We start from the raw sequence: 144179 nt of genomic DNA, 5'->3' as shown, positions 1-144179 counted from the left end.
TCTGCACATTGCTTCGTCCATACTTAATGTTTTCGCATACTCTCACACTTAAGTGCCAAAATTTGCAAGGCTTCTTCGATTGTGCCTAGTAGTTAAACTGTGTTACATACTGTCTTGTACCTAGCGACTAACCATGATTGGGTTGCACATTCCTTCTTAGTTTTTGAACGACATCTAGTTACCCATTTCTAGATCATAAAATCCTAATACTTTTACACTCCTAGCACTTCAATGGGGATCTTTCGTTCGATTCCCAAATCAACTCTCCTCTCTCTTGCATTATTTACTTTCGTCAAGGTTATCTTTCCGTAAAGGAATTAATTTGAGGCTTTACTTGCTTGTTTCCCCAATCATATAATCCACGGATGAACTTAGGGTTTATTGTAATTACGTGTTTTTACCCGAAAGTTCATGCCGCCTTTCTCTTTATCTAACTCATCTATAGTATTACTAGGGTTCTCTGATCAAGGGAATTGTCATTCATTAGTTTAGTTTGTATCTCCAAGGTTATCCAACTCTAGCTTCACTATAATGCTACAACCATTGTCTAACAAATGTTCTTAATAAGAAATTTATCCTAACCACATTCTTAAGGTACCTAGCCATTAGGATAGGTTAATGCTTCTTTCCTGAGATTGCAAGAGTACCCCTTAACTCTTCTTCATTTATGCTCTCTATGTCGGCCTTGATCTTTTAACCATTATAATTTTCACATAACTTAAAATTTTAATTTATCTTGTTTATGGTGCCTCCATCTAAGGTCTATTTATCTCATTTGATTTGCCATGTGAAGAACATATTTCGATGGATGGCATTCTTTTAGTTATCATCAAGAGTATTTTATAAAAAAAATAACTCCTCATACTTGATTTGATTAGGGCAGTTATTGCGTTTTAGGTTCCAATTGAATGGTAACCTCGTAGGTACAAAAGGTCTAGTTTTTCGTTAATAGACACCGAAATTACTTCATATGAATAAATAGTTGAATATTTCGCAGCCTTCGGGGTTTTATTTAAACCATAAATACTATGACTAAAAAGTTCAAATTTCAGGGTTTTTAGTGACCCTTGGAACCCCTTGAATTGATATATATTGATCTATCGATCTACAAGCATATTCACTCATGTTTCACTTTGTTATTTCACAAGTTTTCACCTAGGTGATATACTTCAAGCCATAGTTTGATTTCAACTAAGTTATGAATGTAGCCCATGTTCACCAGTGTATGAACCTAGGGCTCTGATACCAAAATGTCATGCCCAAAATTTAGGGCAAAAACGGAACAATTTTTTTTTTAAAAACATACTAATTTAATTAACAAGTTCGCTCACACGACAAGCGTTATTGAAATTTCCATTATTAAATTCGAGCTAGTTCTGAGATGAACCAAGCTTCAATAGATTGTTAAATATTATTTGCGAAAAATTAACTGGTTTAATTTTATCTCCATGATATACCTAGTCTTTAGGTTTATTAAATCAATCACGTTAAATAAAAGTAAGAGAGAAAAATTAATTTAATCCTCAATATGACTATATAGTCTAATCAACCATTTTTTAAATTTCTCTTTATTATTTGCTCCAAATTATAACCAGGATTATATATATATAATTAAATACTTAATCCAAATTATGACCAGAATCTATATATATCCATATATATATATAGATACATATATATATATTACATATATTTTTAAATATTTTAATTCCAATTCAAAAGCACATTACTTTCTAAATATTAATCCATATTTCCCCAACCCTATCTAGGGTTCTAATTTTCTTATATAATTATTATCAAATCTAATCATCATATTATTATTATTTTTTTTTTAAAATTCATCTGCCCTAGCCCCACCCGGGCTAGGGTTTAATCCATATTTTTTTAAACAGAGAATATTTTCTTGCTGGGCCGAAACCCCAAGGCGGCCATGGCTATTTGTTTGTTGCAGGTTACGGGAGTTGGAGGCAGGGAGAGCCGTGGCACCACTGTGTGGGCGCACAGTGGGCGCCGCGGCACCACTGTGTGTCCACACAGTGGGCGCCGCTAGCGGCTCCCCACTGTGTGGCCACACAGTGGCGGCCGCGGTCGTCCACTATGTGTCCACACAGTGGGAGCCGAAGCGGCTCCACTATGTGTGCACACAGTGGGCGCCGCGCGGCCCTCACTGTGCGCACACAGTGGGCCCCGCGCGGCCCTCACTGTGCGCACACAGTGGGCGCCGCGCGGCCCTCACTGTGCGCACACACAGTGGGGTCCGCGTGGAGGCTGGCCACTGTGTGGCCACACAGTGGGGAGCCGAAGCGGCTCCACTATGTGTGCACACAGTGGGCGCCGCGCGGCCCTCACTGTGCGCACACACAGTGGGGTCCGCGTGGACCCAAAACATTTCCCCATTTTTTTAAAAAAAATTTAATTTATTTTTTTTTAAATATAATATATATAAATATAAATATATATATATATATATATATAAATATATATTTATATTTATATAAAATATATAATCATAGTTAAAAAGGGTGAAAATATTCCAATAAATACTTTTAAAAAAAAAAAATTTACATGCAACAATTTTAAAATTAATATAACAAAGGAAAAGCAATATATGTTAATTCAAAAATATATATATATATATTTATATAGACTTAAGTTTCCTTTTTTTTTAATTATTTGTTTCTAATTGCTGATAGAGGAATGAAGCAAATTCAATTGTTAAGCTTTTTAACCAACACTAATTAGAAATACAATCTAGAAAAAACTTTCCAGGAAAAACAATATACTTCTCCTTAATAGATATATTCATTGTTTTTTTTTTTTTTCAACTAATTAAGCAATAACTTAAAGCATTCTTTTTTTTTAAATACATAAGATCTTTCAGTAAAATAAATTCATAATTTGCCACAAGTAAAATATAGATAAAATTTAAATGAAATCTATTATTTTTCTCCATAACACAAAGAAGCTTTTGCATGCAACTCCAAATAACTTTTCTTTTACTAAAAACCAGAAGTAGAAATAAAACAAGTTTTTTTTTTTTTTTTAAACCACTCTAAGATATTCTACCAATTTACAGGATGTTTCTTCGTATAGCCACAACAATAAAACTTCAAGTCTATTTTCAAGAATTACAACTTGCTTCTCTTTTCCATGAATGAGGCATACTTATATAACAAATTTAAACAAATATCTGCAACTGGATTTAAGTATCTTCAATAATAATCTTCTGTATCTTTTTCATGGTTCTTATTCTCTTTCTCCTGACTTTCCTGCATAATAGATAAAACACAAATATGACCACGGAGTGCTCACCTCCCAGCCTAGGCTAACTAGTAGCCACCCCCGAGCTCGAAGAACCAATTCCTAGACGGGTAACAAACAGACAAACACATAGAAAGCAATGCATACAGATATTCCAGACACATTCCCAACTTGGCTTTCACAGCACCACACCTTGGTGATGAACTTTTTCAAAGGGTGGTAGTGGACCAATACCCTGAGGAGAACTGCAAGTATGAAATAAACAAGAAGCCACCTTATGGCACAATAAATATATCAAGAAACCACCTCATGGCACAATAATAATATCAAGAATCTCAACCCCTTATTCCTTATGCCCCCCAAAGGCATTCTAGCCTTATATCCCTCCTTATGACCCCCATTTGCACAAACAGGCCATGCAGCAAGGGTCACACAAAGATCCCTTGTGATCACTCTCAAAAGAGAGTCTCTCACTCGAGGGTTGTCATTGCTACCACCCTCAAGATCCTCTTCTCTCCCAAGAGTAAGAGATCTTGAGAAAAACTCCCAAAACACAACAACTCATAAAGCAAAAATACCAAAAGATTTTCTAACACAAACTTTCAAGAACACAGATTTCTTACACCAACAACTTCCAGACATAAACAAGAAGATGACATTAAAATGAATAACTGAAAACCAACCTTATTCTGCCCAAAGGTATTATGATATTTGATGAAGAGCTGCCCAATCTACAATCTTTTTCCTTCTACCCTTAATCAATTTTTTTTTTCCATAACATTATTTTCTTTTCAAATTTTCTTCTGTCTCCAAAAATGGAGAGTGGGTGATTACCCTCCAATTCTCAAAAATCTTCCTTAAGAAGCTCACGCTCAGAGTTCTCACAGGTTTCTAAAAACCAAAAAGGAAAGAAAGCAAAAATGCAAAAAGACTCTCATTCCAAAAGGAAAAATCTTAATTAGATTTAACTTCTAATTTTCAATTTTCGCACAACCCAAAAAAGCAAATTTTTAAAGCGTTAAAAAGATCATTATAAAGTAGAAACTTGCCTAAAATTACCTCTAACCCCTAGGTATACCTTATGGGCTTTAGGAAACCCTATTAAACTACCCCTAGGTGTTCATTTAACCCATTTTAAACCCCTCTGAAGTTTATTTTCGGGTCAAACATAAGTTGACCACCCCAAATATTATATTCCCAAAGTATTTATGACAACACATTATTTTATTTAAGAAGAACTATAATTAAACACTTTCCCTCCAAGAGACAAAATAAAACATTTAAATTTAAATCGACACGTGTCAAGTGACATAAATAAAACACTTTTACAAAAATAAAACATAAAATTGTCTCTTGTCGTTTTTACACAATAAATTTAAATAACACTTAACACTCATGCAGCGAATACTGTTATGAATAAAATACAACACAAACGGGGTGTTGTCTCTCCAAATAGACAAACCCTGGCTTATGAACATACATAAGTCTAGGTTTGATTCTCCATAATTTCCATGGTCACATGGTAAATTTCCTGCGCATCTCAATTTACACATTAGTACTTTCAAATATCCACATATAATGTAATTCAAAGGAATAACAATATCAAAGGAATAACAATACACATCATCACTTGCATACAATTTTCATCTGCACAGATTAAATACATCTTTTATCAAGCAAATTCACATAAGCAATTTCATCCCAATTCACATAACTTAACCATACATCATAATTCTATATTCATAGTAAAGTCCTGCAATTTCAATAATGGCATACCTCCTCTCAAATTTATCCTATTCTAGGATCATCTAGAGTTCTGTATCTATAAAGCATATAAATGAAGCATCCACATTCATAAATGTTACCCAATCACAGAATCATATAAGTTCTTCATCCAGACATTGCTAATCTACGTTAAATCAAGATTATCCAATCAATGGGTCTTTTAGGATTTCAACTTCATAACACATCAAAAGTACACCACTAGGTGCGATAACTCTATAACTTGGTTCAATTATCTTTCTCAAAAACCTATCTGCCTAACACAGTCCATTCTATTGAATTATAAAGCATTTATTAATAGGTCAAACAGGGTCAACTAAGTAAATCAAAGCTTGGTTTGGGGAAGGCCTTACAGTGATGAAACTGCAAGTTTGTGGGGTGGAGTGAGCAGAATCAAAACAATCATTAGGCATCGAAAGAAGAAGCACCAAGGTGAGGTCTAGGTAAGGACAAAATTGTATGTGAATACTGATGCACTGCAAAAAGGACAAGGTTAAGATAAACAAACACTTGAACAAGAAACAACAAGAGTCGATTGTTAGGTGTTAGAAAATCATAAATTAAAAACTATCCTAAGCAAGCATATCAAGAAAGACACTACTAAGCAAAAAGAAAGCTTAAGGAATCTACAAAAAGCAACTAAGCTCCTCCAAATGCTCTCTACCATGTTGGTAGCTTCCCCTTCCTTGTTCTTCTCCTCTCCAAGTTCCAAAATAGTGTAGCTCTCAGCAGCTTTTTGCACTATGGATGCTTATGGAGGATTGAGATTGAAGTATTTTGCTCTAAATATGAATAAAAAGCTAAAACTAAGGTATTGATACTAAAATGATTTATTTTAACGAAAATGAAAATATATGAGTTGATTATGCTAAAATCCTCTCTCAAAATGCCTATAGCTTAAATGCATACAAGTTTTTAGGATCTGGATTATGAAGAAATGGGCTCTATTTATAGAAAAAAAATGGAGCAGTGGATGGTTGAGATTGATTAATCTCAACAAGGGTCAGGATTAAATGGTTTGAGATCCATGTGAGGGCTTTCAACCCAATCCCAGGATGACAAGTGTCAATGTAAGATAGGTTGAGAGGAGAGGGAATAAGCATTAAATGCTTGACATGACTTGAGGGTTATCTTGGAAGTTAAGGTCAAGGTTAGTTGAATGGATAAATTCTTTATTCAAAGAATAAAACATTTATCCAATGGATAAACTCTTGTGCAAAGGCAAAAGGGATAAACATGGTCAAAGCAATAAATGCTTGAGGAGACATATGAGTGCAAGTTGAAATAACCATAAATGGTTATGTAAGATCCATTAATGGTCATGTAATAGGGGATTAAATGAAATAAATATGATTTATTCATTTAATTGATTGTGAATTTGGTTTAATGAATTAATTAAAATAAATTGAATAATTTATTTAATTAATAAGAGAATGTTTGAAGATGAATTAATTATATGTTAATTTAATTAACTAATGGCTAGTGGATTTTTAAACAAATAAATAACAATTATTTATTTAATTAAGCTGGACAGATTTGTGTGACTACATTTGCCCCTCTTTGAGACGGTGTGGTTTATCGCGTCGTTTCAAAGAAAGAAAAATAGGTGTGAAGAATATACCCCATAAATGTTAATTTAGTGGGTGGTATGCCCCCTCGAAAGATGGGCCAAAAATTTTCGAAAAATCGGGCGATCTCGCAAAAAAGAATGAAAATTGGCAGGGTGGTAGAAGAGAAGAATTGGCAATAACGGTGAAAGAATGGAAGAAAATAGAGTGAATATGGAGAAATATCAAGCCAGTGAGTACCCTTAGGTTATGTAGGAGATATTGTGCAAATGTGATGTTGTGCTTTCGAGTGATGCTATACAATTTATCAAAATTGGTTGGACAATCTAGTGCAATTGGTTTAATTGCCCCAATTGAGTCAAAGAATGACAGTTGATGTTAGTTGGTCGCTTGGACAGGATAAAGTCTGAGTAAGTGAATCAAAGTGACCTGATGGTGACTTAGACAATTGATGTAATTGTCTGATGAAGTCAAGGTATATGAAGCAAAATACTCATTGCGACTTAGACAATTGATGTAATTGTTTGTTGGATTGTGTTTGATTGGTTGATCAATTGATAGTGTGTGCGTGGGATGGATGGTTGTGGTGAATCATAGCAGCCCCATTGAGACTAGGTCATTATGATAAATGCTTGATGTAGTCTAGGATTACCATGATCGATTACCTGTTGAGACCCGAAGATACTTGATCAGAGTATCTGTTGATAGTCTAGGTGTGCGTGAGTCGATGTGCCTCTGTAGATAGAGTAACTGGCTTGATTTATAGGATGACTTAGGATGGGAAACACAATCCCTCCTATTAGAGATGGATGGTGATGAACGTGGCTTGATTGGGTTGATGGGAAACGATGTAGGGTATGTGACATTGATTATCGAGATGGGGAGGATGGGGGGGTTCGATGTTAGATAGAAGAAATGGAGGACCTATGACTCATTCCTATGGAAGAAGAGGAAAAATAGAGTATGCATTGTCATTACTATGTATGCATGATATGCATCTATTATGAATGTATGGATGGGTGGAATGCAACAAAATGCAACATATAAATAGATGAGATGAAATGGTGATCCATAGTGCTCTATTTTCATCATTGAGCTTTAAAATGTTGTAAGAAAATACAAGCAACTTGACATAATGGTTCAAGATGACCTGAGTATTCCTTTTATGGATTTGATATAGCAAGTTAATACAAGCAACTTGATATAATGGATCAAGTTGACCTGAGTATTGCTTGTGGAACAGACAAGGATCATCTCCGTTCATGCATGACTTGGATCGTCCTCCTCGATCTTGGGCTGATCATATCCTGAGACAAGTTCACACCTTAATAAGAGACAAAACCTTTATCCAAATTGGATGAGGAGGAACCAAAGAAGGAGCATTGTTCGTGCAAACAAAACAGTATATACATAAAGAATAAAGAATATGGATCCTTGGTAATGGTTCATGCTCATATGGTTGAGGTATAAGCTGTAGTCAGCAAGCCGTAGTGATCTATGACTGCATTTTGCATAAGATCACATAGCTTAGTGAACTTCACACATAGACACCATTAGTACATGCCCTAGTACTTCATCAGAATAATGCGCAGATGACACTGAAACAATGTGGTAAGAACCTGATACATATAAACGAATGAATTACTTCACAAATCCACCAAGTATTTGATAGCTTAACACAATTTTCTCGTCAAAGAAAATGTCATTTTGTCTTTGTTCTGGTAAGGAAGGATGCATCCTTGTTAAAGACAGTTTGATTGTTGATGTCAATTGTTTTGGTCAATTTGAGAAGTGATCATCATGTGAGGATTTTTCAATGTTGGTTTGGTATCTGCTTGGATGAGTATGAACAATGTGTTGCCATGTTTTTGTGTGATTTTTTATTTTTTTTAATTTTTTTTTTCTTTTTTTTTTTTGATGTTTTTGGATTTTGAATTGTTTTGAATGTTTTTGGATTTTGAATTGTTTTGAATGTTTTTGGATTTTTGAATTGTTTTGAATGTGTTTGGATTTTGAATTGTTTTGAATGTTTTTGGATTTTGTGAGATAGTTTTGAATGAAGAACTTTGAATGAATCATAAGACAATGTAGAATCCACCTCCATTAATAGATTAAGGGAATTGCCCCCAGTTTAGGCATGACTATAAAAAACCAGGATGCAGAATGCATGCAGTACTTTCTTGGATTTGTAGATTTATAACAAGCCATGGTTGATGGATGGATGGATGTATGTATGAAGTAGATGTGATCGCAACAAGTTTGAAAGACAATGGAGCCATAGCCTTTACGAGTGGCGCCTGTTTGCCAGGTTTTCACCATCGTACTTACCCAAGGTGCCACCAGAGTGTTTGTTCACCGTTTGGATGCATGAATTTTTGTTACTATTTTGATGTTTTTGTATTTCTTCAGGACATTTTTCTGAATGTTTTTGGTATTTTCTGGTATGTAGGGGAGCCTGATGCTCTACACAACTTAGGCATGTTGTTGATTGGATCTGCTAGTGGTTCTCCTTCTGAAGTAGCCAACTGATATTCCCTAGACCCAAATACAGCAGTGATAACATATGGACCTAGCTAGTTTGATTCAAACTTTCCCTGATGTTCTCTGTTTGGTTGGTTACGAGGATTCTTTCGGAGAACAAGATCACCTACCTCAAATGTATGAGGTCTAACTTGGTGATTGTAGCTTCTGCTCATGCACTGCTGATAGGCTTTGAGATGGTTGTATGCAGCTTGTCACTTCTCATCAAGTAGCTCTAAGTCCTGAAGACGTGAGACTATATATGCTTCATCATCAATGAGGTTATGCAAGGAAACTCGTAGGGATGGTATCTCGACCTCAATAGGTAAGATAGCTTCTGCACCATAGACCGGTGAGTAAGGAGTTGCGCCTATAGGGGTTCAAATGCTAGTTTGATATGCCCATAGTGTTGGATTTAGTTGAACATGCCAATCATGGCCAACATCATTGAATGTCTTCTTAAGGATTCTCAATATGCTCTTGTTTGATGCTTTGGCCTGACCATTGCCTTGTGGGTAATAGGGAGTGGAAAAGTGGTGTTGGATGTGAAATTTCTCACAAAGTTCACGGACATCCTGACTTTTGAAAGGAAGACTGTTATCTATGATGATGGACATGGGTACACCATACGGGAAGATGATATAATTGAGGATGAATGAGGCGATTTGCTTTTCGGTGACTTGGGTAAGTGGAATAGCTTCGATCCACTTTGTGAAATATTCGGTGGCAGTAATAATGAATTTGTGGCCATTGGATGAAGATGGATGGATTTTACCCACAAGGTAAAGACCCCATTGACAAAAAGGCCATGGTGTTGTGATGGGTTGCAATTCTTGTGCTGGTACATGTATCAGGTCGCCATGAACTTGGCATTTCTTGCACTTTTTGACAAAGTAATATGAGTCTTTTTCCATGGATGGCCAATAGTATCCAGTGCGTAGGAGTTTCTTGGCTAGTGACGGAGTGCTTGCATGGGTTCCACAAATTTGTTCATGTACCTCTTCCAAGGCCTTTGTTATCTCATCTTGTTCCAGACATCGAAGGAGAGTACCATCAAGATTGCGTCGGTATAGGGTTTCGGCAATAATGGTATATCAAGCAGTTTGGCGAATGAAGGTCTTACGTTGGTTATTGGATTGGTTGGGAGGAAGGGTGTGATCGTGGAGATAGGTGTAGAACTCACTGTACCATGGGGTTTTAGAATTGACAAGGCAACATATCATCTTGGATTCGAGGATATCATAAGCGAGGATCCAAAGCTATTCTACCAAGAACTCATAGCGTGTTGAATTCTGTGGAAGATCTAGGAGAGATGTGATGGTAGCCATGGCGTCAGCAACTCGATTCTAATCTCTTGGTATCTGCTCAAAGGTAATTGTAGTAAATGATGCCTTTAGATTGTCCACCATTTGCTTATATGGCATGAGTTTATCATCCTTGGGGTGATATTCATCTGTTGCTTGTCGAATGACCAGTTAGGAGTCGCCATATACTTGCAGTTCTTGTAATTTCCATTGTACGGCTAGCCTGAGTCCTGTGATCAAGGCCTCATACTCTACTATGTTTTTAGTGCATGGAAATGTGAGCCTGTAAGATTTTGGGATGCTGTCACCTTGAGGTGTGATAAACAGAATGCCTTCCCCCGAGCCATGCCTAGTGTATGAACCATCAAAGTATAGTTTCCATGGTTGTGCTGTTGTGATCATGAATATCTCTTCATCTAGAAAATTGGAAATGAGAGGATGATCACCTATGAGTGGTGCATCGGCCAACTGATCTGCAATAACTTGAACTTTGATAGCTTTACGGTCTACATACTCGATGTCAAATTCACTTATATTCATCACCCATTTGGCCAAGCGGCCTGTCAATGCTGCTTTACTGAGTAAGTATTTGAGTGGATCAATCTTTGCAATTAGCTCTACTTTATGTGTTAACAGATAGTGCCTCAGTTTAGTGGCTGCCAAGATTACTGCTAGGCAAGCTCACTCAATAGGTGTGTAATTGAGTTCATAGCCAATCAGTGTGCAGGAGATGTAGTAAATAGCACATTCTTTCCCTTCGGCATTATGTTGTGCCAATACTACACCCAATTCTATACTTCTTGCTGAGATATAGAGTAATAATGGTCTACTTGGATCTAGTGGGACCAGTAATGGTGTATTCATGAGATAGTCTTTAGGTATCTGGAATGCTTGCTAGCATCTGGCATCCCACTGAAAGTGGATGTTCTTGTGTAACAGGTGTGTAAAAGGATGACACTTATCTGTCAGTTGTGCAATGAATCTTCAGATGGATTGTAGCCGTCCTTGTAATGTCCTTAGTTGACTGATGTTCTTTGGTGGTGGCATTTCCATGATTTCTTTTACCTTTGCTGGGTTGACCTCAATACCTTTGCTTGAGACAATGTATCCTAGAAGCTTCCTGGAGGTTTCTCCAAAGACACATTTCTTTGGGTTAAGTCGAACATGATATTGTTCCAATCTATCAAATATTTTATCTAATATGTCAAGATGACCTTCTCTAGTGAGTGATTTTGCTAGTAAGTCATCAACATAATCTTCCATCATAGTATGCATCATGTCATGGAAGATGGTGGTCATTGCTTGTTGATAGGTTTCTCCTGCATTCTTGAGGCCGAAAGGCATTACATTCCAACAATATGTGCCCCATGGACATGTGAAGGTTGTCTTATGTTGGTCCTCTGGTGCGATATTTATTTGATTATATCCTGAAAAGCCATCCATGAGTGAAAGCATGGCATGTCTTGTTGCTAGGTCCACTATGAGGTCGATATTTGGTAGGGGGAAGTCATCTTTAGGACATGCCTTATTCAGATCTCTAAAGTCAGTACAAATGTGGATGCCCCCTTTTGGTTTGCCGACAAGCACAATGTTGGAGATCCAATCTACATAATCAATTGGTCTAATGAAACCAACATCTAGGAGTTTCTTGAGTTCTATTTTGACTAGCACTGCAATCTAAGGATGCATCTTACGAAGCTTCTGCTTGACAGGTTTGGATCCTTTTTCTATGGTGAGGTGATGCATGACTAAATCAGGATCAAGCCCAGGCATGTCTGCATATGAGAATGCAAAGTTAAACTGGCGCTTCTGGAAGAATTCGACAAACTTGGGTTGTTCCTCTAGAGTTTAAAAGAGATGCCAGATGTATGAGGTGAGGAGTTTCAGGAGTCCCCACATTGTATTCTTTGGTTTCCTCAATGAGAATCATCGATCATTCCTGATGTGTACTAGTAGGGAGAATGTCAAACCCTTCATCCTTAGGCGCCTTAGAGAGGTTTTCACCATTGGATACGCTCTTTCTTTTTACTTTTGTTGAATCAAACAGTGCCATGGTGTGGTTTTCACTGGAAGATCCATGTTTTATTGTTATATTTTTGTAGCTGAAAGGTTTGGCATCCACCCCAAAGTATGCTACGATATTAAGTTCTATGGCAAATCTAGCTTTGTGATCCCCACTTGATAGGTTATCCCTTAATTCTAAAAAGTCAATGATGGCCTCATCATTTTGGAAGAGGTCAAGACATGGGGGATTTGGTTGGTTCCATTCGATGAGTTCAGGATGGATAATGGGCATTACTTCATCGATTAGGTTAAGTTCATTAGATGTATTAGTGAGGGTTAAGACAGTGTGGTGAAGGTCGTTGATGGTACTCTCCCTGTCAGAATCAGGCGTAGGATGAGACGTAGGGTCTATGGAAGATGTTTCCAGCTCAAGAACCCAAGAGGTCTTTATCTGTGTTTCTCTGTAAACAAGGATGTCTTTGCGTGGTGGAGGTATTGATGTGTCTTCCTCATCTGAAGTATTAAGCTGGATGGAATCAAATTCCCATTCATGTGATTCGGTCTCTTTCCAACATCCGATTACTATACCATACTGGGATGTCCTTTGTGTTGAATACTGCAGGTGTGATCGGTTGATGTACCTTTGTAGATGAAATGATCGGTGCTGCAAGAAGGATGATGGGGATCAAAGAATCTGATATGGGTAGTATCGATAGTGTTGACTCAGTAGCTTCTGTTGGAACTACTGGTGTTGTAGATGTTGTTGCGGGTTCTGATACAGTTGCTGCTGCTAATGGTGCTATTGATGTTATTGCTACTACTGATGGGATTACTAGTTTGTTTGGTGGGATGATTGTCATTGTAGATGGTTGTGTTGGGATTTTGAGCCTCGATGGGGCATTTGCGATGGTGTTTTATTCTGCTTTGATAATGAAAGGTGTCCTCTTTGCAATAGGCTGATATAGTGGTTTGTTGGGTTTTCCTTTGAATTTGAGCTTAGGAAAGATCGCCCTTTCAAAGTGTAGCGTCCTAAAATTGTGACACTTGCAATTTCAACTGCATTTGGGTCTTCACGATGGCGGCGCAATGTTGAACCTGAATGGAGATCCCGAAACCTGTTTACGACACCAAAAACTGCATTTTTTTGCACCTTGGCATGATCCCTCCTTGCACCCTACTGTCCCGGGAGGTGGGACCATGGCGCCCAGCGCCCTGGTCCTTCAAGACTAGGGCGCCCAGTGCCCTGGTCCCCCAGGACCATGGCGCCCAGTGCCCTGGTCCCTGGCCCTATTTTGGGCCCGGTCTCCTTTTGGGCATCGGGTCTTGAAGTTTGCAAATTGGAAAATATTGTTTCTAGGTCGGCCTAAGGTCAGGAAAATTAGTCACTCAACCCTAATTGACAAGTATATAAACTACTTTTCCTCTCCTAGAAAGGGAGGAAGGAAATAAGCAAGAGCAAGAGGCGAAAGCGATATTCAAACATTCAAACATTCAAGCATTCAAGCATTCCTTCAAGTAATTGAGCATTCTAAGTCTCCATTCAAGGCTAAGTGTTGCATTCAAGACAAGGATTCAACCATTGAAGAGGAGATCACTTACAACATACAACATACAACATACAACATACATTACACCTTCGCATGTAAGAATACAAACATTCTTACAACAAGGTATCAGTACTTGTTTACATTACAAACATTTACGTTTACAGCATTCTCATTTCTTGGTTAATTCCAAAACTGGGGTTTGACCTAAAGGCAAACCCCTAATCCCTAACCCCCTAATCATCCTCTCTTTTCTGTGTGTAGGTTGCAGGTACGCGGCTGTAATTGAAGATCTGGAATCCTTGTGTGGAGACGAACAGGTCCCCCTTCATTTCGCGGATTTTTCGGAGGACCGTGTGCACGCCGGGTGCCATCGTCCTGTCAACTTTCGCTCAAATTTGCAGAACAGCATCATCTCGACATTTTACTGCTAATTCTAGGTCTGCAGCTTCATCCCATATCCCTATCTCTGTTTACAACCGAATCTTTCTTGCTTCTACATACATTCCTTATTCAATCATTCTATCTATATTCTTTACAAAAGAGGGTATCCTTGATGTCTTAACCCTTGAAACTCATTTAGAATCCAATCTTGCATTGTGTGGGATTGGATCTTGTGGGTTTCAACCCCTCTTTTGAATGTAAAGTCTCTCCTAAGTGAAAACCATCAACCCTAGTGACCTCCCTTCTCTCTCCTTGGAGTTAGGGAGGGGAGAACAACTAGGGTTCGATTTTTTCGCTTTACATTTTGGTGAACCCGACGTGAACATCCTAATTCTGATTATTCATGGTTAGATCTAAAATTTTTGTTTCCTTAATTACATTTCCATGTTTGATCTTTTGCAAATTTTAGAGGCTAATTGCATAAAAACCCTAAAATTTTCTTTTTAGTAATTAAACTTGTGGAATGTTTAATTGTTAATGCTTGTTTCAGATTTACCCTTCTATTGCAAATTGTCAATTCATATTTGTGCTTTAATTTTGAAAATTAAGTGGTTAAGTGCTAAAACCCTAATTTTTAAAACCTTCTTGATTCAACTTTTGACGAATAATTTCACTGATCAAAACACCTCCAAATCGGCTGTAACTTTGGATTCCGCAATAAAATCACAATATCTCTCATCCCTGAAAATTTGGAAAAAAGTTGCGAGGACCGTGTGCACCTCGAGCGCCATCGTCCCCGACATTTTTTCCGAAATTTTGGGAGCTAGATCTTACTGTATTTTTCTGCTAAAATCCAGAATTTTGGCTGATTTTATCAATTTTAACACTTTCAAAATTAAAGTCAAAGTTGGTCTAGTGATTGCTCGGATAAAAGCTTATAATCATTCAAAAATTGTTGAAATTGAAATTTGTGTTAAAATTGTCTTTCTTATAGTCCTAAATCTGAAAAGTGTGTTGGCATTCATTCAAAATTTCAGTGCTTTATTCAAATTTTTGCAGTTTGTGACTTTTGAAATTAAGTGTTTAATTGCAACAACCTTGATTTCCACTTTCAAAATTGAATTTTGCGTGAAATTGAGTCAATTTTTAAAATTTCAAAACTTGCATTGCTTTTAGTATTCCCTCTAAAATCATAAAATTCAAAATTTTAGTTTCCCCCTCTTTTTCAAAATTCAAATTTTACATTTTTCAACAATCTTGGTAGGGTTCAATTTTGAGATTGCAACTTTAATTTGGCCTATCTACAGATCGTAAAATCACTCAATTTTTTCAGATTAGCTTTAAAATCATCATAACTTTCATCCCTGAAAATTTCAAAAAAAGTTGCGAGGACCGTGTGCACTCCATTCGCCACGGTCCCGGACATTTTTTTTGAAATTTTGGGAGATTGTCCTGATTGCATTTAACAGCTTAAATCTAGGAGATTGGCTGATTTTATTGAAATTTACTACCTGTAAAAATTCAAAATCTTCTATCTCTCTTTAGTGCATGAGTTTTACAACAATAAGCCCTACTTACACTATTCCCGTTAGACGAAGCCTTAGAATTAAGTCTTTCCAAGGTTTAATTACTGAGGAGATGGAACCTAATTTGAATGGCCTTTTTAACGAGGACATGGGTAATTCCTCTAATCCTCTTAATGATGAAGAAGCTCTCCATGAGGTTTCTGTAGAACAACTTTCAAAATTGGATAACCAATTTGATGATTTTCGACAATGGATGTCTCAAGAATACCCTGATAGTGAAGCTCTTTCATTAATTGAGGGTCTAAAACGTATGGTTCAAAGTGATAAGAATGGAATTGATATTTTGCATGGTATTGCACACATTGTGGATTTGAATGTGATGCCTATGAAGAGTTGTGCCGAAACTTTAGGTTATACACAACCTCCTACTCAAGTTAATCATTCTATTCCTTTGACAACTCCTATTGCTAGTATACCTACTTTTACATCAAACATAATGACTACTTCAATACAAGACATTCCTCCTATGATCACTAGTCATGGGGGCAATCCTTCTTCTTCAATCAACCCTCTTCCTTCATTCAATCTGACTTCTTCATTCATTCCTTCAATGAGTGTCCCTATTACATCTCCACAAATGAACGTGACGCAAGGGGGCAATTCATTTAACCATTCCATTCCTCCTTGTAGTGTTCCTCCTTTCCAATCATCTCCTATGACTAACTATCATAGTGTCCCACCACCTTACTCTCAATCAATACCTTCTTTCAATAACATAATACCTCCATCACAATCTAACACGTCTAATATGAACTCTTCGACTGAAGCGACCATTAACAATCTTGCACAAACTGTCTCTTCTTTGCAGCAACAAATTGCCTCTATGAATCAATCTAAGTTTAGTGTGCCCACATTTGATGTCGCGAGCCCACTTTCTCTTGACATTGTTTGAGCTATTCCCCCTAAACATGTTGAAATTCCACATTTGGAGCTTTATAATGGTAAGGGTGACCCTCTAACACATGTTAAGACCTTTCAAACAATATGTACCGATTTTGCTTATGACCAAAGGTTGCTTGCAAAACTGTTTACTAGAACATTAAGAGATAAAGCCCTACAATGGTATTGCTCGTTGCCTTCCTATTCTATTACTTCTTTTGAACAACTTGCAAATGCTTTTATTCAACAATTTCAAAACAATATAAGTCCTAAAGTTACTTTGATTGATTTAATGCATTGTAAACAAGGTGTTAAAGAAAAAGTGACTGATTTCATCAGTAGATATAAACATTTGTATGCTCAAATTTATTTTCCAGTACCTAACAATGATATTCAAAGAATCTTTATTTCTAATTTACAAATAGATATTAGAGAAAAACTTCTGTATTCTGAGTTTACTTCTTTTCAACAGTTGTGTGCAACTCTTCACAATTATCAACTGACTGTGACTCAAATGGAACAAGCAAATCCTATGGCTCTGAGTGATAAGGGTGATAGTAGTCAACAACCATTTGGGAAGTTTAAACCGAACAGAGAGTCCATTAAATTCAATGAAAACATCATCAACAACAATGTGAATGCAGCATCAGGTGTGCCTCCTATTTCTAAGTTTTTCAAGAAAGAAAGAAAGTTTACTCCTTTGAATGAATCATTGCATAGTATTATGAATAATTTATTGGAACAAAATGTGCTTACTCTTCCTCCTATAAAGCAAATAGATCCTGCAAAGATTAACTCACCCTATTTTGATAACAAATCTTTTTGTCAATTTCATCGTCATCCTGGGCATGATACTGAAAAATGTTTTGCTTTAAAGGGTAAAATTCAAGATTTGATTGATAATAATACTATCTCTGTTTCTGGTGTGAATGATAAAGGCAACACATCTGTAGCTCCTCCTAACCAAAATCTTAATATTTTTACTGATCCATTGCCTTCTCATACCTCTAATGCGATTGATACTAATGATTCCTCTGTCTCACCTGATGATCTTGTGTCTATGACTCCGAATGTGATTAACTTTGTAGAGCAGCAGAAAATCCCTAAAGAACCTTCCATCACCTTTGATTCCAGTGAAACTATCAGGGCACCTGAAGGTCCTTTATATATAGTTGCAAAAGTCAAGAATACACCTTGTCGTGGAGTGCTTATTGATCCTTCTTGTATGGTTAATATCATTACTGAAGAATTTCTTTTTACTTTGCAATTGAATCAAGTGATCTATGACGAAACAAATGTGGTTGTGAAATTATTTGATGCATTTTCTTCTCCTGCAATTGGTTCTATTACATTACCTATTGAGGTCCATAACAAATCCCTTGATGTGAGCTTTGGTATTATTCCATCATCCGAACAATTTCATGTGAAGCTAGGCTATCCTTGGCTATCTTCCATGAAAGCTGTTGCTTCTCCTATTCACAAGTGTTTGAAATTTCCCCATAATGGTGAAGTTGTTACTGTCAATCATAGCCTCTTTAAACCAGCTGAAAGAACTTCTAGTGTTCCTATTGATTACTTCTGGCCTAAACAATTCCAATCTCTTCCTCTGCGAAGTGATCATCTTTTTAAATCTTATCAAAGGTGGAAAAAAGATATGATCCTATCTCTAAGTGAACCTAGAACACCCAAACTTGATATTCCTATCATTCTTGAGAAGGAAGTTCTTCCTTTGAAAGATAAAACTAATGTCTTTTCTTAAGAAGATTCCCAACCCATCCCTATGAATGTGACTATGCCTATGACTAATAAACTTCCTAAAAGTAGACCTATACCTCCTCATCATGATGGACTTGGTCTCCTTCCTAAACCAAATATTCCTCCCTTATATGGAGCAGTTCCTCCTCCTTCCTCTTATGGAGAGAAGAGACCTTCCTCTTCTCCTATTATTCAACCTAAGAGACCACAACCTAAACACCCAAGTGAAAAGGATGAGAACATTCCTCCTCCTCAATCTTCTCAACTTCCTACTAAGACTAGACGAAATCATTCTGCACGTGAATGCCGACGAAAGCATCATCTTAGAGCTCAGGCAGCTGCTTCTCAAACTTTGCAATCCCCAAAAACACCTTCAGCCAGTATTATTCCATTTTCTGCTCAGCCGAAGATTGAGCGGAAATCTCCTAAACATAAGATGCATGATGGTCTTGATCCTGTGCGAGTTAAAGATCCTATTTTTATAAATCTTGATGATGATATAGATGAAAATGTTATTCATGATGAAAATGTTACTCCTGTTCATTCTGATAGTGAATATGAATATGTTGATGTTGATAACCATTTATCTAACGAATTTTCTAAAGCACTTGTCCTAGCTCCTAGACTAGAACAACATGGCTCGAAACATGAACATAGCCCTTGTTTGGATCTTGTGATAGCTCCATCTACTGTGTTGGATGTTCCTCCTCTAGCATGTTTCCTACCTTCCTGAAATATTGATCAGCAAGATCGGGGGGTAGATGACGTGCTAGACTAGTTCATTAGCATAGCAGACTCTCTCCTCCTCTCTTGATCTCTTTTGTTACTTCTTCTATGTGTTATTCTCATTCTTCTATTTGTTGTCCTTAGTGTTGTCTACTTGAGGATGATGCAAAGCATTGAGATCTCTTTTGGTCTCTCTCATGTTGACTCAAAAGACACATGTGTTCCCTTCTTCTAGGTGACCTTCCTTGATTGGGGAATGAAGAACAATTATGCATACATACATATGATATACATGAATTATCATATAGCATACTGACCCCGAGGAAAGAGAAGTCACCTCATGCTTTGTGTTTTGTGTCTATTATCCTTGGGCTTATCTCACACTTGGGGGCTAAATCCTTGTGATAACGTGCTCCTTTCTCATTTCTTATATGTATCACTACCTTAAAGCAATCACCCCCGATGAGGCATGTGCGATCGCTTTAATGTAGGGGGGCATACATCCCTTTCATATCTTTTCAAGATACTTGAAAATTTCTTGACAAATTTAGCTTTGCCTTGAAAATTTTTGATATCTTTCTTGCATGACTCATAGTGAGGGAACCTTACTACTAATAGTCATGGTTCTCCCTTGTGATCTTCCCTTTTACTTTGTCAATCAAAGTCGTAAGATCCTTAGTCCACTGGGGGCTTGGTGTATCTTGCCTCCTTGACGTGGTGAAAGTCTCTCAATGTTGTTTCCTTGTACTTTACCGAAAGTATGGGCATATGCTTATACTCCGGCTAAAGTGGGGGCTAAATGTAGCGTCCTAAAATTGTGACACTTGCAATTTCGACTACATTTGGGTCTTCACGATGGTGGCGCAATGTTGAACCTGAATGGAGACCCTGAAACCTATTTACAACACCAAAAACTCCATTTTTCTGCACCTTGGCATGATCCCTCCTTCCACCCTGCTGTCCCGGGAGGTGGGACCATGGCACCCAACGCCCTGGTCCTTCAGGACTAGGGCGCCCAGCACCCTAGTCCCCCAGGACCATGGTGCCCTGCGCCCTGGTCCCTGGCCCTATTTTGGGCCCGCTCTCCTTTTGGGCATCGGGTCTTGAAGTTTGCAAATTGGAAAATATTGTTTCTAGGTCGGCCTAAGGTTGGGAAAATCAGTCTCTCAACCCTAATTGACAAGTATATAAACTACTTTTCCTCTCCTAGAAAGGGAGGAAGGAAATAAGCAAGAGCAAGATGCGAAAGCGATATTCAAACATTCAAACATTCAAGTATTCAAGCATTCCTTCAAGCAATTGAGCATTCTAAGTCTCCATTCAAGGCTAAGTGTTGCATTCAAGACAAGGATTCAACCATTGAAGAGGAGATCACTTACAACATACAACATACAACATACATTACACCTTCGCATGTAAGAATACAAACATTCTTACAACAAGGTATCAGTACTTGTTTACATTACAAACATTTACGTTTACAGCATTCTCATTTCTTGGTTAATTCCAAAACCGGGGTTTGACCTAAAGGCAAACCCCTAATCCCTAACCCCCCAATCATCCTCTCTTTTCTGTGTGTAGGTTGTAGGTACGCGGCTGTAATTGAAGATCTGGAATCCTTGTGCGGAGACGAACAGGTCCCCCTTCGTTTCGCGGATTTTTCGGAGGATCGTGTGCACGCCGGCCGCCATCGTCCCGTCAACTTTCGCTCAAATTTGCAGAACAGCATCATCTTGACATTTTACTGCTAATTCCAGGTCGGCAACTTCATCCCATATCCCTATCTCTGTTTACAAGCGAATCTTTCTTGCTTCTACATACATTCCTTGTTCAATCATTCTATCTATATTCTTTACAAAAGAGGGTATCCTTGATGTCTTAACCCTTGAAACTCATTTAGAATCCAATCTTTCATTGTGTGGGATTGGATCTTGTGGGTTTCAACCCCTCTTTTGAATGTAAAGTCTCTCCTAAGTGAAAACCATCAACCCTAGTGACCTCCCTTCTCTCTCCTTGGAGTTGGGGAGGGGAGAACAACTAGGGTTCGATTTTTCCGCTTTACACAAAGCCTAGGCCTGTATTATCTTTAGGCTTTAATTTTGGCAGCAGAGGTTCATGTCGTCCTTGTTTGCAAGTTCCCAAAGCACTCTGACTATCATACCCCATTCTTTGCATAATGAGGAGGCCTTGGCCATATTGGTCCGTAGGAAGCGTAGCTTGCAGTATATCAGTGGTGATGGGATCTTTATAGATCCATTCCACTAAGTCCTCATCTTGGGTTTCTTCTTCTTGACTCTTTCCAAGGATGAAAGGCATTAAAGCACATGCCGACATGATCAGTGGTTGCTGGAGTAACTGCTGCGGTTTACCATGTGTTCTAGGAGAAGTGGGCATTTGTCCCACACAAAAGAGTTGACTCAAGTTATATTCCCCAGGACCTTCCTCTGCTATTTTCATTTTAAGGTTTTCTTGCTTGGGTATAGTGGTGTTCGAACTGGCAAGAGAGGCAGGACTTATATATGATGTGGAGGAATTGGCTTCTCTATTATTAGGAATGGTAATCTCTGGTTGATGGTTGATATTATGACAATATGCAAAGGGATTTGCATCGCCCAGGATTGTGATCTCTACACCATTATGTGGGAACTTGATACATTGATGGTAGGTAGATGGAACGACTTGCATGGCATGTATCCAAGGTCTTCCTAACAATAGATTGTATGGTAGAGGAAGGTCCAAAACCTGACAGATGATGTGCTTTACCACAGGGCCTACTCGGATTGGTAGTACCACAGCTCCTTTGGAGGAACGTTCCGCATCGTCATAGGCTTTGATTGTGATCTTCTTGTGAGGATCCACTGATTCTATTGCATATCCCAATGCTGTGACCAACTGCAGTGTACAAATATTCAAGCCTGCTCCATTATCGATCAAGACTCGCTTGATCCTGTGTTGGTTGATAAAGCCTTCAATGTGTAGCAAAGCATTATGAGGTTGCTGGAAGGACGAGTTGTCACTTTAAAAAAAAGTGAGACAAGGTGATGACTTTAGACTTCCAACCATGGCTTGAAATTGGTCTGTATTCAGGTTCATAGGGATTGACGCCTCTTGGAGAGCTTGATCCAATATTATTTTATGAGATGGTGATAGGCACAATAGCTCTAAAATGGATATAAGCATGGGCGTTTTATCTAATTGTTCAACAAAATTGTACTATTTTTGTAGGGAGGTGGTGCCTTGTGGAGCTACCTTTATGGTAACCTTGCCACGATGTGTAACAACATTGCAATTGGAGTTGGGATTCTTGATGGTTATAGTTGCAACTTGTTCACTGGCATCATACAGGTGATTTACAGTATAATTATATGCAGCCTGCATATAATTCGTGGTATCAGTGCCTCTCTTGGAAGTGGAAGGACCCCTTTGATCTTGTGATGGAAGTGGGATTTTGAACATTAGATGATCATTATTTGTTGTTTTTGGGTCATGTCCTTCAATTTCAATTTCTCCTCGGTCAATAAGATCCTGAATAAGATCTTTCAATCAGTGACAATTACTTGTCTTGTGTCCTCTCCCTTGGTGAAAATCATAGTGTTCAATATCTCTCCACCATGCAAGTTTGACCTGAGGCTCATAGTTTGATGTTTTAGGTAGAGTGACCAAATTTTGAGAAATGAGTTGTCGCAATACTGTTTCAATGGGTTCCCCTAAGGGAGTGTATGTTCATTTTTGTTTTTGCTGACAAGGTCTAGGTTCATCGTGAGATGTGATGCGACCTTGATTTGAAGGAACATTTGTGTTATTCTGAGGTGGAGGATTCTATCTTGCAAACCGAACCACAGGTTGTGCACTTTTGATAGTCCTAGCACCCACAACCCCATCGTTGACGATATTCTTGTTTTTGTTCCAAAAACTTGGTTTATCACTATTGAAGCGTGGGCGAGGACCATCCTTTGGTTCATTATAGATTTTGATAAGTCCTTTCTTGATGAGGGCCCGCTCACATTTCAAACCCTTAGTGATCATGTCATTAAAAGAGTCCGTGTCTTTGACATCCAAGTGAAATTCCATTTCTTCGTTTAAGTTGGAAATGAATATTTCCACTAGTTCTCATTCAAGTAACTGAAGAGAACGTCTGCTAGACATTTGACACCATCGTTGCAAGAATACTGAGAATAGTTCACCTAGTTTTTGTTTAGTGTTGCACAGATCAACCATGGTGATGTCGCGTTCAATGTTATGAGAGTAATGTGCTAGGAACTTCTGGATGAGTTCCTCAAATGTTCTAATTCCACCTGGTAGTCGGGAAAACCATGATGTCGTTTTTCCTCCCAAGCTTTGGGGAAAAAGGCGCATTAGGTATGTGTCTTCATATGCCACTTCAAGGCAAGCGGAATGAAATTCTCTGACATGATCGCGAGGATCTCCCTTTCCTCTATATTTTTTGAATTTGGGTGTTTCAAATCCTCATGGAAAGGGTGGCATATAAAGATTCCTATCAAAAGGATAGGGACAGATGTCATTGAGTGAGAATTGGTTAGTCTTGACACCACTATGAAGTTGTTGGGCGAGATTCTTGACTTGTTGCCGCAACATTTCCATTTCATTTGGAGGAGGTGGTGGTGGGTTACCTCAAGGAATGTTATATTTGATGGGATCTCTACCTCTTTCCTCTTCATGGCAACTTTGTCATTCTGATGCTTGTCTTAATTGGGCAAGATCAAAGTCAGAGGGGAGTTTTGCTCCTTCTTGAGCGAGCTTTAAAAAGTGAGCATCCACATTGCTCCTGAGTATTTCATCAAAAAGTCTGTTAAAGAGAGGGTTATGCTGGGCCCTTTCTATTGTTGCAGGAGTGGGAGTACTTGGGTTTTCGTCATTCACATTTCCTCCAAGTGCTTCTTGGAATTCATTGAGATTTTCCTCCTCTTCTTCTTCAATTTCTGCTTCTCATTGACTTGAGTGTGATCGGGTGTGAGCCATTTTGTTTACAAGTTTTTGTTGAAGTTGAGTGAAAATGATGATGAGTTGTTGATGAAATGAAAGATTGATGGTTGGTGAATTGTGTTGCATGTGGATCTCTAGCACTTTTAAGGTAGATGTAACCGAAATTCCTTCTTTGAATTGCTTGTTCATTTTTGATAAGGTTTGATGTGATAAGGTGTAGAGAAATCTGAGATGTGTTACAGATTTAACTACCTAGTAATGAGAGGATTCACTCATAAACTAGTTTTATCCTATGTAGATGTGTCTCTTAGGATGAGCTTATCCTAGATGTAGAAACAATCTAAAAAGTGATGTGATGTGTTTGATTCAAGCAATATCTAAAAAGGAGAACTTGGGACAAGAACCTCTTAATGTTTTGAGAGTTGGAACGGATTGATGATGAAGTGATGATGTATGAGTGAGATAATGGTTGAAATGTTTTAACTTCAATAAAATCTTTGTGTCACGAATGGAACAAATTATATCTCTTCCCTTTCAGGTGTTGGTGGCATTTCTCGAGCTATGTTGTATGTGATACAAACATTTGGGAAGAAGTTTGGATTAATCTTACCTCCTTGGTTTTTATGATAACTCAAAGCTCTATATTGCATAAAAGTTCTGTGGTTTAATGATTCTGAATCAAATTAGTTTGTTTTGCCTTGAAGGTAGAGACGCATGTGACGTAGAAAAACTCTATGGGAGACAAAGATTTGTCTATTTAGATAGAAGAATTTCCTTCTTTTGATCAAAGCCTTTGAGCTTAATGGTCTTCTTTTCAAGTTGATGTTTTGATGACAATTCTTCTTTCGCAAGATGTGAAGAATGGTCATAAAGTTTGATTCTTTTCTTTTTTTGTTTTTTGATCTTTTGGTTGTTTTGAAAGATGCTTGGTTGGATGAACACTTGTGTTGATTTTTTATTCTTCTTTGACAAGAAAACAAAGCAAGCACACAAACACAAGATGTTGCCTCAAAAGGCACAAATAAGTATGGGTCTAGATCAACCCAATCCTTGGACTTTTTATGACTCTTCCTTTTAGATGTATTTTAAGGTGTATGTCCAAAGTCTGAAGTCGGCTCAATTTGCACTTGGTCTTGACTAAAATGAAAACACTTCAAACATTTTTTATCCCTAAGGTCAAATGGTCAGTTGTGATAAATTTAGCCCACATCTTGATATTTCTTCAACTTTGGTACTACATACCTTATGAATCCCGTCGTGGCAGGTAAGGATGTGATATACTAAGTCTTGCACAAGCATAACAAATAGATGATCCCTATGATGGGGGAGTCACCACTTTTATCAAGCCATAAATGACTTTTCAAAAAGCTATGTTTCTACTCAAGGAAATATGTATGGTGAGTATCTTGGGAGCAAAACCATCTATGCTCTTACACTAAATTATATCGCAAATATCCTCAATCAATGGAACGGGTGGGCTAATACTTAAAGGTGTTTAGTCATGTTGGATGGTTTTGGACATAAGTTCATTCTGCAATGAATCACTTAAGAGCCTTGTAACCAGTGGTGGGGCCCATTTGTCCTTTCGGCCAGTTACACTGTAGGAACAACTATACCCAAGGCTACAGCTTTTGCTCTCACCTAATTTCTATAGTGGCTCGAAGGATTTACCGCACGAGGATGTTCTCAAGAGTGATGTGTCTCTTGGCAGGCCTCTCTTAAAAAGATAAAAATTTTGAGTGTTACTAACACTTTTCTCTTGCACCTAGGACCATGAAAGCCAAGGGAGAGGATAGTGTGTGTTAGAAGTAGGACCACTCGACTAACTTTTTGCACAAGTGTGCCAAGCACAAAAACACTTGTTCTTTTTAACTTGCCATTGCAATGTGTTCTAACTATTTGGAGATGTTGCTCCAACATTCATGGTGTTCTTTTTAACTTCAAATGCAAAGGTTTGAGTAAACTAGAATTTTGAAAATCCTGGTCAACTGAAATTGAAGCACGTATGAATGAAGGAAAATCGCTTTGCAAAATTCAAACAAGTTGATTGTGAATTTTATCTGCACCAAAAATTGAAGTGTGGATTGTAAATTCTTAGTTTGATGCAAGAAAGAAATTTGCCTTGTTGATTTTAAGCACCAAATAAAGTGTTTCTCCTAACTTGCAAGAAAACCAATTTTGTTTTGTTCAGTTTTAAGGCACCAAAAACAAGTGATCCTAACTGGAAAGCAAGGGAAAGTTTGCTTGTTCAATTCTTAAAACATTTTTGATTTTAAAGAGGTGAGTTTTAAACCTGCACAAACAATAACCAGTTAGTAAAATCCATACCTAAGGGGGGCTTCCACAAGCCTAAAATATCTTAATTTTTTGATTACAAGGCCTTCCTTACAACATTCTGTTACAATAGCGCTAGTCTGTGTGAAAACAGAAGCACATTTTTCTTATGACAAAAGCGCTAAAAGACCAATATTGACTAAAACAACAAAAGCGCTAGAACAGGTTTAAAAGCGCTAAAATAATATCAAAAGTGCCTAAACAAGCACAATAGTGCTTAAAGAAACGACAATAGCGCCAAACTTGGTACAATAGCGCTATTGTAAGAACAATAGCGCTAGAATATCAAGTTTCAATAGCGCTAAAACGATATCAAAAGCGCTAAAGCGCAACCTATGTGTCAAGATCAACATTCAATAAGTTAGTTGTGTCAAAAAAAAAGATTTTTAGGTGTTTTTCGATTCACGTCAAGTTCACCAAATAATGCACTACAAAAAGGACAAGGTTAAGATAAACAAACACTTGAACAAGAAACAACAAGAGTCGATTGTTAGGTGTTAGAAAATCATAAATTAAAAACTATCCTAAGCAAGCATATCAAGAAAGACACTACTAAGCAAAAAGAAAGCTTAAGGAATCTACAAAAAGCAACTAAGCTCGTCCAAATGCTCTCTACCATGCTGGTAGCTTCCCCTTCCTTGTTCTTCTCCTCTCCAAGCTCCACAATAGTGTAGCTCTCAACAGCTTTTTGCACTATGGATGCTTATGGAGGATTGAGATTGAAGTATTTTGCTCTAAATATGAATAAAAAGCTAATACTAAGGTATTGATACTAAAATGATTTATTTTAACCAAAATGACAATATATGAGTTGATTATGCTAAAATGCTCTCTCAAAATGCCTATAGCTTAAATGCATACAAGTTTTCAGGATTTGGATTATGAAGAAATGGGCTCTATTTATAGAAAAAAAATGGAGCAATGGATGGTTGAGATTGAGTAATCTCAACAAGGGTTAGGATTGAATGGTTTGAGATCCATGTGAGGGCTTTCAACCCAATCCCAGGATGACAAGTGTCAATGTGAGATAGGTTGAGAGGAGAGGGAATAAGCATTAAATTCTTGACATGACCTGAGGGTTATCTTGGAAGTTAAGGTCAAGGTTAGTTGAATAGATAAATTCTTTATTCAAAGAATAAAGCTTTTATCCAATGGATAAACTCTTGTGCAAAGGCAAAAGGGATAAACATGGTCAAAGCAATAAATGCTTAAGGAGACATATGAGTGCAAGTTGAAATAACCATAAATGGTTATGTAAGAGCCATTAACGGTAATGTAAGAGCCATTAGTGGTTTTGGAAGACTTTGGAGGTTAAATTGTTGAACACACAAAGCATTAAATGCTTTTCAAAGACTTTGAAGTCTTTGAGAAGTGACTCCATGTTGCTTAGGAATGTGACAATAATTAGGGGATGGATTAGGTTAATTAGGAAGGGGTTAGAAGAATCTAGAAGGGGTTTAGGAATGCAAGTGGATTTGGTGGGTGAGGGAAAATAGGATTTTTATTTAAAATAAATTAATTTATTTCAATAAATGTGGGCAAGTTGCATTTGTAGGAAAATGCAAGTGGGGGGGGATAAATGATTTAAATAAATGTTTTATTTAATTTATTTAAAATAGGAATAGGGGATTAAATGAAATAAATATGATTTATTCATTTAATTGATTGTGAATTTGGTTTAATGAATTAATTAAAATAAATTGAATAATTTATTTAATTAATAAGAGAATGTTTGAAGATGAATTAATTAAATGTTAATTTAATTAACTGATGGCTAGTGGATTTTTAAACAAATAAATAACAATTATTTATTTAATTAAACTAGACAGATTTGTGTGACTACAAATACAATTTAAAATGCTACATATAGTGTCCCAACAACCTTCATCTAAAGTATTTGATCATTGTGTGCTAGTGCAAGTAGAGAAAAACATTGAGTTGATGAGAACAGAGTGTCTTGGGCTGACTGTAACACTTCAACACTTAGGATATTTCTTTAAACTACACCAAATCATTTGAAACTTGTATTTATGAACCCTTATACTTATTTCATTAGATACTAAAGTTAACATAAGAATATGTATCCATCTAGAGGAACATGAAGCATTTTGTTGAACTTTTAAGACATTTAACTATGCAATAGTGCAATTTGAAGAACAATCAGTTCAAACTCTTATTGTAGAAAGGTGAATGGAATGAAAATTAGGAAATAATATTATTATAGGATGACAACCGTAACTCCAGATCTGCAAGATTAAATATTACAATACGGAGGAATGTTTGACCAAAACTCAAGGACTCTATCTTTAGAAAATTCACTGTCTATGCCTTAATTTTTTTATCAACAATACATCATCAAGTGCTTTTGAACAAGGATGGTCATATCCATCATAGTCTGTGGTTCAAATGAAAGTGTGTGTTAATTGCAGGAAGTGTTCCCTTGAAGAGCAAGAGATCGTGTTCTATTTTCTACTTGTTGTCTTATCTTTCTAATAGGTTGTTGATGTTTATCTTGGTCACTCATAGCTCACTCATTTTTCCTTTTAATTAGATTTAATTATCAATTTTATATTAAAGAAAAAGTGAAGCATCTTAAAGATATTTAGTTATCCTCAAGATGGTAAAGGGCCATCTTAAGTAATCCTAAACACTAAGAGGAAAGTTACACAATCCTTAGATGTTTTGTAATTTTGGGGAGTATTATTGATAAACTAGAAAAAAATATGAAACATTCTAAAAACAACTGATATTAGATTTCTAAAATTCATAATTTGAATTATTTCTAGATTTTTTTATTAGACCGTATAATAGTTTTTGAATCAATGTTTGTGATCTTTCATCAAGATACTAGAGAGATAAGAGACATAAAATGTCTCTTAACCATTGAACAATACCCTAATAACAATTCAACAATCTCAAAGATAGTTGATAATAAAGACACAATTCTCATTTTAGACACATTCTATATAATCATACAATAAATAGATTAAATTGAGAATTTTGGTGCATCTTATTTCATTATAAATGATCAATCTAATGTACATATTATTTAAATAAAAAATTCCCTTCCATCAATTTATATTGGTTCACACAACACAACAAGAAACCATGTTGAGTTTCTATCTAAACTAGTCCCCTCGTTGTGAGTCCGACAAAAAAATCGTTATTAAGAACATGGTCCCAATTTAGAAGCTTCCATTTATAAATTTGTGGATAGGCATGTCATGTGATATTGAATAAAAATGGGTGTGTTTAAATATATGGTTTATGGTATTTTTTTAGATGTGAATAGTAGAGAATAATATAGGATACATTTTGATGACAATAGCTGGATACACCATTCTCTAAGATTGGAAATATACATGTGCACTCACACACACTTCCTTTTAGATAAATGTGATATCAAGATTCAAGTCTATATATTTATATAATGCATGAAAATTGAGATTATTAAATTTTCATCAATTCGATTATAAGGATAGTAAAAAAAATATTTGTATTACAAGTTTGAAATATATAATAAAAAAGGTTATGAGATTTCCAACAATATTGTAATATATAAATATGGAATTATACAATTACTAGCCACTTTGGTTGTGTAGAATGAAAGATATTATTATCAAGATTATCCTTAAAATTTGGGCCTCCCTCAATATTAAATTGTAACCAATTCCTACTACTCTTCCTCGTCAATTTAGCTAACATCTTTAAGATAAATATTTCAATATGCAATTAGAGTATATCAATCTTCAAATTAAAAGAACCAATTCTTATATAGAAAAAGAAGTTAGCTACTTATTGAGAGAAAGCAAGCAACAAGTACCCTCAAATCCATCATATCCTTCCCATGCCATGTCCACCACCCATAAAGAGTTTTTGAACAAGAATAATTATATCCATCATAGTCTATGTGGTGCAAATGGATGTGTGTGTTATTGTAAGGAGCGTTACCTTGAAGAGAAAGAGATTTTATTTATTTATCCTCAAGATGGTGAAGCGGGCATCTCAACTATTCCTAACCATTGAGGAGAAAATTAGACAATCTTAAGGTGTTCAGTAATTTTGGGGTTTACCTTTGATCAAGTACGAAAAAAATATGAAACATTCTAAAAAATAATAATATCATATTTCACAACCCATAATTTGATTTATTTCAATGACACTCCATAACCCATCATCAAGGATACAAGAGAGCTAAGAGATATAAAATGTCTCTTAACTACCAAACAATATCCTCTTCAAAAGGTTCACTCTTTTTTCTATGTGAAGTTTTAGTAGGTGGGATGGAATTTGAGACCATGGAAGTTGAGTTGGTTTCTAAAGCTTCCTCCTTGGTGAGATTATACTAGGAATCAAGGATAGGTCCATGGGGATTTTGCAGGTTGCATTAGATTCTTCTCCTACACTTTCCTCAACAAAGCCAAAAATCCCTTGTTGGTGTTCATTTCTTTGTTATCTTTTTCTTTGTAGGTTCTTTATCCTAGCTATTGACCACCATAAGTCTAATTGATCCACCATTTTTATTTTCCTTCTAGTTATCCATGTTCTTCTCATCACCTTCCTCCTCCTTACCCTTTCATTTTTTAGGTCGACCTTTTTTTTGTTTTGGCTTTTTAATGTGTTTTTAATCTCTACCCTTTTCCCCGTGACTTTTGGATTGGATTCCCAAGAGAGAGTGGACTTACAAAGGCCTTCTTATGTTGGAATTAGCTTCCCTTAACACTATTCTTAGCTCCTTAGCTAGACCCTTCCCTTCTAGGCATTCTTTGAGGGGTTTGAATCAAATTTTTTGTAGCGATTTTAAAGAAAGAAGGAAGTATAGAATAACTACAAATCCTAAGGGGTTTCTTGGTAGTAGTTTGAGGGCTCTAGAAACCATCTTTTCATTCGAGCTCTCTAGTTTCAAATTTGGGTTGGAATATAGTATGGTGGGTGTTTTATTGAGGTTGAATTGGTAAACACAATAAATTGAAAACCTTTATGAGGGGGAGGGATGTCCCAGTTGAAAATAGAGGCTTCTAGAGAGGTTAATATGTAAAATTGAAATCCAAATAAATTTATATTTCTTAAATACACTAACAAAGGGAAGTGGTAAGCATGAACAACACCAAAATGACCTTCTAATTTGAAATATTTGATAATGTGCTAGCTTACATCATTCAGAGGCTTAGGAAGCCCCTCACTATTGTAATCATTTAGGAAATGAACTTGCTTCTCACCCTTCTTGATAAAATCCTTGATGAATTCTTTGTCCTAAATTTATGGGATCTCTTGACCTTCCACCTATGGTAGTTAATTATAGTGACCTATAATTTCCTCAATCATAGTGAAGCTTATCCCACCAATTTTAACTTCTTGTAGGTTTCAAGAGATTGTGGACTTCTTTGAGAGAAATGCATCATGACCCTACATGGCCACGAAGTAATTTGCAACCTCTCCATATTAAAAAAAACCTCCATATGGTGATATTCTTCTTCAAGTCCTCACAAGTGGAAGGTTCAACTTTGTGATTTTATCCTCCCATCACTCTCCTCTATGTCTTACACCCATAAATATTTTAGAAAAAGAGAGTCTTTACCACAAAAATAAGAAGCAACATGATTGGATTAATTTTTAACAATTTTTGAGTTCCATAATCTTCCTTAGGAAAATACTCATTGTAAGAAAAGGATGTCTTGGAAATTGGAATGTAATAAATGTTTGCAAGATTGTAACTATAATAGTCACATCCCTTCAATCCATTCCTTCTTGTGAATTTAGGGCATTTCAAAGGCCTTAAGAATCCTCATTTCAAATTTACTTTCAACTTTAAATTGTTTTTCTTCTTATCATTTTGAATCTCAATTCAAATTGACAATGGAACATATCAAAATCCAAGTCAAGTGCTCCTTCTAGAAACCCTAATCTCAATTCAGCAACATTGTCCATAGATTTATTGCCTTCCCTATAAGTGTGTGTTATTGTGACTTATCTAAAATTTATTATGTATTTTATGATTTTTATGATATGATACATTAGTGTCCATGGAGGAACTATGATATCTTCAATAAGCTTCATGACTAGTTCATATTTGCCTTCCAAATAGAGTTGTTGGCATTGATATGGATGGCTTGCTTGACTCCCCACCAAGCCAAAAACCCTTTGGATTTATCATTAGACTATTGGATATTGTTGCTGCTAGGATATGTTGTTGTCATTGATGTCAACATATTCCTGTGTTTTGGTTGAGGATATAAGGATATTAGGAAATCCTAAACCTGAAAAATTATGCAACCCACAAGTCAATTTTAGAATAATAAATTAGAGGTTTTGTGAATTTAACCTCTACATTTATGTAACTCAATTGAAAATATGATTTATGAGTGCAAGCATTAATGTTAAAGAGTATACAAATCAGATCTGAAACAATACATAAAAAACAAGAATGAAAGAAGCTAGGTTCACCAAAATATGTAATGGTGAGCTAGCTACCCAAATGAAAACTAAAAGTGAATAAGCTATATGTTTCAGAAATGATTGCAAATATGAATCAATTAAGTGCATATGAATCAAATGTGAAAATTAAAATAAGAAGTAATGTAACAATGAGAACCAAGTTCACCAAAATGTAATGGTGAGGGTTTAATTAGGGTTTTACCAATTAGGATAATAAAACCATTGATCTTACCTTAGGGGACCATTACATTAAAAGAGGGGTGAATCTGGTAGACCTAGCCACATTCCAAACAGGAAAAGGGTTGAAAATCTGATTAGATTCACTAGTTTTGTTTGCCACCCTCTTTTAATTGAAATTTAGATGTAAATTGTGAAGTTAGGGTAGAAAAATAGATAATTGAGATGAAATAGTAAACACAAGCTGCTATGGGCATCCAATAGAGCCAAAAATAGGGATCTAAGTAGAATAAGAAAATCAGAACCTATTCCTGAAAGTTTGGATTGATGTTATGAGACTAGGTAGTGGAGATTCACTATGGTCTTGTGATTTTCGCTCTGTCAAAATCTAGGCTTGTTCGTCATCATTGACTCTTTTGAAATCTCTGAGTACAACTCCTAAATTGATTCCCTTTGATGAATCTTTCTTTAATCCTCATGCAAAGGTTTTAGCATCTCTTGTAGAATGTCTTCATTGAAAATTGATCATGGATGTCATCTTGAATGTTTGAACTTGACTTCACTTCTTCTCCAATGCTTGATGAATGCTTGATTACTTTCTCACTTGATTTAAATTTGCTAGAGTATAATTAAAGATCACTAAATGAATTAGGTTTCATTTTAATTTCAAATGAGAGGAGTATACCTTCTTTTATACCTAACCGCTTGAAAACTATTTGAATTTTTGAAGTAGGCCGACATGGGATGTAATTTATCACTCACTTGATATGATTGTTGTGAGGACCAAATTTGGGTCTTGATTGAGAGGATCATGGTGTTTGGTGCCTTGGTCCTAGGCTAGGACTAGGGTTCCCAACACCTTGGTCCTAAGAACCAGAACTTGGATTTGGGGAAAAATCAAGGAAGGTGATGAAACTATAAGTTTGTGGGATGCAGTGAGCAGGATCAAAACCGTCATCGAGCATCAAAAGATGAAGCACCAAGGTGAGGTCTAGGTGAGGATGAAATTGTATGTGAATACAATTTACAATGCTACATATAGTGTCCCAACAAGCTTCATATGAAGTATCTGATCATTGTGTGCTAGTGCAAGTAGAGAAAAACATTGAGTTGATGAGAACACAATGTCTTGGGCTGACTGTAACACTTTAACACTTAGCATATTGCATTAAACTACACCAAATAATTTGAAACTTGCATGTATGAACCCTTATACTTATTTGGTTAGATACTAAACTTAACATAAGCATATGTATCCATCTAGAGGAACATGAAGCATTTTGTTGAACTATTAAGACATTTAACTATGCAATTGTGCAATTTGGAGAACAATCAGTTCAAACTCTTGCTATAGAAAGGTGAATGAAATGAAAATTAGAGAATAGGATTATTATAGGATGACAACCTTAACTCCAGATCTGCAAGATTAAATATTACAATACGAAGGAATGTATACCAAAACTCAAGGACTCTGTCTTTAGGAAATTCACTATCTATGCCTTAATTTTTTTTTATCAAAAATAAATCATAAAGTTCTTTTGAACAAGGATAATCATATCCATCATAGTCTATGTGGTTCAAATAAAAGTGTGCGTTAATTGTAGGAAGTGTTGCCTTGAAGAGCAAGAGATCTTGTTATATTTTCTATTGGTGATCTTGTCTTTCTAATAGGTTGTTGATGTTTATCTTGGTCACTCATAGCTCACTCATTTTTCCTTTTAATTAGGTTTAATTATAAATTTTATATTAAAGAAAAAGTGAAGCATCTTAAAGATATTTAGTTATCCTCAAGATGGTAAAGGGCCATCTCAAGTTATCCTAACCACTAAGAGGAAAGCTAGACAATCCTTAGATGTTTTGTAATTTTGGGGACCATTCTTGATAAACTAGAAAAAAATATGAAACATTCTAAAAACAATAATATTAGATTTCTACAATCCATAATTTGATTTATTTCTAGATTTTTTTATTAGATCATATAATAGTTTTTGAGTCAATGTTTGTGATCTATCATCAAGATGCTAGAGAGCTAAGTTTAACCATTGAACAATACCCTAATAACAATTCAACAATATCAAAGATAGTTGATAATAAAGACACAATTCTCATTTTAGACACATTCTATATAATCATACATTAAATAGATTAAATTGAGAAATTCGGTGTATCTTATTTCATTATAAATGATCATTCTGATGTACATATTATTTAAATAGAAAATTCCCTTGCATCAATTTATATTGGTTCACACAACACAACAAGAACCCATGTTGCGTTTCTATCTAAACTAGTCCCCTCGCTGCAAGTCCTACAAAAAAAATGTTACTAAGAACATGGTCCCAATTTAGAAGCTTCCATTTATAAATTTGTGGATAGGCATGGCATGTGATATTTAATAAAAATGTGTGTGTTTAAATGTATGGTTTATGGTATTTTTTTAGATGTGAATAGTAGAGAATAATAGGATACATTTTGATGACAATAGTTGGATACACCATTCTCTGAGATTGGAAAAATAACATGTGCACTCACACACACTTCCTTTTAGATAAATGTGATATCAAGATTCAAGTCTATATATTTATATAATGCATGAAAATTGAGATTATTAAATTTTCATCAATTCGATTATAAGGATAGTAAAAAAAATATTTGCATTACAAGTTTGAAATATATAATAAAAAAGGTTATGAGATTTCCAACAATATTGTAATAAATAAATATGGAATTATACAATTACTAGCCACTTTGGTTGTGTAGCATGAAAGACATTATTATCAAGATTATTCTTAAAATTTGGGCCTCCCTGAATATTAAATTGTAACCAATTCCTACTACTCTTCCTCATCAAATTAGCTAACATATTTAAGATAATTTCAATATGCAATTAGAGTAATCAATCTTCAAATTAAAAGAACCAATTCTTATATAGAAAAAGAAGTTAGCTAATTATTGAGAGAAAGCAAGCGACAAGTACCCTCAAATCCATCATATCCTTCCATGCCATGTCCACCACCCATAAAGGGTTTTTGAACAAGAATAATTATATCCATCATAGTCTATGTGGTGCAAATGGATGCATGTGTTAATTGTAAGGAGTGTTACCTTGAAGAGCAAGAGATTTTTTTCTATTTTCTATTGGTTGTCTTGTCTTTCTAATAGGTTATTGATGTTTATCTTGGTAACTCGTTCCTCATTTTTCTTTTTAATTATATTTAATTATGAATTTTAAAATAAAAAAATGAAGCATCTCATCTATTCCTAACCACTAAAGAGAAAATTAGGCAATCTGAAGATGATCAGTAATTTTGGGGTTTACCTTTGATCAAGTACGAAAAAATATGAAACATTCTAAAAAATAAAGATATCATATTTTCACAACCTATAATTTGATTTATTTCAATCACATTCCATAACCCATCATCAAAGATACAAGAACGCTAAAAGATATAAAATATCTCTTAACTATCAAACAATATCTTAATAACAATTGAACAATCTCTAAGATAGTTGATGATGATAAAGACACAATCCGTAATTTATGATTAACTAGAAATAAGTAAATGGCATTTCCTAATATCCTTATATCCTCAACCAACAATATATACACATAAATAAAATAAAAGACGATCATATTAAAGTATTAATTGAAACCCTAATTCTTCTGGCAACAAATCGCTTATAAATAGAACTGAAATTTTCGCAGATTTTCTCAACAATACAAATAATAAATAGTGATAACAACATGATGATGTCCTTTCGATTCCAAGCATTGCATGTCCCACTGTCCACATATTGAGAGGAGGAGGAAAAGAAAAAGCAGAATATATACGATGTTATGCGTTACCTGAAAGCTCGCCGACAGCAGAAACAATTGAGAGTAACTATGCTTGTCTTTTCCTCACGTTATGTAATTTGGTCAAAAATAAGAATGAATAATTATCTTCATCAATGGCCTCTGCTCTCCAAATCGATAGTTCCTGTTCCTGTTGCAGGGAAATTATTAGATTCTTTTTGTCTCCACCCAACAAGTACACTTTCCTCCTTTTTCTTTCTTTCATCCATTCATTCATCTGTAACTGCTCTTTTTCAGTACAATCACAATACCACCATATTTGTATTCCTTCTTTTCTATAAACAAACGGTCAGTCAGAAAGAATTCAAAGCCCCACTTATGATATACAAATATTCATCTGCATGAAAGCTGGTAGCTTTTGACAAGTGCCATTTCAGAGACCGAATCAGCCTGTTACTCATAAAGATGGTTCAATGCACAGAATGATATTGATTATATTCCATGTTAATGTGGTCATCAGAAATTGTGTGTACGAGGACAGGGTCCATGCTCCCATTCAATGACTTAATCCAGCGAACATTCAAAGATTTCAAACTTCCATTCAAGATTTGATGTTCAGATATTGATAAGAATTTATTTTACAGAGATTTTCCATGTTATAAGGTAGAATTCATAAGTAAAAACAAAGAAGAAAAAAGATTTAAAAGTTGTTTTATATTTTTTATTGTTTTATATGTGTTGTTGTTATTATGTTTATCTTTATTCTTGTTGCAGTTCGTCAGATTTGAGATTGTTCTTAAATTGTTTCATCCGGTGAAAACTGATTGACCCCCCGCCTCCCTTCTCAGTTTTCCTTCATTGTTGTTGCCAACAATTGGTATCAGAGCTAGATCCTCCGGAAGAAGCTTGACCACTAGAGGAGATCCAGGATGGCAACTTATGTGTTCAAGAAAGAGAGTTTGAGATTTTATGGAAATAATTACACTATATGGAAGGATCGGATGGAAGTTCATTTGAAGTGTCTTGGAGAAGAGTATTGGAAGATACAAAGAATACCTATAATGTTCCTCAGAATGGACCGGTTACTGTCGCTGAAATAAAAGATGTTAAACATAACATAAGAGCTAAGGAAGCATTGTTGGGTGCTTTGACTAATTCAAAGATGACAAATGTGATGGGTTTGTAGACTGCACATGAGATCTGGGAGAAGTTAGAGACCTTGTATGAAGGAGATAAACATGTCAAAGTTGCTAAGCTACGAAGTTTGAAGGGTAAATATGAGATGCTGAAAATGGGAGAAGATGAGAACATGTCTACCTTTATGGCTAAGGTGAATGAACTTGTCCTAAGTATCAAATGTGTTGGTGGAACTCTTGAAAAAGATGAAATTGTTGCTAAAGTGCTGAGATCTTTGCCTCCTGCTTACAAGCCTAAAGTAGCTTCTATTGATGAGATCTGAAGTGTGACTGCTGTGACTAGGGACATGCTAGTTGGTAAGCTTGTTGCCTTTGAGTTGAGTGAGTTTGGAGAATCACATGGAAAATCTAAGACTGCATTCAGAGCCTCTGTATCGAGGAAGAAGAAGTATAATCCGGGAGAGAGTTCATGTAGGCTTTCAAGATATGAAAGAGAAATGAGAGAGATGGAAGAACAAGAAAGAGAGCTAGACGAGCTTAAAGCCCTTATTGCTAGAAGGTTGCCTAAGGGAGCCGATAAGTATTCTGGAAAGTTATCTTTGAAATGTTTCTCTTGTAATAAGATAGGACATTTTGCTTCTAGGTGTCTTGAAAGAATGTCTAGGTATGATAAGCATGACAAATTTGAAAAGTATGATAGATATGAGAATCATGATAAGTATGATAAGTCCTATAAGCCTAACCAGAAGTTTATATATCAGAAGAAATGTTATTATGTTATTGATGAAGGTGTGACAGATGAAGAGTCTGAGAATGGGAATTTAGAAGATGAGTTTGTATTTATTGCTATCAAGGAAGATGATCGGGTGCCAATGAATTCTGCAAGCTGCATTGTTGAGGAGAAAACTTTGGCTGCTAAAATTGAAGAGAAAGATGAATGGGTAATTGACAACGGTTTTTCACATCATATGACAGGTGATAAAAGAAAATTCGTGAATATAGAAAGTTCTGATGGTGGTATAGTGAGATTTGGAGATGATAAAGCTTGTGTGATCTATGGTAGAAGTTCAATTTCTTTTGATGGTAAGCATAATACTGATGATGTCTTGTATGTTGAAGGTTTGAAGCATAATCTTTTGAGTGTTGGACAAATGGTTGACAAGGGATGTGATTTGCAATTCAAGAATGGTAATGCAAGATTTTTAATGCCTCTGGTATAGAGATTGCATCAGGGACTAAGACTAAAGGTAATATTTTTCACTTGAATGTTGGTGAGAAAATTTGTTTGATTGTTCAGATTGATGAAAGTTGGTTGTGGCATAGAAGGATGTGTCATGTTAATTTTGATTGCATGATAAGGATAAGCTCTACTCAAGCTGTTAGATATTTGCCTAAAATTGTGAATCCATCTAATCTAGTATCCAAAGAATGTCAGTTGGGAAAGCTAACAAGAACTACATTCAAGAGTAAGTTGTATTCATCTAATGGATTATTAGATCTTATGCATATTGACCTGTGTAGACCTACAAGAGTAACAAGTGTGCAAGGTGACAAATATTTCATGTTGTTGATTGATGATTACTCTAGGATGATGTGGGTTACCTTTCTAATGGAGTAATCAAAAGCATTAGAAAAATTCAAGATATTCAAAGCTAAGGTGGAGACTGAGATAGGGTTCAAGTTGAAGCGTCTGAGACTTGACAGAGGAGGAGAATTTACATCTGGTGAGTTTGATTCATTCTATGAAAGAAATGGAATTAGAAGATAGTTATCTGCTCCTACAACCCCTTATCAGAATGGAGTTGTTGAAAGGAAGAATATAACTATTGTCGATTGAAGGAAATGTTGCATAAACCTTTTGGAGAGAAGTTGTTAGCATTGAATGTTATTTACACATTCAACTGGATGCATATAAAAGGTGATTCTGGTAAGACTCCTTATGAGCTATGGTTTGGTCATGTTCCTACAGTTAGATATTTCAGAATCTTTGGAAGAAAATGTTATATCAAGAGAGATGAGGATATAGGAAATTTTGATGCAAGATGTGATGAAAGAATCTTTTTGGGCTATTCTACTAAGAGGAAGGCCTACCGGTATTACAACAAGAGACTGAGAAAAATAGTAGAGAGTGCAAATGTGAAGGTGGATGAATGTCATGGAAAGCAGATTAGAGCATGCGGATATGGATTTGATGATCAAGACATTATTTCAAAGCCTGTGCAAACTGAGATCTTGAAGCAGAATGCTCCCGTAAAAATAGTTAATCTAGATATTACTGTTGCTAGTGAAGAAGTTCAAGAGTTTGACAATCAAAAGACTCCAAGGTATGTAAGATTGGATCACTCAAAAAATCAAATTACTGGTGATAAAAATAAAGGAATGATGACTAGAAGAAGGATTGTTGTTGAAGAGATGTTTGATTTCAAAGATTGAACCTAAAGATGTTGCAGAAGCATGTAAAGATGAAAATTGGATAAAAGCTATGCAAGCGGAGTTGAATCAGATTGAGAAGAATAACACTTGGGAACTTGTTCCAAGACCTAAAGACAAGAATGGCAGTAAATGGGTGTTCTGAAATAAATTGAATGAAGCCGGTGAAGTGGTTAGAAACAAAGCAAGACTAGTATGTAAGTGATGTTCACAGATGGAAGGAATTGATTATTAGGAGACTTTTTCTCCAGCAGATAGAATTGAAGTTGTTAGATTATTGCTTGCATATGCTGCTTACAAGAATTTCAAGGTATATCAGATGGATATTAAGTCAGCCTTTTTGAATGGTGATTTGGAAGAGGAAGTTTACATTGAGTAGCCGAATGGATTTTCATTATTAGATGAAGGAGATATGGTATGCAAATTAAAAAAATCACTCTATGGACTAAAGCTAGCCCCTAGAGCCCGATATGCTAGATTGGACAGGTATTTGATGAAGTTGGGATTCTATAAAGGTACAGCTGATAGTAATTTATACTTTAAGGTTAATAATGATAACATTTTTATTGTTGAAGTCTTTGTTGATGACATAATTTTCTGAGGAGATGATGACTTGAGTATGAAGTTTGTTGATGATATGCAAAAGGAAATTGAGATGTCTATGATAGGTGAGATGAAATTCTTCTTAGGATTACAGATTACACAAATTGACAAAAGTATTTTCATTTCTCAATCTAAGTATGTGAAAGAATTATTGAAGAAGTTCGGGTTAGCTGACTCTAAACCTATCGGAACTCCTATGGTGATTGGATGCAAGTTGTCTAAGAATGATAAATCTCAGAAAGTGAATTAGACTTTGTATAGATTCATGGTTGGTGAACTGTTATACTTAACTCAGACTAGATCGGATATTATGCATGTTGTTTGTCTTTGTGCTAGATTTTAAGTTGATCCCAAAGAGAGTCATGTTACTACTATGAGGAGGATTTTCAAATACTTCAAGGGGACAATTGACTATGGTTTATGATATCAAAGAATGATGATTTCATGTTATGTGCCTATACTGATGTTGATTAGGCAAGTGATGTTGATGACCAGAAGAGAACTACTAGTGGATCTTTCTTTTTATGAAAGAAATCGGTTTCATGGTCTAGTAAGAAACAAGATGCCATATCTCTATCTAGTGTTGAAGCTGAATGCATTGCTACTACTAGCAACTATACTCAGGTAGTTTGGATGAAGCAGATGTTGAAGGATATTAGAGTTATTTATGATGAGCCTATTGTCATATATTGTGATAATTCAAGTGATATCAATATTTCCAAGAATTTGGTACTGCATTCTAAAATAAAGCATATATAAATTAAGTATCATTTCTTGAGGGAGAAAGTTAGTGATGAAGAAGTCAGATTAGAGTATGTATCTACAAAGGATCAAATTGTACATATTTTCACTAAACCTTTACTGGCAGATACATTTGTCTATTTGAGAGACAAGTTAGGGGTCTTTTCCCCTCCTAATGAGAACTAGATGTATGGAGATGCACCAATCTGGTGGACTTCATAGTCTTATCTTCTAATCTGGGTTGATGAGTTGGTGCTGCTACTCAACTAGAGTAATCAGTGATTCATATATTTAGTGTGTAAGTTTATCCTATGGGGGAGAGATTATATTGTAAAAGGGAGAGAAGCATGATTTGTTCATATCTTTGGCATTATTGTCAAAGGGGGAGAGAAGCATGTGAAAAACTACCTTATCTTAGGGGGAGTTTTTGGGAGATTATTGGTGTTGATTTATTCCTCTGCATTGATTGTTTTTCACAATCATATATTGCCATCAATCCCAAAGGGCGAGATTGTTGGATATTGTTGCTGCTAGGATATGTTGTTGTCATTGATGTCAACATATTCATGTGTTTTGGTGTCACCGAGAGTTGTTTGGTGATCCGGTGATTGCAGTGAGTTGATCTGGTTATTTTATCTATTTGGTTCTGAATCAATTAGAGATGTTTCATTCTTTATTGATTACATGATTCTTTTTGGTTATTTGATCGAGTTGTGGATTCCGGTATGTAGATTAGTTTTTCAGTGTTCAATTTTGCAGTGTTTTGGCGATTGATCTGTTGTGCTCCGGTATGATCATATCTTAAGGTGTTGATTTGGGAGAGTGTTTTGGATGTTCATGCGTATCTTCATTTAAGATGGTTCGTGATTTGGTGCTCTGCAAGTTATCATTCTAGGCTGAATTTCTATTGTTGAGAGTTTTTGTCTGTTAGTGTGTTGATCGATAAAGATTTGAATAAGTGGTGTTGGTACAGCTAATATGGATGGTTCTAACATCCTTGACAATGTTTCCTAGTCATGTCCTATTTGTTTTGGTGGTCCACATTGATCATTGTATGATTTATTGAAGACCTTTTGGGTTTAGTGATATTCTTCGTGTTATGTAGTATTTTTGGTGGTGTAACGTGTTGCGGTTGATCTTGGCAAGATTTTTGGTGGTGTTGCGTGTTCGAGGATTTGATTTTGGTCTATGCTCTTTCATCTATGGTATTGTATTGGTCCAATCATTTATTTATGCATCATGTGATGTAATTTTATAATCAAGTGTTGAGGGTTTTGAGCCGACCTTGTAGTCAAGGTTGATGAATTGTATAAATTTGGGTTATACTCATGTAATTCACAAGTGGTGGTTGTGTTTTCATTATCTAAGAGTGGCGTATGTGTGAATAAGTGAATTTATCTTTCTACATGTTGTATTGAGCAAAGATTATTGCAAGGAAGACAAATGAGCTTAACCGGAACTGTCATCGGACATTAGGAGATGCTATTCTTTCAGTTCATCCTAACCGGATTGTAGTCTGAATATTATTGTAAGGTAGTGAACCTCCCATGAGGGTTGGAGCCTTCTGGGTCATCTTATTTTGAGCAATGATCTCTAGGAAGTGTGTCTAAATGCATGTGCATTCCCCAATGTAATATTTACACACACTACTGCAGAGTATCATCTTATTGTGGGTAGGTTCCCACCATGGTTTTTCCCTTAACCAAGTTTTCCATTTCAAAATCTTGGTGTTATGTGTGTTGTTGTTATTATGTTTATCTTTATTCTTGTTGCAGTTCATCAAATTTGAGATTGTGCTTAAATTGTTTGATCCAGTGAAAACTAATTCACTCCCCCCCCCCCTCTCAGTTTTCCTTCTTTTTTGTTGCCAACATAGACATCCTTCCTAACTGAGTAGAAAATCATTACACTAACTCTACTTGATCATTTTTCAAAATACCCCACATTCCAAGCAACCCTAGGTTATCTTTGCTAGCTCCATTGAAGTTTAGTTTCATCCAACCCTTGTTCAGCTTTTTTCACATAATAAGCAATATTTTTGATATGGAACAATTTGTTCTATAATAGGAATTTTGGGTGATAAATGTCACATAATATATCCTCCTCTAACAAGTTGTTAGGGTCTTTATTTATTTGCACGCACACTTTTTAATTTTTTTAAGTGATTTTTTTATTATTAGGTTGTGTTGCTTTAGCTTTAGGTCCTTGTCTGAGAAGCCTCTATTATTATTTTTCCTTCCATAAGTTCCACACTACATGTGGGGCAATCAAATTTCATAATTATTTCACCAATGTGCATTTGTAAGGGGGAGACTAGATCAATAGTAAACCCCTAATATATTCAAAAGTAACCAAAGTAGTCCTAAGATAATCCAAGATTAAACCCCGAACCAACAAAGAAAATGAGAAATGTAGGAGCAAGTGGGTAATGTTTTCTTCACATTTTTTACATAGTGTGGCATTGTAAATTGTATCCCCCTTACAATTCCATATTCCTTGTTAGGCCTTTGCCTTAGTGTGTCTCCTACTATCTCTTTTCCAACCCTATTTGTGTCCTTGTATTGCAAAAATGATGGTATATGATGATATGAAAATCAAATTCGTTGATGTGTGTGTATGAGTCTACCTTTTTTTCACCCCTTTATAGGAGAGTAGGGTGTTAGGCTCCATAGTCCTCCTAAATTGGTCCAAATTTTGAATATGTTAGTGTACAAGTTCCAAGAAATTAATTCTCAATCCTGATATTTTAATATGAAAATTGGAGGTTATCCTTATCAATGAAATACCTTGGAACTCTATATAAGAGCATATTTCCTAATTCATTTTCACCATACAATATTCTAATAAACTCTTAGTGTAAGAATTGTGACCAAATATTTGAACAAATTTGAGCATTATTGAGTAGCAAGTTACAACAATCTTCATGCAATTAATTTATTATGATTGAGTCTTTTATGCCTTGTCATGTTATTGTATCAACATTTGTGAGTCCTATCAAAATAGCATTGCATCATCATAAATAATATGAAGGTTGAGGTAATATCATTCTAATTCAATATATAGCTTTAGATTCATATCCTTTCTATCTATTTTCATTATAGTGTTAATTCCAAACCTGGGGTTTGATAGAGGCAAACCCCTACCAACCTAGCACAATTTTTCCTCTCTTATGTGTGGATGTTTCAGTTTCAATAGGGAAAGAAATATAGCTTCAAAAAAGTGCAGACTAAGATAAAGAGAACCAGATTTTAAAGAAGCAAAAAACTATAGATGCTATAACTTAGAGATAGCTTTTTCAAAAAAATCATAGGGAAATATTAAAAGTGACATATTCATCCCAAATCTATTTTCGACATTTGTATTGGACACCTATTGGATAGTGACACCTATCTACATAGTCTAGCACTTCCAGGCCAAATTACAAGCACATGTTTCTCTCTAATCCCCTGGCCAAGAGCCTAAAAATTTGTAATCAATTTACATATAGTGATATACTTCTCACCATAGTTTTTCCCATATTGAATTTTCCACGTAAAAATTCCGACGTCCTTGTGTGATTGATCTTTTTGTTTTTTAGTTGTTCACTTCTGCATGTGGTAATTGGAATGAATGATTAATGAATGGTTAAATTTTAATATATGCTAATCACTCCCCCTATCAACATCTAGAAGTGTTCAACAACAAGTCATAGAATAAATTCAAAGCAAGAGTTTGTTTAAAACATGCAAGAGTAGAGGAAAGTGTTGCAAGGTCATCATGTACAGTGGGAGTATAGACAATCTTGTTTCAATAGATATGGTGGAGAAACGACTAGGCTTGAAAAAGGTGGCACATTCTACTCCTTACAAAGTATCATGGTTGGAAAAGGGGCATCGGCTCTTGGAAAATGAAAAATGCAAAGTGGGTTTCAAAATAGGAACTTACAAAGATCAAGTGGTATGTGATATTATGCCCATGAATTTTTGTCATGTTCTTCTTGGGAGACCTTGTTAATATGATAGGGAGGATATGCATGATGGGAGGAACACTAGTTATACCTTTGATAAATATGGAAGAAATCATACTCTTACAACCCTAAAAGAAGAACATTTTGTTGTTGAATTAAGCTTAAAAGATATACTAATGATTGGTAAGGAGTTCCTACACCAAATGAAGAAGGAAGATATAAAATTTTATTTGATAAGAAAGCCTAGAAGTGTATTCACTAGTACAAAGTTGATCAACTTGCCTCAAGAAGTTCAAGAAATTGAATGAGTATGTAGACAAAGTAGTGGATGCTATACCTAATGATTTAACTCCATTGAAAACTATGAACCATCATATAGACTTAATTCCAAGAGAAAATATTCCAAATAAGGACTAATAAGGGAATATTTAAGCCCTTGTGTTGCTCCAATAGTTTTGATTCCTAAGAAGGATGGAGGTTGTACAATATGCACATATCCTAGAGCAATCGAAAAAATTACTATCATGTATAGATTTTCTTTGCCAAGAATTGATGTTTTGTTAGATTGTTTGTATCAGCCAAAATGCAGGTTTCTATCAACCATTGCCAATCCCCAAAAAGTCATGGGATTCAATAAGTATGGACTTTGTCCTTGGTCTACTAAGAACTTAGAAGGTGTTTGATTCAATATTTGTGGCAATTGTTAAGTTCGAGATAAGATGGCTCATTTCATTCCACATACAAATAGAAGTGATGCTACTAGCATTGCCAATTTGTTCTTCAAGGAGATAGTTAGACTACATAGACTTCCTAAGAGCATTGTCTTTGATAGAGACATTAAATTTTTAGGACACTTTTGGAGGAATTTATGGAAGAGGTTGGGAACTAATTTAATTTTTGGTTTAGCTCAACATCCTCAGAATGATGGTCAAATAAAATTAGTCAATAGCCTTAGAAACGTCTTGAGAAGCTTGGTGAGTATGCATTCAAAACAATAGGATTTGGTGTCTTCATAAGAAAAATTTGCATACAATGACTCACCTAATAGAAGTATGAGAATGAGTAATTTAAAAAAAATGTATGGTATGCATCCTAGAGGAGAACATGAGCTGAGGAATTGGGGTAAAATAGAGAGAAGTGTTGATGGTGAAGGATTTGTGAGTGATGCAAGACTTGCATGAACAAGTCAAAAAGAAGCTTGAAGAGAACACCATCAAGTATAAGAAGAGAGTTGATTAGAACAGGAATGGGGTAAGCTTTAATGTTGGTGATCTTGTTCTTTCTTATCTCAGAAAAGAAAGGTTTCAAAAAGGTAAGTACAACAAGTTGAAAGTTAATAAAAATGGTCCTAGTGAGGTTCTAAGGAGATTTTCTAGCTATGCATATGAGATAGAATTTCCAAAAGGTATTGGAATTTCTCATAACTTCCATGTTGTAGATATATACCCTTACAAAGGTGAAGAAAAAATAGTCCAAGTGCCTCAAATTGGTGAAGATCAGATCATTGAGTGCAAGCAACAATTTCCAAAAGAGACACCAAAGCAACTTGGGACAATTTTAGACTAGAATGTGGTCATGAAAATAAGAGGAAAAGAGTATCTTCAATACTTGGTCAAATGGAAGTAACACCCACTTGAAGATGCTACATGGATGATAGCTTTAGACATATCCAAGCATGGTGGAAGCATTAATGAATTCATGGATAGGAGCCCATGAATAAGTCTTTTGTACCTTGATAGTCTGATATAGGTGCATTATTAGTTAACTCTAGATATTTCTAGATTGTTCTTGTGTATTGTAGAATATTTTAACTCAACACCATTTAGGTGCCTACAACATGGACTTTTCCATTAAACCAAGTGTCATTTGGCTAATATTTCTAAATTGTTACATGTGTAGGGAATTTGTTAATTTTGTGTAACCTCCAAAGAGCATGATAAGCCTAAATCTATTTCTTTTCGCATACAAAATAAGTGGTTTGGATTTTTCTAAAATAAGGGAGAATATCACAAACTTGTTTGGAGTTTGAATTAGTTTTCCTTGATGTATGAAATGAAGCCTTCTACTTAGAAATAATCCAAGGAAATTTTTTGTGTAGCATTTGAGATATAAATAAAACTCTCATTAGGATATCTTCAAGTCAATTTATTTGTAGTATTTTTCAAGTTTTTAATTTTGTGAAGTGATTTTTTGAAGGCTCGGTTTTGGGACACATTTCTGCATCAGTTGAGATGGTCACTCTTCAATGAGGATTTTAGCCAAAAGATCAAGGAGTCTACACCTAGTTATGAATGTGAATCTATTATGGACTTGACGAGAAGATTGTCATTTATTGTAAGCTTTAATTTCCTGGTGTTGTGAGCACATGCCATATTTTTTGCCACTCTTAGTCTACTCGGTAGGTGAATGGTCTAAGAGGTATTGCCCACCTAATTATCACATGCATTGTTTATTTTGTATCTTATTTTCTCATGTGAGTAAGTCTTGAATGTAGATGTTTTGAGGACTTGTTGAGAATAAGATGCATGGTTCTTTGGATTTATATTTTTTTAAACTTCTAATTGGTCTTAAGATATGGCTTTGAGGACTTATTTGGAAAGGTACAAGAAATGGTTTGTGGCTTTGGGCATATTCCCTTTGTTGTGGGAATGATTAGTTTGTTTGATCTACCTCTAGTATGAGAGGTTTACATCTATTTTTGTCATGTTTCTTTTGATTGAATGTTAGATGTTGATATCTTTTTAGTTTGGGAATGGTGAAGTGGATCTTAGAATGGAAAAAGGATATGGTTTGATTTACAGATTCAATCTTTGGTCTTGTTCTTCTTCTTTGATGTTTGTATTCACATGGTTGAGTGTGAATAACTTGGGATAGCTATGGAGAGTGGTGGTGAGATATGTTTTGCACCTTTTTTGGTTATAGTTTTTGCAAATCAGTGCACGTTTCCTTGATGCTATGTAATAGAGAAGTTAGGTATATCTATGTGAAGTACTATAGATAGACTTTGTATGCTTTGATCTATTTTTAGATTTGGCACTACTCATGTAGTGGAAGTTTCTAGATATATATCTAAATATATTATGTGATATCTTGGTTTTCTTATTATTAATGTGATGATGACTCACATGTTTCATTAGATTTGGATCTTTGAGTTATGCAGCTTATGGATTAGCTACCCATTTTCCTACAGTGGGATGACTTGGATGTAGACTATCTATATCCATGAGACTATTTCACTAGTCATATATACTTAGTTAGTTGGCCTTATCTGTGGTCATTTATGCATTAGAATATTGCTTTGAGATAGGAGGTTGGATATATAGAGACTTGATTTCAAATTTAGAGTTGGTATTCTTATAGCATGAAGTTTTATCTATGTTGGTATACCTTGGTTTGAGGTATGGTTATCTTGGATGAATTACAATTTGTTGTGGTTGCTATTCCAATTTGTATGTGTAAAGCAATTACTTGGAGAATTTTTATCATTTTAATCTGATGGTTATGTTCATGTAGAGATTGTAGCAGGTGTTAATAACAGTTGATATGGTTCACCTTGGCATGCTCCTTTTTCTTCCATATGTGGCACATTGGAGGATATGAGGAGTTTTTTGCTTAATGGTGGCTATCATTGTTGCTTTTGTTTGTTTGTTATTGAAGTGTGAGAGCATGGTGAAGATTGAGATGGTACATGGATGGCTAAGGGATGGTTTTTACCTCATTTATTATTCTTATGGTGTATTTACAATGCATGATGTCAAGTGGGAGAATGATAGGATTAAGGTACCATCTACCTTGTAAATCCTATGACATGGTTCCTACATGCTTGTAAAATGTCCTGAGGCACTTAGGATGTATTGTAAAAATAATTTGTAATGTGTATTTCTTAATATTATTTTTAATACACTCATAAGGGGTCATGGGTTCCACTAGCAACAATAAAAGTGAGTTGTGAACACAAATAATTAATATTATTTTTTTCACTTATGGGCATCTAGAATAAGATATTTGATGATAATGAGCTAAGAAGTGGAAAAATGAGAGACCTTTGGGCTTCTCCAAGCTGGAGCTTGGAAGAGGAAGCATGTGTCTCTTGGTATTTCATCATTTATTGCATTTAATGTAATGTTTATCTTGGAAGAATGAGCACCCATGTTGAAGGGACAATTTTGGAGCCAATTTACCTATGTCAAGTTTCAAGTTTCGTGGAGGAATTCCAAGGGTTGTGGTCATGAGGAATGAAGAGGCTTCTTTGTACATATTTATTGGTGGCTTTTAAGCTCTTTCCATTTTAAATATTCATCCTTTTGGGTATAGAATTATAGATAATAGTTGAATGCAAATTTATCGATAAGAAAAAAGGATAGGTCGAACACATAAGGAGGTTGTACAAATATGCATTGGTGATACTATGATGAAAGAAAAGAGGATAATGAAAGATTATATTTTAAGCAGATTTATTTTTTATAATGCAAGCTTGGCCTCTGCCTTGGTGGAGTTTTTTCCCGCATGGGTTTCTCTACACAAATCCTATTTTATGTGTATATATTATGTTGTTGATCTATGCATTATTGCTTCCATTTTATGTTGATGTTAATCATTATTTATTATTGTTATATATTGACATAAGATAGGTTGATTAAACATGATAGAGATGCTGATTTTTGGCATCATTAAGAAGAAGGATGTAATCATGGTTTTCTATAATTAAGGCAACTTAATTTTTAAATTTGAATACGAGTTTTTGATTTTTATGTTGCAACTATCCAAGCCTTGTATTTCATCTTTTGACTAGTTTATTGGATGGAGATTCATTTTCACAATTCTTTTGTATTGAACCTGTTAATTTTCCAACACAAATAGACTCCCAAGTTAAATCTTATGACCTTTGGAAGTTCCTAGATCAGAGTTAGGCTTCAAACTATCAAAAGAGTTATTATTTTATGTTGTAGGATTATATTTGATAAGGGATAAACTTTTAAAGATATGTGAATTAGAGACATGATTCCATTTCTATTTTCTTGATGCATGGAGAAGAATTTTAAAATTACATTTAAGACATGCTAGGATTTTGTTAAAGACCCTAGGGATGAGGTTGTTCACTGTATCATGAGGCAAATTTTTTATTTTATTTGTAACATTCAACCTCTTATGTCGCATTAAGCATAAAAGATAGTCTCCTTTTCATTTTACTTGTTCTCTTTCTTTGAGAATTGCATCAAGGACCACAACTATGCTCCGAGGATGCCACCTATCCATTAGGGCTAGTATTACTTTAGTGAACTATGAAAGAGGAAACAACCCTAAGTTTCACTACTATGGGGTTAAACTTAAATAATTAAAAATAAAAATAACAGTGGAATAACTCTACTTTTAAGATTATAAATAGTCCATAGATGGTACCAAAGAGGCTAAGGAGGAGATGTCTACTATGAATTTATACATTTAGAAATCCCTATCTAAGGGGAGCATTTCAAGCATAAAATATGGAATGTGATTACAAAAATGGGTAGTGGAAGATTATTTTAGGGAACTTGAAAGCTTGACGGAGGGTAAAAATAAGAAAGGGGATCCCATCAAGGGTCAACCTTAGGTCCTTAGGGATTTAATTGATAATTCTAGTGAGGATAAAAGAAAGAGAGAAGACCCCATCAAAGGTAAAACCCACGTTCTAATGGACATAAGTGACTAATTTATGAAGAGAGGCATTAATATTGAAGAAATACCTAAGAATTTGGAGGGTCTAGATATCAATTTGATCCAAAATCTAGGGACCTCACAAGAAACTTTTGAGGCACAATACAACCGAACCAAATACCAACTTGTGATACTTCATATCTTCATCAAAATTTTAACCAAATATTATTGTCTCAATATTGAATTTGTAAACATTTAATTCAATACTATAATCAATCTCCAATCTTTAATCTAAAATAGTGTATAAATCATTATTAACAAAAGTTGATTATAGGTAAATATGTTTAAGTAGAGTTATGAATCAAAAAGAGTGATGTTAAAAGGGCCTTGTCCTTTTACATAGAGAAACGGGCTTGGAAGAGTGTAATCAAAACAACCAAAACACGACAAGAAGGAAAACTATTAAGACCACACTAAAAGGTACAAGGTGACTAAGGCATCTACCCAAAAATTAGAAAGACTAACAATCTCAAGATGCCATTAAGTTAGAACTCTCCAATGAAAGCATGATAGGAACTCCATCTCTTCCCAAAACCTCATTAATACATGAATCCAACTAGCAGAACTCGTAGGATTAAAGCACAAATTAGAAGGGGGCAAGCGGAAAATTTTCTCATCCCTGACAACTTTTATGAGCTAGGATAGCCCATGTCCAACTCCTTAACAACTTTCATCTAATCCAAGACAATGAAATGATGCCTGCCTTAAGATAAGTGACTAACACAATCAATAAATACTAAAATTGATGAAGGGGAAACATGCTCCTTACCACACTTCTTGGACTTCAAAACATCAGTTTGAGGTTAAGGAGGCACCACTTGGACCTTTTGCCTACAACTTAGCATCATTGTCCCATTTCGTTGTATTTTGAGCATATCATTAAGGAGTCTTTATAAGCAATTTGTTGCCACCGGGTTTCCCACTTAGAGGATAGAGTAATAAAAAAGGGAAGCTTCTTGTCAATGCCACATTGATACAAACTTTGACAAACAAAAGGTGCTTTCTTCATTTTGTCACTGATTCAAAAAAGATGACTTGCCCAGTTAAATAAACAATATCCATAAGCACTTCCCCTTCATATTATTCTAAGAATAATCCAAAAACACAAACCCAAATTGAAACCAACTTAACAAAATCCGTCCTCAAACTATCAATCATTATATTCATCCTAATCTATTTGAATAGTTTATTTACTTTACTTTTCAATAAGATAACTAAAAAGTTAATTAATTTCTAATTATTCTGTTTTCCTTTATTAAAAATTTAAAAAAAGATCAATAATAAAATTTAACTTTCTTTTTAATTATTTTTTATTTTCTTTGTTAAAAAATAAAATGTAAATCAATAAAACTGGTGCTAATAATGAATCCCTAGTTTATAAAGGCTGTGTCTATTCTAGCTCCAAAACAGACCTTTCCTACAGCATGTTAGCGACAGGTTAGTCAATCGCAACCGTTAATTGCAAAATGAATGGTGTAAAACGCACTACTAACATGCGTGATAGTCAATCCGTACTAACGTTTTGATTCATTTATAAAAGTGAAAAAGTGAAAAAATCGGTCTGCGCAAAAACGTTGAGACTTAAAATATGGGATACATATGGGACGTTTCCCATTAATCACCCCAACAATTGCAATTTGCACTCCAATCAATCCGTACTCGTCCTTTTGCAACTTTAATTTTATAATAGTAATTATAATAGTGAGCACCTTGCTCTAATCCAAAATGTGCCCGTGCATTTACTTGCCTCCCCAAGTTAAAACTTGACGCCCGTTTACAGGTTTTTCATGCTTTCAACTGTGAAACATTTGTGATGATTTTTAGAGGATAAATAAGTTTCATTTGTTCAAAGTTGTCTATAGCACTGAACTTTTATTAAGAAATTAAATTTAAGACTATGGAAATAGGGTAGTCTTTATATAAATTACAAAAAGTGAGATAACATGACTGATTACAACAATGATTTTTTATTAAAAATAAAATTTCAGACTGCAGAAATAGGGTAGTTCTTCTATAATCTGTAGTACATAACGTGACTGATTACACCTCACAGATACCACAAAAATTGATATCCTTCAGTTCTAAAAAAAAATTGTTTTTACAATTTAAAAAAACTAACTTTAAAATCCTACAGATACCACAAAAATTGATATCCTTCAGTTCTAAAAACAATTGTTTTTATAATTTAAAAAAACTAACTTTAAATTGGAAGCGACTAATCTGTTTCCAAAATGGCTGACTAACCTTCGTGCCACTGAAAAATAAAAGATACAAATAGTTCTGTCAAACACAACCGAAATATCTGTAATTTTCAATTTATCCTCATATTATAAAAAAATTGTGACGTTTGTAAAACCAGATTAACTACAGCCTTATAAACTCAAACTTTTTAAACTGAAAACAAATACTATATAAATATATGGCTTCTTATTTAATTTTATCAATATATTGTAAAATGGAACATCCAGCCAACACTAGCCTCCTTTTTTAAATGTCTTCAAATCTTTTCTGAATAGAAAAGAAGAGATGATGCACGTACACTGTATATTTTATGACAATTTGATAAGACTTTCTCTCTATATATATCTATATGCCCAACCTCAACTTTTGTGTGTCAGTAAAGTCACGGGGAACTCCATTTTTGTTAGAGGAGAATCAAATAATAAGACTGTGCCCGTGAAAATCATGACATGCACTGCCCCAACCTTCCCCTGCAGTATAGAAAATGATTATTTGAAGTTAGTTCTTTACTTCTTACATTCTTTTTCACTGAAGCTACTTCCTAGACTCTTTTCCCCTGAAATTTGTAGTCAGTGTGTACCTATAATACCTAGTTTTTAGTTTCCAGAAAAGTGAAAGGAGGAAGCAAGGGCAAAAAAAAAAAGAGGTTCTGTACTTAAAACACTTAATTAGGTATTTGAAGGGCCCTTAGGAACTGTACCCTCCACAGCTTTAGGATTAGACCTAGACCAAATAGAGCACTTGCCATTTAAAAGATTATGATAATTTGAAAAACACTAACAAATACTGAAAGGAAATAAAAAACTCAATCTTCTGTACACTAAGCTGAATGGAATACTCATTCCATGGAAAATTTGAGTGTAATTTAACAATTGCTTTTCTAAGAGTAGAAAAAAAACATAAAATATTAGAATTAAAAATTAAAAATTAAAAATTAAGTTTATCTCAGTAGTTTGCAAACTGCTGTTTTATTAGAACATAAAATTAAATACAAAAAACTGCGCAAATGTGCAGTTTTATTATTTGAAAAGAGAAACTACAAAAAAAAATAAAAAATCTTCAATCTCTCCCTCGAGTGCATTGTTCATATCTTCAATCTCCTCATGAATGATCAATGGATGTGAATCACAACTGATGTCTGAAGGTTTTGAAACTTTCTGTTGGAAGAGCTTTGGTAAAGATATCAACAACTTGTTCAGCTGAAGGACAAAACTATAATTCCACTTGCCCATCTTGAACCAAGTCACAAATGTAATGATGTCAAATCTCTATGTGCTTCATTCTGACATAAAACATAGGATTATTTGTCATGAAAATAGTACTATTGTTATCACAATAAATGGTGGTTGAATGTTCCTAACCAAATGTAGATTTTTCAATATTCATCTAATTGTTTGAGAATTTGTTGATGGAGCTGTGATGTATTCTGCTTCTTTGAAAAAAGAGTCACTATTACCTATTTCTTACTACTCTAAGAGACAACTCTGGAACCAAGTGAAAAGGCATAACCAAATGTAGATTTTCTATCATCCACTAAACCAGCCCAATCAAAATAATGAATGTCAAAATTTTGAGTACCACTCATATAGCTCATGGTTCTTTTAGCAACTTGTCAATGAGACTCATGTGGTTCCTACAGGAACCTAGAGATGATGCTCACAACATACATAATATCAACTCTACTTGTTGTAAAGTACATAAGGCTACCAACCAAACTTCTATACAAAGTAGCATCAACCTTGGAACTTACATCTTCCTTCGTCAATCTCACCAAGTGCTATGGGGGTTGCAAGTGCTTTGCATGCCACTATTTTAAACTTTTTTAATAAATCAACTACATATTTGTTTTGGAAAATATATATACCTCCTAATGTTTGTTGTAGCTCTACACCAATAAATTAGTGCATGAGTCCTAGATTTGACATTTCAAATTCCTATTTCATTTCTACTTGAAACTTCTCCATGAGAACTTTGTTGTTACCTATATAAATAATATCATCAACATAACAAAAAAATATGAGAATATCAGTGCCAATTTGTTGGACACATAAGGTAGGCTTTGAGTGGCTTCTATTGAACCCTTTCTTCATGAAATAACTATCAATTCCTAGCATACCAAGCACAAGGAGATTTCTTCAACCCATAAAGGGCTTTCCTCAACTTATAAAGTGTTATTTTCCTAGAAATTCATAACCCATAGGTTGTTCCACAAAAAATTCCTCAACTATATAACCATTAAGAAATGCTAATTTCACATCCATCTGAAATATTATCCACTTGTATTATGCCAATATAGCCAATATAATCTTAACTATATCAAGTCTAACCATAGGAGCAAAAGTTTCTAAATAATCCACCCCAAGAGTTGCAAATCCTTTGGCAACTAATCTTTCCTTATGTCATTCCACTAAACCATCTGCATGATATTTGACCTTATATTTCACACCAATTGCTTTTTTATCTTTGGGAATTTGCACTAATATCCAAACTGTATTATTCTTATGAATGAGATTTGTCTCATCATTGATAGCATTAACCCATACTAGTTCTTTCACTACTTTTTCATACACAAAGGGTCTGATTAACAACTAGATTTATAATTGCAATCCTCTTATAAATATCAACTAAACTCCATACCTCTCTTAGAGGTGATGTTGGAGGTGTGTTGGCATATGATGAAGCGGTGACAATGTATGTTGTCATTGATGTTAATAAGTGAACAAGTATATGGTACCCAAGCAGGTGAACCGGTATGAACCAATATGAAGACTGGAAGCGGCTATAGTCAATCGGGATGGAGTGAACTGGTGTTGGGGTTCACAGTTTGACAACCGGTTTGTAGTCTCAGTTCAGCTCGAGGGTTTCTGGTTTGGTGATCTGACTTGTGCGGTGCAATTGATGACACCCTGTGATGAGTTAGTTAGGAGATAAGGATGAGATCGAGATGCCACGTCACGAAGAATCTCCTTGAGGATCTTGTGCGTGAAGAGAGAATGCATTAAATGTCCACCTCAGGAAATTGCGTTTCTCTTAGCAGTGTGTGAAGAACGTGTGATGGGTTACTATTTTCCAGTTGCGGTGAAGATTGGACAATGCAGAATGACTTGAGATCTTTCTCAGATTGTTTTATTCTATGCAATGCACTTTAATAGTCAAGATCGGACCACTTTTAACTAAAAACCTAAATGTTTAGGGTTTAGGGTTTATGCTACCGACCTAATTGTTGTCTATAAGGTCGATGATGTTTGTTATTGTTTGTGTTGGCAAAAATTGTGTGTGTGTCTGCATGTTTTGATACTTGCCAAACCAGAGTGAGGAGTTTGTAGAGTGTGATTGCAGAAGAGAGGAAATGAAAAGGATCTACCTTAGCAAAGTAGTGTTGTTATCAAATCGGAGTCTTACCTATTGTCTTCTAACCATTTCAACAGAAGGAAAATCCCTTGACCGGGTAGCTTTGACAGGCTTGTTGCAAATCCTCTAACCAAGTGACTCAAGCTCATTGAGTTCGTTAAATCCTCTAGCGAGATAACCTTTAACAGGGTTTATAGCCATCCCTTAATCGGGTGATCCCTAATAGGATCAGTTCCTAACAGAACCTTATTGTAAAGTCTATAACCAAACTAGGCTCCTAATAGAGCAGACTTCAAAAGAGTTCAAAAACAAGCTAGTGGGTATTCATCCCCACCGTGGTTTTTCCCATTTGGGTTTCCACGTGAAAAATATGTGTGTCAGGGGCTATGCATTTTTCATGTGATGATTAAGTATTTTTGTTTAGTTGTATATGCATGCATAGCTAATGGTCGTGATATTCCCAATGCAACTCATGCATGATCAAACTGGTAAAATAGCTATCTAGATTTGAAAATTGTTGGATGCTATTTGAAGTACTTTTGTTTTACCGGTTTAGCTGTCTGAAGTATTTCTGTTAACCGATATTGCTATGGTTAATTCCAGTGATATAGACAACCGGTTATCTGTGTTCAGAGAGTGTCAAAATATTAAAGAAAGTTTTTGTCTGTACTGATTCACCCCCCCCCCCTCTCAATACTGGTTAGAGTATTAGTTGTTTATCATTATTCATCAATTGGTATCAGAGCACCTCCAGGTCCTCGATGATTTAAGCTTAACCGCTTGCGGCAAAAGATCTTGCTTTAATGATGAAGAGGGAAGGTCCTAAGTTCAATAGGGACAACTTCAAAATATGGAAGGACAGAATGAAGATTTATATCAAGAGTTTGGGTGCTCAACACTTGAGCTATGTTGAGAAGGCCTATGTAATCCCTACTAGCACTCTGACCGATGATAAAAAAAGAGAGATTAAAGAAAATGGGCAAGTCATGGAAGCCCTTATTAGCAACCTGTTTGATATTGAGTTCATTGATGTACAAGATAAGGACAGTCCTAAGGATGTTTGGGACACACTGGAAACCATTTATGGCGGTGATGAGCATGTCAAGAAGGCTACTTGAAGAAAGCCTTAGAGGAAAATTTGAAGACATAAGGATGGTTGAAGGTGAGACCATTCAGCAATATGGCATAAGGATCAAGACCGTGGTTGGAGATATCAAGAGCAGTGGTGGAACAATTGATGATGCCACAGTTGTCAGCAAAGTTCTGAGATCATTGTTACCGGTCTATGCAATTAGGGTGGCCGCCATCCAAGAGCTAAGGTCTATCGACAAAACAAAGGTATCCTTAGACTCTATTATTGATAAATTAGCTACATATGAATTGAATGGCTATGATGGTAGCATTCAGAAGACTGAGTCAGCCTTCAGAGCATCTGCTTCCTCTGCACCTACCAAGAGAGGAAAAGAGGTTAGCACTAGTTATGAGTCCAGGCCAAGTAGAGATATGGATGACGAGGAGATTCTGATGGAGTTTGAATCTCTTCTCGCCAAGAGACTTCCAAAAGGAACTGGAAAATACAGAGGTAAGCTTCCTTTGAAGTGCTTTTCCTGCAATAAAATAGGACATATAGTTATTAACTGTCTTAACAATGACAATAAGGATAAACGGGAAGATTTAGAAAGTATAAAGGAGGAGGTAGGAGAAATTGTCTTGTTGTAGTGGACGAAGGTGTTACTAATGAAGAATCAGAGGATGATGAGAGTGAGGACATAGTGTTCATAGCTGTCAAGGAAGAGGTGTCTATCTAGAAAGACCTTGTCTCTCGCATTGACAACTCTAATGAGTGGATCATTGATAGTGGGTGTTCTCACCACAAAACTGGTGACCGGAAAAAGTTTCTGACTCTGGAAGAACATGATGGAGGTGTTGTCTGGTTTGGCAACGATGCACCCTGCATGGTAAAAGGAAAAGGATCCATCTCACTGAATGGAAAGAGAAGTGCAGATGATGTCTAATGGGTGGAAGGCCTTGAGCACAACCTTTTGAGTGTTGCTCAGCTGAACAACAAAGGACTTATTATGGAATTCAAAGGTGGAGTCTACAGAATAACTGGAAAGAATGGTGAACTTATTGCCACGGGTAAACAGACCAAAGGAAACCCGTTTCAGCTGAATGCCCAGATCAGTCAATGTCTGATGGAAAAGTTTGATGATAGTTGGATATGGCATAGGAGAATCTGTCATATAAACTTTGATAATATAGTAAAGGCCAGTAAGATCAAGGAAGTAAGAGGATTGCCTTTGCTGAACAAACCGGAGAATGCTTTGTGCAAAGAATGTCAACTTGGGAAGATGTCTTCCTCAACATTCAAAGGTAAGTCTTTTTCAGTAGAGAACTTACTTGATCTAGTGCACACCGATCTATGTGGTCCGATGAAAACTAGAAGTATTCAGGGAGATCAGTATTTCATGATTCTTACCGATGACTGCTCAAGAATGATGTGGGTGACATTCTTGAAAGACAAGTCGGAGGTATTTCGAAAGTTCAAAGCCTTTAGAGAATTGGTGGAGAAGGAGAGAGGCAGAAGAATAAAATGCCTTAGAACCAATTAGGGAGGTGAATTCACTTTTGATGAATTCAACAAGTATTGTGAAGAGAATGGCATCAAGAGGAAATTGTTTGCCCCAAGGACACCACAGCAGAATGGCATAGCAGAAAGGAATGAAAAGACTATAGTTGAAGCGTCCAGAACTATGTTGATCCAAGGAAAGGTAGCTCACACATTTTGGAGAGAAGTGGTAAGCACTGCAATCTATACTATGAACCGGGTACTTATCAAGAAAGGTAAAGACAAAACCCCCTATGAGTACTAGAATGGGAGAACTTCTAATGTAAGTTATTTCAAAGTATTTGGCAGCAAGTGCTATATCAGGAGAGGTGAGCATCTGAGTAAGTTTGATGCTAAGTGCGATGAAGGAATATTTTTGGGATATTCCACTAAAAGAAAAGCTCTGAAGTGCTACAACAGCAGGACTCAAACAATTGTTGGGAGAATCAATGCCAGGGTTGATGAATCCCCTAAGAAGCCTAAGGAAACCAACAGCAATCAAACAGAAGATGAATCGGGTTTAGCCTTCTGGGAACCGGTTAAGAAAGAAATAAGTGACAAACACTACAAAGACCTTAGTGTTTCTATACCTGTAGAAGCTGCAGTAGAAGAAGAAAATGATGGAGTTGAAGAAGAAGAGGAAAAGCAAGTAGAACCAGCTAGGGTCATTCCTAGGTATGTAAAACTGCATCATGATCCGAAGCAAATCATTGGAGACAAAGATGCAGGGATACTCACAAGGATAAAGGTGAAAGAAAACTCCTACATGATTTTAAAATTTGAGCCTAAGACGACTAGAGAGGCACTTACCGATGAGAACTAGATAAAGGCAATGGAAGAGGACCTGGACTAGATAGAGAAGAATGCAACATGGTCCTTGGTGCCCAGACCAGAACAAAAGAATGCCATAGGTACCAAATGGGTCTTTAGAAATAAGCTGAATGAAGAAGTCACAGTAGTAAGAAACAAGGCAAGAATTGTATGCAAAGGATATGCTCAAGAAGAAGGAGAAGACTATGGAGAAACCTTTGCCCCAGTGGCGAGATTGGAAGGTGTCAGAATGTTACTTGCATTTACAGCATTTAAAGGATTCAAGGTATACCAGATGGATGTGAAGTCTGCATTCTTGAATGGAATCCTAGAAGAAGTGTATATTGAGCAACCAGATGGGTTTGCTTTGTCAGAGGATAGTAACATGGTGTGTAGATTACACAAGGCCCTGTATGGATTGAAACAAGCACCAAGGGCATGGTATGAACAGTTACACTCTCATCTTGTGAAGATAGCATTTCAGAGAACAAGTGAGGACAACAACATCTACTTGAAATATGAAGGTGATCAGATACTGATCTGTGAAGTATTTGTAGATGACATAATCTTTGGAGGAGATGATGAAATGAATCATGCATTTGCAGATGAAATGAAGAAAGAGTTTGAGATGTCTCTGATTGGAGAGATAAAGTTCTTCATTGGTCTACAGATTCAGTAGATGAAGCAGGATATCTTCATTACCCAGTCCAAGTATATCAAAGAGGTATTGAAGACCTTTGGCATGGAGGAGAGCAAACTAGTTGGGACACCAATGGTGACTGGCTGCAAACTGACTAAGGAGGATGATTCATTGTTGGTGAATGAGAAGGAGTACCGGTCAATGATTGGTAAGCTACACTATGTGGTGCACAACAGACCGGATATTGCTCATACAGTGGGCATAGTGGCCCGTTTTCAGAAGAGTCCAAGAGAATCCCACTTGGTAGCGGTAAAGAGGATTATTAGGTATCTGAAAGGAATAGTTGATTATGGATTGTGGTATCCATATAATGGAAACTTTGATCTCAAAGTGTTTACCGATGCAGATTGGGCAGGTAATGTGGACGACCGAAAGAGTACAACCGGTGGAGCGTTCTTCCTTGGTGGAAGACTAGTATCATGGACGAGCAAGAAGCAGAGTTGTATTTCCCAGTCTACAGTAGAAGCAGAGTATGTGGCAGCATTTATGAACTACACTCAGGCAATCTAGATGAAGCATGTACTGGATGGCTTTAAGGTGACTGTATCTGAACCAGTGAGTATTTTCTATGATAATACTAGTGCAATCAACATTTCCAAAAATCTGGTATTGCATGCTAGGACCAAGCATATTGAGCTCAAGTATCATTTTTTGAGAGAAAAGGTTCAGAATAAAGAGGTTGTATTAGAACATGTTTCCAATAAGGAGCGGCTAGCAGACATATTCACTAAGCCCTTACTGAAGACTACATTTACCTACTTGAGAGGTGAATTAGGGGTTCTACCCCTTCACGAAGTAAACTAAAGTTGTGTGCTCCACATCAGTCAGGTACTACCATGTTAGATCTTATACGATTGGTGTGATGAAGGATACTACTCCATAGGGGGAGCAACATGGTGGAGCTTGGAAGCTTGTGCCTCCACTTTGGCATTGCTGTCAAAGGGGGAGAAGATATCTGATGATGTATGGGGGAGAAGATATATTGTTTGGAGAGAAGATGTTGAGCATATACACACTGATCAATCCAGGTGATGGTGATCTTTTATATTGCATAGGTTTAGTGTCAACCGCTGTATATATTTTATTGAGAAATGATTCACTGAGTATTGCCATCAATGTTGAAGGGGGAGATTATTGGCATATGATGAAGCAGCAACAATGTATATTGTCATTGATGTCAATAAGTGAACACGTATATGGTACCCAAGCAGGTGAACCGCTATGAACCAGTATGAAGACTGGAAGCAGTTATAGTCAACCGGGATGGAGTGAACCGGTGTCGGGGTTTACAGTTTGGGGTTCATAGTTTGACTACTAGTTTGTAGTCTCAATTTAGCTCGAGGGTTTTCAGTTTGGCGATCTGACTTGTGCGGTGCAATCGATGACACCCTGTGATGAGTTAGTTAGGAGATAAGGATGATATTGAGATGCCACGTTAGGAAGAATCTCTTTGAGGATCTTGTGCGTGAAGAGCGAATGCATTAAATGTCCACCTCAACAATGTGCATTTCTCTTAGCAATGTGTGAAGAACGTGTGATGGGTTACTGTTTTCCAGTTGCAATGAAGATTGGATGATGCAAAATGACTTGAGATCTTTCTTAGATTGTTTTATTCTATGCAATGCCCTTTAATGGTCAAGATCAGACCGCTTGTAACTAAAAACCTAAATGTTTAGGGTTTAGGGTTTATGCTACCGACCTAATTGTTGTCTATAAGGTTGATGATGTTTGTTATTGTTTGTGTTGGCAAAAGTTGTGTGTGTGTCCGCATGTTTTGATATTGCCAAACTAGAGTGAGGAGTCTGCAAAGTGTGATTGCAGAAGAGAGGAACTGAAAAGGATCTGCCTTAGCAAAGTAGTGTTGTTATCAGATCAAAGTCTTACCTATTGTCTTCTAACCATTTCAACAGAAACAAAATCCCTTGACCGGGTAGCTTTAACAGGTTTGTTGCAAATCCTCTAACTAGGTGACTCAAGCTCATTGAGTTCTTTAAATCCTCTAGCAAGGTAACCTTTAATAGGGTTTATAGCCATCCCTTAACCGGGTGATCCCTAACAGGATCAATTCCTAACATAACCTTATTGTAAAGTCTTTAACCGGATTAGGCTCCTAACAGAGTGGACTTCAAAAGAGTTAAAAAACAAGCTTGTGGGTATTCGTCCCCACCATGGTTTTTCCCATTTGGGTTTCCACATGAAAAATCTGTGTGTCATGGGCTGTGCATTTTTCATGTGATGATTAAGTATTTTTGTTCAGTTGTATATGCATGCAGAGCTAATGGTTTAGATATTACTAATGCAACTCATGCATGATCAAACTGGTAAAATAGCTATCTAGATTTGAAAATTGTTGGATTTTATTTGAAGTACTTTTGTTTTACCTATTTAGCTATCTAAAGTATTTCTATTAACCGATATTTCTTTGGTTAAGTCCAGTGATATAGACAACCGGTTATCTATGTTCAGAGAGTGTCAAAATATTAAAGAAATTTTTTGTCTGTACTGATTCAACCCCCCCCTCTCAGTACCAGTTAGAGTATTAGTTGTTCATTAATATTCATCAAGGTGATGGTGGAGATGAATCATCACCTGAATTTGTGCTACAAGAAAAACTAGGTGAACCTAGAGGACTTGAGCTTGATCTTGGACTTCCACTTGAGCTTGTAGGGTGAGGAGGAACACTATTATCTTCCATTGTCATTATTATTGATGTATTTTGTTGCAAACCAACTTTCCACTGCCATACTCCCCATTCACCAAAAATCACATCTTGGCTAACAATCCAATTCTTTGTCTTAGGATTATAGAATTTGTATCCTTTAGCTACATTAGAATATGATCCCACAAAGATACAAAGTTGGGATTTGGCATCCAACTTCTTATTTTGAACTAGAAAATGTACATATGTCAAACAATCAAATACTTGAAGATCAGACACTGAAGGCTTGTAAACTCTCTAGGTTTCCTTTAGGGTGATGTTTTGAACTACTTTCGTGGGACTTCAGTAAAGAATACATACTATAGTGGCAATGACTTCTCCACAAAAACTAGTTGAAATATTTTTTGTCTACATCATGCTTTGTGCTATTTCGATAATGGTATGGTTCATTTCTCATCAATTCCATTTTCTTAAGGTTTTTATATGACAAGAAGTTATTTTGTATCTGGTGCAAGAGAAAACAAGTGAATGAGCAATCGACACCACCAAAAAGATTTTTGTTTGTTACCTAAAATTTGATTTTGATTTGTTTTGACATGTTTGTGACTTGGGAATAGTTTGCACAATCAAATTCCAAATTTTGTTATTACTTTGGTTCAATGGTGTTGTATGTAAAATTTAAAGTTACTTGTTACTCTTGACTTTGAAGTAGCATGAGACAAAATTAAACCATTGGACACTCACCAAATAAAGAAATTAAATTCCAAAACCAGCATCTTCCTTATTGCAACTGATAAGGAGATGGAAAGGCATATTGGTTTTAGTCATTGGTGAATTTGTAAAGCAATTGGGAATTAACAAAATAAAAAATTAGACTTGTGTTTTAAATAGGAAACTCCTTCATTATCTAGTTGTGAAAGAAAGGCAACAATGAGGTGTTTTGACTTTTTTATTCCCATTCCAACTTAAATAAATGAATATCTACATTGAAAGAGGGAATGCAACCATAGAAAATGCATTGCAGTAAAAAAATAAAATAGAGGTGTCAATTAATATAGCCAAGAGAGGCAAGGTGAATAAATGTGTGTGTAGAGAGAAGAGAAAGGTAGGGGATGCATGGTAATAGAGGGGATAAAACCAGACACAAGAGGATAAATACAACAATAAGTTAGAAAAGAGGGTTAGGTTGGAAATGCTAGAGCAGAGAAGGAGTGAGTTGTGCATGCCAAGGGATAAGGGAAAGAAGAATATCCAAATAAGAACATATTCTAATTCACCAAAATCGCTTGAGTAGAGGTAAGACACTCAAAGTAGGAAAGAAAACAATACTTTGAATTCATTGAGAGAGTTGGGGTGTAGATAAATTGTATTGGTGATGGGAGCAATTTAAAAAATTGTATTGGCAAGAAGAGAAGGCATTGGTTGATTTATTGAGGCAAGTGCTTGGAAGAGGAATGTAGATTCCAAAATAGAGTAATCAAAGCAGGTCGATTGGACACAAATTGCACACTATTTTATCATTGAAATTTGATGAAGAGATGTAGAGAGATTATCAATAGTCCTTGGAAATTTTAATAAAACTTGAAATTTTGATTTTGGATATTTGTATTATGTTAGTGTTGGTAATTGTTTTCAAAACTTGGATGCAACTTACAAGTGAGTTGATATTTCATCAAATGGTATTAGAGCTAGAGGTTTTGAGTGCATAATTAGAGTGCCCAATATGAGGTAGCCTATGCCAGGACCAGTGGGTGGATATGTTGGAAGTACGTGCTGTTGTGGTTGTCATTGATGTCAAACTTGTTACATTCCAGATAGTTGTTGGTTCAGAAAGTTTTTGGTGCAAAGATATCTTGCTATATTGGTGTTGCAATTATTATGTTTATTGTTAAGGAAGTGTTCAAGTCTGAGAAGTGTTGTAGTTGTTCCTTGGCGTTGTTATCTTCTTTGGTTATGTTTTTGGCATTGTGAATATGTGAAATATTCATTTCTAGAGATTACGAAATGGAGTTATTGAAGAAGCTAAAAAATTTGAAGCATAAATATATATGAGTTTAAATGAATATACAAAAGAGTTCTACATGTTGGTCATTTGATTGAGAAGGCATGAGATTGATAGGGAAAAGGTAGCCAATTATGTGAATGGCTTGAGATTCAATACTCAAGATGGAATGAGTATGTTTCAGATTAACACCATGGAAGAAGTGTATAAATATGTATTGTGATGGTATGATGAAAGAATAAGTATCCAGTAGAATACTGAGGGGGAGGGGGTGAATCGGTATATTCAAAAACTGATACAAAATTCCCAAGATCAAACTCAGTCAAACAAAGTAAACATATCTCAGTCAAGATCAATAATCTTAGGAATACTTGACATTAACACGTTTAACTATTATGACAACTTTTAACAGTAAACACCTTCAATCTTGTAAACATCAACAATGCGTAATCTTAACTCAACATATTCATCTCTCAATGCTTCTACTTAACATGCCTTATTAGAAGTTAACCAAATCAACAAATAAGATCACAGCAAGCAACAAAAGAATTCACCACTTGACACAAATGTTTATACGTGGAAAACTCAAATAGGTAAAAACCACAATGAGATGGGACTCACAAGGATATCTATCTGAACTCTTTCAAAGTTCGCCCTGTTAGGAGCCAAAGCCTATTAGAGCTTTACAATAGGTCCCGTTAAGAATTAATTTCGTTTAGGAATCATCTGGTTAAGGGATTTACAAATATGCCTTGTTAGAAGCACAATACCCTGTTAGGAGTAACCTCATTGGAGGATTTAAGAATCCAAGCTAATGGACCACCTTGTTAGAGGATTTAATGAGTAACCAAGCTTGTTAGAACTTACCCGGTTAAGGGATTTTACTTCTGCTATAATTGTTAGAAAACAACAGGTTCTCTTGATCTGTCTGAGTAGCACTACATTTGCTTGATCAGATCCTTCTAAGCTTCAATCTGCCTTCACTCAAAGTGTAGATCCATTCACTAGTTTGGCAACCACACACTCAACAGGTTTTCTACCAATCTTGCCAACAAAGTTTACAAACAACTTCATCGACCTTAAATACAAATCAATTAGGTTGGTAACACAACAAACACCTAATTCTCATCATTGAGATTACAAACAAGTCAGTTCAATCTTGACCATTAGAAATCATGACAATCTCTTCACATTCTTCAAGACAATTCTCACTGCTCCATGATCACCGCTCCATTGGAATTTGTATCTCATCACACATTGTGCATTAAATGCAATCCACTTTTCTCCTTCCCTAGACAATAAGAAAAGGTGCCAAATCAATTTGAATTTATCCTCATACAATGATCACATGTGTCTCCATCATTACCGCTCATCAGATAATAAACCAACAAACTTGATCGGTTAGGGTTTAACAACTGATAGGTTTTACCGGTTACATTACATAGAAAGGCTTGACCCTTTACACTGGTTCACCGGTTCAACTCACAAACTTTACATACCAGTTACAACATCATCTACAACTCCCTTCTTACCGATTACTAGCCAATATAAAAATAACAATATCAACAATAACATGAATACCATGTACCAGTTCAATTGACATCAATGACAACATATCATTAATGCAATCTCTATGCAAAATGCCAATAAACTCAAAATGCCAATAATCTCCCCCTTTGGCATTGATGGCAATACAAATATCAATGCCTCTGATTGCTGCTGAGATTGGTGAATAGGAATCCTGGTTTACATTACCAAGCATTCACTTTGCTTTGTGTGTCTTCAGCCTACCGCTGGTGAATAGGAATCCCGATTTACATTACCAAGTATTCACCATATCAGACACATAATTCTTCTCCTCAATCACATAATTCTTCTCCCCCACTGACAACAATGCCAAAGTGAAAGTAAAATATGTAATTTTGCTCTCACTGTGCATCAGCATCATTCTGCAACTTGATGCTCCCCCTGTGGAATACATCTAGCTCCTTCATCAATCCATATAAGATTCTACAAGTAATTCAAGGACTGATGCAATCAGCATCATGTTCAACTAACTTCATGAAGAGGGACAACCCCCAATTGACTTCTAAGATACTCAAAAGTGGTCTTAGGTAGAGGATTGGTAAAGATATATGCAAGATGCTCCTTGGTAGAAATATGCTCCAAGATAACATCTTTACTTTGAACTTTTTCCCTCAAAAAGTGATATTTCAATTCAATGTGCTTAGTCCTTACGTGCAAACAAGATTTTTTAAAATGTTTATTGCACTTGTATTATCACACAAAATATTTATAGGCTCTAAGATTTTCATCTTCAAACCTTCCAAAATGTGCCTCATCCACATAGCTTGTGTGCAATTCATATAAGCTGCTACATATTCAGCTTCAACAGTAGATTGTGAAGTGCAACTCTTCTTTTTACTATTCCATAAGACTAGCCTTCCTTGTAGAAAGAATGCTCCACCAGTAGTACTCTTCTGGTCATCAATATTTCTTGCCCAATCAACATCTATGTATGCTTGCAAGTCAAAATCTCCACCATATGGATACCACAATCCATAATCAACAGTACCTTTCAGATATCTAAATATTCTCTTTGTTGCCATCAGATGTGCCTCCTTTGGATTCTTCTGAAATCTAGCCACAATACCAACTGCATGGGCAATATCCAGTCGACTGTGAACAACATAGTGTAGTTTCCCAATCATTGACCTGAATTCCTTTTCATCTACAGACTTAGATGCATCTTCCTTAGATAATGTATAACCTATAACCATTGGGGTTCCAACTAGTTTACAATCACTCATACCGAAAGTCTTCAAAACCTCCTTCACATACTTGGATTGAGTAATAAAAATATCATTCTTCATCTGCTATATCTATAAGCCTATAAAAATTTTTATTTCCCCTACTAATGACATCTCAAATTCATTCTTCATTTCATTCGCAAAATAATTACTCATGTTATCATTTCCTCCAAATATAATGTCATCTACAAATACTTCACTGACCAGTATATCATCTCCTTCAGTCTTGAGATAAATGTTGTTGTCATCATTGGTTATAGCAAAGCCTATCTTCATCAGATGAGTATGAAGTCGTTCATACCATTCTCAGGGTGCCTGCTTTAATCCATACAAAGTTTTATACAGTTTGCATACCATGTCTTCCTTATCTGTCAATACATAACCATAATGCTTCTCTATATAAATCTCTTCTTCCAGTATCCCATTCAAGAATGAAGACTTGACATCCATCTGGTATACTTTGAACTTCTTATGAGCTACAAATGCAAGTAGTGTTCTGACACCTTCCACTCTTGCTACTGGTGCAAAAGTTTCTCCATAGTCTTCTCCTTCTTCTTGCGCATAACCTTTGCATACTAATCTTGCCTTATTGTGAGCTACAACACCATCTTCATTTAACTTGTTTCTGAATACCCATTTAGTACCTATAACATTCTTATTTACTAGTCGAGGTACCAGGGTCCAAGTGTTGTTCTTCTCAATTTGTTCCAACTCCTCCTCCATAGCTTTCACCCAATGATCATCACCAAATGCCTCCTTATCATTTTTGGGTTCAAAGATGGATATCATGCAAGAGTTTTCTCTTATTCTCCTTCTAGTTAGTACTCCAGCATCCTTATCCCCAATTATCTATTCAGGATTGTGATTTAGTCTCACATACCTAGGAATAACATGATCATTCTCTTCAAGTTTAGCTTCTTCATTATCATCTTCCTCTAAATTTATTTATTCTGATTGAACAAGTACATCAGGATTTTCTTTACTAGTTTCTGATTTAATAGTTTCAGGTTCTAAAAGCAAAATGTAAGGATCTTCATCCTTCTTCTCAGAACTAGTTCCTTCTGAAATTTTTAGGACATTCATCTACATGAACATCAACACTCTCAACATTTTTTTGTGTCTGGTTGTTGAAGCATTTATAGGCCTTACTCTTGGTGGAATAGCCAAGAAATATGCCTTCATCACTCTTAGCTTCAAACTTGCTTATGTAGTCACCTCTTTTAATAAAACATTTGCTACCAAATATTTTAAAATAGCTAACATCAAGTGATCTCCCATACCATTACTCATATGGGGTCTTTTCCTTACCTCTTTTTACCAGAACTCGGTTCATTGTGTAGACAGTTGTACTTACAACTTATTTCGAAAAAAAATTTGATACACCTCCTTGTATCAACATAGTTCTAGCAGCTTCAACCACTGACTGGTTGTTTCTCTCTGCTATACCATTATGTTGTGGTGTCCTTGGCGTAGAAAGATGCCCCTTGAAACCATTATCATCACAATATTTAGTGTACTCTATAGAAGTGAATTCACCGCCTTGATCTGTTCTTAGACATTTTATCTTTTTGCCATTCTCTTTCTCAGCTAAGGCTCTGAATGCCTTGAATTTGCCAAAAGCTTCATTCTTATCCTTCAAGAATATGACCCACATCATCCTTGAACAATCATCAGTGAAGATCATGAAGTATCTGTCACCTTGAATGCTTCTTGTTCTTATTGGTCCACATAGGTCTGTATGAACCAAATCTAACAAGTGCTCTGCTGAGAAGGACTTGCTCTTGAAAGTTGAAGAAATCATATTTCCTAGTTGACATTCTTTACAGAGAGCATTAACCGGTTTGTCTAGCTAAGGCAGACCTCTTACTGTCTTGGACTTGCTTACTTTAATAATATTGTCAAAAAATTAATGACAAAATCTCCTATGCCAAAGCCAGCTATCATCTATTTTTGCAATCAAACAATTGCTAACTTTAGGATTGAGATGAAATAGATTACCTCTGGTCTGTTTCCCGGTTGCAATCAATTCACCTTTGTTGTCAAAGATTTTGCATATACCATTTCTAAACTCCAGTGGGTAACCTTTGTCATTAAGTTGTGCCACACTTAACAGAATGTGCTTTAGGCCTTCAACCCAATAGACATCATCATCACTGCTCTTCCCATTAAGAGAAATAAATCCCTTACCTTTTACCATACAGGGTGAGTCATTGCCAAATCTGACAATGTACCGCCATCAAATTCCTTCAGGGAAATAAATTTTCTCTGATCACTGGTCATGTGATGTGAAAAACCACTATCAATGATCCAATCACCAGATTTATCCATCCTGGATACTAGTGCCTTCTGATCTGATACTTCTTTAATTTTTACAAACACAATATCTTCACTAGCATCATCATCAAATTCATCGTCAGTATTACCACTGTCAATAGCTACAACACAATCTCTCTTTCCTTTACCCTTGTACTTCTTAAATTTGTCTCTCGTGTAATCATTTTCACCATTAGGGCAGTTTGCTACTATATGACCAATCTTGTTGCCTGCAAAACATTTTAAAGGTAGCTTACCTCTATATTTACTAGTGCCTCTAGGCAGTCATTTTGCCAACAATGCTTCAAGTTCCACTAAGTTGTCTTCATCATCAACATCTTTGTTGGATCTAGATTCATAGCTATTGCCGATATCTCTACTTCTTCTCACAGATGGGTTAGAGACAAAAGCTCTGAATGCAGATTCTGATTTCTGTACACAACCATCATAGCCATTTAGTTCAAAAGTAGTAAGTTTGCCAGTAATAGAGTCAAGAGTTACCTTTGTCTTGTCAATGGATTTTAGCTCCTGAATAGCTGCAACTTAGATAGCATAGACCAGTCGCAGGGTTCTCAGTACCTTACTGATTACTATGGCATCTTCCAGTTTCCCTCCTACACTCTTTATCTCTCCAACTATCTCTTTGATCCTTTGACCATACTGCTGGATGTTCTCACCTCCAGACATTCTCATGTCATCAAACTTGCCTCTTAAACTCTCTTCTCTAGCAATCTTGGCATTCTCATCACTGCTATAGATATCTTCAAGTTTCTTCCATACTTCATATGCAGTTTCAAGACCATGAACATCTACATATTCAGCATCAGACAGGGAACTGATAATAGCTTCTAATGCTTGTGATTTTCTTGTTGTTCTTTCTTCTGATCATCAGTCAGGGGTCTAGTAGGTTTAGTATACTTATGTGCTATATGATCCCAATACTTATTACCAAGACTCTTAATGTAAATCTTCATTCTATCACTCCATATTCTAGAGTTATCTTTGTTAAACTTCAAACCTTCTTTCTTCATCATGATCTACAAGATCTTTTCCTCAAGCTGATAGGCTTTTAGATTAAGAGGACATGGATTGCTCTAATACCAATTGATGGTATGATGAAAAAATAAGTATCCGGTAGAATACTGAGAGGGGGGGTGAATAAGTATATTGAAAAAATGATACAAAATTCCCAAGCTCAAACTCACTCAAACAAAGTAAACATATCTCTTTCAAGATCAATATTTTGAGGAATACTTGACATTAACCGGTTTAACTATTATGAAAACTTTTAACAGTAAACACCTTCAATCTTGTAAACATCAACAATGCTTAATCTTAACTCAACATATTCATCTCTCAATGCTTCTACTTAACATGCCTTATCAGAAGTTAACCAAATCAACAAATAAGATCACAACCACAAAAGCATTCACCACTTGACACAAATGTTTATACGTGGAAAACCCAAATAGGTAAAAACCACGGTGAGATGGGACTCACAAGGATAGCTATTTGAACTCTTTCAAAGTTCGCCCTATTAGGAGCCAAATCCTGTTAGAGCTTTACAATAAGTCTTGTTAAGAACTAATTCCGTTAGGAATCACCCGGTTAAGGGATTTACAAATATGCCTTGTTAGAAGCACAATACCCTGTTAGGAGTAACCTCGCTGGAGGATTTAAGAATCCAAGCTAATGGAGGACCTTGTTAGAGGATTTAATGAGTAACCAAGCTTGTTAGAGCTTACCCAGTTAAGGGATTTTACTTCTACTATAATTGTTAGAAAACAACAGGTTTTGTTGATCTATCTGAGTAGCACTACATTTGCTTGATCAGATCCTACTAAGCTTCAATCTGCCTTCACTCAAAGTGCAAATCCATTCACTAGTTGGGCAACCACACACTCAATAGGTTTTCTACCAATATTTCCAACAAACTTTAGAAACAACTTCATCGACCTTAAATACAAATCAATTAGGTCGGTAACACAACAAAAACCTAATTCTCATCATTGAGATTACAAACAAGTCGGTTTAATCTTGACCGTTAGAAATCATGACAATCTCTTCACATTCTTCAAGAAAATTCCAACCGCTCCATTGGACTTTGTAACTCATCACATGTTGTGCATTAAATGCAATCCACTTTTCTCCTTCCCTAGACAATAAGCAAACACGCCAAACCAATTTGAATTTATCCTCATACAATGATCACATGTGTCTCCATCATTACTGCTCATCAAATAATAAACCAACAAACTTGATCAATTAGGGTTTAACAGCTGATAGGGTTTACCAGTTACATTACATAGAAAGGTTTGACCCTTTACACCAGTTCACCGGTTCAACTAACAAACTTTACATACCAGTTACAACATCATCTACAACTCTCTTCCTACCGGTTACTAGCCAATATCAAAAACAACAATATCAACAATAACATGTGTAGTCACATAAATCTATCCACTTAATTAAATGAATACTTAGTATTTATTTGATTATTTAACCATCAATTAATAATTAATTAAATTAATATTATCCTAAACAACATGAATACATTTTACCAGTTCAATTGACATCAATGACAATATATCATTAATGCAATCTCTATGCAAAATGCCAATAAACTCAAAATGCCAACATATTGAAGGCTAAGGAAAAGCTAATGAGAAGATAAATAAACAATTTCAAAAGCCAAGGAATATTTGCAAATGAGAAGGGACAAACAAGTAGCATCAAAGGAAAGCAGATTGAAGAAGAATTAAAGCCCAAATGAAGTAAGGAAATGGTCCAAAGCACAAAGGAAAAGGAGATATCATCAAAAGGACATGGTAGTAGTAGTAGAGGGTTCCAAGGCAAATGTTTCTAGTGAATTGAAGATGGCCATCATGATTTTGAGTGTCCTCAAATACAAGAAGGAAGAAAAAAGTGTGGCAAGAAACCATTTTGTCCAAGAGGATGAGTAATATGATGCATGTATGAAAGGTCAAGACCCAAAAGGAGGTGAATCTTTCATAATGAGGAGAGTGTTGTTGAATCCCAATATGGCTAAGGAGGAACCATCCCATAGAAGGAGTCTCTTTTGAACCATGTGCAAGGTTGGAGGTAAGTGTTGCAAAATTATAATAGATAGTGGTAGTATGAATATCTTGGTTTAAGTAGAGATGGTAGAGAGGATAGGTTTAAAAATGTGCAAGAACCCTAGGGCATATAAATTTTCATGGTTAACAGAGGGACACGAGATGACATTGAGTGAGCAGTGTTGGGTTAATTCTCAAATTGGATCTTATAAAGATGAAGTGTTATGTGATGTGATGCTTATGAGTTCTTGTCATGTGTTATTGGGAAGGCCATGACAATTTGATAGAAGGGTTATTCATGATGGTTGTAAGAATGTGCACACCATCGAGAAAGATGGTTAAAAGTATAAATTGAATCCTCTAAGGGAGAAGGATAAGAAAGAAAAAGAATCAAGATCCATTATTTGTTGTAGTATTGGAAAGGAACAAATAGAGTAAGATAAGAGAGTTGAGAACTGTGATTTGCAAAAATTCAAAGGGTAGATTTCAAAGGGAAAAGGCAAATTAGATTTCAATTTGTTTCAGTAGTGTAGTAAAAGAAAAGAGATATCAATCCAAAAGAATGTGGTGATCAAGAAAGTGGCTTGTGTGGTTCCCATGGAGAAGGATAAAATTTGGGTCAGAAATAAATATGGGATTGTAGCATCATAAAATTGCGACCCTTGCAATTTTCGACCGCATCTGGATCTTTGCATTAGCAGACGAATCCCTAAGCCTAATTAGAGACCCGAAACATGCTCATGCCATCAAAAACATGCATTTTCCATCATTCTGCACTGCCTTTCGCTACTGTCTGTCCTAAATCAAGGTAGGATAGGGGCATGGTGCCCCTTTCCTCTTGGGCCAGGGGTGTGGCACCCTTGTCCTAACCCTATTTTGGGCCCCCCTTTGGTCCCCCCTTGCATTAAGTTTATCAATTTATGAGCGGAAAAAGTTTCTCTATGTCGGCCTAAGACAGGAACTTATCTAAACACCTCTAATTGGCAATTATATAAGGAACATTTCCTCTCCTATTTGCATAAGCGACAGTAGGGTGAACAAGTGACAGGTCTCCATTATCGTTATCAAGCATTGAACATTTCATGTCTCCTTTCAAGGCTAGGTGTTGCATTCAAGACAAGGATTCAACCATTGAAGAGGAGATTTCTATTAACATTCAAGACATCCTACTTCAGATATCCATTCAACCAAATTCATCTACAAAGGTATCAACCTTTCAATTACATCCCCTCCTTGAGGTGGATTTACTTCAGACATTTCCTTTCATTTACTTACAAGGTTTTTCAACCACTTGGTAAATTCCAAAATGGGGTTTAACCTGAAGGCAAACCCCCAATCCCAACAACATTTCCCTCTCTTTTATGTGTGTAGGTTGCAGGTGCGCAACTGTAATTGCAGGTTTAGGCTTCATTTTCAGAGACGAAAAAACCCTTTTCAGCGCACGTATTTTTTGAAGGACCGTGTGCAACTTACACACAGTCCCTGGAACTTTTGCTCAAATTTGTAGGGAAGCTTCATCTTGACACTCTACTACTAATTCCAGATGCATAGCTTCTTCCCACATCTCTATCTCAAGATATAATCGTTCCATTGTCATTTCTGCACTTAGTCTCAATTTGCTTAATTCAACTAATATATTAAAAAAGAGGGTTAATTTACTTTCCTAATACTTTCCAAAATTACTGCAATTCACTTAGTATTCAATCTCTTACCATTGGGGATTGGATCTAGTGAATTCATCACCTATTTTGAATGTAATGTGTGAAAAATTGAAGGGAATCCTTTGTGAAACTCTCATCCCTCTTTTGAGGGGATTAAAGTTTTCCACTTGATCTCCCCTCATCATTTTTCACATTACATTTTGGTGGACCCAACATCTTACATGCTTTACATTAAAAATTATTGCATACTTTTTCATTTACAAGTTTAATTTTCTTGTAATTTACACAAACTTAGTGGTTAATTCATTCAAAACCCTAGTTGGTAAAATTGAAATTCAACTTGTATTTTGCAAAAATTGCTATCTATTCTTATATCTGAAAATTACATTGTTTGTCAAATTCAATTCTTTCATTGTCTTGTTCAATTTGCAAATCAAATTTACAAAATTAAGTGGTTAATTGTCAAAACCCTAATTTTCAAATTTAATTGGATTTTGTGCAAATTTCAATCAATTACAACCAATTTCAGTTTTCTAAATATTATTTAAGGTGGCCCTATCCATTAGGTTTGACCTTTTTCAAAATTACAATTCAATTTCTTATCTTTTTCAAAACCCTAATAGGGTCCTATTTCGACATTCAAACCTTAATTTCACCTCTCTGGAGATTGTAAAATCAATCAATTTTTTGGGGTTAGCTCTCAAATAATTGTGGCTTTCATCCCTAAAAATTTCCGAAAAAGTTGGGAGAACCGTGCATAGCTTACACATGGTCCCTGTGTTTTTTCCTGAAATTTCGGGAGGCTGTTATGACTGTATTTAATTGCTTAAATCCAGAGAATTAGTTGATTTTGTTGAATTTTGATCCCTCTAAAATCGAAAACACTTCCCAAATTCAACATTGCAACTTTCAAGGAAACATTTAAAATTAAGTGGTTAATTATAATCAGCCCTAATTTTAAAATCTTAGTTTTGTCAATTTTAAATTTTAAATTAAGTGGTATCCCATTGGACCTAATTTTAAATTCCAATCTCTTTTTATTAATTATAAATCTTTCTTGGATATTGTTTCATTTCTTCTTTCCACAAAGTTCAAATTGCATAGTCATCATTTTCTTGAATTTTGCATTATTCAATTTTGCAAACTTTGTTCCCAAAATTCAAAATTCAAATTCAAATTTCAAATTTTCCCTCTAGTGCTTGAGTTTTACAACTATTAGTCCTACCTATACTATCTTAGTTAAACGAAGAATTAGAATTAAGGTTTCCCAAGGTTTAATTCTCGAAGAGATGGAGCCTAATTTGGGTGACTTTTACAATGAGGATATTGCTAATTCTTCCCATCCTAATAACATCTCTACCTACCCAATTGATGATTCCCATGATGAAGAAGAAGATTTGACTAGAGTTTCTATAGATCAACTTTCTAAATTGGACAATCAATTTGACAATTTCCAACAATGGATGACCCAAGAATATCCTAATAGTGAAGCTCTTCCATTAATTGAAGGTCTAAAACTCATGATTCAAAGTGATAAGAATGGAATTGATATATTATGTGGCATTTCTCATATTATTGATTCTAACATTATGGCTATGAAGAGTTGTGCTAGAAACCTAGTTTATTCACAACCTCTTACACAAATCAATCATCCTATTCCTTTGACCACTTGTATGGCTAGTATTCCTACTTTAACTTCAAACATCATGGCTACTTCAACTCAAAATGCCATACCTACAACCATTAGTCATGGGGCCAATCCCTCTTCTTCATTCAATCCTCCCTCTTTATCTATGCCTTCAATGAGTATTCATATTTCCTCTCAACATACCAATGTGACACAAGAGGGAAATTCGTTCAATCATTTTACTCCTCCTTTTAGTGTACCATTTCCTACTCAATCATCACCTATGCCTAATTACCATAGTGTCCCACCACCTTATTCTCAATCAATGCCTTCTTTCAATAACATCACACCACCATCTCAATCAAACATGTCTAACATAAATTCTTCAACTGAAGCAACCATTAATAACCTTGCTCAAACGGTATCTTCATTGCAACAACAAATCGCTTCTATGAGTCAATCTAGGTTTAGTGTGCCCACTTTTGATGTTGTGAGCCCACTTTCTCTTGATATTGTTAGAGTTGTCCATCCTAAGCATGTTGAAGTCCCTCAATTAGAACTCTATAATGGAAAAGGTGATCCTTTAACACATGTCAAAACATTCCAAACTTTGTGTACTGACTTTTCTCATGATCAGAGATTGCTTGCCAAATTGTTTCCTAGAACATTAAGAGATAAGGCTTTACAATGGTACTGCTCTTTGCCTTCTTATTATATTACTTCTTTTCAACAATTAGCAAATGCTTTTATTCAACAATTTCAAAACAACATAGGTCCTAAAATCTCTTTGACTAATTTAATGCATTGTAAACAAGGTGTTAAAGAAAAAGTGACTAATTTTATTGGTAGATACAAGCATTTGTGTTCTCAAATATCTTTTCCAATGCCTAATAATGATATTCAAAGAATTTTTATTTCTAATTTGCAAAAAGACATTAGGGAAAAACTTCTCTTTTCTGAGTTTACTTCCTTTCTGAAGTTGTGTGCAATACTTCATAATTATCAACTGACTGTGAGTCAAATGGAGCAATCTACTCTTATGGCTCTGAGTGATAAGGGTGAGAGTGCCCAACAACCATTTGTGAAGTTCAAACCAAACAAAGGCTTCATAAAGTTCAATGACACCATCAATGTGAATTCTATGACAGGGGTGCCTCCTATTTCTAAATTTTTTAAAAGAGGGAAATAATTTACTCCTTTGAATGAATCTTTGTTTAGTTGTTACAAAGAAATGTTATCAAACTTCCTCCAATAAAACCTGTTGATCCATCTAAAGCAACTTCACCTAACTTTGATAATAATTCTTTTTGTCAATTTCATTGTCAAGCAGGTCATGATACTAAAATTTCTTTTGCATTAAAATGTAAGATTTAAGACTTAACTGATAATAATACCTTATATGTGGCATGTATGAATGATAAGGGAAACAAATCAGTAGCTCCTCCTAATCAAAATCTTAAGATTTTCACTGATCCTTTACCCTCTCATGTACCTCTAATGTGATTGAGACTGAACACACTTCTTTTTCTCCCATTTATTTCACTTTCACAACTCAAAAAGTGGTTAATTTGGTAGAGAAACAAGAAACAACTAAGGATCCATGTATCACATTTAATCCTAGTGAGACCATTAAGGAACCTGATGGCCCTTTATACATAGTTGTGAAGATCCAAGGCAAACCCTATCATGGTTTTCTTATTGATCCATCTTGCATGGCTAATGTCATCATTGAAGAATACCTCATTTGCATCAACCTTGATATATGATGATACTAATGTGGTCATTAAGTTATTTGATGGATTTTCTTATCCTACTATTGGTTCTATCACACTTCCTATTGAAGTTCATACTAAATCAATAGATGTCAACCTTGTTATCATTCCTTCATCTGAACAATTCCATGTGAAGTTAGGCTACCCTTGGCTATCTTCCATGAAGGCTATTGCTTCTCCAATCCATAAGTTTTTGAAATTTCCCCACAATGGAGAAATCATAACTGTTAACCATAGCTTAATTTGACCTGTCGAAAGAAGCCCAGGTGTTCCTATTGATTACGTTTGGCCTCAACAATTTGGATCTCTTCCACCAAGAAGTGATGCTCTCTTTCAATCTTATAAAAAATGGAAGAAAGATATGATCTTACCCTTAAGCTAACCTAGAACTCCAACACTTGATATTCCCATCATTCTTGAAGATGAAGTTCTTCCCCTAACAAATAGAAATAATCTTCCTCCTAAGGAAGATTCCCAACCTATTCCTATGGATGAGACTATACCTCCTCCTCATGATGGACCTGGTCTCCTTCCTAAAACAAACATTCCTCCTTTATATGGTGAAGTTCCATCTCCTTCCTCTTACAGAGAGAAGAGACCTACCTCTCCTCTTGTCTAGCCTAAAAGACCTCAGCCTAAACATCCAACTACCAAAGATGAGAGCATTCCTCCTTCAACAAATATACCTCAATCTTCTCAACCTTCCACTAAGACTAGACGGAATCTTTGTGCAAGAGAACACCGACGAAAATGTCATGCTAGAGATCGTGAAGTTGTTTCTCAAACTATTCAATCTCCCAAAACACCAATAGTTGATATGATTCAATTTTCTCCTAAGCAAGATGTTGAACCTAAATCTCTAAATCACACTAATACATTTAGCCTAAAATTCCAACGGAGGTTTCCGACGGAGAAGGTATTTTGTGATCAAACTTGATTTTTTTTTTTAAAAAATGCCCGATTTCATTGGAATTCCAACGATAATCCAATGACATTAGGGTTTTTTTGAAAAAGTGCCCGTGTTCATCGGAATTTCGACGAACGCGTGCATTACTTAAAAAAAAAAAAAGACCAAAATCCTGCCTCTTTACAAAATCCCACCTATCTCATTCGTCCTGCCTCTTGGTGACAAACACAGCCGCAGCGGGGAATGGGGGAATGAAGTGCCACGGGCACAAAGTGCAAAGGCTAGCACATAACCAGCGAGGACGACTGCAAGGGAGCCCAAAATGGGTTGTGTAAACGACGACGCCCGGGCCTCCGTCAACAGCAATGAGAAAGATTTTTGGATGCGAGTGCTCGAGGACTGGTATTTTTGCGGTGATAAATTTTCTTGAACTTGTGCTACAGTTGTATCAACAAAATTCCTTGCTAGTTAGGGTATTAGAACAGATTAATCAAGATAATTTTCGGTTCATTTTCGTTACATTAATATGGTCGGAAAATAAATCTACATCCTGATACAAGATTGTAATCTCCTCCCCCATCACCCCCATTTCTCCCCGTGTAATATAGAGAATCCAGACAGAGAGGTACATTATATTATATATCTCATCAAGATGAGTATTAGTCATTCTTTGTTAGGTATGGAAATCTTTTGCGAGAGGAAATATTGTGGATGTGATTGACAAAGCAATAGTAGAAAGCATATCCAATGAGTAAGTTTTAAGATACATTCATCTGGGCCTTTTATGTGCACAAGTAGATGCATTAATTCGGTCATCAATGATCGATGTACATGCAATGCTTTTAAACTCTCCAACCTCTAGAATTATAGGTACAAATTCAACTACTTCACCGATCACTCATTCAATCCATCCATCTATTAATGATGAAACCATAACAGATTTAATTCCTAGATAATCTTATTTATTCTTTGCACATTAGAATAATAATAAATTTAATATCAAGTAGGTACTGTTTTTTACAATTTTAATTATGTAATACTTTATCATTATATATCAGTGAGTCATATGAACTCACACTTCATGATTAGTATGTAATATCTCCAGTTAGAATATTAAGTAACATTTCACTAAATTTCTCACCTCAAAAATTTCTTCACCTTAATGATAGTTAATGTTAAGGATTGAATGAAACAAAATCTTGTTCATGGATCACCTTCTTAGCCTCCTATGGAAGTCATTCTTTGTGTGGTCTACCATGACCATAATCAAGGTCTTAATAAATGCATTAGATACTCTCTATTATCAATAAGAGAGTTATCATAATATAGTCGTGGCGAGTGGTTACAAATTAGATTAGTGGGTCTATAGTTCCCACTTGGTTTGTACTTAGAAACATTATCATTTCTTAGTTGTATGGAAACTACAAATTCATGCATCTAGCCAACAATACACACTAGCTATTATATGATTCCACTAATGAGAAAAGCCTAGTTAATCTTATAGTTTGTGGAATTAGTCATGTCCCTCATATAGAATATCTATATATGGAGTATTCTTGCCTATAGATTACCTATTATTTTGCTTAATAATTTGATTATTTCACATACATTATAAAAGTGCCCTTCTAATATGTTTGTGCATCAATCTTGAAACCATCTTTTTATTAACCAACCAATGATAAGAATTATCTTAAACACGCCTCTATATTTGAATCCCACTAGCTTCCCACTAGCTTTGATAATCAACCATAATAACCTTAACAATGCATCGATGACAACAATGCCTAATAAATCATCAATTGTCTTAGGTGAATCTAGCCAAAGCCAACCCATCAAATCCACTAATCTCCCTTGCATCCCAATCATAAAATTTTATGGTTGTTGGAACAAGCTTGGGAGATTTAGTTCTTCCTTTGCAAATCAACATACCCTATTTTAGTTTCCCAAATATTTACTAAATAACTTTGAAGATAAATTGGGAAGAGAATCCATCATATAGATAATTCTTTTCAACATCCTTAGAGGACATTGTTTTGTCTATCATTTATTATAATAGCTAATACCCAATTTTTTTATAAGATAACAAGCAAAACCTCCTCTTCACAAACTATGTTTTCCTTAATAATCCAAGAATGAAAAAAGGAACCCACATAAAAATTACTTACTCCCTACCATGAAGGTAAAAGAACATCCAATTTAAAGATAGATGTACCAAAAGGAAAGAAATATCACCTCAAAATCTGTCTTGAACTTATACATTGAATCTATACACACGAGAATCCCCTTAATAACTCTCTCACAACTTTCAATGCTAGAAGAATGAGTGTTTTCACAAGACTTTCATACTATGATATTTATATCAAGATTCACTTGCATAGTTTTAGAGTCAAGCTGACCCATTCTCATGAGTAGTTCTTATGAACCCCTCATAAGAATGGATCACCTAGTACTCATTTCATCAAAGTGATGTTCATAGTATTATTGAAAAATTGTATTATTGTTCCAAATTTTGTGGATATTTAGGAGACACAAATAAAATATAAATGTAATCATTCCATATTTTTGTAGGAGATATTGGAATGAGACTAATAAGAAGAGTAGTAAACATGAGTCACAATGAGCACTTTAGAATAAATCTAAACATTATAAGGAAGAGTAGCTTGGAAAAATAGAAGCGTAATTTATTTTCCAATATGCAAGATTATTACTTGGGAAAGAATCTTGAAAGAGGATTGAAAAGATTCCTTGAGCTAACATTGTCTCACTTATCGAAAATTATGAGGAAGGATTCATTAATGAAAAGGTCATTAACAAGATGGAGAGAATAATAATTTAGCTTGGCCATGACACAAAGTCTTAGAATAGATGCCAACCTTGGTGAATGGAATGAAAATCCCAAACAATTAATGAGTGGTGAGACAAGTAGAGGCATCTATAAATTTTGTTTTGAATATATATAAAATAAAGAAAAAATGGGACTAAAACCAAGGGAAATGCACATGGAAAGGATATGATGAAAATCAAAATAAATAGTTTGAAGATAATATTAGTTACTTAAAGGATATTCCACTTGATTATTTGGTATATCATAACTATTTTGACAAATTTTGAAACCATTAGAGGTACCTTTTACTTTTGTAGATGAGGCATTCATTCATGTTGATGAGGTAACCTCCATCCCAAACCACCTATTTCACTCTTCTTCCTTTGTGTACCTCTTTTATTCTTCCATTACCTCTTCGTTTACCTAAATTCAATCCAAAACACAGTGTATATAGCATCAAAAAAATTCCATATTTGATTAATATTATCCACAACATATCGAAAAGACAAATACCACACTTACTATGTCATCAACCAAAAATAATTTACTTACATATTCAAAGAGTTCAATAATGGAGAAACATCCATGCGGTGCTCTACACATGTCCTTGAAGGTTCAAGAAATACTTATCCTCTATTGGTCCAAACTTTAAATCACTTTCCATGCATGAAAATAATTGCAACCATACACAATTTCCCACCCAATAGATTCTCTCAAACTAGTTTACTATCTTAACATAGGGTCAAGGAAAAGCGGGCCAAAATAGGAATCCAAGTGTCTTAAAAGCCTTCAAGACCATAGTGGTGAGGATTGAATTTCTTTCTTTAGAGGTATCTTTCTATAGATTAATTAGTTGGGGTAAATGTTTCAAATTTTGTGGATATTTAGGAGACAAAAATAAAATATAAATGTAATCATTCCATATTTTTGCAGGAGATATTGGAATGAGACTAATAAGTAGAGTAGTAAACATGAGTCACAATGAGCACTTTAGAATAAATCTAAACATTATAAGGAAGAGTAGCTTGGAAAAATAGAAGCGTAATTTATTTTCCAATATGCAAGATTATTACTTGGGAAAGAATCTTGAAAGAGGATTGAAAAGATTCCTTGAGCTAACATTGTCTCACTTATCAAAAATTATGAGGAAGGATTCATTAATGAAATGGTCATTAACAAGATGGAGAGAATAATAATTTAGCTTGGCCATGACACAAAGTCTTAGAATAGATGCCAACCTTGGTGAATGGAATGAAAATCCCAAACAATTAATGAGTGGTGAGACAAGTAGAGGCATCTATAAATTTTGTTTTGAATATATATAAAATAAAGAAAAAATGGGACTAAAACCAAGGGAAATGCACATGGAAAGGATATGATGAAAATCAAAATAAATAGTTTGAAGATAATATTAGTTACCTAAAGGATATTCCACTTGATTATTTGGTATATCATAACTATTTTGACAAATTTTGAAACCATTAGAGGTACCTTTTACTTCTGTAGATGAGGCATTCATTCATGTTGATGAGGTAACCTCCATCCCAAACCACCTATTTCACTCTTCTTCCTTTGTGTGCCTCTTTTATTCTTCCATTACCTCTTCGCTTACCTAAATTCAATCCAAAACATAGTGTATATAGCATCAAAAAAATTCCATATTTGATCAACCAAAAATAATTTACTTACATATTCAAAGAGTTCAATAATGGAGAAACATCCATGCAATACTCTACACATGTCCTTGAAGGTTCAAGAAATACTTATCCTCTATTGGTCCAAACTTTAAATCACTTTCCATGCATGAAAATAATCTATGCTAACGGTGATTGTCTATAATGGCTTCATTGTGTGCATAATTGATTGGCTCTTCACTCCTAAGACCTTCAAAAGTCTTTAATGGCTTCATTGAGTCCTTTTGTCTTCCAAATTCACCTACACCAACTTGAATTCTCCTTCAATGCTTGATTGCTTGTTCACTTGGAATTGAATTGATTTTATGACTAAGAGATCACTTGATTTTATATGTCTTGAAAGCATTTTATCCCGATGGCTTTAAATTAAAGTACTTTCTCTTCTATCTGGTATTGGTGGAGCAGATCCTTTTATGATATGTAAGTTGAGAATATTTTATGAAAGGTCCCTAAATGAATACACTTTAAACTGATTTTAATATACCTTGAAGTGTGCAATATGGAAGGTTTGTATTCTTAATCTCCTGCCCATTTCTTAATTTAAAAGATGATATCTTTATTAAATATCTTTATTAACTTGATTTCTCCTTCAATTCTTGATGAATGCTTGATTGCACGTTCACTTGGAATTGAATTGATTTTATAATTAAGAGATCACTTGAATTGTAGGTAAACCCCTTCAAATGACAGGGTAGGCTTCCTTTTATACCTAATATATGTCTTGAAAGCATTTTATTGTGATGGCTTTAAATTAAAGTACTTTCTCTTCTATCTGGTATTGGTGGAGCAGAGGTTGCATTGCATCGTCCTAGGATACATATTTCCGCAGATAGAACACAAGTTAAATGTATCCCAGGTCGATGCAAAGCAACCTCTACTCTAGAGATCACCAAAAAATAGAGAAAGAACTTTAATTTAATGCCATCAGGATAAAAGTTTTTAATCAAGACAGATAAAATTTGAGTTTGATTGTCATCATTTACTTTGCCAAATTCTTCACACGTAACTTCTGAATTAATTTCCTATTCACAAGAATTTTATTATGTCTCAAATATAGGGAAACAGAAGGCTTCAAATAGTAAATTTGAACATGCAACTAAATCCATTGACTAACCAGAAGAACAAAATTAAGAAACGGTTTGATCATCTGAGAGATGTTGTAGACTTGCAATTCACCAGCTAAGTTTTTGTGGGTAAGATTTTTTTTTGTTTTGGTTATGGTTGTGTTTATAGGGAGACATTTACAAATTTATATCTATTTTCACTATTTAATGGTTTATGGGTTTGTAATGGTAATTTAATGTTCTTTCATATTTTTGTATATATTCTTTATAATAGCCTATTATATTGATTTGTTCTATTATGCATAATGGTGTGGGTCAGACAGCTTTGCCGTTGGTGCATGAAAGCATTGAACGAGTCCTACTTTTAAAAATTACATGAAACATTTTTAATTTATTTGATTCAGTGTTATTTGCAAAAAATGATTATCAATGATGTTTCCTTTCTCCAAGAATTGTCTAGGACCTTTCCATCAGATAATATGTAACATCGAATGACTAAATCTTTTCATTACAAATGCTTATTTTATTTAATTATTATCTGAGCGTGAATTAAAATTTATATCTGTACGGAAGCAGAACATACAAGTTCAAGAGTCATGTGCAAGCAAATTTCCTAAAAGAAAGCAAGCAGGCATTATCTTGAATGACATGGAAACAAGCTCATCAGCTGCCTAGAAGAGAGCAATTGGAGAATGGCAGAGGAAAGTGTTTAAGGGTGATAAATAGATAGATAGTATGCAATATAAACAAACAATGTCTGGAGTGTCTGATGTGACGTCTCTAATTTATGTCCGGAGGGTCTAACTGGTTTTGGAGTTCCTGCGAAACCTATTGGGCCACGCTTGGAGGAAATCAATGTGTTCATGCAAGGAGCACCCTTTTTCTATTATGAGAATGATACTTTTGCACTGAGGGATATTTGGAAGTCAATATCCAAAAATTTCTATAGTGTGGAACAAGAGTTGGCGGACTTGAAGTATAATTGTCAGCTTTCAGAAGACCAAGAGGTTATGTACATAATCTCCCAATAGAAGAGCGATTTCAAGAATTACCTCTCCCCCCCATGACCATTCAAGAAGAACTTCCTCAACCAAAGGACTATTGGCCTCCATGGGATCAAAGAAAAAAATTAAAGCATAGACTCTCGACGATGTGGTGGTGTCCTTTGTGAAAAACTCTACACTATAATTGAAAATTCACGAGGGAAACTGCAAGATAGTGAAGAGAAATACAATCTTGAAAAGTGGGAAGAATGGATCTTGGTTTGGGTGGGGCCAAGTCAGGTGGCTCCTCTAGAGGTTGACGAGATAGAAATCATATTAGGATTTGAAAAAGATCACACTCGTGGAACTTCGTGTGCGAGTGATTGATTGCGGTGTTTGGGTAATGCATTCCAAATAGATACAATTGCATGCCATCAAGACATTACCCATTTGGAATGCAACTATATCTATTTGGAATGCATTACCCAAACACCGCAATCGATCACTCGCACACGAAGTTCCACGAGTGTGATCTTTTTCAAATCCTAATATGATTTCTATCTCGTCAACCTCTAGAGGAGCCACCTGACTTGGCCCCACCCAAACCAAGATCCATTCTTACCACTTTTCAAGATTGTATTTCTCTTCACTATCTTGCAGTTTCCCTCATGAATTTTCAATTATAGTGTAGAGTTCTTCACGGAGGACACCACCACATCGTCTAGAGTCTATGCTTTAATTTTTTTCTTTGATCCCATGGAGGCCAATAGTCCTTTGTTTGAGGAAGTGCTTCATGAATAGTCATGGGGGGGTGAGGTAATTCTTGTGGTCACTCTTCTATTGGGAGATTGTGTACATAACCTCTTGGTCTTCTGAAAGCTGACAATTATACTTCGAGTCCGCCAACTCTTGTTCCACACTATAGAAATTTTTGGATATTGACTTCCAAATATCCCTAGGTGCAAAAGTATCAGTCTCATAATAGAAAAAAGGTGCTCCTTGCATGAACACATTGATTTCCTCCAAGCGTGGCCCAATAGGTTTCGCAGGAACTCCAAAACCAGTTAGACCCTCCGGACATAAATTAGAGACGTCACATCAGACACTCCAGACATTGTTTGTTTGTATTGCATACTATCTATCTATTTATCACCCTTAAACACTTTCCTCTGCCATTCTCCAATTGCTCTCTTCTAGGCAGCTGATGAGCTTGTTTCCATGTCATTCAAGATAATGCCTGCTTGCTTTCTTTTAGGAAATTTGCATGCAAGAGACTCTTCAACTTGTATGTTCTGCTTCCATACAGATATAAATTTTAATTCACACTGAGATAATACTTAAATTAAATAAGCAATTGTAAAGAAAAAATTTAGTCATTCGATGTTACATATTATCTGACGGAAAGGTCCTAGACAATTCTTGGAGAAAGGAAACATCATTGATAATCTTTTTTTGCAAATAACACTGAATCAAATAAATTAAAAATGTTTCATGTAATTTTTAAAAGTAGAACTCGTTCAATGCTTTCATGCACCAACGGCAAAGCCATTCGACCCACATCATCTCTCATCATCGGAATTTTGACGACCACTAATGAAACACTTGACAAGGATGTTGTGCATCCAACGACACTCCTCTGTCAGAATTTTATACTTTGGTGTCAGAATTCTGACGACAGCCCGAGATGGAGATGGTATTCGTTCGCGGAATGAGCATGCATGGTGGCCATCGGAAAGGTTGGAGGTAATGTTGAAATTGCGACGACCACGAGGATAGTCGGAACTTCCGACACAAAGTTTTCGACGACCGTTTTTGTCGGTAGTGCGACGAAATGTGGTCGGAATTCTGACGATTGGCTGTCGAAATCTTGACCCAAATGTACTAGTGTCATAAGCTGCAAAAAACATGTGATGGTTTTACTTCTATTCATGTTAGATCTCCTCTTTTTATAAATCTTGATGAAGAAATAGGTGAAAATGTTATTCATGATGGCAATATAACTCCTAATGCTTCTGATAGTGAATATGAATATGTTGATGTTGGCAATCATTTATTTGTATAATTTTCAAAGGCCTTAATCCTAGCTCCTAGAAATGAACAAAGTGACTTAGCACATGAGAATAGTCCTTGTTTGGATTTTGTGATAGCTCCATCTGTTGTGCTCCATGTTTCTCCTTTGGCAAGTTTCCCGCCTTCCCGAAATAATGATCAGCAAGATCGGGAGGTGGATGTCATGCTAGACTAGCTGCATTAGTACCGTAGATCCTCCACCTCTCTCCTTTCTTTCTCTTTTGTGACCATTCTTCTATGTGTATCCCTATTCTTCTATTTGTTGTCCCTAGTGATGTCTACTTGAGGATGATGCAAAGCATTGAGATCTCTTTTGGTCTCTTTCATGTTGACTCAAAAGACACATGTGTTCCCTTTCTTCCAAGATGGTTTCCTTTCTTTGGGGAATGAGGACTATTCTATGCATATATATACATGATATACATGAGTTATCATACAACATATTGACCCCGAGGAAAGTGAAGCCACCTCCTGCTTGGTGTATTGTGTTTGAATTATCCTTGGATTTATTCCTTGATTGGGGGATAAATCCTTGCGATAATGTGCTCCCTCTCTTTCTCTCTTTGAGGTGTATCCTACCTTAAAGAGATCGCTCTCGATAAGGCGTGTGTGATCGCTTTAATGTGGGGGCATACACTCTGCTCATATTTTCCTTCTTGACACTTAAAGTTACTCAGCAGACTTTGGCTTTGCTTTGTAATTTTTGGTATCCTTTCTTTTCATGACTCATAGTGAGGGGAACTTTACTATTTGCAATCATTATTCTCCATCTTGATCTTCCCTTTTACTTTGTTAATCAATGTCGTAAGATCCTTCGTCCACTATGGGCTTGGCTTGACATGGTGAAATCTTTCAAACTTGTTTCCTTATACTTTACCGATAGTATTGGCATACGCTTATACTCCCGCTAAAGTGGGGGCTAAATGTAGCATCATAAAATTGTGACCCTTGCAATTTTCGACCGCATTTGGGTCTTTGCATTAGCGGACAAATCGCCAAGCCTGATCGGAGACTAGAAACATGCTCATGCCATAAAAAACTTGCATTTTCCATCATTCTGCACTGCCTTTTGTTGCTACCTGTCCTAAATCAGGGTAGGAAAAGGGTGTGGCACCCTTGTCCTAGCCCTATTTTGGGCCCCCTTTGGTCCCCCCTTGCATTGGGTTTATCAATTTGTGAGCGAGAAAAGTTTCTCTATGTCAGCCTAAGATGGGAACTTATCTAAAAACCCCTAATTGGCAAGTATATAAGGAGCACTTCCTCTCCTATTTGCATAAGTGACAATAGGGTGAACAAGTGAGAGGTCTCCATTATTGTTATCAAGCATTCAAGCATTGATCATTTCAAGTCTCCTTTCAAGGGTAGGTGTTGCATTCAAGACAAGGATTCAACCATTGAAGAGGAGATTTATATCAACATTCAAGACATCCTACTTCACATATCCATTCAAGAAAATTCATCTACAAAGGTATCAACCTTTCAATTAAATTCCCTCCTTGAGGTGGATTTACTTCAAACATTTCCTTTCATTTACTTACAACATTTTTCAACCACTTGGTTAATTCCAAAACGGGGTTTGACTTGAAGGCAAACCGACAATCCCAACAACATTGCCCTCTATTTTTTGTGTGTAGGTTGTAGGTGCGCCACTATAATTGCAGGTTTAGGCTTCATTTTCAGAGACGGAAAACCCATTTTCGACATGCGGATTTTTCGGAGGACCATGTGCAACTTACACATGGTCCCTGCAACGTTTGATCAGATTTGCAAGTAAGCTTTGTCTCGACATTCTACTACTAATTCCAAGTGCACAACTTCATCCCACGTCTCTATCTCAAGATATAATCGTTCCTTTTTCATTTCTGCACTTAGTCTCAATTTGCTTGATTCGACAAATATATTACAAAAGAGGGTTAATTTACTTTCCTAATACTTTCCAAAATTACTGCAATTCACTTAGTATTCAATCTCTTACCATTGGGGATTAGATCTAGTGAATTCAACCCCTATTTTGAATGTAATGTTTGAAAAATTGAAGGGAATCCTTTGTGAAACTTTCATCCCTCTTTTGAGGGGAGTAAAGCTTTCTACTTGATCTCCCCTCATCATTTTTAACATTACAGGGATTACCATCCCATGCATTCCCAAATGTTCTCAATTTTGTCAACTAATGGAACATTTCACATACCAGGTGTGTCTGGTGCAGAAGCACATGGGTGTATGAGAAATCAGCACCACCAAAAATATTTTTGTTTGTTTCTTTAATTTTTATTTTGATTTGTTTGTCTCTTTTTGGTATCTTTGTGACTTTGGATAGTTTGCACAATCAGATTCCAGATTCCATTATTACTTTGGTTCAATGGTGTTGTATGTATGATTCAAAGTTAATTCTTACTCTTGACTTTGAAATCACATGGGAAAAACTTAAACCATTAGGCACTCGCCAAACAAAGAAATTAAATTCCAAAACCAACATGTTTCTTGCTGCAACCAATAAGAAGATGGAAAGGCATATTGGTATTAGTCATTGGTGAATTTGTGCAGCGATTTGGGAAAACAAAATAAAAAATCAGACTTGTGTTTTAAATAGGAAACTCCTTCATTTTTTAGTGGTGAAAGAAAGGAAACAATGAGGTGTTATGACTTTTAATACCCATTCCAACTTAGAGAAATGAATAGACATTGAAAGAGGGAATGAAATGATAGAAAATTCATTGTAGTAAAAATTAAAAAAAGAGGCATCAATTAATTTAGCCAAGAGAGGCAAGATGAAAAATATGCATATGGAGAGAAGAGAAAGGTAGGGGTTGTGTGGTAACAATAGAGATAAACCCCTATGCAAGAGGAGAAACACAACAATGAGTTAGAAATGAAGGTTTGGCTGGCAATGCAAAAGTAGAGAAAGAGTGAGTAGTGTGTGCCAAGGGATAAGGGAAAAAAGAATATCCAAATAAGAACCTATTCTTAGTCACCAAAATCTCTTGAGTAGAGGTAAGACACTCAATGCTAGAAAATAAACAATAGTTCAAATTTGTTGAGAGAGTTGGGGCATAGATAAATTATATTGGTAGAAAGAGGAGACATTGGTTGAGTTATTGAGTGATGTTCTTGGAAGAGGAATATAGATTATAGAATATAGTAATCAAAGTATGTGGATTGGACACTAATTTCTCATTGAAATTGGATGAAGAGATGTACATAGATTGTAAATAGTCCTTGATAATCTTAATAGAACTTGAAATTTTGATTTTGGATATAATTGCATTATGTTAATATTGGTATTTATTTTTAAAATTTGGATGCAACTTACCAATGAGTTGATCTTTGATCAATATCCCATTCTTGATGCAAAAATCAGAAAAATCATTAGAATTAATCTCTCTCCCTCTATCTTTTCTGAGTATCTTGATAAGATAACCACTCTCATTTTTGCCATTGCTTTAAAATTCTTGTAGCATGCAAAGGCTTCAGATTTTTGTTTGCAAGCTTCCAGAATTTTATTTAAGAAAATAAACCCAAGTGTAGTAAGAGTATCCATCAATGAAAGTCATAAAATAAAGGTTCTTACACAATGATTTCTCTTGCATGTCACCACAAATGTCAACATATGCAAGCTTTAGAGGAGATTTGGCCCTCCAAGATTTGTTCGTGGAAAAATTATCTCAATGATGCTTGCCAAGAGAACACCCTAAAAAAACTTCTTCTTTAACTTTGATTGTAGGAAACCCTCTCACTATATTTTTCTTATTTAACAACATGATAAGCCTTGAAAATATCAGATGACCATAATGCTGATGCCATAACTACAGATCATATGTGGTTGATTTGAGTACATGCAACTTACTAGGAACCAATGTGAGAGGAAATAATCTATTTTTTTTCATACAAGCCTTTGCTACAAGATGATCTGATTATCAAATTTATCAAATATTTTGCAACAATTATCTTCAAACACTACTTTATAGTTTTCTCCTACAAGGTGCCTAATATGCAAAACAATTATGTTGTAACTTTGGCACAAAAAAAGTATCATAAATATGAGTAGTGTCTCCTTGCTTAGTCTTAACTACAAGGGTACCTTTTTATCATTATATCAACCTCCTTATCATCTCCAAATTTAACTTGAATTCATACTGAATCATCTAATTTGACAAAGAGATCATATTTACTAGTCATGTGATCTGAGTAGCCATTGTCCAATAACTAGACATCCTCTTGGTGTTCTTTTCCAAAACCACATGTGAAGAATGTGGAATCCTTTTCTTTAGAAGAGTGGCCATACATTTCACAATATCTGCACTGGCTACTCCTTTGACCCACAAAAATTCATCCTCTTCCTCTATTATTTCCTCTTCCTCTTCCTCTTCCTCTTTCTCTACCTCATCCTCTATTATTAGTACTAGGATTCACCTTGAGATTTAGTACTGTGAGAGGGAGGATATTTGCACTTTTCTTCAATGTTCACAGAAGACTGGAAAGCTTGCACCAAACTTTTTGTAGAACACTGCATACACTCCTCATGAGTTTGCAAAGAACCTATCAACTTTGCAACTTTGAAAGTAGTTAGATCTTTACTTTCTTCAATGGCTATAACCATAGGATCAAATTTAGGAGGAAGAGATCCCAATTTTTTTTTCTATAATTTTATGTCCTATTACAGTTTCCCCTTGATTCCTAAGTTGATTCACAATACCTTGAGTCCTAGTAGTAAATTCATGAATAGTCTCAGCTTCCTTCATCCTTAAATTTGCAAATTCTCTTTGAAAAGTTTGAAGTCTTACCAATCCATTTTTTTTTGTACCTTAGTATGCAATTTGTATAGCCTCTCATGCATCCTTTTATTTTTTCATACTAGTAATTCGAGGTAAAATTGAAACATCCAATGCAAATCGAATGATGAAAAGAGCTTTGTTGTCCTTCTTTTTGTCTTCTTTCAGTTGATTTCATTATTGTGGTGTCAATGCATTCAAATCAATCTGATCTGCATGTTCTACGTATACCACTTCCACTAATTCCCAACGTTCTTAGGATAATAGTACGGTCTTCATTTGCATAGTCCAATAATCATAGTTGTCTCTGTTAAACAATGAAAGTTGAAATGGTAAATTGTTTCTATTAGCCATCTGGAGATAACTACTTCTCTAACCTTGCTATCTACACCATTAGAAATTCTACAACCTACTTTGATCCAATTGAAAGATTAAGATAATTTAAAAAACATTGACAAATATTGAAAGGAAATCAAAATCCAAATATACTCTAAACTATGTTGAATGGAAAATTCATTTCATTGAAAACTTGAATGTGAATTACAATAATAGTGAATTGTCTTATAGAGAATTGTTTTCCTAAGAATAGGAAAAAAACATTAAAACTAAAAACTAAGTTTATCATAGTAGTTTACAAACTACTGTTTTATTAGCACATAAAAGTAAAATACTAAAAAATCCAAAGGTCTATGAAGGTTTGTAGTTTTATTATGCCGAAAAGAAAAACTATGAAAAACCATAATTTTCAAATTATCTCTCCAATGCATCATTCATATCTTCACCATTTACCTAAAATACTTCAAAGATTGAGGTGCTCTTTGAAAAAGCTTACAATTTGTTTGATTATTGAGTCTCTTTTCAGGAGAGGTTTAAATTGAGATTAAATTAAAAAACACCTCACTAAATGTCAAAAAAAATGCAACTTAGTAGTCTTATGAAAAGGGAGTTGTGTTAGCATCATGAATCCCATCCACTACATTCCAATTAAACATGATCCTAGGGATCACCTTAAGTAACCACCTTACTTTTCACAACATTGTCTCATTCTATGGGATTGCACAATGAATAAGAAACCCTCTCTAAATACACAATGATGGAGCACAATATATTGTATAGATATAAAGGAATAAGAAGTTTCTATTCACTAGAGCACTATCCATTTGAGTGATTAGAAATTATTTAATTAACATTGAGAAATTTGACTTAACTGGTACCACCTCTAACATCTACTAACATTTTGCCAACCCTTTAGAATACATAGGAGATCTTGAAGGTGTTTAAAAATATTGCAACCAAACATTTATCCTTATCTAAATCTTCCTTGGTTACAGCCTAATCCTCTAAAATAGATAGAACCAATATAATAAAACCTACTTAAATGAAAAATATCTAGCAATAGAGCTCTAGGATTAATAATTATCTTCATTCCCAAACCATCAAGGTTTAAAATTGTCTTGATGATATCCAATGAAGTCAAATTTAGAAGAGTGAGAATAACCTTTTTGTATGATTTCACCCTTCCAATGGGAATACCTTACAAATGGTAGCATACTATGGCGAACTATAAAACTTGAAGATATATTAAAATAATATTCTAAAAGACATATCATTTGATCCTCACAAGGAAATAATTCCATTGCATAAGGGAGGTAGAAAAAAAATATATATGGTTCCCCACAGCCACCTCACACTTGTAAAATAAGTGTCAATCTTCCCCTCAAAATGAGGCCTCATTCTATCAACAAACAATTGGCAAAGCAATAGAAGAAGAAGAAACAAGGTTATAAATGAAGACCTTAATAAAATTAAGGATACAAGTTTGAAACCAATAATACCCCAAAATCTATCCACCCATTTATCTTATCATTAATTCCCACTATCAAAGGAATAATATCAATTACTTTGTTGAATCTTCCTCCACAATCAACTTCTTACAATTGAATATATACCAAAAAAATCCAAGCCCTGAATTTTTGCCTATGATTCTTCTTAATAAATTTAAATTAAAAATCTTTTTTCTTCTTCTAAAGAAAAAAGATTTTTGGGAGGTTTATGAGGCTATGAAAATTAGCTATGGTATTGGAGTATCGAAGCATTTCACTAGGGCCATGGAAATACACAGTCCCTTAGGGTAACTAGATTGTTACCCATTTCTTAGATATATTATTTGCTCTCCACTACCTGATCAACCACACTCATCATCAATTAATGTCTTCACATGGAGTAGAAAATACTCCTCAAAAATTTGAAGTGGGAGAGTCCTCAAGAGCCAAGAAAAAGGAAGAAAATGGATATTTCTAGTTCTACCAATAATTTCATATTATAGATGTAGAACTTGTATGTTTTTGAGCCATAGTATATCTACCTATTTTGTGGGTTTTGGTTAGTATTGTACATGTTCTCAATGCATATAGTATTTTGCCTAAGGCTCCAATACTTCTAAGCTTCATTTTTTGGAGTAGGCCTGGCAACAAATATATTTTTAGCAAGTATACAAATGTCATAGTCTCTGCACTAGATTTGTAAAAAACATATATTTTATATTAATATAACCATATCGGCTCTAATGTCTTTAATCCAAAAAAATAAAAATTATGTGTGAAATTATTTACATTGTTTTTAATAAGTTATTTTTGTAGTTAATGATATTTTTAAAAAGTGGGGGATTCATCCCGTAGTGTGATGGTTAAGTGGTGATGTAATTATTTTGGACACCAAGGTTCAAACCCCAACTAGGCCATTGTGATCTCAAGCTTGTGTCTTCACTAATTGAATTTTCTTGTGGATTTGAACCTCAACATCGATGTTGTTGGAATTAAAGCTAGGTGTGGATTTGAACCTCAACATTGATATTGTTGAAATTAAAGCAAAATGAATTAGCAAGAATACATGGCTATGCTTCATACTCTCACTGGTTTGGTGACATGATCATAAGTTTGATTGTTGTGCATTGAGGTCCCCTGATTGTGTCCTCACCTTGTCTTGTCTAGGCTAAAAACATCCTAGATTCACTAATAGAAAAAAAAAATTAAAAAGTGGCACTCATTCTATAATTTTTTTAACATAAATGAAAATATTTATAAATCCTTTAACATATATTAGTCACACCAATATTTAGTGTGCACAAATTTTGTATAATTTTTATTGCATATTTTGTATTATTATTAATTTTTATGTGAAATTAAGTTTAATTGAGATACTTCTATTTCATAATATATAACTTAACACACATAGACACACACACATATATAAGCAATTTTTGGTTTGAATAAGGAAATTAACACAGTGTATGTATATATTTTTCACATTTTTTCTATTTTTTCTATTTTTTCTATTTTTCAATGTATGTGGAACAAAGACCTTAAAATTCAATACAAACCTATGCTCACTAGAAAATAAAAAGAATAAAATAATCCAATGGTACATGAGGACACATCCCCAAAAAAAAATTTGCAAGCAAAACGTCCTTGATCAATGGGGACATCTTGGAAAAATAAAAAAAATTATTTTTAAATGATGTTTGTGGGCCTCCATGATCCTCTAAGCTTAACATGAAAGAACACAATAGTCCACAAGTAGAATTTGACTTCATTTTTACATTGAAAAAAAATTGTAGACAAGTTAGAAAGAAAAAGCAACAAGATTTGAAGGTGTTGCTTAAAAAACTAACTTCAATTAGAGGTGACCATCATACTTTCCATCATTATGTTTTAGAATTTTTTACATTTGTACTACAAACTTGAGGCCTTTGGTCATTTTGGTGTATGGAGTATTACTATTTTTTAATTTTATATCATGTGCACATTGACATGAATTATGGAAGCAATAAAATATTAATTTGTTTGACTCTCATGTAAACTCAACTACTAGTTTTTAAGGATTCTATACTAGATATGTCAATATGATGAATGCTTTATCAACATCATCATATGAATATTTTAAATTTCCCTATATTTTTCTCCTATTATCCTCAAAAATGGCCTAAAACTTTCTATCCTTGAAACATATCCCCACGTCCCCACATCCCAAAAACTTGGTGAAACATATTAATAATCAAATTAAATATATTCAAAATTATATTTTTTGGAAAGTTTAATCAAAGAGTTGCGATCCTATAAATTATCTTGTCATGTTAATTCCATTTGTCAGTCCAACCTATGGTTTGAAATAGGTAAAAAAAAAAAAAAAAGAGAAAAAATTGAGGACCAAGGTGCAAAGGCTCGTCCAAGGAGCTTTGTTTGAAGTTATCCAAGGAAATTCATTAGAAGGTACCTTCAAACAAAGGTCATTTCCATGAATTGAAAAAGATTAAAACATTATTAAATTGAGGGACCTTCGAGCAAATGTTTATCTTCATTTGAAGGTGATTTTTGAGCACCTTTATTCAAAGATAGGCCTTTGAATGAAGGTTTTTGTTTCTTTTCTCTCACCATTTATGCACATTTTGAATGTCCTTCAAGTGAAGAACACTATTATTGGTCTAACCATATAGTTTAAATAGTGTTAGTACCAATACCATAGCAAGGTCAAGAGTCTATGAGTATGTGTAAATACTTTAGAGCCATCAATAAGATGACTAGGAAATACACATTTTCATCAATGCTTCAAATGGGAAAATTTACTTGATAGAGTGTTTTGGTATAGCTAATTATTTCAAAAAGTTAAAATTTGGAGAGTGAGTATCAAATTAGAATTTATGAAGGTAATGAGTGAAAAAAAAAATCCTTTAACATATATTAGTCACACCAATATTTAGTGTGCACATATTTTGTATAATTTGTATTGCATATTTTGTATTATTATTAATTTTTATGTGAAATTAAGTTTAATTGAGACACTTTTATTTCATAATATATAACTTAACACACCTAGACACACACACACACATATATAAGCAATTTTTGGTTTGAATAAGGAAATTAACACATAGTGTATGTATATATTTTTCATATTTTTTCTATTTTTCTATTTTTCAATGTATGTGGAACAAAGACCTTAAAATTCAATAAAAACCGATGCTCACTAGAAAATAAAAAGAATAAAATAATCCAAGGGTACAAAAGGACACATCCCAAGGGTCTTAACCCCATGCACTACCCGCTCCAACGGTGACCTTGGGATGGGGGGTGCATTGGGAAAGTTTCCAAGGCATCCCAAAAAAAAAAATTGCAAGCAAAATGTCCTTGATCAATGGGGACATCTTGGAAACATAAAAAAAATATTTTTAAATGATGTTTGTGGGCCTCCATGATCCTCTAATCTTAACATGAAAAAACATAATAGTCCACAAGTAGAATTTGACTTCATTTTTACATTGAAAAAAAATTGTAGCCAAGTTAGAAAGAAAAAGCAACAAGATTTGAATGTGCTTCTTAAAAAACTAACTTCAATTAGACGTGACCATCATACTTTCCATAATTATGTTTTACAATTTTTGACATTTGTGACTTTGTCATTTTGACATTTGTACTACAAACTTGTAGCCTTTGGCCATTTTGGTGTATGGAGTAATACTATTTTTTAATTTTATATCATGTGCACATTGACACGAATTATGGAAGCAATAAAATATTAATTTGTTTGACTCTCATGTAAACTCTACTACTGGTTTTTAAGGATTCTATACTATATATGTCAATATGATGAATGCTTTATCAATGTCATCATATGAATATTTGAAATTTCCCTATATTTGTCTCCTATTATCCTCAAAAATGGCCTAAAAATTCCTATCCTTGAAACATATCCCCATGTCCCCACATCCCAAAAACTTGGTGAAACATATTAATAATCAAATTAAATATATTCAAAGTTATATTTTTTGGAAAGTTTAATCTCAGAGTTGTGACCCTATAAATTATCTTATCACATTAATTCCATTTGTTAGTCCAACCTATGGTTTGAAATAGAAAAAAAAAAGAAAGAAACAATTGAGGACCAAGGTGCAAAGGCTTGTCCAAGGAGCTTTGTTTGAAGTTATCCAAGGAAATTCATTAGAAGGTACCTTTAAACAAAGGTCATTTTCATGAATCAAAAAATATTAAAACATTATTAAATTGAGGGACCTTTGAACAAATGTTTATCTTCATTTGAAGGTGATTTTTGAGCACCTTTATTCAAAGATAAGCCTTTGAATGAAGGTTTTTGTTTCTTTTCTCTCACCATTTATGCACATTTTGAATGTCCTTCAAGTGAAGAACACTATTATGGGTCTAACTACAGAGTTTAAATAGTGTTAGTACCAATACCATAGCAAAGTCAAGAGTCTATGAGTATGTGTAAATACTTTAGAGCCATCAATAAGATGGCTAGGAAATACACATTTTCATCAATGCTTCAAATGGGAAAATTTACTTGATAGAGTGTTTTAGTATAGCTAATTATTTCAAAAAGTCAAAATTTGGAGAGTGAGTATCAAATTAGAATTTGTGAAGGTAATGAGTGAAAGAATTCCTTAAAAACAAAATGAGGACCAACTGGCAAGCTGGTTATGTTAATTTTTTTAATGAATATACCAATTACATTCATGAGACTCATACACAAAATATTGAAAATATATATCTTGCTAAGTCTTTCATTATTTATTTGGATGATATTTTGGTATTTAAAAAGTTAAATTTAAGAAGATAATTGAATATACTTAAGACAAATGTTGTAAAAAGCTAAGAAAGGAGTTCAACTATTCATAAATATACAAAGTGCAGTTTTATGAAAATATTGAATTACTATATTTAGTTTTTTGTTATCTACAAAGATAGATTCAAGAAGGACCAAGAAAAGATGAAATCCATTTTGGAGTGATCAACACTAACCTATATGTTTGAAGCAGGGAGCTTTCATACATTAAAATGTTGTGTTAAAAGTTTATTAGGAATTGCAATGAGATTGTTGCACTAACAAAGTTGTGAATCTAGTTGGAGACAAGTGGCGAGGATTGTATTTTATTTGGAGTAATAAAATAACACCTCCACAAAAACTGAAACATGGCATATTTCATGCATTTACAGGTCATTTCCATGTCAAATTGTTTCAAAAATGGATTTTTGTTTACCGACATTTTGATGTCATTGTAGATGTCTCGCATAAGAATTGACACCATAATCTAAATTATAGAGAATCATTCAAATGGTTTTGTAGTAGCAAAGAAAAGTTCTAAAAATTGGAAAAAAGTGTAACTAAACAACTATTTTTGGTATTATATTTCAACAAGTGCTAAAAGTTGATTGTGATGTTAGTGGGACAACATCAATAACTTTTTTAACCCCATGTCCTCTTGCGACTGCTTAAGTGCATTATCTCCTTAAATTTAAGTAGAACAACAACTGCTTATTGAAGAATAACATTCTTCACTCAATGAAAAATCGCTGCTATGTCACCTAGAGCCGCTGCCACTGCCACAACCCTAAGGCCGACTCCCGTCTTGCCTGCTGCTGCTGCGGGGAGCTCGGTGAAGGATGTTGTGGGAGTTGCAAAGGGGGGAAATGTGGAGGTCTATGTTCGAGCCAAATCCAACGGTTTGAGGGTTTCTTCTGTGAGTTCTTCCTTGCGAGCCTTGCCCTCTTCGGGGGTGGGTGTTGGATCTGCTCCGATTCTTGGGGGCTCCCATGCTACCATGTTGCTAAAGGAGGCTCCTATGGCTGCTCCTTGCAAGCCCAAGACTCCTGTTACTAATACGGAGGGTAGTGATACGATGCATTCGGTGCCCTCTGGTTCAGATCGGGCTGCTTGTGGTTTGGGGCCTCTAGCTGTTCCTGTTTGCAAACCATTGGCTTTCCGGGTGTCTGATGATACTAATCAGGAGATCATCCACAACTCCTCTGTGTTTGGGTCTCATGATCTGATTTGCAGGTTTCGGGGCTTTTGGCCAAGCCTTCCTCAGCTGCACACTTGGATTTCCCAAAGCTGGAAACCGATTTTAAAAGGTTCAGTTAACATTTTTCCTTCAGCCAAGGGCTTTTTCATTGCTAAATTTGAATATGAAGAGGATAGATCGAAAATTTCATGTACAAATCCTTTCAGCTGGGAGGACAAATTTGTTTTGATGGTTAAACCTTGGTTCTTGGGTTTTAATCCTTCTACTGATTCTTTTAATGAGATTCCTATTTGGGTTAGGCTCCCTAACCTTCCCCTTCATCTATGGACAGACTCTCTGCTAGAGGAGGTGGGGGAGGCTTTAGGCAAATTCCTAATGATTGATAAGGACTCTTACCAAATTTATCATTCTACTTATGCTCAGATATTGGTTAACATTGATGCTTCTAAAGGGCTTCCAGCTGAGATAGAAATTGAATCTTCTTTGAGATCTTGGGTCCAACCTCTTGACTTTGAGGGTATCCCCTTTAGATGTCGAAAGTGCTTCCAGATTGGACATGTTGCTGCATGGTGTGAATCAGATAAGAAGAAAAAGAAATTTTCTTCTTGGTGGAAAGGTGCCTCCTCTGAACACTACTTTATTAAAAAGAAAAGTTTTTCCGAGGTGGCTGCGCAGGATCCTCAGGCCAAGCCTCTGGTTGCTGCCTCTGTTTCTAGTGCTCGGGGGTGTGGGGATGCTTGCGGTGGCATCCCAAATGATCTTCTGAAGATTGCTGGATCTTCTTCCTTGGTGGATGACCTTCCCGCTTCCCAGATTGATGTTGGATCTTTGTCTGATCCTTTTATTTCTGTTGTCCCTGCCTCTCCGGAAGCTGGCTCTATTCCTCTTTGTGATGGGAGGTCCTCTATTCTGGATCCATCCTCTTGGCAAAAGGCTGCTGCTAGGGTTGAGGAGGGATGGATTACTGTTAAAAGTAAAAAATCTAAATCATCTCAGTCCTCTTTTGATATGACCCTTCAATCCCATAAGGGTAGGTCAAACTCTTGATCCGTCCTGGTTGGGTTGGGGCTGCTGGTCTCTTGCAGCTCACTGGTTCTTGTTGGGGGTCCTTTTTGTGTTGTACCCCATCCTTGGTTTGGCCATGTTGTGTCTCATTTGTGTCCTGTAAATCTTTGAGTGGACTTTCAAGTTTATCTTTCAGTTCGGGTTGTAGGTCCTTCCAAAACCCGCCTTGTAAAGGGTTTCGGGTCCCTTAATATCTGTTTTTCCTTAATCAAAAACAATTGCTTATTGAAAAAAATGATATGTGACTCTACAAATTTCTTTCCCTCCAATCTTTTCTCCTAAATATACTCTATAAAAATTATTTTTAATGATTTCATCTAAAACTAAAATTTAATATAATTGCTTAAAAGATAAGCAGCAAAATTAAATATCCATGGGGCCACCACTAGCTACATAAATTGGCAAAATTAAATATCCATGAGGCCACTAGCTACATAAATTAACAAAATTAAATATCCACTAGCTACATAAACAAAAATAAGCTAAGGAGCAGCATGGATACCTGCCCTAAATCATAATAACAAAATCATATCATACTTCATAATGTAAAAAGAAAATATCAATACACTGATTATATGCCATCATACAGGGATTAAAGAAATGAAGACCTTACTTGCTTCCAAATGATATGTTTTGTATACAAATCACCGAAGAAATGATATGTTTTGTATACAAATCACCAAGCATTATAATTATCTGTAGCCAAGTTATTTTTAAGTCATATGAAATGGGTAAGTTAAAATATATTTTATCCGAAGAATAGAAGTTGATGATCATGTAAGTGTTAGACGTGGAAGATTTGGCAGATTATATGCCAGAAGTACTTAAACTAGTGAGACAGCAAACAAAAAGAATGTTGATTCTAGTACAGAACATAAAATAAATTTAAGGTTGGTGATTAGGTATTAGCACACTTGAGGAGAGAGGTTTTTCCTGAAAGGAACCTACAAGAAGAAGATTGAACCATGTACAAATCTAACACAATTTCTGCATATGATATTCATCTACTTGAGGGCATTAATATGTTCCCAATCTTAAATGTAGCAGATCTACTTGAGGGCATTAATATCTTCCCACACCTTAAGAGGAAAACAGGGTCTTTTCTAATGCAGGTAGACTTTTATCTTGAACCATTTCTGAAACTCTGGGTTTAATCTTTGTTTGATGAAGAGTACAGCACAGCAAGGAATTAGGACTATTTCACTTGGAAATATAAATCCACTCTAAACGAAGTATATTAATCGATGAATAGGATGCTCACTTTTCATGACACAATACAATCTAAGATATTTTCACATGTTCTAACCATGGAACAGTGGTTTATGCTGTTTCTGGAGATTTCAATATTCCAGTCCATAACCAAAAAACAACCATTGAAAACTAACTATGTGATCCACCATTATCAATTATCTATTCCTCTGTGCAGAAATTCAAATGCTACAGATAGAAATTAAATGTACTAGTTTGTAAACCCACATAAAACCAGATTATGAAAAGATTGTCTGTAAATATATAATATGGGTATAATCATCCATACCTGCTCTTGTTATAATGATTTAGGATATTGGGAGAGACTGGACAAGGGAACTTTGTGAGTTGCTGTGGTTATCCAGCATTCATGCCCACTTCCTTCTGACAATGTTGATCCAGATCTACACTACTCCTCTGCATCATCAATCATCTTCACTCCTATATTGAAAGACACAGCCACATTTAACTAAACTCCCCTGCATCTGATCTCATATTCTCTTCTCCTCTTCCAAGTGAGCTTAAAACTAGAAAGCAATGGGAGTGTCACTTTCAAAGAAGGTTGCTGCAGCTGATAAAAGAAGAAAGGATTGTCAACTGAACAGTAATATTAATCACTGTAGCTTGGCTGAACATATGCTGGACCCAGAAATGAATCCATGGAAACAATTGTTGTACCAATAGATGATTTTGAGGACTAGGCCATTGAAATGATGTCTTGCTCATCCTCCAAAGCTCCATTTTCTTTCTTCTGAATTTCCCCTCCCTGTAAAAGCCCACATGTCTGAATCTTCTTAGTGGGTCTGGCAAAAAGATATTGATGGAAGAGCTAATCATGTACATCAATGATCACTGAACCATGCTTGAAAAAATAAAATTTGAAGAGAACAAGCAAGAAATCCTAGAAGATTATGTTTTGTTTATTAGGAGCAGTGATGAATTTTGGTACCTGTAGTTCAAGAGTGTTGAAAAATGGAAAGCAGGGATGGACAATAATTAAGAATGAATCATTTGACATGAAGAATGTCATTCATGAATTACAGGGTGTAATGTAATGATGGTGGTAATAGTGATACGTCCCCTTTGGTTGCAATGTGTTTTCACGTGTTGTAATACAAAGAGAGTTTGAGATGATTTGATATGATGAGCAGGGTGAGGATGAGAGGATATGGCTTGAAAGGGCCCCATGATAATGTTATCATTACCTTCCCATTTCCTGTCGAAGCATCTTTGCATGACATGCTTATTCAAAGCCTTGTTGATGACGGTGTACGAGATTTTATCTTTATGGTTTTCACTGAAAGGCTTGATAATCCGTGGGTATCTTTTGTATTTGGGTGAAAACAATAGTTAGGTGATGTGTTAGTAAAAGTCTAGTGCCTTCTAAATATATGTATTTCCAAGCATTTTTTTTCAATTATAAAGGTTTTCTAAGAACATATTTTCTTTTCGGTAATGAAGATGAATCAATAGATTGATCCAGCAATTTAGAGTTTACATCTTTGTCAAGACGAGTTTCTCTTATAATCTTTTGAGGTGACTAACCAAACCTCAACAAGTGGGCTATTAGATACTTGTGGAAAGAATCATCTCGCAGTCTACATGGGATGAGCCCAAAACCCTTAATCAACTATGCTACCCTTCAAACTAAAAGAGCACTAATTCATAAGTTTTATTTATAAATTAATTAATTTTCACAATTATCAAAATGATGCTATTATACTTTTTAATAAAATTATTTAATAAGATTATTTTTTAATTATATTGAAATTTTGAGAATATGCTAAATAGTTTTTTTATTTAAAAGCTTTTTGAGTATTTTAGAGATGAAGAGGGGTAAATAATCTCAATAGAATATAGGTTAATTAAATTCCATATTAAAATAAATAATATCACAATCAACTTACATAAATATTTTAGCTATTTTTTCCATCGTAATTGTGTGTTGTCTTTTAAGTATTTAATTATAACATTGATGTATTCTGGAGTTTTTGGTTGTTATTCTTGGAGTTACTTTACTTTGTTTTGATGTTGATTGACTTGTATGCTTTATAGGTGCTTATTCTATGATTTGAGTTCATTTGTTGTTTCTCTAATTGTAAATATTAGGAATTCATGTTATAACTCTTATGTGTGCTCTAGTTAATGACAATGATGGTTCCTTGTAAAAGTTATGACTACGATGTATTTTTTAAGTGTGTTTTAGTATTTACATATATTAATGGCTTCTTATTACTATTTTGAGTACATTTAATATGTAATTTCAGAGTATGATAGTATAGTGATTCTTCTCTTAACTTTTGTTCTTTTATGACCATAATAATTACGGTTATCAATGGTTAGACCATTATAGTTCAATATCATTGAGATAGATTAAATCTATGATAACAAAACATAATTGAACTTTGATGTCTTTGGTGCATCAAAGCCATAATACATTGATATTGTTATTTTGATGTCTTTGGTGTGTGTGTGTGTGTGTGTGAGAGAGAGAGAGAGAGAGTGAATTTGCAATGTCCAAATGATTTAAATAAAATACTAGAGAAAGAATATAGATCACTAGTTTAATCCTAAATGAAAGAAAACTTAAGGGAAATTGTACACAAGAGGGGAAGACAAATATTTAGGATGGATGTGTTAAGGGGATTCCCTTCGTCAAACTATTAGTGTGAAGAAGGTTATGTCCTAACTAATTCATTAGTTTGTATTTATTGAGATGTTAACTTAACATGGGACCAAAATATCTTTATAGAAGTTATTTGTTTATGGGACCATGTATCTCATTTACTTCTTGTGTCCTAGGGAATTTAATATTTATTTTAAGTTGTCTCATAACATAGGATTAGGATACATAAACATGTTGTTTAATCCTATCATTCACCTTTCCTATACAAGAAACACCTTAGTACACTTTGTGTATTATATCTCATATATCTATCTTAATATCAAGCAATATTATTTCTTGCATGATCTCTTATGAAAGTTTTTTTTTTTTTTTGTAGGTGGTCCTGGGAATTGAGCTAATCTTCACCTTCTACATGGTATCAATTTCATGGCCTTGTAAAACCATTCTTAAATCTTAGGGTAGAACTATTTGCAGATGAGAGATCTTGCATCATATGCTGACCTGAAGAATTGATAAAGCTTAAAAAATTGATTTTGGGTTTCCTCTATATCAATTTTATTGCAAGTTCATATTGGAGCATATTGGAGAAAATATGAGCTCGCCATTAAGTTTACAAATTTGAACAAAGTTGATTTTACCTTTTGGTTTTTCCAAATTAAGCTTGTGAAGCCAGATCTACAAGGATTTAAATTTGGGAGGAGGTTGCTATATCTAGGAGGTAGTTGAATTTTTAGACCACTCTGGGCTAAAGAAAACCCTTACATTGCATCTAAAAGATCCAAAAACCTTAAGATTTACTATCAAATCATCAAATTTGGAGACTCGTCCATATAATCTCCATAATCACTTACATCAACATACCTAGTTAAGAAAACCTTTGTAGGGAATATTCTCAACATCTCCTACACCTATGCCACCACCATACCAGCATTGCATAGTGTCTATGTAATCTTGTACCCTATATATGCCACTGCCCTTCTATATCAATGAATATTTAGTAGATGGTACATTTTTAAAAATTTTGTATTTAAAAAAACATTTTTCTACAACTTTGGCAATGTCGATTTTTTCGCTCACCCAATGTATGTTCACATCATTAGCGCAACTACTTTAGTTCATCGGTGGTGCATGAAGCCAATATAGGCCCTTGCCACCAGTATTCAACCACCCTACCACCTGCCCAATGGCGATATTTTTATTTAAAGATATGCTATGGTATAATATTTAAAGATATGCCTCAATTTGTTATTACAAATCTAAACATTCATTCAAGAATCATATTATTATCATTCTATCATGTCATATAGAATGGGAAGTTTATCATTTGTTTACATTAATATTCTAAGTATCATTACATGTTTATTTGTTTTCTTCCAATACTTTCCAGTATTATTGACTCAATAATAGGGTTTTGACCAAGAGATAATCCCCTTGTCTAGCAAGATTTTTAGTGTTTCTTGTAGACAACATCCCTTTGTAGAAAAATGTATATACATCAAGAAAAATAAGCTATAAGAATTCAAATCAATAGAGTTTGGATCTGTATGTACATGTTCAAATCCACTAGAAGGCTCAATTTCAAACTTGTGGAGATTAGGTCTATAATCATAGAAGTGACCCATTATATCAAACACGTGTTTATATATTCAAAAGTGTTTGTCTAGCATTACCTAAGATTTTGACTTATTGATGAATCAATTGACAACACCTATGACAACATTTCTTCATCAAAATTCTAACCAACTACCCCTATTTCAATATTTAATTTTTATACATTTAATTGAATGGTATAATCAATCTATACCATTTAATCTTTAATAAATATCAATTATTATAATTTTAGGTAAATATTTTTTACTAATACCCTTATTTCATTTTTTAATTTTTAAACATTCAATGGTATAATCAATCTATACCTTTTAATCTTTAATAAATATCAATTATTATAATTTTCTCTAATTTTGCATAAATACTTTTGACGATAGTTATGAAATAGTGCAATCAAAATAACCAAAATACAAGAAACTAACAATAACAAGATTGTATCCCAAATACAAACTAAATACATGGTAACTTTAGAAACTACCTAAATCAAAAAAGATAAACTCCTAATCCATACACTAACCAATGGATTTTTCTTAGAATATTAAAAAAATAAGTGACAATTATGTAATTTTCTAATTATTTTTATTTTCTTAATTAAGAAATATCTAAATCAATAAAGCTCGTGGTAATAATGAATACCCAGTTTTTAACCCTTATCAAACTCAAATTACAACGTATGTTAAAAAGTGAAAATTTGGTTTCAATAAAACAGTGGTGACTTATCCTTTTATCTCAAAATATGGGACATTTCCCATCAATCACCCCAACAATTGAAATTTGCGCTACAATTAATCTCACTACATTCATTCCGTACTCGTCCTTTTGCAACTTGATTTTTACAATAATAATGGCAATAATGATAATGAGCTCCTTTCTGCATTACAAAATGTGCCCGTGTATTGCTGTATACTTGCCTCCTCTGAGTAAAAGTTGACGCCCGTTTACAGGCTTTTTATGCTTTCAATTCAAATATTTGTGACTTCGATTAAGAGAGAATAATGATCTTCCTTTTTAAAAAAAAATTATATTGTCTACAAAGTCTTTTGAAAACGCTAACCCTAAACGAAAACTTCTTAAATAACTATATACAATATTCCGCATGAATAACTATATATATATTAAAAAAGCTATTAAATAATTGATGGCCACTTAAAGATAGAGATATTGCACGTACAGTGTTTATTTTATGGCAATTTGGTCAAGACTGACTATGCCTCAACTTTTGTGTGTCTGTCAAGTCGTGAGGAACTCCATTTTTTGTTAGAGGAGAATCAAATAATCATGACATGCACTGCTACAGTAGAAAATACTTCTTACATTCTTTTTCCCTCCCCGAAGTTTGCAGCATTTCAGTTTCCAGAAAAGTAAAAGGAGGAAGCAAGGAAAAACAAGAGAGGTTCTGTACTTAAAACACTTAATTAGGTATTTGAAGGGCCCTTAGGAACTGTACCCTCCAGCTTTAGGATTAGACCTAGACCAAGACCAAGACCAAGACCAAAGAGAGCACTTGCCAATACTTCAAAGATTCAGGTGCTCTCTGAAAAAGCTTAAAAGTTAGGCTCTCTATTAATTATAAGGCTCTATGAAAGATGTCTTAATGATGAATGGATCAAAGGAACTGGAAAAGTATAAAGTTGTTTAACTTTTGCACCTTTGGCTCTTACATAATAGAGATGTCCTCTATTGCTATGAAAAAGTATAAAGTCGTCCAATTAATAATTTTCATTATAGAATTACAAATATTATTTTTTGTATTTTTACTTATTATAAATAATATGATTTAAATTTTTCCTTCTTTTTTATTATACAATTTAGATAAAAGTATTAGAAAAAGTGATTTATATCATTTTAGGTAGTTTCATTGTTTCTTTCAAACAAAATTTAGTTGTAGATTATGTATAAGATGCAAACATCTCGGAGCAAACTGTCATTAAGGCTATAAAAGGGCATGTATGACTTTTTTAAGGACAAAGTCTTGGTTGGGGGTCTATTCCATCACAAAGACCTAAAGAAAACACTGTGACTATTTGCGCATACAAACCCCTTAAACATGGCTTTCAACCTCAATGTGAAATCAGTATTGAAATGCAATAATTGCACACGAAAGGAAGCTCGAGTCTTTAACTTATTGATAAAATTCAAGATGTTTATCATGCTCTTTGTTTCATAGTTGCACATGTCCATCATCGTCTCGTGCCTCTTGTGGATGTCACCCTTGCTCCCAATGAAGACTAGGATGGAAATAAAGGCTAACTTTGGTCATGACGCTTCCCTTTTTGTGCGTTGATTATGCTATTTGTATGCTTCCATATTCTTGAGTATTTCCATGGGATTGAGGATTTTGTTATTATTGCCTCATTGTTACAATTTCTATAGATGTGGTCGACCATTTGCAATTATTAAACTTTATTAATATAATTTCATGTCTCTTGCCTTTTACCAAAAAATAAAAGTGATTTATGAGATTTAACCAATGTGAGATAAATATATATACTTTTAATAATAACTCATTACACCATTATAACTATATGCAATACACATGGGACAAATCAACACAATGCAATATTAACTAAATAAAAAAACTCCAATTACTACAATGCTCATAATTGTAGAAGAAGGGTAAGACATAATGCTCCTAATTTTTCTCCCCTTTTATAAAGCCTTACTCTTGAATGGTTGAGCTATGAAATTATTGGAGTTAGTGAAGAGGTTGCAAATTTGTATATTTCAATTATATTTTTTGTCCTTGGACCAATTAATATAGTATGGAATGGAAATGGTTCGTCATAAACAACTCTAGGGTGTATCATCATTATGAAAGGATTGCTAGAAGAGTTGTACCATAATTCTACAAGATACAACCACTAAGTCAATGAGTCTTTTGTGCTAAAGAAAAGCAATGCAATTAAATCTTTAAGAATCTAAAGATCATCCTTGTTTGACCTTCAATTTGCAAGTGATGCATTGAATTCATTTGCATTTTCTACAACTTAAACATTTCCTCTTCAAGTTTTTGAGAGAGTGTAGGATCATGATCACTTAAAATAAAAAGCAGGCTTACCATGGAGATAGAAAATTTGGTTGAGTACTTTCGTTACAATGGAGGTTTAATTATTAATGATGGGCTAATAGACATAAAATTTTCATGTACTTAGACAAGCAATCCACCACTTGAGAAATAAGTGACTAACAACCAAACTCAAGAAATCTTTCAATAACATCCATGATAATATATTTTCATAATTATTATAACTAGTACTACTAATAATTATTAAGTTTTCAAAACTTATTAGATTCCATGATCCTAATAGCATTAAGGACCAAGGAATGATTATCAAAGAGTAAGGAATGATTATCAAAGAGTAATTGCAAGTACTATTGAACTAAGTTCGCTATTAAGATTATTTGTATAACACAAAGTTGGGTAATAACCCAATGTACGCCTCCTTTAAGTAACTTCTCAATATGATATGAACAAATAATCTAGCTAGGTATTGTTGTCTCTTGTATTAGCTCACTTTGGGAGAGAGGTTTTCCTGAAAGGAACCTACAACAAGCTCAAATAGAAAATTATTGAACCTTGCACAAATCTAATACAATTTCTGCATACGATATCGATCTACTTGTGGGCATTAATATCTTCCCATTCTTAAATGTAGCAAATCTATATGCATTCTATCTACACAAGCTGTAGATAAAATGGAAGAATCAAATTCTTAGCTTCTTAACTAGAAACCACAAGGATCTCAGAAGGAAAGAGAAGAGATCAACGAGTTGTCAAGTGATCATAATGTAAGGAATATATTGAATGGAAGAACATGGGCATAAAGATTTATACAGAAAGACGTTTGCAGAGTAACATAGCTGCTATAAAAAAAACTGTTTATAGCATTCCACGAATGCTATGAAAAGACATTTGCTTTACTGTTACACCGATGCTACGGACCTTTCAATCTCAAATTGACAATTTTTATGTAAAAGATTTTTTAAATTTTTAGATTACAGTATAGTTCAACCAAGTTACATTACCTACAATAGCATCGCTCTATGGCTTTTAAGAATATCACCTCGCCGAACTCATGAATAAATCCACTATTCGAGGGAGATATTATTTTCCTAAAGTTGGAAACCTATCAGTGTACTTTTCTAAGACAGCTGTGGTGAGGAAAAGGTAGATTCCTCCTATCTTCAAGAAGGTCTAAGGGTGGCTCAGAAGAATATGTGGACCTGTCTAAAGCTGAATCATTTTGTTTTTTGAAAGGGAGGCTCCCACATCGTGGGTGGATAAACTCATTGGGAGAATCTCTACTTCATAGAGTAGCTCTGCTTGCTTAGAGGCTATGCTGGATCTATCCTCGGCCCTTGTTGGTAAGTTCTTCACCTTTCGACCCAATGTGGATTTGGTCAGCAAATGGGTTTTTGGTATGTGGAAGCTAAAAGGAAGTGTTCTAATTAATGCAATGTTGGAATCGTATGGTCAAAGTCCTATCTGAGGGCCCTTGGTTTTTTTTTTTTGACAAAGGGCGTAAGAATGGGCTCTCTCTTTGTAGATGGAAGCTTGGGTTTGACCCAAATATGGATCTAGGGAGAGTTGCCCCACCTTGGATAAGATTATTCAGTCTTTCTCTGGGATACTTTAGCCCAAATACCCTTAAAAGCATTGCTGACCCCTTCGGTTCTTTGGTTACAATTGACAAAGTCACTTTTCAAAAGATCTAGCTAGTGTTTGCAAGATTATGTGTCAATGTAGAAATGAAAAAACCCCTACATCAATGTGCTATTTTGCACTCCAAGTTTGGGAAAAGGAGGCTTCAACCGATTGTCAAAGAAAATGAGGGGATTTTTTGTCAGAACTGTTTTAAATTTGGTCACTTAGCTGATAAATGTAGAATCCCTAGTTCTTAGATCCATATCAACGAGGGTAAGGAGAAGCTCTTGAACAATGTTAGTTAAATGGCTAGTGTTTGAGGATCCCTTGTCAAGGCTAACCCCCCTCCTCCTCAATAGATGCCCTCCCCACAAACCCTTAGTCTTGATGGGGTTGTCATGGAGGAGGGTGAGATTGTGGGCTTCGATCTCCTAGTCAATGCTAGTGAAGGAAACGTTGTTGTGGGTGCACCAAATTGTTCTTCTAATCTGGTTGAACCCCCATAGGAGATTCAATCGATTTTGTCTCTAGGGGACCAAATTGTGGACAATTCTAACTCGCCAAATGTTGAGTCAATGGATGGGTCAAAAAATCTTAATACAATAGGGGATAAAGAGAACTCAAATTTGGTGGGCTCCCAACCTATTTTAGGTTCTAATACTCCCATGAAGGATTTGTTGAGCTGCTAGAGAGAGGCTCATTCTCCTAACACAAACATAAGTTTGATGGAAGTATTGCTAAACATCAACAACTCTGACTCCTCGACCCCTCTTGCTCCAAAAAGCAAATTGACTATGGTTAACAAAAAAAATTAGAAGAAAAGTGGGCTCTAAGAAAGCTAATACTGGACCATAAACAAAGCAAGGAAGACTTTCACATATAGAGAATAGACAAAGAGAAGCAACCAGAGTAATTGCTATGGGGAAACAAGGCACCTTGGACACTGTTTCAAGGGTGAGGAAAGATAGAAAATGAAGATCCTCTCTTTCAATATGAGAGGGTTAAATAGCCCTCATAAACAACACATTGTGAAGTGTTTGATTTTTGAAAATAGGATTGATATTCTAATGCTCCAAGAAAATAAAATGTCAAATGGATTTTTTGCTCAAGTTGTGGATAGGCTCTGGCCTATTGCCCACTATAGTTGTAGTTCGACTGAAAGTGCTTCTGGTGGAATTGCCACTTTGTGGAATCCGTCGGTTGTCAAAGGAAACATGATTGATCACTGTAAAAATAATTTCACTATCAGTTTTGACTTATTTTCTACTCAAGCCAAATCCTTTGAAATGTGTATGCCCCTAACTCCCATGCTACCAAGAAGGTCCTATGAGATACAATTACTCTTTTGGTTAAGTCCCTTGGGAACAACCACTGGATGATGAGACTCAGAAATTTTAATACTCCTCTTTTCCCATTGAAAAGATGAGAGGGTTGGAGGACTACTCTTATAGCATGGTGGATCTAGCATATTTCTTAAATGGCATAGGTTTGATGGATGTTGACCTCAAGTAAACTCTTTTCACTTGGTCGAATAGATCTCATTAATGTTAAGTTGGATGGGTTCATAATTTCCAATGGATGGAATATCTTCCCACGTCTTTCACTTTGAGCCCTCCCTATAACTAGTTTAGGTAATAATCCTCTCCTTCTCCAGTGGGATCTTGCCCCAATAAAAGGTCCTTTCCCCTTCCATTTTGAAATCATGTGGATGATCCATCTAGATTCCAAGAACCTTGTGGAGGCCTCGTGGAATGGCCTTGTTTCTAGTACTCCCATGTTTAGAGTTTCTTCTAAACTTAAGATCATTAGATAGAAAGTAAGAGGATGGAATAAAGATACTTTTGGCAATATTTTCCAAAAAATGAACTAGCTACTTTTGAAGCTCAAAGAGATACAAGAAATGATGGCTTTTGGTTAGACTAAGATGGAATTTGCTCTAAAGGAAAGGAAGTTGAGAGAAGAGTGGCATGAAGTCCTGAAAAAGGAGGAGATCCACTGGAAGAAGAAGTCGAGAATTCAGTGGCTTCAAGAGGGGGATAGGAACAAACAATTTTTTTACTAGTCAACTCTCAAACATAGAACATGAAATACCATATGGAAGATTATAGAGTTGCTAGTGGTAATGCATGTGGGGACAAAGAACGGATTGGCCTTTGTGATGTCTCTTACTTTGAGGACATGTATAAGGATAGGATAGCGGCCATTGATCAGTAGAATGAGCTACTCAAGGCTATCCCTAAGATTATGTCTGCTAAGGATAATGAAAATATGATGAGACATATCTTTATTGATGAGGTTAGAAATGTTGTTTTCTCCTTAAATGCCTATGAAGCATTGGGGCCAGATGGGTTTCCCCTGCTTTCTTCCAAGAGTTTTGGGAGATTGTAAAGGATGATGTGGTGGCAATGATCATGATTTTTTTTTAAGAAAGGTAAACTATTAAAGTATAACAATACCACCTTTATCGCTCTCATTCCCAAAAAGGAATAGGTGGAGGAATTAACGAATTTACAACCTATTAGTTTATAATGTAATTCCTCCCTTTTATAAAATCATCTCTAAAGTCATGGTTAATGGACTCAACCCCTTCTAAAAGTTAATTTCCATTGATTAGAAAGGTTTTGTGCAGGGGAGGTAGATACTTGACATGGTTTTCACTACACATGAAATTCTCCATTCCATGGAGAACAATGAGAAATCAGGAATGGTACTCAAACTTGATACCTCCAAAGCTTACGACTGCATATCCTAGATCTTTTTGCTTGCTGCCCTTAAGAAATTTGGTTTTAGTGATAATATTATGTACATTTTTTTAAAGAATGTGTGATAACTCCAAAATTATTAGTTCTAGTTAACAAGGTGGTGAAAGGCTTCTTCAATAGTGAAGGGGGTTTACAACATGATGATCCCCTTTCCTCATACTTATTCATCCTTGTTGTAGAAGTGTTGGGAAGAAATATCCATAGACTTATTGGTCAAATTAAGTTGAAAGGTATTCAACCTGTCTCCTCTCTTTCCCTTGCATCACACTAACAATTTGTTGATGAAACTATTCTATTTGGTATCTCTTTTGTTCATGAAGCTAATCAATTGAGGTTGATCCTCAATAGGTATGCTAGTATTTCAAGCCAACATATTATTTATAACAAAAGTATGTTATATTTCTTCAATACCGACATTATACTGTAGGAAAACCTTGTTAATATCCTTGGCTATTAGAAGGAGTCCCTTCCAACAACCTACCTTGGTCTTCCACTAGCCAAAAGAAAACTACTGGTATGAGATCATGGAGAGGATTCAAAGAAAACTTGCAGGTTGGAAGGGAAAATTGCTTATTCAAGAAGGTAAGTATTAGCTATTGAAAGCCACCCTTTAGAATATCGCAATGTATTACCTATCATTGTTTAAAATCTCAACCTTTATTGCTAAAAATTATTGAACAAATAATAACAAATTTCCTTTGGACAAGGGTTGAGGAGAAGAAAAGGTAAGCTTTGGTAAAACAGGAGGCTATGTGTAAACCTAAATCTATGGGTGGACTTGGTCTAAGGAGATTACGACCCTTCAACAAGGCCCTTATTACTAAAGATTGGTTGGAATCTCATCTCTTCAAATAATGATTGGATTAAAATTTTGCAAGCCAAATACCCGATGGATAGAAAATTTCCTTTGCTCTTCTCCTCCTAAAGGTTTGAAGATCTGGGATAACATCCTCAACTCAAGGAGAATCCAAAAACAAGGTTTAAGATGTAGGGTGGTAAATGGTTTGTCTATCAACTTTTAGGAGGATATTTGGGTGGGTAATTTTGCATTGTGCTCCTTCACTCCCTTTTAATGACCTTAGCATTCCTTTCCCTCAACATTTCAAAGTCAAGTTGTACGATTATGTGGAGTGGAGGGAAGCTAGACCTAGATGAAATATTTTTCCTTTTTAGATTCGTCTAGGATGAGAGTTGAGGTCTCTATTTATGGAAACCATAGGAGATTGTCAATTTTTAGATCTCAATAGGATGGATGAGGTTATTTGGTCCCTTAATTTGAGAGGCAACTTTTCAATTTCCTATTTGAATCAATGAATGTTGAGAGGGGGGGGGGGAGTGGGGGTGAATTAATGTTCTACAATTTTCAAACTTATTAAGTTGTTTCTTAAACCACAAGATGCATAAGAATGAAAGTAAAGTGCAGAAACATAAAGAAATCAACCACACAACCATAACACCAAGATTTTTACATGGAAACCCAGAAAGGGAAAAACCGTGGTGGGATTTGAACCCAAAATATTATTATACTATGGCCAAAAGTATGATAATACTACATAAGGGGAATGCACTTGCATTCGGACACATTGCCTAGAGCTCACTGCTCAAATACAAAAGGGCTACAACCTAGAGGAAGTATCACTGCCTTACAGGCGATTACAATTTACAATAATGAGTGAACTAAAGTGTACCATCTACATATGCCAAAACGCAGTTCCGGTTAGGCTCAGATTGACTTCTCCAACTATTCAGCTTATCTGCTCTATTTTCCTGCTTTGTCTTACACCATAACACCTAAACTTTAGGTAACATTCACCAACCTTCAGAAATTCGCTCATACAGACTTCTCAGACTCTTCTCCTCCTACAATATTCTCAAATAAATCGGTCTTATATATCCATATCAACAAAATGAATCATTTGCCATGTCAACTTCCAAAAACCGCATAACATGGAACATGAAACGTCTAACCTTAAGTTGGTTCAATCCATCCAAAAATCCATATGTGGACCTAAATAGAATGATAAAAATATTCATACAAGTCGAGCCAATCACCACGAACACGAAACCAATCACCAAAATCAACCCAACAATTTCACATCACACATTACACCAAAATAGCTCTATTCTAATTGAATTATCGGATACCAGACCTTTAATCTTGATCATTAATCAACACCGAATATCAGGATTACGAAATAGTGTGCCTCAAACCTTGAATCATCTACCTTAATCACTGCAAGAAAAATTACACAATCAAAATCAACATAAGAACACTGCACACATGTTCTACCGGTTACTGTGTTCCACGTTCCAGACTTATGCCTTATAAACAATATGACTTCTGGTAAATAAAATCTTTGTACACTGGATGTGATTTCTGAACTAGGTTGCCATCAATGACAACTCCTAAGCATCTCTCATGCATCGATCTTCACCAAAATAGTGTCTCTTGCCAACAATCTCCCCCTTTGGCATTGATTGCAACACTACGAAAAATGAACTGTACACTCAAGATTGCAAAACTCCAAAAGTTCAAAAAACTGCAAGACTCGACAATCTCAACAAGCTTGCCCTGAGAATTTGCACCATTTTTCACTCCGCTCTCTCTCCCTTTGAAAACAATGCCAAAGAAAGGATCTCGCCAAAACTTATATACATGGATATGTATAGTTGCTCACAAAATTTTTAAAATATCTACAACAATTTTCCTTAGGGACAATAAATGATTATCCTATGCCTTCTCCAAACTCTCCAAAATACTAATCATCCCATTAAAAATATAGGCATGCATTTTTGCTCCTCTTTTGTCTATCGAAACACTCTTATCCAAAGAATCCTTAGCATCTTGCATGCTACTCATCAGAGAATCTATTTGGGGAGTGATAAGACTCCTTACTTCTCCTACTCTACCCAAAATTTTGTCCTTCTCTTGGTTTAGACTCTTAATCTTATCCAATATGCTCGAAACTTATGGTTCAAAACTTCTAGCTGGGACTGATTGGGGTGCATATGACTGAGATATGCTAGCAAGTTGGCCTTCATATTCTTTTATTTTCTTCTCAATGTCTATAGTAAACTTTGGCAAAATTAGACATGACTTGTATATATGACCACCTTCCTGTAATGCATCTTGAATACCCTTCATAGCAGTTATTAAACTGACCCTATCATTCTCAATCATCTTAAAAAATGTTTTCAATCTCACAGCATTAAACTAATTCAAAATTCTAGTATCTGTCACCTTTTCCAAGGACTCAAAATGAGAATCTACAACATTCAACATACTCTTAAGCTTACCGGAGGGGTTATCAGTTGTGTCTGATTTAAATGATGGCAAAATTTTCTCAAATACCTCTGCTGCCAATGATATTAACTCTTTATCTGTGGTATGGGACTTGAGTAAGTCCTCACTAGCTTTAGCTTGTGTGAGAGTTGCTAATTTTAATGCTTGAATCGGAGATAAGGAACTTAAATCAATAGGCCCTTGACCAAAGTCATCTGAATCAGTAGCAACTTGTTTTCCTTTGTCAGCAATAGTGTCTCTTGCCACTGTCACTGGAGCCCGATCATCCTTCTCCTCTCCTTTCTCCTTTGTTTCCATCTCCGCACTCTCATCCTTTTCACCCTTCTCACCATCATCTATCTCCTCAGCTGCCTTCTCTGAAACAACTTCTATCACTGAAGGATCCTGTACAACTTCACCAAAGTTATCATCTTTAGTATTATCAGGATCATTTGCTACTATGGTCTCTTCATTTGATTGCCCTTCCAGAATGGCCTTCTCAGACGTTTGATCTTTCTGCTCATCAGGAATGACTATATACACTTCCGGTTCAATAGATGTATCCTATGATTTCTCTTCTAGTTGAGTGTCATCATGTGTTGGATTCACATCAATTCTGCGATCTATCAAAAATTGTCTTAGAATTATCTCGGTCTCTTTACTTCATCTATTTTACTGAGCATAAGTTTATTGACCCTCTTCTTGCTTATGAATCTCTCCTTTGAAAGATTTAACAATCTAACAACCTTAGTTTTAGAAATGACAGAGGATAAATTCACTAATGCATACTCCTTTATTATTTCATCCTCTAGACTCGATATATGCCTCCTTGCATCCAAAATGTCATAAAGACTTTTGGGTATCATGGATGATAATTATATTAATTCTTTACTATAAACATCCATGTTCTGATCAACTACTTCCTCTATAGCTCTTTGATCTTTATCATCAAAATTTTCATAGTATACAGGCACATTCTTCAAATTACCATTCTTAAGCACTTCATTAATTATTTTATTCAAAGTCATTGGGGGCACAACATCATATGTACCTTCTACTTTGCTGGATTTCAAAGCTTCATCCAATTCTGACTCCTACTTCTTTCTCGCTCTAGCTCTACCAGATGGCTCAACTTTAACACTTGGTTTCTTTGTCGGCTAGGCTCCACCGGATTGAGGCTTCTTCACTACTCTTGCATAAGTGGATGTCTTCTTTACCTCTTTCACCACTTCATCAAATTTAGTCTCAATATCCCCAACAGTGACTCCAACATACTCTCTTTGTGACTTCTCCTTCTTCCTTTTCTCTGTTCCACCAATCGACTTGGCTTGAAGCTTGGGTGGAGGAATAGCCTTTTGAGCACCAGAGGTAGGTGTAGACTAGGTCTTCCTCAAGACTTTGATTGCTTGGGAGGATTGGAGACTAGTTTTGAATTTTTATGCTTTTCCATGTCCTCCTCCTTCAGTATATTTTGCTCCCTTACCCTTTGCACAACTTCTTTTGATATTCCCATTTGTTCAGCAAGCTCCTCAACTTCCTTTCTGACTTTCCTATTCATTGCCAGTTCAGTAAATTTCTTATCCAAATCAAGATCTTTCTCTTTGAAGGTACCAAACCTTTCTTCCTTTTCATCTACCGACTTACTCAATATATTTTGAGCATATGCATCAATTGTATTTGCATTTACCTCATACCCCATGGGCATGATGCAAACAATTCTATGTTCAACTACCTCCATATGACATTGATCCTTGTCTACCATAGAGAAATTTGTGTTCTCATATTTCTCAACAATATCTTTTGGGATCCTTTCTCTTCTTTGCATCATTGCCTAGAATGATTTGAAGTATCCCCACATGGAAGATTTATGAGCTACAGTATCACCCAATCCTTGCAAACCTTCCTTGATTTGGACTGCCACTGGTTTATCATAAGGCCACTGAACCTTTCCTATTCTGAGGATTTCATTTAGAAAGTAAAGTGCTAAGCAAACAATCAGAGAACCAAATTTGAAAATAGGTTTCTTATCTTTCTTTATCTTCTTTAGGTTGCTCATTAGCTCACTGAGAAGTACTCCACAAAGATCATACCTTTTCTCTTCCTTAAGAATTTGATAAGCTGCAAATATAGCAGTACTAGATACTGAGTTTTGCTTGCTGGATTGGTACACCTTATATCCAATTACCATTGAGGAAAATCTCACATCATTTTCAATTATATCACTAATTGTCATCAACTGGTTGTCATATTGGGATCCGGTGACAACTATCACTATTGCATTTTGAACTTTCCTTAGATCGACGATCTCACCAGTTGCATTCAAATAGGTTACTACTTGAATGGATTTCTTCATGATTTTGTGAGGTCAGTCCAACCATACAAACTCATCGTGGATTTGGCTCAAGATGTATTTGACCCATTTGGGTTCATCGAACACCAAAAAATGAACAAATTGGATAAAACCCTTGTCTTGCAATGACTTGTATTCAGGTTTCAAATTCCCCATTCCATCCATCATGTGCTTGGTATATAGTGATAGTATGTCCGCATTCCCGAGCTCCTCGATGTTAATGTATGTCCTAATATCTTCATTATATAGCACGCCATACAACACAGAGGAAAATGCACCTTCCAGATCATCTTCAATGGATTTGAATGGAAGTCTCTTGAACACGAGCCTTTCTCTCTCAGTAATATCAACTACCAACGGAGTTGCAACCCCAGATGCAGATGCGATTTCAAAATTAGGGTATAAAAACAGCTCGAACACGAATAAATACCTTCTCAAATTCAACCAGATGCTAGGAATCGCTAATTGATCACTTCAAGTTCAGTTATTACCGCTCAATCTCGTTCGCCTCACTCTATTGCTCTTTCTCTTCATTCACAATGTGAAGAATGAAAAATTAAAATGCCTTTTTATCCATTGAAAACCGAACTTTAATTTGTAATAAATACACAACCCTAAAGGCTTTCCGGATACCCTTCTCAAGAATTCATCACCTAATACTTAGATAGGCATGAAATCTTTCGGATATTATTTGTATAACTAATATTCATCATCTGCATCCATCCTCGACCAGTTACAAATCTCTGAAAGGGGGTTTTAAAGATCTACATGGAAAGCTTCCCCCTAAGGCATTTGGCCTTAGTTATCAGATGAGGTTCCAACACCGGAATCAAGTGTGGAGCAGTTATGAACATTTGAATCTTCCTTCTTAACCCACATCTTCTTATGCTGCTCTCTAACTTCTTCAACCTTTTCTTTGCCCTTTTCATATGATCTGCTCTTGTCTATCGGACAATTCTTCCTTACATTCTTGCTTCTGCACTATTTTGAACTATGACTGAATTTGTTGCATGCATGGAAAACAACATTTCCTTGCATAGGTCTGGAGTTCATCTGATTTGGTCTCATCCCGCGTTGGTTAGAAATGTGTCCAAATATTCCACAAGCATAATGTCTCTTACTTTGAAAAATTTCTCATTGCTATTCTGCACATGTTTGACTTATGACCAAAGTTGTTGCATATGAAACATTGACCGGTAAAGGTAGGACCATTATTCATCACATTATTCATCATCCTATTTATGCATTGACTTGCCATATGATCGAATTTACCACAAATGAAACATTTACCATTGAATTTATAGGCACTTGGCTGTCTTATCGAAGGTTTCTTGTTCTTCTGATGATTGCTTTATCTAGAGATAGAGGATTCTCCTTTCTCATATCCAAGTCCTCGCATGTTTTTCCCATGTCTCTAACTTTCCAACATATCATCTAACCGGGCTGAGATAGCTTTGAATTTTTCTTTGTACTCATTAGCAGTAGAAAGCTCATCTCTCACAATTATGATCCGTCTTTCAAGTTCTGGTCCATCATTCTTACATTGCACCAATTCAAGTTTCAATTGATCATTCTCATAGTTCAACATGCAACATTCATTAGATCTATCCTTCAATGACTGAGTCAAATTTTCTTCATTCTTCTTCCTGTCTTCAATCTCCTTTGTCAGCTTCATCACAATGGATTGAATCTCATTACTCAAGACTACATTCTCTCTAGCAAGCTTCTCACATTCATCTATCTTGTCTTGTAGGGCTTGATTTCCAATGCTTTGTTCTTCTTTCTCCTTAAGTTTATCCATTAGCTCATTTCTCTTCTTTCTTGATGTGTTGACTTGTTCCTTCAGAGATTCAATGAAATTTTCAGCTGCTTCCAAACTTCTCCTCAAGCTACTCTTCTCTTTCATAGTTGCATCAAGATCTTAAAGGGCCATAGTAAGTTGCTTCTGCAAACTGGAGTCCATTGATTCAATCTTCTAGATCTTCCTCAAGTTGTTAGGCTTCTTCTGAGGAACTATTCTGTGATATCAATTGTTAGAATCAATGAACACTGGGGGGGGTGAATCAATGTTCTGCAATTTTCAAACTTGTTAAGCTGATTCTTAAACCATCAGATGCATAAGAATGAAATTAAAGTGCAGAAACATAAATCAATCAACCAAACAACCATAACACCAAGATTTTTACATGGAAACCTGGAAAGGGAAAAACCATGGTGGGATTTGGACCCACAATATTATTATACTATGGCCAGAAGTATGATAATATTACATAAGGGGAATGCACTTGCATTCAGGCACACTACCTAGAGCTCACTGCTCAAATACAAAAGGGCTACAACTCGGAGGAAGGATCACTGCCTTACAGGCGATTACAATTGATTATAATAATGAGTGAATTGAAGTGTAGCATCTACATATGCCAAAAAGCAGTTCCAGCTAGGCTCAAATCAACTTCTGCAACTATTCAGATTATTTTCTCTGTTTTCCTTCTCTATCTTACACCGAAGCACGTAAAATTTCAATAACATTCACCAACCTTCACAAATTCTCCCATACAGAATTCTTAGACTCTTCTCCTCCTACAAAATGCTCAAATGAATCAATCTCATATATATCTGCATCAACAAAATGAATCATTTACCATGATGGCTTCCAAAAACTACATAATGTGTAACATGAAACGTGTAACCTTAAGTTGGCTCAATCTATCCACAAATCCATATGCGGACCTAAAAAAATAATAAAAAGCTTCATACAAGTCGGCCCAATCACCTCCAACATGAAACCAATCATCAAATTCAACCCAAAAATTTTGCATCACATGTTACACCAAAATAGTTTTGTTCTAACTAAATTATTGGATACCGAACCTTTAATCTCGCTCATTAATCAACACCGGATAACAGGATTATGGAATAGTCTACCTTGAACCTCGAATCATCTTCCTTAATCACCACAAGCAAAATTACACAATCAAAATCAAGATATGCACATTGTACACATGTTATACCGGTTACTCTGTTCCACCTTCCAGACGTATGCCTTATAAACAATATGACTTCTGGTAAATCAAATCTATGTACACCGGATGCAATTTTTGAACAGGGTTGCCATCAATGACAACTCCTACGCAACTCTCATGCATCGATCTTGACCGGAACAATGTCTCTTGCCAACATTTTCTCTACCTACAATTTGGTAGATCATAATGATGGGAACATGAATTATATCTGGAATCTTATTTGGGACCGAAATATCATTCCAAAAGTTGCTTACTTCTGGTTGAATAACATCTAGAACAAGATCCTCCCTATGGACAATCTTGTCATGAGAGAATTTGAGCAAAATAATAGATGTTCTCTTTGTCATCATCAAGAAGAGTTGGTGGATCATTTGTTTATCCATTGTGATTTCACTAGGGGCATCTAGAATAAGGTTTTGATAGCTTTGCATAGAAGTTGGGTGCTTCTTGGAAATATTAAGAGCCTTATTGAATCCTGGAAGGACAACTATCCCTTCAAACACCCAATTCTTCAAAACCTATGGAACCAAATTCCTCTATTTCTTGCTTGGTATGTTAGGAAGTAGAGAAATAATTGCATTTTTAGAGAGGAGTCCAAAGACATCGAAGGTGTCTTCCAGATTGCGAGTCTAATGAAGTCAAAGAAAACATTGACCTTATGAACCATGTAAGTGCCACTCAAAATGCCCAACTACTGGAATTACTAGTCAAAAGGGAGTGGGGAGTTACATGCAAAATGGACAATCTCAAAGTTAGCAAACATATTCTTAGGAAGCATGTGTGATGGAGAAAGTCTAGACCAGATTGGGTCAAACTAAACTTTAACGATTACAACAAAGGCAACCCTAGGGTGGCTACAATGATAGGTGTTATAAGAGACTCAAATAGCAAAGTATTAGAAGGACATACAAGAAATGTTGACATTAAGATCAATAATGAGGCAAATGCCATTTCTCTATGGTGGGGCCTAAAATAGCTTTACACTATGGTTTTAATAATGTTCTAATTGAAGGGGACTCTAAATTAATTATAGATATTATAAACTCAAGATCCAATCCTCTATGGAAAGTCAAGAACTGCATGCCGGATAGTGAGGATATGATTGGATGCTTTTCCAATTGGGTGGCCACACATATTTTTAGTAAAAGGAATAAATTGGTTATTGCCTTAGCCATCAAAGGGTTCAAATTTAGGAGGTGAAAGTACTAGACCAGTGAAGGAGAAGTCTCAGGCCATGTACAAATCATTTTATTTATTGCCATAAATGAAAGGTTTGTTAACTATGGAGAATAAGAATATATTTGGGATGATGTTTTCTATAATTCTGATGTGGACTGCTACTCAACACAATGTGTTGAGTTGCCAAGTGATGGATGATGTGATACGGTCAAGTCATGATTTTTGTAAAAGCTTTGTTATTTGGCAAAGAAATGACTGTAAAGGTGATGTTTATATCCACCCTTGAAAGCTTGCATTAGAGGAGTTTTTTTTTGCACAAGGAAGAAGTATGAATACACCTAGAAAGCAACGGGTTGTAATTATTACTTATGGAAAGGTGAAGTTCATAAATGGAAATTAAATAATGAGGCTTTCCTCACATGGTGAAAGGAGTAAGGCTTTGTTCGCAACTTTTATCTTTACTTTGTTGGTTATCTAGAAAGATCTATCACTAGATTTTCTGCTCTTGTTTTGGGTCCCACTAATACTGTCTCTACTTTTTGGAAAAAAGAGTTGTTGCCATGGGAGGCTCTAGATTGAGGGTTGATCTGACATCCTTTTGTTCACTAGAGAAAAACACCCAAGTTTGGGATATATTTGATAGAGGAGGAATTACCCCTCTTTTAAGGCCATGATTGGGAGTGAAGAATATTTGTCCTCACAATTCATGAATTGTTGGAAGAATGGAAGAGTTGAGGTTGGGGGTGTTAGGATAGAAGTGTTAGAGAAGCTCATAGCATAATGCACAAACCTAAATTTTGAAGAAGAAAGGGTTCCCAAGCTAAGCCAAAAGAAAATGTATGAAGATTACATGGCACTATTTTTGGAGGAAGGGGAATGTGTGGAAAGACATTATAATTGGTTTAGTCGATGGGACTTGTCGCTTCCCTGGGGCACTATGATTTACCACCTTATCAAGTATTTTACCCTAGAAGGAAGGTTCACCATGATTCATGGTTACCACTTCCCCCTCTTAAATCACCTTTGACTCCAAAAACTTGTAAATTTCCTTTCTTTTCTTTTTCCTATATGAGTAAATGTGCGCTTGAGGGGGTTTACCCTCTATTGCATCAAGATCTAATTTATGCTCTTTATAATTTTTGTTTGGAGAACACCCCTTTTTTTAACCCCAACCCTCCCCGTAACTCCCTTGATGACCAAGATCAAAACCCTTCTCTACCTTGGAATTGCAAAAAAAAAGGATAGCTTTCAAAGATGATCTGCCATCTTCCTCACAAGCTAACTCCCTTCGAAAATATATTCTTATCTCTCCTAATAAGAAAGATGTGATACACCCATTTTGATTGTTAATATTGGACCTAAGACTACCCCAAGAAAAGACAAGCAAATTGAGACAAACCCTAGTTGTGGTCGCTCTAAGTCTATAAGTGGCAAGGACAATTGAGAACGACCCTGTTGTCTCCCTCCCCCCTCCCATTGACCTTTCTGATAGTGAGCCTGCTAAAGACATTGTTACTAACTCCTCTAGGGAGCGTAGGTTAGCTAGGTTGTCTAAATTGTCTACGATTGCCAAAATTGTCAAGGCTATTCAAAAAGCCCCTCCAAAAGAGAAGCGTGATGATCAGTTGGAGGATTCTACCTTCAATGAAACTAACTTTGCAAGCAACAAGGAAACTTGGGATGATCCACTAAACTTGGTTCTAGAGGAATCTCTATCCTGTTATACTCTAATGGAAAACCAATTTAATAAAGCCTTGGAAGGGTTGAATAGACTTGAGGATTATGGGGAATATGAGGATCAAGATATTGGAGGAGAACCCAGTGAACGCTATGATTGGATAGCTATGGAGATTGGGGACCTCAATGAGAGAGTCGAGAACCTAAAGACACCTCAAAATTGTCTTAGATGCAAAATAAATAGGGATAGGGTAAAGAGGTTGGAGGGCAGTATTGAGGACTTGATAAAGATCAACCGTTGGTTGATGCAAAAATGTGTTATGCAAGTTGTGACAGTTGCTAAGAAGATCAAGATGAGGAAGAAAAGAAAGGGCCCTACTATGCCAAATACTGGAAGGACAAAGGCAAAAAATAATAGCAATCTTCTCCTGTGGAGGAAGAATTAAAAGACATTTTAGATAGTTGGGGCCATTTAGTTTAGTACCCCTATTGTTTTCTTTGTTGTTCTTAGTTCTAGGTGCTTTGTTGTTATTTTTTGTTGCTCCTGTTTTACATTGAACTATTATGATTATATTTTGTTGTTATTATTGGCTAAACTCTTCTATTTTGGTGGGCTTACTCTCCAAGCCTTGTTTTTTGGCTGAATTCTTAAGTGTTGATGTGTATGGGTTGGGCCCCTTCCCCGCTTAACAATAATAAAAAACTTTATTCTTTGATGCTAAGTATGACAATACCTACCCATTATCATAAACTCGATTTCATTTCATCAAATTTATCAAAGATTTCATGACGTCATTTTTGTGTATATAAAAACATACAACAATCATTTGAATACTATATAAACTGTGAAAAACATTACACCAACTATGAATGTGTTCATAAATTCAATCTCATTTTACCAAATTCACAAAAAACTTCTCGACCGCATTCCTTATCATACAGAATCATGACATCCAAAAAAAATTAAAAAAATAAAATAAAATTTAAAAATCCTTAATATACATTCATATTGACATCTCTCTAAATTTTTTGATCTGCAAACATTAACACAAGCAAATCTGAATTATTTATTTACTCAATTTTTATTACAGCTTCCGTATAGTGTGAAGAGTTGTATTTTCAATTTTCCCTTATAGGAAATGACTTTTCCAATCCCATTGAATACTAAATTGAGTGAGTTTTTCTCCAACAGGATATACAAGTGTTCTGTACAGATTTTTGAAGTCAAACTAAGAAGAATTTACTTATAAATCTAAATCTGCAACCAGAGAGCATCTACAGGGTCTTCTCTAATGCAGTTAGACTTTGAACTTGAACCATTTCTGAAACTGAGGGTTTAAGAATACACCACTGCAAGGAACTGGGAATTGAGCATGGACCATTTCATTTGGAAATATAATTCCACTCTAAGAGAAGGATATTAATCGACGATAGTTTCATATGTTCTAAACAAATTACCTTGAACAGAGATTTCATAATTCCACAGTCCATAATTGAAAAACAATCATAAAAATCCTACTTTGTGATCCAGTACCATTATCAATCACCTATTCATCTGTGCAGGAATTCAAATACTACTGATGTAAAATTAAATGCACTAGTATGTAACCCACATAAAACCAGATTATGAAAAGATTGCCTGTAAATATATATTGTAGGTCTGATCATCCATACCTGCTTCTTGATATAATGATTTAAGATTTTGGCACAGAATAGAGAAGGGAACTGTGTGAGTTGCTGTTGTTATCCACTATTCATTCCCACTTCCTTCTGACAATGTTGATCTAAATCTACAGTATTCTTCAGTCCCATTTGACTCAAATTCTCTCCTCCTCCTCCATGTGCGCTCAAAACTAGAAAGCAATGTGAGTGTCACTCTGAAAGCTACAAGGTTGCTGCAGCTGGTTAAAGAAGAAAGGATTGGGAGTTGATCATTAATAGTAATCATTGCAGCTTGGAAATAATCCATGTAAATAATTGGTGTACAAATAGCTAGACGATGATGATGAAACTATAGCACTGATGAGGACTGCCATTGAAAGGATGTCTTGCTTATCCTTTCACACAGCTCCCATTATGTTTATTTTGATTGGATATTTCATTTTCTTTCTTCTGATTGCCCCGTCCCTATATGTTTGGATCTTCTTAGTGGGTCTGGGAAAAAGATATGGATGAATCAATTTGCAAGAGCTAATCAAGTACATCAATCATAACTGAACCATGCTTGAAAAAATAAAATTTGAAGAGAAGAAGCAAGAAATCCTAGAAGATTTTGTTTTGTTTACGAGGACCAGAGATGAGTTTTGTTGAAAAATGGAAAGCAGGGAAGAACAATAATCAAGAATGGATGATTTGACAATAAGAATGTCATTTCATGAATGACAGGGTGTAACGTTATAATGGTGGTAATAGTGATACGTCCCCTTTGGTTGCATCTTTCCATGACACGCTTATCCAAAGCCTTGTTGATAATGGTGTAACAGATTTTAGCTTTAAGGGAATACATGGTTTTCACTGAAAGGCTTCATAATCCGTGGGTATTTGGGTGGAAACAATAGCTAGGTGATGTGCTGGTAAAAATCTAGTGCCTTCAAAATACATGCATTTCAAAAAAGCATCTTTTTTCTGTTAAAAACGTCTTGTCAAAAGAGTAATTTGTTTTATTTATTTATTTTGTAATGGAAAGGATTTGATAGATTAATATAGTGATTCAGGCTTTAATTCTTTGTCAAGATGAGCTCCTCTTATAATCTTTCTAGGTGACCAATCAATGCTAAACAAGCCCATTAGATAATTTGAGGTGGAGAGAATCAATCTTGGGGCCTACATGGGACAAGCCTAAAGCCTTTAATTAACTACGCCCTTTTGGACTAAAAGAGCACTACATGCATTAATTATATCTATAAATTAAATGCTATTGTAGTTCCTTTCCGCCTTTGGGCTGTAGTTCTCTTCCAACATCATCTCACTTGATGTTTCTTTTTGTTAAGGGTCAGCGCCCTAGTTAACACTGCTTTTTTAATAAAAAACAATGCTATTGTAGTTTTTTATAACATTGATTTGTAAGATTATTTTTTAATTATATTAAAAAATTTAAAGTATTTGAATATTTTACAGTTGAATCTCAATAAAATTAAGGTTAATTAAATTTCATATTAAAACAAATAATATCACAATCAACTTGGATAAAGATTTCAATTATTTTGTGATATTAATTGTATAGTGTCTTTTAAGCATTTAATTATAACAATATTGATGTATTTTGGACATTTTTTTAGTTGTTAATCTGTGAGTTAGTTTAATTTGTATTGATATTGACTGACTTGTACACCTTATAAATGCTTGTCCTATTATTTGAGTTCATTTGTATGTTTCTCTAATTGTAAATATTTGGAATTCATGCTATAACTCTTATATATATGCTCTACTTAATGAAAATGATGGTTCCTTGTAAACAATGTAATATTTAAGTGTATTTTAGTATTTACATATTAATGGTTCCTTACAAATATTTTGATTACATGTAATATGTAAATTTAGAGTATGGTAGTTTAGTGATTCTTTTTTAACTTTTTGTACTTCTATGATCATAATAGTTATTTAAGGTTATCAATGTCTAGACCATTATAGTTCAATATTATTGACAAAAATTAACTCTATGAAGACTAATCATAATTGAATTTTGATGTCTTTGGTGCACCAAAACTATAATACATTGATATTGTTATTTAAATGTTAAAAAAAAAAAAGGTCAATATGCATAATTTTAATTTCTTCCTCCAAAGCATGACCAACCAAAAAACACTCTTACACTTTACTAAATTATTCTCCATCAAACTTTTCAATTCATGATTTAATGTTCTAATTCACCAATAAATCATCACATAGGCTATAAGATGTAAATTTTGATATTTTAATTCTTAGTTGTTTCCATTTAAATTCATGTTTTCATAGTTTTATTTGACTTCTTCTCATTAGTTTAAATTATTGAACTAATGATTCATAACCATTAACTAATGTAGCAAAATCTTAAACTTGAAATGAGCTCTATTAGTAGTGGGGGGAAATCCCCTAGTTTGAATGTTGGGAAGCATGCTTCTCTTGATACGTAGGTTATTCCCCATGATGATTCTTTGGAGAGAGTGTCGATGGTTAATGTTGGGTTGAACATGTAGAGGTTTGAATCCCATGTCCTGGTAAGCAAGCTTCCTATCGCCCTAAAGTGGAGATTAATGGTTGGGATGAGGTGTTTTCCCAAACAAAGGTAAGTAGGTCCTCCTTGTAGGACCCCCTTCATCTTTATCTAGTGATCAACAGTGTAGAAGAAACACTTGCTATCAACTTCTAGGAAAACGTTAGTTTATCCTCTACTTCTCTCAAACTTCTAAAAAATTTAGACTCATCAGTGTAGTGGAATGAGGTTTTCAAAAGTAGTCAACTCATTTCCACTAATGGGGTTGAGAATGAGCATTAGAAGGTTGGAATGACTGTTAAAATTAAGGATTTTTCTTTAGATTGATCCTTCGCTAAAATGAAGAATTTTTTAGTTGGAAAATTCTTGGGTAAATGTTGAGACATTGTTGTTGACAGAATATGGGCTTATGCTCATAGGGTATCAAAGGAAACTTCACCATGTCTTCTCTCCTAGAGGGGGCATTATATTTTTATTTTTCTCTCAAACAAGATTATCTTCATTTTCTCATTTCTTTAGTAAACAATGCGTTGTTTTGTGTAAATTGTTCTTTTGGTTTGAACCATTTGTCCAACTTGTTAGTGTCATCTCAACTTGGATTCATCTATCGTGCCTCCCCTTGGAGATGTAGGATGAAGAAATCATTTTTAGGATATCCAACTCTTTTGGTCAATGCCTCTCCATCAATCTTGTTGCTAAAGAAAGGAATAGGTCAATTTTTTTCTCATTTATGTGTAAGTGTTGAACCTCACAAGGTTCTACCATAGATGATTATGTTAGAATTACATCTATGGTATTGGACTCAACTACTTGAATTGAAAAGTTCTACTTTGTTCTACCAGAACTACTCTTCGACTGGTCACCTCAGTGATGCACTAGGGCTATTTTCCATAAGATCTTCCCTCTCTTGAAATGGAATGGTTTTCTAGCTACCCTAATGGCTTATGGTGATCCAAAATCATTTGGTACTTGTAAAATTGTAAATTGCACCTTGTGCAATTCCATGCTACATGAATGCCTTCCCTTTATGTTGATTGGAGAACATCTTCATCTATTTGTCCTTTTTGTCTACATGGCTTGCCTAGTTAGCTTTCACCTTGGCTTTTTCTCGACTTTATTGACTATTGACTCATGGACACTAGCACGTCGCACAGATGTCCATGCACCATGCTAGCATCCCATGAATTTGTAGACTATTTAAGGTGGTTGTTTAAGATTTATGCCTACGATTGGAAGGGTTCATAATGCCTTTATATGTGCCCACTGATTTTAGATTAGAACCTAGTTGGTTCATCTTCCCTTGAGAATTTCATTTTGCCTCTCTAGCAACAGGTTCAACTCTCTCTTGAGAATTTTGAGACTCTTTGAAACTTCTTGATCATTCTTCTTGCATTCCACCATCATTATACACTATTTTATCTCACTAGGTCCGCACAATTGTGTATTGAAGGATTCTTGGTGCTAACCTTCATGCCAACAGACTCTTGTTCTCTTGGTGTTGAAGGGGAGTTGCTTCTTCTTCATTTATATTATTGCATCGAATCTTTATAGCATAACTTTTGTCATCTTTATTTCATACTTTTTTTCTTTATCCATCATCTTTCATCTTGGTTATCCATGGAGGTGGAAACACCAAAATGAGGGTTTGACTATGTCATAGCCCCAACATTTTCTCAATGTTGTGTGTATAGCGTTTCGAGATAAGCTCGAGAGCTAGTAGGAGGCTTCGATCTTAGACTAGTTGTAAGACATCTTTTATCTTTTCTCTTAGTTTATATTTAGTGTTATGTTCATTTTCATTTTTTGTAATTCCTTCATTTAGCTCAAAAGTATGTTTATTACATCTATGTGGCACTCTATGTTTTCTATGTGTATTTTTATGTTCTATCCATAAGGGATGTTAGCGTCATGTTGTCGTCTTTGACCCGCAAATGTGTCCTCGGATTGAGACTATGCAAAGACCACCAAAAAGTCTCTATGACTTTTCTTTTCAAGATTGATAGTCTGATAGACCTTCTAGCCATTAAAACTCCATTTTAAGTTTGGGTAGTTAAGTAGTTTGTATCTCCTAGCTCACTAGAGTGTCAATTTAGTGAGATGGAGTAGGCTTATTTACTCCTCTAGGATTTCATCACCTAGAGGGTGATGAAAATAGGGTAGACAACTGAGAGGGGGGGTGAATCAGTTATCACCAAATTTTATAGCAACTTACTTTAATCTCAAATCTGATAATTAACAGTGAAAGCATAAATCAATAGCACAACATGAACACACAACACCAAGATTATTGACATGGAAAACCTGGTCAAGGGAAAACCACGATGGGAACCAACCCACAATATGATGATACCCTATTAGAAGTATATGAAATATTACAATGGGGAATGCACATGCATTCAAGCATACTGCCTAGAGTTCACTACAAAAAAACAACAAAGGGCAACAACCCTAGGAAGGCTCACTGCCTTACAAACAGATTTAGATCACTTCTGGAAAATCATGAACTGAGAAATAGCATCCTTGATGTCTGGTCACAGTTTCGGTTAAGCATATAACATCTCTCACACTTCTCCACACTTCTTCTCTGCTTCCAAAGGATTAATACATTATTCCCACACCACACATCTCATAATGATTATTACATTTATTTATACATGACATCAACCTTGGACAAGGTCGGCCCAACACATATTTCCTAATTACAAAAATATAACCTTACACGCTACAATATCACATGTGGACCAAAACAATGTCGGCTAAGACATAGCATGAACCTAAATCACCACCTCAAATATGAAACACCTCTAATAAATATGCATCAAACATCTGCAATGCGCTACTATCATTATGTCGGCCAAGAACATGAAGAACACTACCGGACTAAAGAAAGTCATCAATAACATGCTCATCGATCAATGCGGAGCACCAAAATGAATAGCACACGATCTAGAAACATCCATAAGCATAATGAATTACAACAACAATATCCCCACCAACTCAAATTACTAGAATCATTGTTATCATCATACTGAACTTCAAGAATAATAATTGAATTGACTGTCATCCTAGAAAAATAATTTGCGGATCTCCAAACACTAACTCATTTGAGGTCAAAATCCGGTAAATTTTTTTGAATAAAGTGAATTAATTTATTGTTTCGTCAGGTACCTTTCAATTTAATGTGAGATTTTCATTTTTTCTTAAATTGGTCCCCGATGTTAGTCAAAATTTCAATGAACAAGAATGTTCGTCAATAGTCAGATGATATTCCGATGAACGCTTAAAGTCAACCTTAATTTGTGGTTGGTCGATAGGTATATAGTTTGATGCCCTAGCCGACTGTTCTAGTATGTTTAATTACAGACCTATTTGATTATTCCAATTGGCACTTGAGGTTGACATAATATTGTGAGTCTAATCCATGTGGCTAAAGTCTGAATCCAAAGTTCATAGTCCTTGTCAACTAGGTGCATGGACATCATGAATGGATGTGTAAAGAAACTTGTTTGAAGCATGGTTTCATTATTCCCTACTGGTCCTATTGATCAAGAGTTTTGTTCCTTTGAAGAACATGTTGTTCCTTTGTTCAAGCCTTATGATGTGTTAAATTATGATGATACATTGTGCCAAGAAGGCTTTGTGGGTGGGTTTGCTGATTGGAGCCTTGTTTCGACAATTTATCTAAATATTCAAGTTTGGTAATAAAAAATCATGTCAGATAATATTAGTGCAGAACAAAATGAAGAAACACATGCTAAATTGTGGGCTAGATTAAAAAGAAAGGGTGATGGGAAATGTTATTGTCCTTGCAATAATTGCAAGGGCTTAAAGACGAGAAGACTTTTAATCACAATAACTGAGAAACATTGTAGGCAGCATGGTCACGTTGAAGGCGGCATGATTATCGTCCATTGGTAAGTTGTTCATTATATGTATTTATATTGATTGAATTTGTAAATATTTATATTATTTTAACATTTTTTTTATATATAAAAATCGCTTGATCTTGATCATGGTTTATTTGTGTTGATCATTATTATAAAGGTGGGGCGCTCTAGGGTACATGATATGGATTATCATGGCTTGGAGAATGTGGATTTGCAAGTGGAGGAACATGGAGCTATGAATATCAAAGATAAAGTTAATGATCCTATGGAAGAAGATGATAATGCGCCAGAAAACACAGTTGAAGATGATTGTACAAATACATTGATCCATGACACATTTAGTGGTGCAACTGATCATGATGATGATCGAGATGACTTTGATGATGTTAATAATTTACCTGTACTTGAGAAGGCATTCAAGCCCCTTTATGAAGGCTCCCAAACAACTCTTCTCTTTGTTATATTGTTGCTAGTGAACTTGAAGGTTATGAATAGTTTATCCAACATAGTAATCTCACAGATGTTAAGGTATGTCACATATGTCATCTTTTTTCATCTATTTTTGTTGTTAGTTCATCACTACTAAATAAAGGATGAAATATGTACCATTAATGTTCATTATATTAACAAATTATACTTTTGTTGTAGTTTGATAGGTGAATTTTTGTTACCACCATCAAATATTTTACCTCGCTCATACCGAGATTTATCTACCATTAAGAAAGATATTGGAATGGAGTATCAAGCAATAGATGCATGTCCCAATGATCATATTATATATCATAAACAACATGAATTTGCAATAGAATGCCTGAAATGCCATATTAGTAGATATCAAACAGATCAACTAACAAAAAAGGTGTCTCACAAGGTTCTTCGTTATATTCCCATTATTTCACGTATGTAACGATTATTTAGGTGCGAAAGATTAGCACAATTTATGGATTACCATGCACATAATAGAAGTGGAGATGGCATTCTTTGAATGCCTGTAGATGGTTCTGCATTTAGGGACATGGAGGAAAAATGGCTACACTTTAAAGAAGAACCTCGTAATCTCAGGCTTTCATTGGTAGCAGATGGTGTCAGTCCATTTTGAGAGATGAGATCTATTTACTTGGTGTGACCTATTTTTGTTATCAACAATAACATTCCTCCATGGATGTCAATAAAGAGGGAGCACATAATGTTTTTTATAGGGATAAATGGGTTTTACAAGGACCCGAAACCTAAAGTTTTACAACAGCCAGCCAACAACCAATCTGGCAAGAAACAACAACAAAATAGGGGAGCAACCCCAAACAAAAGCAAAAACAAAACAAACATAGACAAACAAGCTGAAGGAAATAAACTCTCAGTTAAGTGAGAGCACCGGATCCTTGTTCTTTTGAATGGAAATCCTGTTGATTTCCTCAAGCTCCTCTAGGTATTTGTCAATAAAGAGGGAGCACATAATGTTGGCAATGATTGTTCCAGGTATTTGTTTACATCAATTTTCTTTAACATAGTAGTATCTCATTTATCTTATTTTTTGCATAATGACATATCTTTTTTTATTTAATAGTCATGTACATTAATTTATATATATATTGCAGTAGAATGGTTATAATAATTATGTAATGTTTATGTTCATTCAACTAGGTAAGTACCAAGTTAAAGATATGAATGTATATATAGAGCCTCTTATTGATGAGTTACTAAAGTCATCGAATGGCGTCACTATGTATGATGTCTCTAGACCAATAGGGCAAAGACAATTTCAGTTCCATGCAATGCTTGCATGGACATTTCCTGATGCCCCAAGGCTCACTAATTGTTATGGTATGTTATAACGTTCGATCGCACTTTAATGATATTTAATTTTATGAAGTAGATATCATGCATATTTTTAAAATAATCTATTCATTATATATAATTATAAAAATTGACATATTTAATCCAGTTATATATAATCTTCTAGGTCTTCAAACAAAGGGAAAATTTGCATGTCTAGTTTGTGGTCCAAAGATGAAATCTCGTCGCTCAACAAGTTTAGGAAAGAAGGTGTTTGATGAGTATAGGCACTTCCTCCACACAAATCATAAGTATCGAACTATTGAAAAACATCTTTTCAATGGGAAATAAGAGACTACATCAAAACCACGGAGAATGACACCTCGCCTATGGAAGTTGGAATATAATAGAATTAACCGTCAAGGTTATACATTGGATCAAATTGTTTATCTATCATATATGATATGTTTGGAATTTATATTTTTATATTGTGCTTCATTGACTTATGTTGTAATTGAAAATGATTGTCGTTGTTAATTTGTTTAACTTATATGCTTCATGAAGGTCATCAACGGATTAATGGCCAACTTCTACATGGACTGAAAAGTTATCCCAAACAATTTAGTAGGTTGCCCTACTATTAGTAGCTAAAAATTGTGCATTTGTTTGATACAATGTATATTAGAAAGAATTTAACAGAAATGATATGGAAAATATTGGATGGAAGGCATGAAAAAGAAAAAAATGTCAAAATTTGTAGTGACATTTAGGAAGCCAATCATGCAATGAAAAATGTCATTCAATTAAATAGCGATGGAGACCAAATTAATATAAGCTCCCTTCCTTGGTTATTAATAGAGAAGCAAAGCAATGCTATAAAACAAGTCATACAAAAAAATTTAATTTCCCACAAGATTTGTTGCGAACATAAACAATATCATAACAAAGAAAGGTGAATTTGGGTCAGGGATGAAAATGCATGATTGGTATACCTTCATTAAGGTAATTATTCTAGTATATTATATATATATTTTTATATTGCATGTACTTTTCAGTGTATTATGTTTACTACTTTTGGAAAAATAATGAAAAGATCATTTTATAATTGTTGTAGTGAGTTCTACCTCTATCTCTCTCGGACAACTTCGACAACAATGTCAAGTTGGTTATATATGATCTTGGAAAATACATTAGGTAAGTAGCGATATTTGTTCAATTTGTTGTATATGTTGGTTCCCAAATCAAGAAATCCTAGATCCTAGAGAAATAGCCACTAACTCATAAACAAACCTAGGATTGGATTTGGCCAATGAACAAGATTAAGCATAAAAGCTGCAATCTTCTACTCTTCAAGCTCTGCAGGACCTAGGTGGGTATCCCTATTGCAATGTTATACAACATTTTAGCTATATATGAGAAAACATTGCAATGTACAACAGATGCTTTCAATGAAAATATACCAAGAAAAGTATGATAAAATACAAATTATGGCGTGAACTTTATCTTGTGTCACTTTGTTTGCATTGAAGGTGGCTCTAATCTATTCTACTCCTAATGCAAAAAAATTGAAAACTTAAATATAAAAGATGAAATAAGAATGTGAAAATGATCCTGAAACTTAGAAAAGTACAACCAATGCATGTTCAAGAGAAACAGAGTCAAATAACAAGCCTAATGACAAAAAGTATCATATGATCAAAATTATAATTCAATACTAAACATCTAAGACTTGCTTAACATGTTCAAAATGAGAACGCATATACTCCTTCCTCGCAATTTGTCAGATACATATTACATTGTTTAAGATAGAATTTATTTCATTTACTATAAATGAAACCTATCAAATAACACACATTCTCCATTAGAGAAGACAGGCTAAAATATCATTAACACTTCAACTTATACAATAAAACACTAGAGATTGGAGAAAGAAAATGAATGTATTCTATATTGATTTTCAAAAGATGAATAATACACTCATGATAAATTCTTGTTCTCATTAAGCTTGCAAAAGAATAACTATCACTATATTGCTCTACAGTTTTCCTAGTACATACTAATCAAAAATTTTGAATCCTTCTTCTTGGCCTTGAATTCCCTTTTAAAACACAAGGGAGAAAAATAAGCCTCAGGTCGAAGAAGACACTGGTCAAAATCTAACTGCATTACAAATTTGACCTAAAGCCTAGGTCCTTGGTTCTTTGCATGCAATCTTCCTTGATGCATTTAATGAAGGCAGCTGGGAAGGCATCATTCTGGGAGCTTGGGTTGTAGACCTACAAAAGGTGTCCTCACATTTGTGCTTCATATCTGCTCCTATTAGGGTTAAAAGTGCAATCTGGCATTCGGTGGCAGGCTTCTTGGAGACTGGTCCTTGCTAGTTGGGCATTCTAATCATTCTCCCAAAATAGACAACCTGCACAAAACTTTTAGGAGTGACAAAAATTGAATGACTAAGACTAGTCTTCCTCTTCAGGCTTCTCTTCTTCCAAAGAACAATTTTTTCTGTGCAACGCTTCTATTTCATCAATTGGCCAAAAAAAAGCCCTTAAGCCTTGCATCTTACTCATTGCTTCTTTTGTCTTGTGGGCTGGCATAGTTGCGGCTCCAAAGAAAACTTGTGATACATTAAATCCACCTCCATAATTTTATCAATAATATCATAATATGTATCACCTTTGGTCAGATCAGTAGCTAGAGAAGTCAAAATTGCATTTATGGCGTCTTTGAAGCCTTGCTTCCACTCTTCTAGGATTTTGATTTGTCTTTCACTTGTCAAAATTGTGGGGATATCCCTTTTTCAGCCCTTGGAAAGAATTAATCATCCCCATCAATGTTTTCTTCTAATCCTCTATGTTGGGCGATTCCTTAATCAACAAAATATAATTCTTCCATGTTATCCCCATAATTTGGGGTGGAAAGTTTGCATTCTTGACCGCCAGCATGACTTCCTTTAAAATTTGACTCTTTGGCAACCAAGTAATCCTAATGGGTTGAAAGAATGAAATAATTTCATCTAGCTGACTAAGAAGCTAAGATGTCAAATAATATGAAGTATACACCTCACTCAACTTATCAATAATCTTATTTGAAATCCACCAAATTGAAGATCTCCTGATTTCAAAATAATTATTTTCAGCCTCATCTCTAACCCTTTGCAACTCTTTGTTCATCCTTTCCAATTCTTCAAGCCTAATTCCTCCTGAAGAGTTTGTAGACATCTTCTTTATTTGCTCCTTTAATGCAACATTTTCAATGAATAACATATTGTGGCTTGCATTTAAGGCCACATGCATGTCCTTTAGTCTTACATGGTTTTTCTCAAGATCTTCAACTACTAGTTGAGCAAATTGGACTCCATGTGATGTGATTGCCACAACCTTAGATGCAGTGGTATCTTCTAGTGTCCTAACCACTGCATCTCCTCTTTTTTGTTGTCCACCCTACAAAACTATAGGTTTTAGAAAATTTGGGGCTTTAGACCATAGAGAAAAAGCCTTTAGGCTTATGCTTACCCCTGACCCATGCTCTCCAAACTCTTTGGCAAAATTGGGGTCATTCTGCTGCATGATTTGATCTACCAAGAAAATTGTCTCAAAATCCCAACTAGGAACAAGAAGCATGCCACTATTTTGAATCATCTCCCTACCTTCTTCAAGGGTGCATATGAAGCTATTCCTATCAAAATTCCTAATCTCCTCATCAAATAAGTTCTTTAATTTTTCCCTAAGCCAAAAATGTTTGAACTCAGGAGAGTTCACAAAATTGTCATCTGCCATAAAGTTCTTTGAAGCAATAGTTCTTTCATCATCCGTTTCTTATATAGGGATTGTTCTCGGGGTGATGGCCCTATCTGAATCATTGAGGAATTCAACAACTTCATCTTCGTGAAATGTTTCCCAAGGGGGTGAAGGTGGTGGCACATTTGTATTAAAATATTCTTGAATGTCTACAAAATTAGACATTTTTGCTTTCCCCTTCTCAATATTTCTTGCTCTCTTAGCAACAACATGCTTTTCTCTTCATGCATCATGTCGAGAGGTTCCAGGAGGTAGTTCTTGAATTGTTATTATATTTCCCGTCACCTTGTATACTGTAGGGGATGGGTCAATTGGCCTTTCTTCAAATTCAACCCCTTTATCCCTAGCATCCCTTCTATCCATTTTGATTTTTATTATGTCATCTACCTTTCTAATCTTGAAGGACATCCTACCAGAATCATTCTTAAAATCTCTGCAAAAACCCTCAAAATTAGGATCCTCCTGCTAGCTTCCTTTCCCTCTCAAGCTTCTTCATAAGCTCCCATTTTTTCCTTCTTTGATCCACCTTAGCAGGGAAGGCATTTCTAATCAAGTCTTCTCTTTTATCAAAAGAATGGAAAAAACCTTTCTCCTTTAGCTTGTATATTCTAAGATCATTTATACATCCTTCGGGGTCAAAGTGCTTGGCTTGGGTAGCCTTAAATCTATAGTTTTTTACTAGGAAACCCTATACCTTCTCTAAAGTGTCACACCCTACTGTGAATTCATCAAAACAATCACCCTAAGGAGGAGATTCCCTTTCTTATCAGTTTTAATCTGATCTTTTCCCATCCACATTATCTTCCAGATGAATTCAAGAAATGCTAGCCTTGGAGAAACAAAAAGTGGCAACACATGGGGTGCTTTCTCACACCCATAAACCCTAATGATAGTGCAAATGCCATAGAAAAAGAAGTCCCCAAAGTTATAGGTGAATGCGCCTTCAGGATATACCAATCCATCATCCCTGCAACTTTTTATTCTCAAATTTTGATGATGTCCTTGGGCAGCCGTGGCAACCCAACTCTAAGCCTTGATAAAATCTTTATGAAAAAATGGTCAAGAAAACACAGTAATCACCATACCTAGACTCCCTATCCCATACTTGAGTCCACCTCTACACTGGCCACTCAAAACCTATGTATGGGTCATTTGTCCTTATATTCAGTTGTGGACCCTAGTAAGCTCTGTTCTGATAAAGAATCAAATGGCACAATAAAGAGTAAGGTAGGAACTTTGGCTTCTCATCTTTATTGTATGCTCCTATTAACCCCTCATGCAACTTGTCATGAATGATAGTTGCAAAATCATACAACTCATTTATTAAAGGGTGTTGGATATTGATAGCAATCATCATGAAATCAATGGGCATTTGAGTAAGCCCACAATCTACTCCAAGAATCTGCCCCAATGCATAGTAGGTTTTAACAAAGTAGGCTTCAAAGCATTCCAATTTGAAAGGCTCCCTTTTAGATGGCAGGACATAATTCTATGAATTCTTGAAAATTTTGCTCATGAATGGAGGCACAAGGTCCTTTCTATACCTCTCTTTTTAATACTGATAGTCCCTTTTCAGACTGTCCCTGTTGATTCCCTTGAGGGAAGACCCATCCAAACCAAAACATTGAACAATGGCACTGTGTGAGATGTCCAACAGGACATAGCCTTCTACAGTCCTTATAGTTAGGCTTGGGGCATCATAAGGTTCAACCAACTTCATTATCAACATAGGCTCAACAAAAATATTTGGTACAACCATCTTCCCCATATTTAATGTCCAAGGGTTGGATATTGGGACAGGTTTGTCTCTGTTGCCATAAAAATAATAAAAAATGTCTGAGCCTCTTTCCTTTGTGAAAGCATCTTTGCACCCTACCTCCTTATCATTGAAGGCAGTTGTGAGATTATCATGGATAGCGGAGCCCTCAAATAATTCCAAGAGGTCCTGGTGTAGACTCCTTGTTTGTTTGGTTGGCCTTTGTGCAACCTCCTCTAATTTTTGTTCAACTTCATGTTGCAATTCCTTTGAAGTCATTACAGGAGCAAGAGGGGTAGTAGGCATTGTTGTTGTCTCTGTCTGGGCAAATGATTCTCCCTTTGATGTTTTCTTAGGTCGCCTTATAGTTTTGGGTGCTGACTTCCTTACAGGAGAAGTTTTTGTAACTTGCTCCTGAGGGTTTTCTATCTGATGAGGATTTTGCCTTTGAGGAATTGGGGTTTCCTTAGCAGGAGGGTTGGCTGCAGCAGGGGCACTTTCTGCAGGAGGAGGAGTTTCAGTGGCGGGTGCTTCAACAGAGGTTTTTTCGGCAACTCTTCTCCTCTTCTGGGTTAGTTTTCTAGCTCTGGGAGCGGGACAAGGCTCGTCTGAAGACTTGCTATCTGAGACAACAGTGATAGTCTTTCAAATTGTTCTTATTTTCCTCTTTGTGGCCTTTTTCATTGAAGGGAAGCTAGCTTCGACCTCCTCGGATGCTTGCGGGGTAGCTCTAGGATTCATCTCTATAGTGGGAACACTTGATATCTCTTGCAGAGGAGGAATCATATCAATTGGTGTAGCTTCACTGATAGGAATTAAGGAGCTGGATTCAACAACAAGGGTTTCCTTTGCAGTAGGGTTAGCAGATTTCTCAGTGGGAGAAGTCATTTTGTTGCTTAACGCAAAGAAGCCCTAGAAAATTTAAAAGTAGATGCAAACTTAGAGGCTCTAGGGCACACACAACAGCCTAACAATGCACAAGGATGGTGAGATAATCAACTTAATGGTTTTTGCTTAGCTGAATTGCTAGAGGGTGCACTGGTTCACTAAAATTCACTCTTCTTCTCGCTCAGGAAACACTCTAAATTTTCTTTCAGCTACATGGTAAGGAAGAATACCAATGAATTCCTCTTTTATGGCATCTCCATTAATTCATCTATGCTAGAAAGAGCTAGTCATTGGCGCCAAATTTGAATCATCCATTGATTAAGAAATGAACGATCAAGATTTTCCTTTGATGTCCTCTGAATGGTGATGGCATTTTATGAAGCTCTTTTGACCACCCTTGACTTGTCAAAATCTTTATCATTTTATGTTATTCTAGCCATCCCATGGCCTTTACTGTCTCTGCGGGATAAGGCCTCCTTTGTATTTACCTTGCTCTCTTATCCCGCATTGTCTTTCACAACTTTAATTATCGTCGTGAGATAAAGTTTCTTTGTGTTTGCTTTGCTTTCTTATCCTGTGGAACCCGGGAGCATCTTTTTCATCATCACGGGACAAGCTTCTGCTATTTTGACCTCATCAGCTTCTATCTCTTCTTATCATGCGGCGCAATAGTCCTCCTTGTTTTCCTTTGTGGGATAAAGCTTTAAATATATTTTTTAGGAATCCTCTTATTTCGTGTTGCTCATAGCCCTCTATTTGTCTATTTCTTAAGAATGATTTTCTTCATGTATCTACCCCTCGCGGGATAAGCCTACAAACTAATAGTTTCTTAGCCCGCAACCTATCTCTCATCCCCATGAGAATGCGTGGGATAAGAAATCCTCTTGTCTTTGGCTTGCAATTCTTATCCCGGTACCCCTTTTGAATGGGTGAAACTTCTTGCGGGATAAGGCCTCTTCAGAATCCTTTGTTACTCTTTATTCCGCGGGACCAATCTTTGCAAATGAAGAACACAACGGGGAAAACCCTTCTACTCATTACCTTTTCCACTATCACTTATTCTGCATTACCACTTTGACGACTTGGAAACCTTGTGCGATAACATTTCTATTA

At 35.2% G+C, this 144179-nt stretch overlaps 1 long non-coding RNA gene across 3 annotated transcripts; it reads right to left on the bottom strand.

Annotated features, from left to right (window-relative positions):
- Positions 1-36824: 36824 nt before the first annotated feature.
- On the bottom strand, positions 36825-128879 carry LOC131078928 (uncharacterized). Of its 3 annotated transcripts, none has more exons than XR_009371574.1 (6): positions 104567-104698; positions 104296-104383; positions 103907-104188; positions 84403-84523; positions 83214-83334; positions 36825-37189 (listed from the first exon to the last, which is right to left on the bottom strand). It is a non-coding gene; the product is annotated as an uncharacterized LOC131078928 (long non-coding RNA). The 3 variants fall into 3 exon arrangements; XR_009371575.1 differs by lacking the exons at positions 36825-37189; positions 104567-104698 and adding exons at positions 53936-54260; positions 128445-128879; XR_009113883.2 differs by lacking the exons at positions 36825-37189; positions 83214-83334; positions 84403-84523 and adding an exon at positions 53936-54260.
- Positions 128880-144179: the final 15300 nt, after the last annotated feature.

This window comes from Cryptomeria japonica, chromosome 2, assembly GCF_030272615.1.
Source record: "Cryptomeria japonica chromosome 2, Sugi_1.0, whole genome shotgun sequence".
Taxonomy (NCBI): domain Eukaryota; kingdom Viridiplantae; phylum Streptophyta; class Pinopsida; order Cupressales; family Cupressaceae; genus Cryptomeria; species Cryptomeria japonica.
This window is presented reverse-complemented; position numbering and strand designations above follow the sequence as displayed.